We start from the raw sequence: 101866 nt of genomic DNA, 5'->3' as shown, positions 1-101866 counted from the left end.
AAAAAATAATATATAAAGAGGTATTATTGTAATTATTCCTAACTATATAAGGTAAAATTATATATTTTTCGGATCTGGTTTTTTCACCCTAAACCCGAACTCGACCCGAACGTCACATTAAAAAAAACACAACCCAGCCCGAACCCAATTTAAAAAAAAAATCCGACCCAATCAGGTCGGGTCGAAACCTGTCGGGTTCGGATCCCATGGCCATCCTAAATACATTGTCAGGCCCATTTCCATGATGATGCTTCAATTGAAGCCTCAACTGCAACAGCAAACAGTAGATAGCAGGAACATGCATGTTGTGACAAAGAAATGAAGACAACCCTTAAAGTAAATCTGCGGAAATTAATCCAACTATTCTGCCAACAACACAACCAGGTGGATATGGTATTACATTGTCTTATTTAAAATTATTATGTTAATCAAATTAAAACATCCCATTATAATTCCAAATATAACAACAAGAACACAAGATTAACATGATGCAACATTAGCCATCACAAACTGCAACTATAAAAATACTTCCTACTCAGCTTTTTGGGGTCTTGATTGTTCTGGTTTTTTCGTGAATGCCAATTCCGACGCCAAGGCAATATGATCACTACCCCATTTCTGGAAAAAAGAATGACAGAAAAAAGGAATTGAAATTGCAACACACCAGACTAAAGGGAAAAATAGAGCTTTCGTATGAACCATGTTCCATCGACAAACCTTCGTTGGAAATCCCGGGGTCCATTGCATAGCTTGTTTAGGAAATGGAGCAAGCACCCTGACAGTCTGAAGACCTTCAGAACGCCTGGATTGGAGATCAATGTAATAAAATTATTAATTCTAATCTGCTGCAAATCAGCGGTATTAAGGGGCCGCACCAAAAGCCTCGATAACAAATGAACACATATTAATGGGGTATGACGTAAATATTTGTTCCACTTGGATAACATATATATACTATCCCCTCAGAGAAGAAAAGTAAGGTAGGAAGGTGGACCATGGTGGTGGTTAGCCATCAAGAAGTGGTATGATTCAAGGTTGGAAATTCCGTTCCACATTGGATTCCTTTGAATATACCCAAACAAAAAGGGTGTATACTCGTTAAGACACTAGATCCAACTCGAATGTGTCCACAGTTTTACAGGGAGAACAATCAGAATGCTGTAACTTTGTTAAAATCTGATGGCTCTCAAATATTTCAATAATATAACCACTATGAGATTAGAAGAACTCACCATATGTAATCAACTGTGCCCAAGAAGCGCCTGTTGTAACTAGTCACAAGGGGTTCTCCGTAAGAATCTCTTGTACCCGGAGAATCCTGCAAAATAGGGAAAAGAGTTCCAAACTTAACTTTAGTTCATTGGTCATTATGCTATAAGATATCTTATCACTCAAAAGACAAAATAAATAAATAAATAAAGCTCCACAATGATCCACCTTGACTTCTGTATATGTACTTTTAAGCTGAAGAGGGTGCTCCAGGAATTTGCAGTCCTCATGGCCAGCTGCAGTAGCTATTTCCTTTGGGCCCCATGCAGATGGATCATAAGTAGTCTGCTCAATCTGAGCAAATCCGGAATCCAAGGAAGGTGATAAATCATCCAAAACTTCCTCACTTGGTAGCAAAAACTGCGAGTCCTGGGAACTGAAAAATTCCTTGGATGAATGATCCAAATCTGAACTTACTGACTGACCCGAGTTTGTTGGATAGACATCTTGATTACCATATAACGCATCAATAAAGGCATAATTGTCTTCAGCAATATTTTCACTTTCTACCATAGATTTGTTAAGCTCTTCAAGAGACAAATTATCCATTTTCTCTTCTAACTCTATAACAATGCCATCAGACAGACCTGAGAAGTCAATTTGAGAAGGAACCGAAGGTCTGTGATCATTAGCAACTGACTCTGATGACTCAGGATCAGTTGTGAACCTGCTGGAATAATCATCCCTTACAATGTCATCCAATCTTGTTCCTTTATTAGAATGGATGTTGACATCTTTTCCTATAGGCTCCATCTCAGTCATGTTGGAGAGCACATTTTCAGGACAAGAAGAATTGCCCGAAGAAAATCTTTGCACATCATCGTCCATCTGATTTACAGGAAATTTTCCTTCAGTGTGACAGCAGCTTGAACTTTTTTTAGAATGATCAACTAGAACCGAGAATGCTGATCCCGTTTCACCTTTTGCAACACCAACTGCATTATGCTGAATTTCTGCTGTCACTTCATATTCTACACTGTTATTGTCTCCCCTTTGTGAATTATTGAAGGACATATCTGACAAATCCTGCATCGTCTCACTGGACAGAGACAAATTTACAGAAGCATCTTTCATATTATTTCTGTCTAGAGTATTTTGTTTCTTCGTATCTGATTGGGAATCATTTTATCCATACCAATTCCCTTGAAATCTGCCACTGGAGGAACTCGTGCAGGAAAATCACCAGACTGAGCCCTGTAATATTTTGCAAGCTTTTTATTTTTAACAATCAGCAATGTACCCAAAGTTATTAATTTTTACCCACCCTGAATTAGGATTATATGTCTGCAGAGGAATTTCTGCTGAAGCTTGTCCCGACACCTTGTCTCTATCCACCGCCGACAAATCCAACTGCCCCAAATATTATAATTACAATCTTATTTGATCATCCATCATATACAGAAAGAGAGAACATATAAATGCATTTACCTTCTGCTCTGAGATAAAGTTGTACAATGGACTCTGTTACATGTAAAGTGTGATCCCCATAAGTTATCGAAGTAGAAAATTTTATGATATAAATATAAACAGAAATGAACCATGTGGATAATGCTTAACTAAAGCTTAAGGTGTAAAAGACAAGATAACCTTGGGAGTACAATTAAAATCCCCACAAAGAACAACTGGAGCACCATCCCAACTCTTTGAAACAGCATGAGCTCTTTCTAGGAGCCTTCTAACCTGTTTGAGAAGAACAGGGGTAAAACACTTAAATGATTATTATTCATTAACACTATAGACTATTGCTGTTGGGTAGAAATGTTAAGGTGAGTTTTTTTAACGTTTCCTGAACTTTTTTTGGAGCCTTGTACCCATGTCCATGTCTACTTTGAAGTGTCAAATACAAGTTTGACAAGGGCTTTAGGGAAAATAAGGATTCAAAAAAGCATGCAGATCAGGGGAAAGTGGCAGCAAGGAAAAAAATGATAAGGCTACTTGTTTGCCATGTGTAGATTTGTCCAAGCAGAAGTTACTCTAATTTTGAGCTCTATGCTATCCAAAATCGGTTCTTTTTCCATTAGATTTTGGGCTTATACATCACATTTACAACAAAAAGCAACATCACAAAAGGCAAACCTATTCATGTCATATATGAAGTGACAAAAAGAATTTGACATGGCAGATTAACCTCAGATTATACAAAATGCACTGGGATTAATCTTGAAAATCTTGCAAATGATCAGAAAGACTATTTCTTGTAGTGAAGGCGGTGTAATCAGGAACCATGGCCTCCAGAAAGGAGGTAACAATAAAAAGGTATTCTGGATATAAAGAACAACCAAATAACCAACTCCAGAAAATTGAATACCTGACCAAGCTTAATTTCTCCTCTTCCTGGATTATATAGGACGTGAATGTTACAGACGACAACTTTATTTGAATTTGCTGAGCTGCACATGAAAGCTTATATCTTTGAAGAATCGAAATGAGACAAAAATTCAATGTTTTAATTTAAAAGTATTGCATACAAAGCGCAAGAAAAGGGCTCAAATTATGATATTTAACATTATGCATCAGATCAACAAAACACAAGAACTATATGAAAAATGGCAGGCAAAATCTGGGTTTTTAACTCTTTTTGTAGGAATTATAGAGATATATGATTTGTTACCATTCCTTTAGTTAATGGATTCTATAAATAGTTTTCTACAATCTCTTATTTTAAGGGATCATATCTTCTAGGATTAGTATCTTTCGTTACTTAGAGTTTGCTATTTTAGAGAGATAATGTGTATATAAAGTTGTAATCTGCCCTATTGAAAATAAGAAAATAAAGAGAATTACTCTGATTTCTACACGGTATCAGATTAGATTATGGTTTCTTTCCAACCTAGACGATGTCCACAACTTCTTCTCCTACTCCGGAGATCACTTCAATTTCAGAAAATCTTTCTGGTTCTGCTGCTCAATCAGAAGGTAATCTGGTCATGAAAGAACCAGAAGGTAACCTTATGCTACAGTTTTTTTCTCCTCCCAGTTGACCCCTAATTGGATCCTTGATTCTGGTGCTACGAATCATATGACTGGTAAAAAGGATTTGTTTTTCAATTTTTTTCCAAACTTTGGTAAAAAATATTTGATAAGAAGAAGCCTCATTAAAAAACCCCTTCATAACCGTTAAGCTACAGGGTATCTTAACGGACATTGGAAGAAGGAAAAGAGTCCCCAAATTTTATTAATATAAACATAGAGTACATCCTAAGAAAAACCCCCTAGATTACAACCTTTCATAGAAACCTACACCTTAAGTAAGAATGATAACTAATACTTTAAACAAACTCCTACAAACAGAATACAACCACAACAACCTTTACCCAATTCCCTCCTTAGCTAAAGCATCAGCTTCCCAATTACTGCTTCTCTTCGCAAACCTAAGCAACACACTTGAATCCAGCACACACTTCGCTAATTCTTTAACCAGATTGCTAAACACAGTAAGGCATAACTCTGGGAATTTAATCCAATTCACAGCAACCAGAGAATCAAACTCCAAGATAAGACGCCCCTTATCTTTCCACTTCGAGGCTAAAAACAATTTCAACCCTTCTTGAATAGCCTTTAGTTCTTCTAGAACCGGCGGACCAAATCCTGACGCAACCGAGAAATATTCCAACTTCTTGCCTTCCGAATCCCTCAGCAACCCACCGATACCGCTGCACCTCCAATCACAGCCCACTGCCCCATCCACATTAACTTTAAACCAGCCTAAAGGGGGAGGACACCAACCTGTGAATGCTGAAATTTTTTTCAACTTGCCCTTGTGCACATCTGCCAGTGTAAGGTCACCTACCAGAAGATCAAGAGCAACTGGAAAACCAGACTTCTTCGCCAAAAACCAAGCAGCCATCCATATCTAACCACAAAACACAGATAGGTTAGATCCAACCTTCATTTTCAAAAACCGTTTTATTCCTACATAACCAGACAGACCACATAACTGCTCCTGGAATAAATTTCCAAATCTCAGAATTCAGAACTAATTCGGCCCACACGAAAATGAACTCATTAGGACAATTTGGCAAAGCTGAACAATCGTTCCACATCCTTAGGAATCTCATCCACACTCCCCAAACAAATCTACAAGATAAAAACATATGACTAACCTATTCAACATCCGAACCACAAAATGGGCAAAGGAGATCATCGATTCCTTTAACACCCCTCCTAATCAAGGCGGACTTAACTGCCATCTTGTGGTGAAAATCTACCATAGGAAATTTCAACTTTAGGAGGAGCCAAACCAGCCCACACAAACTCCGACAAAGCGAATTCGGAACCAATGAGCTTGACATTGCTTTAATGCTCGATTTTACCGAGTAGACTCCTTCACCATTCCCTCTCCACACACAACAGTCATCTTCACCTACTCCCACACTCACTTTGTCCAATATCGAAAGCAATTCAACCCAAATATCCACCTCCCAGTCCAACAAATTCCTTCTCATCTGAATATCCCACACTCATCTTCCATAACTAAGCGACCCAAATTTTGCTATAACCCCATCTTTGTTAATCGATAAAGCAAAAAGCCTAGGAAATCTCAACGCAGAGGAAGGTTTTCGATCCAAACATCCTGCCAAAATCGAATAGAATTCCCTTTCCCTACTTGCAACACCAAAAGGTTACGAAACCCTATGCTAAACATGTCATTTGACCAGAAATTATTAAAAACTCCCTTCCAAAGCCAAGAAGATTGAGCGGACAAACTTTGGTAAAGTTGTCAAAACGGCTGATGGTTCCTTGTGCAAAATAGAAGGACATGACACTGTTATTCTCAATGAACAGATTATACTTAAAAATGTCCTCTTCGTACCAAAACTGGCTTGCAATCTCGTTTCAGTTAGTAAACTTTCCACCGACTTGCACTGCTCTGCAATTTTTACTGATATTAATTGTACTTTGCAGGCACTAAACTCGAAGAAGATGATTGGTAAGGTCAACTTGCAGAATGGTCTCTATATTCTTCCTGCCTCTACTAAAACCGAAATCTCGAAATCTTTCATCGCTTTAGAAAAAGTTGATAATGTTATGTTATGGCACTATCGTTTAGGCCATCCTAGTTTCCACTATCTTGCAAAAGTTTTTTCTACTCTATTCATTCATAAAAGGCCAAATTCTTTTTCTTGCAAAGTTTGCTCTCTTGCCAAACATACTAAATCATCTTATTCTCCTTCTACATACAAGCCTTCTCACCCTTTTGCTTTGATCCACAGTGATATTTGGGTTCCTTCTCGGGTGAAGAATGCTGATAATTGTAAGTGATTTATCACTTTCATTGATGATCACAGTAGGATAACTTGGACTTATTTGCTAAAAGATAAATTTGAAACTGCTGGTGTTCTTGCCAAATTTTATAACATAGTTCTCACTCAATTTGGGTCTAAAATTCAGCTCTTTAAATCTGATAATGGCAGTGAATTTTTTGCTAAGTCTTTGGGTGCTTTTTTCAGGGAAAAAGGCATAGTTCAACTTAGTTCTTGTGTTGGAACCCCACAGCAAAACGACATTGCCGAAAGAAAAAATAGACACCTCCTTAAAGTTACCTGTTCTCTTCTATTTACCACTAATATTCCAAAATATTTGTGGCGGGAAGCCATATTAATTGTCACATATTTAATCAATTGAATGCCTAGTAAGATTTTACAATTTCAAACACCTTAATTTATATTTGCAATATTTTCCCCATTTTAAACCTATTTTTTCCATTCTGCTACTTAAAATATTTGGTTGTACTGTTTTTATCCAAAACATTACTCCTAATAAGTTCAAGTTAGATCCTAAATCGTTAAAGTGTGTACTGGTTGGATATTCTTCACTTAAGAAGGATTATAAATGTTATCATCCTCCTTCTAAACGATTTTTTATCACTATGATATAACATTTTATGAGCAGGATCCCTATTTCACTCTTCATTCTCAACCTTCAGAATTGCCACCAATTTTGTCTTTACCTACAGATTTGTCACCTGTAACTACTCCCATTGATTCATCTGTAGTACCTATCACTACTTCACTCACACCTACTTTAAACACCCTTCCTGAAAATACACTTATTCCCATTCAAAATCTTCCACAAACATCACCAATCAAACAACTTCGTGTCTATACAAGGAAAATAAAACATATTCCTGAGGCTGGTTTGCAATCTGATGCTTGCCGAATTGGATTTGGGTCCAGCTGCCGAAATAGAAGAAGAAATCAGTAAGTCCACTTCCCCTACTCAAGATGACTTCCCTATTGCTATTAGAAAAGGGGTTAGACAGTGCACCAAGCATCCTATTGAAAAATTTGATGGTTATAATTCATCGATGCCGTCTTTTCAAGCATTTACAGCAACCTTGGATAAAGAACAGGTTCCCACAAGCATAGCTGAAGCTCTAAAGGATTCAAAATAGAGAAGGGTTGTTGAAGAGGAAATTTGTGCAATAGAGAAAAATGCTACTTGGACTGTTACAGACCTTCCTCAAGGAAAAAAGGTTGTTAGCTGTAAATGGATCTTTGTTGTAAAGTACAACTCTAATGGTAGTATTCAATGATACAAAGCTAGACTAGTGGTCATAGGCTTTACGCAAACATATGGGTCCTTAGTAAACAGAGAAATTTCAAAGATTAGTTGGGAAACTAATTTATTTATCCTTGACAAGGCTAGATATAGCCTTTCCCGTAAATGTGATAAGTCAACATGACTAATCCTACTGAAGAGCATATGGCAACAGCAAATAGAATTCTCAAGTACTTGAAGAAAACTACAGGACACGGCTTAATGTTTAAGAAGACACAAGACAGAACTGTTAAAATTTTTACAAACTCTAGTTGGGTCGGAGACCTTAGTGAAAGGAGATCCACTAGTGGCTATTGCACCTTTGTTTGGGGTAACCTTACAACTTGGAGATGTAAGAAACAATATGTCGTTTCAAGTAGTGCTGAAGTTGAATTCAAAGCACTAGCATTGGGAATATGCGAAAGAATTTGGCTACTTAAACTACTGAAAGAACTTGGCACTAATCAAGAGGATCACTTTGAAGTTTTGTGTGATAATCAATCTGCTATTCAGATTGCCAAGAACCCAGTTCAACATGATCGGACAAAGCATGTTGAGATTGATAGGCATTTTATTGCTGATCAAGTTAACAAAAAGACAACCACACTTTCATACATTCCTTCAGAAGAACAAATTGCAGACATTCTTACTAAGGCTTTGCCAAAGCCTGTTTTCAATAAATTCATATCCAAGCTAGGATTATACAATGTATATTCTCTAGCTTGTGTAGGAATTATAGAGATATATGATTTGTTACCATTCCTTTAGTTAAGATTCTGTAAATAGTTTTCTACAATCCCTTATTTTAAGGGATCATATCTTCTAGGATTAATATCTTTCCTTACTTAGAGTTTCCTACTTTAGAGAGATAATTTGAATATAAAGTTGTAATATGTCCTATTGAAAATAAGAAAATACAGAGAATTACTCTGATTTCTCACTTCTAATAGGAAATATCAATTTTCGGGGGTACATATGACCTAATGCTACATGATAGAAGGTAGTCTTTTCCCATCTCATAGATTCCACCCTTCTCTTCCCAATGATTTGAACCTGAAACTTCCACATTGGAGTTTCAAATTCTTCACCAACAGGTTTCCTTTAAGGGCTTAGTATATAATATCTCTGAATATAAACATGATTCAAGATTACCTTTAGAAGAAAATTTCATCTCAAGTTACATAAGAAACAATTACAGGTTAGTTTTATTACATTTTGAGAAAAGTACTAAAAAATTTTAAACCGTAAACTTCCCTTAGTACCTTTTTAGATCTGCTGTATTCTCGGAGGAACTTTGGCTCAACAACTGTTGAGGAAGAAGTAAACAAATACCAGCCAAAGCCATATAACCATGCCAAGGAAAATAAAGGATCAGATCTAACCAAGAAACCACATCAAAATTGACAGTTACATTCAAGACTGGACTAGGAAGTTGTAGCAGACCTCAAGAATACATATCTGGGCAACATTATCCCGAAGTTCATGCTGGTTGTACTCTATATATTCTTCATGAAGCAACTTGAACCTAAATAAGAATCATCAGAGGAATCAGTAATACTACAGTACCAAATTTTTTTTAATAAGGGGTCTAATCTAACAGCATCAACAAGGAATTCTTACATACTAAAAACAAAAGTTAGAAAGGAACAAAAAAATAACAAAAGAAAAAAAAGATGAATCCAAAATCTTAGATGAATAAAAACCACCGAAAATTCAGGCATCTTACACCACCAATCAAGCAATTATACCCTTGACTAGTAACTTGCTACACGCACAACAAGGAAGCATCCATGCAACTAAAAAGATTTGAAAGTACACTGATATCCTCCCTGAGGCCACACAAATGAAAGGAATCTTGAGTAGGTAAATAAATCGAAAAGGTAAAGCATTCAAATAACCTATCATTAAGGGATTTTTGATTTGTCTTCTCTCAACATTAATCTATGAACTATTATAGAGGGGTACTAACGGCAGTGCTCTGAAGTGGAAAGAAAGCCACTAAAAGGCACATTGAAAAGTATGTTGCAGCATGGGTCTTAAAAATGAAAAAATGCATAAGTGCTGCAACAAGAAAACGGACAGCTGACCTCCTGCTTAAAATCTATGATATGCTTCATGCAGCAAACAAAATAAATACTCAAAGCACCAGTAAGTACATTAGAACTCACTGCTGACTGTTATATACTAAAAAAGTGATGATATAATAACCTTGACAGTCGCCAAAAGATTGCACAACCATCAATTGCTTTGCCAGTTCGCATCTGTGAAATGGCCCAATAAGTAAAGTCAGAATTCAGCTCTCCAAGGCAAAGTTTTTTACATGTACATCAAGTAAAAGCATGCCATTTCCGTTTCGGATAGAAATGTAAAACAGAAGTCACAGTTAGGCTAGAAGTTTTGCTCTTAAAATCATTTGATAACAAACCTTCCAAATGCCACTATATCCCATTGACTTCAACTGCTGCTCCAAGTCATGAAATCTATCAACCTCCTGAAAACATGGTAAAAGGAAACATAACATTTCATATTAAAGGATGAAACACTCAGTTCTTACTTCTTATAATAATAAAGAGAGAGAGAGAGAGAGAGAGAGAGAGAGAGAGAGAATATTCCTAGTTACCTACCCACCAAAACTTGAATAAACAGTTCCACTTAAAGTTAAATATACATTTCCAGCTAATAATAAAGGCATTCCTGGCCAAGTTAGCGAGAATAAAACCCTATAAAATCCTACCATATTGCTGCATTCCATAATAGTCACTAATGTCAACACTTATTTACTGCTCATCTATTTTCAGAAGTTCTGAATTTTATAAATGCTGGTGGCGTTATGCAAAGAGTCAGCAGATGTAAGAAAACAAAAACCTTCAAGTGAGATTCTACTAATTGAACTTACAACCGTATTCAATGATTATGGGTAGAGCAAGCTTCTAGCAATGGAAATATAATCAAATTATGGGCTCCATATTCCGTTAAACTTCATTACAGTTCTGAAACATATGGTAAAGGATAACCTGAAAGCACAAAATATCTGCTGACCATAAACCGAGCTCAAACATTAAATTCCTCATCCTCCATTCCCAACTCATCATATGGAAAGGTATGTGGAAGTAAAGATTCCGATGGGTACTAGCAAGGTAATCCGCCAATATATTATATGAAAGAACAATAAATCTATCTGCAAAACGAAATTTCATTTAAAAAGGTTCATTTTTCCAAGTAACAAAAGCAATGAAAGTACAGATATTCAAGAGACTGAGATTAAAATACCAGCACGCCGAGGCGGTAGAGCTTTAGCGTATTCCCATTCCCGGAAGTCCCAGGGCTTGGAATAGCGGGGACGGAAGGGCTTAGCCGCCTGATTTTGATCAAACGGTTGGCGGGGCGGTTTATAACGGCTGTACGGATGAGGATTAGGCGGCGGCTGGCGAAAATTGCTGGTTTTGGTTGTTGTAAGGATATGGAGACCTAGGGTTATAACCGAACTGCTGAGGCTGAAAGGAGTACTGATTGGAGAAATTTCCTCGACTGAAGCCTAGGTTCGTTTCTCGAACAGAGTCCAAGTGCGAGTCTCCTGTGACTATATTGCCTCTTCCGCCGCGGTTGGGTTGGCCGGAGAAGCTTCTGCCCCATCGATTTCGACCGCCTCGATGCTGTTACATTTAGAATAAATTGAATGTTAGTGCATATATAGTTTGAAATATAATATTAGTATAGAGAGTAGTGTGTTTTGAGAAGAAGTACGGGACGTTGGTAAGAGGACATGACAGCGGTGTCGGCTGCGGCGGCGGGCGCAAGGAATTTGAGACGGAGAGGAGGAGGAGCAGGACGCCACATCGAACGAATGAGACCGTTCCAGTGAAGCGGAAGCAGAGCGGTGATCACTTATATCGGATAATTGCATATAATACCCTCTTTTAGTAGACATTGTATTTTTACGGTTTATATACCAAATTATATAACAATTTGAAGGGAAAACTCATAAAATAAAATAAAAAGGTGAAAATAATAAAATAGTATAATAATTCTGTTAAATTAAAAAATTATAAAAAATCATGATGTTATAGTTTTCGGTGAACAACATAATTGATTATTTTGATTTATATTTTTTAATATATGTTTTGTCCATTTTTCTTCATTAATTTTAAATAAAATGATATTTAGTTAAAATATAATAACATATAATTAATTATCGTTAGACGTTTAATGAAATATTGACATAATACGTTAATAAAAAAATTCGTTTTATTTTAACTCAACTTTAGATAAAGAACTAATTATAGATCTTTCTGTAAATAAAAACACTTTATAGGGATAAAATTTTAATTACTCCTCTTTTGCTTTTCTTCAACAATTTTCTTCGACCAACAACAGCTTGCAGCAGGTAACGTGGTTCACCTCCTTTCCTTAAAGATTGACGGATATAATATTTTATGTTATGAAATGAACTTAAATTTAAAGATTAAAAATAGATTTTTAATAAAAATATATATATAAAAATTAAAATATATAAAAATTTTAAATTTTTAAGAGGAGAGCCTCTATCATCCCCTCGATCCATCTATGGCTAAAATCGAGGTCGGCTCACCCTCGCCAGAGAGATCACTAAATACATCACTTGAAAATGATGATTCCCACAAACACCCATTACTCTGTCTTCGGAAAGTTGGTCCAAGTGCTATGGTTTTGGCTGGTTGAAGAAAAGCAAAATAGGGTAATTAAAAATTTATCAAAATGTTTTTTACCTAAAGACCCATAATTAATTTTTTTTAATATAAAGCTTGTGAGTTAAAATTATTTAAACTTTTTTATTAATTTGTCATGTCAGTAATTCATTAAAAATCTAACGACAATTTACTTTCCGTGATCATATATTATTTAAGAAAAAATTAAAAATTAAAAATTAAATAAAAATAATTTTTCATTAGTATGTGGTGATTACAAAGTAGTTCGAATTTCTCTCAATTAATTGACAATGAATGCACACACCTGACAAACTTTGTTACTTAAACCTAAAATATTTAAGAAGAATAATATTCTCTTTAACCACTTAATCACTTGATGGGTTAAAAAAAGGTTCATTGCCCAAACTATACATTTAACCACTTAATGACCATCCAGCTCAGTTGGCAGAGCACAAGGTTCTTAACCTTGAGGTCGTGGGATCGAGTCCCACGGAGGGCATTTTATAATTCAGAGGTCTCTTACGGAAGTTGCTCACAACCTGGTGTCGGGGGTAACCTACTATCCTACATCTCCCTTACCCCATACATATGGGAAAAGGGACAGCCATTTATACATTTGTCGAATAAGTGCCTACATTTTTTTGCCCATCAGGGTGTCTAATGTTACAAATGTTATCACTTTAGGTGTCCCGTCAACACTGTTAGTTTTTTCCTTAAGTGACACGTGTCACAATCTAGTAATTTTGGAATTTATTTTTTTAAATATTATTATATTTATAAAAAACCATCTTTTTCTTATATTATAAAAAAACCCAAAACCTCAAATCTTAACCTTAATCCGCCACCGACGCCCTCTCCGGCCACGACCACTATCGCCGACGTAGTCCTTGTCACCTTCCTAGTTACATGCAGTTGTAGTTTTCACCGATTCACCTTCAGCATCGTGTGGGATTGTGATTTTTATCCTAGGGTTCACGGGATTTAAAACATCGATTTATCATCGATCAATTGTCAATCGATCATTATTTCATAGGGGTTTTGGTCGCTGGGGGATGGGGAGGTTGGTGGAGCTTCTTCGATGGCAAAGGGGACAATCGGAGTGGGTATAGGCGTTGAAATGAAGGTTTTCAAAGCTTAGGGGTTATTTCAAAATTTATGTGTTTTCTTTTTTAAAAATATATAATTTTATTTTTTCGAAATTTTATATGATTTTTTTATAAAATTATTAGGTTGACACACTTGTCACTTAACGAGAAAATTAATGTTGTTAATGGCCCGAGCACCTAAAGGGGTAACGTTTATAACGTTAGGCACCTGGGTGGGTCAAAAAATAATGTAGGCATTTATTCAACACATAAGGTATAGTTTGGACACTTATTTGGGAATTAAGCCTTAAAAATAAATCTTTAAGATTTAGAGTAAAGTACACAAATGGTCTCTCGACTATAGAGTACTGCTTTATTAAGTCTGTCGGAATGAGCCTTAAGCTTTTTGGAGAGCTAGAATGGGGATCGAACCAACTTAAATTTTAAAAACTAAGGTTTTAGAAAATAAATTTGGAGTCGCCATCGACCTTCGGGTTATGTAGGTCGAATACCTTAAATTATCTTTTAAAATAATTTTTTAAGAAAATTAAATTAAAAGATAAAACTTATATGTGTTTAATTAGAGAACCATTTTGAAAATGGTTCGGGAGTCTGTTACGCATGGGAAATGGTGAGCAGCTCCACAGCGCCCAAAATCAATACCTACACGATTAAACATCATCTTTACATCGAAACTTGTAAATTTGAAAGGTATTTAAATTATGATCCTTTTAGTAAAATTTAAAAAAGTGATATTCTTTTATACAAACAATAATCGGAAACACACTCCTCACCAATTAAGGATTGTTTCTATAGATTCCCCACATAAAAGATCATTGCCTTACTTTTTATGATATATATATATATATAATATTTTCGCGAATAAAAGCATACAACTTTGTATAAACAATTATCGAAGACACACTCCTTACTAGTCAAGGCGCGCCTCCATAAATTATTCGTACATAATAATATTTAATATTATCATACATTTTTATTATTATTAACATCATTTTATTATTTGAAGAAATATATTAGACGACGTACCAATAAAATCTCATAAATAAGATTTGAAACCTGACTAAAATAACTAAATAAATGAGTAAATAAATAAAACAATAAAATAACCAAAATGAAATAAAATGCAAATTACTTAAAATACATACATGAAATTAGGGAAATTAGGAAATAAATAACAATGATTAAACAAGCTTAATGGATAAAGGATTAAATAATAAAAACAGCAACTTTAAGACCATAATAGCAAACAGGGCAACAAACAGGAACTAAAATGAAAATAAATAAAAAATAGAGGATTCATAATTTTTTTAACTTAATTGTTTTTAAAAAACAATTAAGTTAAAAAAAATGGTTATGACAAGAGGCACCAGAAATAACAATAAATCCTAAACTATATGTGGGACTAAAATGAATAATGTTAAAATAACATGCCAAATATCGACAATAGCAAAATAATAGCAAACAATCATGATGAATTAAACTGAAAATATTTAAAAATAAAATAAAGTGTCGAATGTTGAAACAACACAGAATAGAAGCATATAGTAAAAAAGGATTAAAATAACATGAGGTAAAAATAAAAGAGCTAAATCAAGAATTTAAAAACCTCAAGGTTGTTGGATGCTTCTGGATACCAAATCGGCTCACAATCTCCACTATTGATCTCCTATTACCAACATTTGGGATATTCAAACGTCATCTGAGCCGTTAGATATTGAGGTCAAATTTGACAGTCAAATCAATTATGCAAATGAGTTAACAATACCCTAACTTTCTTCTATGATCTAGGCGTTGGATGGGTCCAGATTTAACGACCCTTGTTTTGGCAGGCTAGCTTAGGATAAAACCCTAATTTGCTTCTTAATCGAAACTATTGATTGTTTCAGATCCAATGGCCCCTGATGAACGACGCCTGGAAGGTACTTTAAAACCCTAGTTGTTGGGCCTTGCTCACATGCTTATTTTGGGCTTCATCTTGTATATTTAATGTTGGGCCTCTTGGACTTTAATTGTAATTGGGCTTTCTACTTATTTAGTGGCTTGCTAGGTCAGGCGAACACACTCATTAAACTCCTCTTGGACCATTTGACAATTTGACTCTGAAATAAAAATAAAAATGAATTAAAAATAATAATACTAGATCAAAATAAAAATGATATATATAATACATAATAATATTTATTATTTTAAATTACATTTTATATTAAATATATTATATAAATAGTAATATTTATTTTCAAATGCTAAATATGTTTTAAACCATAATATATAATATACTAATACTTAATTTCAAAACTATAATATATTATATATTATTTTCAAAACTATTTATATATATATACTATTTTTTAAAAAAACTATATATAATATAATATAATATAATATATATCACTATATCTTAACAATAAAATATATTATATATAGTTCTTCGACTATCAAAAGTTACAAATTTTATATAACTACATATATACTATATGTTAACAATATTCTATATATACTATATAACTACATATTATACTTATAAATGCTATGAAATATAAAGAAACCGAAATATTTCGGACGAAAACGAGTATCTACAAAGTCCTTCGACTATTAAAATTATAAAATAGTCATTTTATTATTCAAAGTTATAAAATGGTCATCCGATTATAGAGTGTTACATTGTTGAGTTCATGGACTATTAAAAGTTATAAAATAGTCACCCGATTATTCATTATGTTACAAACTCATTCTTTCTCATTAAAAATTTGACGATATTTTGAGCTTGATGTTAACATATTGACTATGATATTATAAAATCTGATCTCGAAATCTTAAAAGACTATCATATCTCAGTCATCATGCTAATGTCCAACTAAGATAACTGTCAATTTTTTAACAGAAAATGATGGCTTTGAAACATAACGAATAATCGTGTGACAATTGTATAACTTTTAATAATCGATGAACTTAATAAAATAATACCCTATAGTTGGAGGATCATTTATGCAAATTACCCTAAAATTTAAAAGAGTTGATTAGTCGTGGTTTTTAATTTTATTTTTTAATTTTTTAATTAATTTTTAAGGTCTAACTTTTGATTTAAAAAATTAAATCCACCAAACTTCCGCCTCATCTTCATTTCCCGCACGTAAGGAGCTGAGAGAAAAGAGAAACGATCGTAAGTAAATTTGCCGAAGGGTAGAAGGATAAGCCAAAACACGATACGATGTCGTTATGTTGCTCGTTCTCTACTGCAAAATCTCTGTCTCTCTTCTCCAACAAACCCAAAAGCTTCACCCCATGGATTCATCAAAGCTTCTTCTTCCTCCTCTTCTGCTGACATCCCCGATTTCCTCTCTGCGGATTGGTACGATGTTTCGTCCGATTTCTAAGAACTTCGATTTCTCTATAAATATATGTATGGCGATATGATTCAGACCTTTTTTCTGGTTCAATTTCCAGGCTTGAATCCAGAACGAAAAGACCTTTGGCCCGAGGCTAAATGTAAGTTTGTTGTTCTTTTTTATTGTTGTTTATGAAAAGAAAGGTTCTGATTATTAGTACGGATGCAGAATCTTGTGCGTTTGAATTTAGGAAGATATACGAAATATTTAGAGTGCAAAATCATAAAATTTGAGGGAGTGCAAAATTAGATTACTGTTAAGGATTTAAATAGCTGCCGTTATTGGAATAGCAATAGTTATATAGCAGTGATGCAGTAATGGTGCCGTTCCAAACTGTTATTGTATATTTGTGATATTTGTAATGACTGTCATAGCACTTGTTATATTAACAATTCGGATATAAGCGACTGAAAACGCAACAGTATCGCAACTTAAATCTTTGGTTACTACTTAAATTATAAGATAATTTAAAATTTCTAGTGGTGCGATCGCACCTAGCACTTCGTCGGTCCATCCTGATTGATGTTTTTTTTGTTATTTGCTTTTTACCGGTATCAAGTAACCAAGTTTAAGTTGTTGTTATAGTTTAGTGCGGAAGAAGCTGTTAAACACCAACTTGATGCATTGAAATGCAATGACCAACCTCGACAGGATTACGGCATTGAAGTTATGTACAGGGTAATTCCTATTATTATTCAATTGTCTTCTTTCTTTCTTTTTTTATATGTTAACTGTTCTATAAATATAATTTGTTTGGAATTTTGGCTATTGAAATCCGGTGACAGTTTGCAGGATTTGATCCTTTTGAAAGGTCTACATATTTTGGACCCTTCTTTGATCTAGGCCAGGTCAGTTTGTTAGAATTTTTCCCAAGGTTTATGATTCTTAGTTCTATAGATGCTGATGCTTTTCGTTTTCTGCTTTCGTCTCCATTTAGTTCGAGCGGTTTAGACGGATTTTTCACCATTCGGGCTATCGAATATTGCTTGGCCACAAGAAGAGGAAGGTCTTGAGCAGTTTGTCTGTAAAGGAGGTATTGGTTTCACATATTGACTTCTTTACTGACCTTTTCCATGTTTGTAACCTTGTTTTCTTTCTAATCGCCTGTCATTTTGTTTTCATGGTGGAGCAGAACCGGTTCAAACAACGGTTTGGATACTCGGAAGTCGTCCAAATGAGGAAGAAGTATTCGAGTTTACAATATTGCAGGTTTGTTCATTGAACCTTTTTGCTATGCAATTCTTCCTAGGAACTGATAACACCATCTGTGCCATATGTAATGCTTATATTTTTGGTGTCTTAATGTCTTTAGCTAGTAAAATATTATCAACTAAAAACCTTTTTGCCTTTTCAGTATTTCCAGCAAATTTTAGTTCTATCAAAAGTTGGAATCGTCATTGAGTCAACTAGAAGTTTGTGTTTTCATATATTTAAACATGGGAGATAGTATACGGTTATATTAATGTTTTCTGGTTCCTTTACACTTTTTTCTTGAAGTACATGTATCCAGCACCTATATCCTACATGTTTCCCCACATACGACCTGTGACCTCCGATGACCCTCCGAAAACATTGGGGGGAAAAAACGACATACTCATGTCAAACACATACCCGACTTGTAATTAAGTTGGAGTAACATAGTTTTCTGGTTGTTCTATGCTAAATTGTCAAACATTGGAGGGGCCTGAAAATATGATTATGTTATATACTCGAATGGTTATTATTATTATTATTACTATTTATTTTTCAGTTTTCATGTAAATTATAGGAGCTTGTAATCGTTAACATAGAGGATAAACTGAAAGTAGTTTTTTCTATTAGAAATTTGGAAATAAACTCTTTGCTTCGTTCGTAACTTTATTTTGGCAGAGGGTCGGTGGTTCATGGGATGGTTATTGGTTGACAGAGAGTTTACTTCACGACGGAGATGCATTTTCCGGTGGTTTAGCTTACTAACAACAGGTTGTCTCTAAATTACTAGTTCCCAACTGTTTGTATTTCACATTCATGTAGATAATGCAGAAATTATATCCACTTCCGACTTTGTAAATTTGAACCTGTATATATGATATATTTTCAGCAACAGTTTGAAACACCCTTTTTTATATATTCGTTTAATAAATGAACCAAGTCCGAATAAAGTGTGTTAAGTTCTTTTGCATTGGTGAGGCCGTCTACGACAAAGTTGCCGCCACCATTGCCGCTGCTTTTTTCAAGGGAAAGTTAAGACTTGCCATCTACAATGTCCTAGTTCATCCTTCAAGAGATGGTAATTGGGGAAAAATAACGAGACTTTTGGATTCCATGGCATAAATGTACTGAACAAGACTAACAAAATTTCCAAATAGCTGAACAACTAAGCCATTTAATCACAGCAAAGGTACACATGAACAACAAATGTATTGAACAAGGCTAACAAAATTTCAGCTCAAATGGTGCAAGAAGTGTTTATAAACCCATCACAACTCGCCTCATTAATGCCATAACTCATGTCATTCATGCATTATAGCATCCTTATCATCAGAATAATTCCCAAATGTATAGGAATTGATCAAATTCAATACCACAACAATAACGAATGCCATCCAGAGAGCAGTACTAGCTTTGGATGGTTATTTCTTCTCTTCAGATGGAGGTGCGATGAACTTGGTAAGAACAAAGCAATCGGGAGGGTCGATGTTTGTGTAATAGTTCTTGATAGTCTCGGTGATTTCAAATCCGAATTTCTTATAGAACTTGATGGCATCTTCGTTGTTTGTCTGAACATGCAAGTAGATTTCCAGTATGTGTTGCTTCAAACAAAGCTCAAGAACATGGTTCAATAGCTTTGTACCTGCAAAAATTCAAGATTTAAGCAAACCTTTTTAGACAAATGGCAAAACCAATGATACAGGGCTATGGCTCTTGCTAAAAATCAATGGCAACGTACTTTCAGCAAAAGCATGTTTGAAGCAATTAGCTAAGCATCAAATTGATTATGCTTTCATGATAGCTACGCATCCTGAGTAGCAACAAGAATGATCAGATGCTTTGAACAATTTAAAGGTTGACATGAGCTAAGATTATCCCATTTATTTCCTCTGCAAAATCTACTCCGGAAGAAAAAATGATTTGTCAACTCACCGATTCCTAGCCCACGATATGGTGCTAAAACACCCAATGTCATGATGTACACACAGATGGCCCCGCCTTCCTTCTTTTCCAGCCGACAAGCAATTGATCCAACACAGATGTCACTGTAATATGCTGAGTTAGCAAGCAAAAGAGTGATTGTTAGAATAACATGCTAAGTTTTGAATTATACAGGGCATTCTCCAACTTAATCTTCATCAGGCCCCTACTTGTGTAATAGCATGTATGCAATCATATCATGTGATGATATATGAGTGTGCATGTGTAACCATCCTAATTTGTTCCAAGTCATCAAATTGAAAATAAAAACATTAATTATTTCGAATCATAAATGCACCATACTAGTAATTGATATCAAATGCTGAAAGCATTGTGATAAAGACATCTCAAACATGCTCTGCCATTGCTAAGATCATAGAGTTAATGAGGCTAGTCACTCAAAACTTCAATCGAGTGTATTTCTTTGAGCATGACCTAAGGATTAAGGAGAAAATAAAACAAATATGCAATTACCAAGCCAGAAGAAAGTAATAGGATAATTACTCCCCGAAAAATAACAGGTTTTGCCATCAAGCTCAATATGTGCCCTCCAATGCGGCGTAGCAAATTTCAGAATCGGGAAAACTTTAGCTAGGGATTTTATGACTTGAAAATTCTCCAGAAAATTTTACTGATAGCTACCACCTATTGCTTAAAAGCTCAAAAGAAATGCGGGATATGGATGGATCGATTAAGATTTCATAATATGTGGAAGATCATGGGAGAAACGACAAGTGCACCAAATACAATTGGTACCTCATGCAAGTGAAAGGCAGCACAAGCACAACAGAACTGAAGAGTGTTGTTGAGGCATAAACTGAACATTATCTAGCCATGTTTTGAAGAGGATGAATGGTGATATCCATTTTTTTGGGTTCGATAAACCCCAAATATCGACAATTGAAAAAATAGTTAAACTATTAGTTCTTAGATGCTGCCTAACACAATAAATAGAACAAGGTTATCTAACGTGTAACTATTTAATCCAACGAACAAATTACTTTTACCAATGATGCAATGGGAGGACACTAAACTGATAACTAACAAGACATTAAATTTATCAAAGGCCACTCATAGTTCCCCTCGAAAATCAAAAGCGTAGGCTAACAATATCGAGAATATAAACATATTAAGAGGAAGTTTCAACTTCATTAATTTCAGCTTATCTTCTAAACCTTATTAAACCATATGCCAATCATGGATATCATCAAATGTCAATGTAAATCAAACTAGCCCCAAAAGGCCAACAATTTACCAATGAAAAGGACTAAAACAAGAGAATTGATAGCAAGACCAACAAATTAAATTCCTTAATACGTACAAACCATATACCGAAGAACAAAAATTGAACACCAAAGAAAACCCCAAGATTCAAAAAGAAACAATTGCGAAGAAAAAACCCAAGCTAGAATCGAACATAACAACGAGAGAATAACATGTTTTTTAAGAAAATACCGAAAACCCAGAAAAGATTAGGGGGAGGAAACGAGGCAAACCAAGCTTTGTGAATTCGCCGGAAGCCAGAGCATCGGCGTAGTACTTTTCGTTGTAACGAACGGGGAAAATAGCAGTGTTGAGCTTCTTTAACTGCATCACGTTCTTGTCCCTCACACCATCTAGTGATATTGCTACTTCTCGACCACCCGCCATTATTATGAACTCTCCAAGAAAAACAAAAAGATTAGCGGAGGGGGAGGGGGTATAACAATGGCGTGGTGAGGGGAATTGTACAGGCAGAGATAGATTTGTTGTATGTGACGACAGAGGAAAGGCAGGCTTTGAAATTTTACAGCGACGGTGGAGAGATTTGGCCTTTTTAAAGAGGGGAAAATTGGGGGAGTTTTCTTTCCCCGCTACTTTTCCTTGATTTTGATGGCTGCCATTTTACCATGAAACTTCTCTGCTTTGACTTGAGATTCAACCCAGATTTGATGTGTTCTTCCCTATAATTTTGGGTTTGGGCCTTTCTTTCCAAATAAGATCAGAAATCATATATATTTGAATTGATTCGAGTTTGTTTTTTTATCAATTCAATCTAATTCGAAAAGTATATTTCTTTTATTTGAATTGATCCGAGTTTAAAAGGATTTCATTTGATTCAGAATTTGACTCAATTTTTTTAGATAAAATTTATGTTTAATTCGACTCAATCCGACACAAATATTAAAAAATATCTTATTTTTATTCAACAAAATAAAAATTTAATTGAATATATATATATATATATATATATATATTATATCAATTATCTGTAAATATATATAAGAAAAATACAGTATTACCTCATGTTGGGTATGATTAAAAAATTTTCACCTTAAAACTCGACCTCACCCTTTAAAACCCTTAAAATACATTCAACCCAATCATTGTCGAGTTGAACTCTCGAACGACCTACTCTCTTTCGATCATTGTCGAGTTGTCGAGTCGAGCTTCCGAACGACCTACTCTCGTTCAATCATTGTCGAATCGAGCTTTCGAACGACCTACTCTCATTCAAATATGATGATCAATGAAAGTACAAACTTTGCCAAAAGTCCCAGCAAGTTTAAACACAAAGTAGAACACCTAACCATGATTCATGGTTTTCACAACAGATTTTATTTTCTCATTCAACAAATCAATTATAAGACCAAAAAACAAAAGAGATAACAATTCCAATTTCCAAGCAAGTCTCCACATACATGGTTACTGCTAACAAATAAAGGAAAAAAAAATATTTAGAGGTCATTTCTTGTAACTGGTGCATAAAACAGATTGCATTATCTCATAAATGGGTAGCTATTTTTCCTACATAGAGCATGTAATTACACGGATTTTGCAGGCCATGTTGCTTGGGCTGACATGATTATACCTACAATCACTCCAAATAGTCCAAGGGCACTGCCAAAAATCTCGATCACAAGAATCTTCACAAAAAGCGAAGAGTTCTGTGCATCGGACAGTGCGCAGCTGCTTCCGATTATTCCGACGCATAACCTGTCGCAAAGATAGGAAACGGTAAGTATACACAGAAATAAGCATAATGTCCGTTTAGATCTTTATTTAAAGACTAACTGAAAAAAGGATAGGGATGAACCCGCAAACAAGATTTGCAAAGCCAACAATAATTCCCGAAGCAAAGATTGCATATCCTGCTCTAAGAGACTCGGGTGCATATATTTGTGATGATGGCACACTCTCTAACTTTGTTTGTAAAATAATCGCAACAATTACACCATATATAGCAACAGCTTCACAGAAGATTACACTGCAATAAAATGGCAGAGTAAAATTTACTATATCGATAAGCATAGAGGCTAGAGCATTTCAAAAATAAGCAACAATGCAAAAAGTTCGAAGAAATCCAGTTGAAAAAGATGGGACATCTTTAGTTATCGAATCCGTTTTCATGACTAATAGTCGTTTGACATTAACTTCAATAACAATCATAATAATGATCGTTTTCCATTAGTACATCCACTCTAATTTACAACAGATCCAACAGACATTACACGAACCGAGTAAGTTAAGCACAAATTAGAGGGAGGCCATGTCTAGACTTGCAGGGCAATATCTGGGAACAAAAGAAATGATCTATACACAAGAAAACTAAATTTATAGCTATTCTTGTTAATCATGATTGTAGTTAAGAAAACACCCTTTCTTTCGCCTTAAACCTGGGTCAATGTTCATATCATAAACATTACACAGATCCAGGGCTAAGGACCAGGAAGAAAACTTAAAAATATAATAAAAATCCAAGCTTCCTAGTTTCCACTATCAGGTTTTCAAAGTCCAGAGACAAATTTTAGTTAAACTCAAGGAATCTGAAAGAATAAGGCAGTATTAAGGCTAGTTTATTGATAAATCATTGAAAAAACTTGATTAATAGATTAGGGTTTCTACAAATAAAAATAATTAGAAGCATTCCCAGACCAATAAAAGCAATTCAATAAAAAAGCGAAAACGAAAAACAATTACCTAATTAGATTCTTGGAAGTGATTCGAGGAGCCTTAATAGCGGCACCGATTAAACTACTCCCGGTTATGTAAATTCCCCTGTGAACATGAATTATACAAAAGAAAAGGGAATTCGATCAAAATAATAATAAAAAAGAAAAGGGAACAATGTAAAACCTAATTCATAAAATTTATGGTCAGATTAGAAGCAAAATGAAAATTGAAAGAGGAGGGGGTACCACGCAGCGCCGAGGACCGAGACGCCGATGGCGATGGCGATACCGATGGCGGAGAAAGTGTAAGGAGAAATCCTGACGAGAGATGTGGACCAGCTTGAATCTGCTACCATTGATGTACCTGCCATCTTCCTCTAATGATTTCTTCGTTGTGGAGATTGAAATAATGATGAAGAGATCATGGGAGAGATAAGTAGACAAGTCGGGTCGGGTCGGGTCGGGCTGGGCTTATGAATGCCCCCCATTAATCCATATTATTAGGGATATGCATTTAAAACTGATTTCGATCCGATTCGATCCAATTTTATAAGGTTTTTTTAAAATCGGATTATATGGGAGAGAATATCGGATTTGAATCGGAATCGAGTTAAGAGTCAAAAATATCCGACTAGACCCGACCCAATATAATATAAAATAATGTTTAAAATATTTACAAAAATGTCATCCTCCATTTGCCATTCTTCTTTATTCTTCTCCTGTTCTTCATTTATTTTGTTAGTTTTTCATTTTTCTATTGTTTTTTTTATTTCTCCTTCATTCTTGTGAGGTTTGTTTCGATTTTTCCATAAAAACAATCGTTTTCCGTCTCTCTTATCTCACATTTGCAACAATGCTTTTGAAGATTTTAGGAGGGTTTCATAATCTGAACAAAGATTCAAATATTGTATGTATTATTTGTGGATTAATTTTATTCTTCTATTTTTTGTTTTGTTTTTTGGGTTATTTTAAAAAAAAATCACCCATTTTTTCGTAGTTTAGATTTAGTTTTCCAGTTTGCTTTATTTTTAAGTTCATTATTATGCTTGGTTGTTTGTTTGGTTAGTAAGAAAACAGGGGAATAAATGGGGAATAAATGAGAAATTAGGAGAATAGACAAGAAAATAAAAAATATGGAATTGATCAGATCGGGTCGGGTGGGATCCGATTTTTAGTTTAAATTTCAAGTCGTATGTTGGGTCGGATGGAATCCTTCAAAATCGAAGGTGGGTCAAGTAAATAGTGGAGGATAACATTTTTCGGGCGGAGTTGGATGGGTTAAAAATTCAACCCGACATGACCCATGCCCATCCCTTCATATTACATCCTCAATTTTTTTTAAAAAAATTAATAATATTTTTGGTAAATTACGTATTTAGTACGTAAACTATCAGTTTTGACCCGTTTTAGTATCTAAACTTTTATTTTTTTTCAAAACTATATCTAACGTTTAGTTTTTGTTTATTTTAGTACCTGCCGTTAAAAACTTAACGAATGTGATGATGGGGTATAGCTCCAGTGGATGGACAATCAATTTGAACGGTATAAAACGAGAGAATGACGAGTCGACCAATATAGTCCAGTTTTAGTCCCATCGGACGATTGATGATGGAGATTGGAGGATAAATAAATTAAAGAATTCATCGTCAATTTGGAGAGATTGAGGTATTTTCCGGTGAAACAGAGGCGTAATCATGTTCAGGGGGTCAAAAAGGTGCGAGATAGAGAGTTTATGCTTTATTGGCCGACAGATGCAACGGTCGACGACTGTAGACCTGACGGTCAACGAGTCTGCCCATTAAGTTTTAACGTTGGGTATTAAAATGAAACAAAAACTAAACGTTATGTATGATTTAAAAAAATTGAAAATTTAGGTACTGAAATGGGTTAGAATTAATAGTTTAAGTACTAAACACATAATTTATCCAATATTTTTCCTCGGGCAATTCTCTTGGTAATTATGTTTAAAGAGTATTTGCATCTTTTTAAGCCTTAATTTGTGATTAAATATTAGAGTAACGTACACAATGGTCATCGACTGTAGCTTGTTGTTTTGTTGAGTCTTTCAACTATTAATAGTTATCAAATGATTCATTGATAAGACATTTCTTTGTTGAGCTCCCGACTATTTATATGTTCCAAACTTATTTTTTTTCTTTTACAAAATTGATGCTCATCTAAGCTAGATGTTAACGTACTTACTAAGATATATAAAATTATATTTTAATGATGTCTACTGGTATCGTCGTTGCTTTTAACCATTGGTTTGACAACATAATATTTCAGGCACTGACTCAATGACATAATATAAACGGAGTATCATTCTTCAAAATATAGCTCTCACGGTTTGGGGATCATATTTTATCATATTCAAGTCAATAAGTTAATATCTAGTTTAGACAATCACTAATTTTTTAACAGAAAGTGATGAGTTTTTGAATATATGAATAGTTGGATGACCATCTCATAACTTTTAATAGTCGAAAGACTCAACAAAATAACGTTATATAGTCGGGGACTCAACAAAGTAATATTCTATAATCAAAAGATCATTTATGTATTGTCTTAAATATTATTTAGGCCTTGTTTATAGTATTTAGTAGAGTATTTAATAGAAGAGATTAAGAGGATTGTTTTTAATCTTCATTCAAGATAATATATTTGAGTGTTTTTATATTAATTGATGGTTGTGTTTAGTGGCAGATTCATTCTTAGTTTAGGTGGGTATGTGCTTACTCTAAAATTTAATTTTTTTCGAAAAGTTATTTATTTTGTTGGTTGTGCATTAATTCGGATCGTGTACTGTAGAGGCAGAGGGTGATCCTTCTAATTCAATTTGTTCTATTCTTAAACACCAAGATTCAAACCTCTAACATTGTTTAAGAGATTTAGTGTCTTACCTTACTAGACGATATGTATATTGATCTAAATAGACAAATTATTTAGATTATGAGACTAATGAAGTAATGATGATGATCATAAGTGAAATTCATGATAATAATTATAGTACGATGTCTATAGTTATAGAGTTAGCCATCTAGGTGTTCGTGATTGAAAAAGAAAAGAAAGACAAACTATGTGTTACAATGCGATAAATTTGTAAAATTTTAGGGGACGAAAATAAATTTTTAATAGAAAATACATAGAAAAAATCTAAAATATATGATAATTTTAAAATTTTAAGATACGACTATTCCACCTGCTCCTTTAGTTTCATCATAAAAGCTTCTCTCATGATGATTTACCACATGAGAGCTAAGAAAATATGGAGAAAAGGTCTTGATGGAAGCTCTTCAAGTTGGTGCATTTGAAAAGCTTCTGTTGCTCATACAAGTTGGGTGCAATGGCCGGGAGAGATTGTCTCTGGGCAATGAATTTAGGATAGTATAGATGGCGAGGAAAGCTACATGAAAATCCGGTCAAAGTTCTATCTTATATGATAAAAATAGTGTCAGATCAGCTGATTAGTGTCGCAACAGTATTCTATCACCGTCGTTAATGGTTATTAATGGTGAGTGGTCGACTTATTATTATAAATGAATAATATTAATGATCAATTCGTTATTTCTAAAACTTGATCGATTTATTATTATAAATGAATAATATTAATGACAAATCGTTATTTCTAAAACTTTAGCGGAGAAAACAACAATATACTTAAAATTTGCCTTTCACTCTAGAAGAAACAGTTTCCCACGCGTTCCCCAAGAGAACAATAGTAAGAGACGGCAAGCAAATAGGTGGTTGCTTCATTGGACGGTCCAACCCACGTGGTTTATTCACTAATGGCCAGCTTCGGGTCCTTCTCACCCTATCGTCGTCTGACCAACAACACCAACCAACGACGCTCAAACAACTAGGCGAGTTTTGATATATATATATATATATATATATATATATATATATAAGTTTATATTATTATTTAGACTAAAAAAATATTTTAGGTTTTTAAATAAAAAATGATATATTTTAGTTACTTATTTGCGATATAAACTTAGATATATTTAGGTTTAAGTCAAGTAAGATGTAAATGTGAATTTTGATCTAAAAAATCATATTTAGTTTCGGGTCAAATGAAATCTTTCTAAACCCAAATACGAATAGAGAAATTTGATTTTTTAATACCAAAATTCCAATCCGACCTTACATGATGATCCCTACCCCTAACTAGGGGTGTAAACGAGTCAAGTTGAGCTCGAGTATTGCTGAGCTCGACTCGAAAACTCTAAAATGGGGCTCGATTTGACTCGAAAACTCGGAGCTTAAAATTTTTAAACTCGATTCGAACTCGAAATCCTGAACTGAAGCTCGTGAGCAGCTCGAAATGAAAACAAATTCTTAAACTTAACTCGATTGAAGCTTCAAACTCAAACTCGAACCTGAACATTAAATACATGAAAATCTTATTATATTTTTGTAAATAAATCATTACATAAATGTTAATATTATTAATAATTTATTTTTTAAAAAATAAAATCTTAATTATTATATTTTCGAGCTGCTCACGAGCTTTTCGAGTCGAATATCAAGTAGCTCGTTTCGGCTCGTTAAGAACTCGAGTCGAGTCCATTCGATCCGAGTATTTATTGAGCCTTGATCGAGTCGATCTCGAGTAGCTCGCGATCTGTCTCGTCTCATTTACAACCCTACCCCTAACCCCTTGTAACATGTTAAAGTCCCTCTCTCTCTATGAAACTCCCTCTTTTTTCCATAATTGTTGGCCGAGAGATCAAATCTTTTGGGAGGGAGAGAGCAAGGAAATGGTTATTTCAACAAGGTGCTGCCTCAACGTGTCCCCTCCAACCCCAAATCCTGGCTCAGACAACCCTTCTTTTAACACCAAGGGACCCCAAGTTGCATGGTAAGTCAAAATATGTGTTTTAGGGTTCACCAGTGTTTTTTCTCTGCAGGATTGGGTACTTGAAAGTTTTGTGGAATTCGTTTTAGGCCGAAGGACGATAAATGGAGGAAGCAATGCGCATTAGGCTTGGCCTGCATGATGATCGGGTTACAAGTAGGCGACATGAATGCCAACTGCGCCATCGCTAGAGAAATTCCATCGGTCGCCGTGGAATCGAACTCGAGAGTGATCGGCCCATCGGAGATGGGAGGCTATTGGTTTCTCTGATAATGCACCATTAATAAAAGAGAAGGTGGCTTGGAAAACAATAGCCGGCTGCTTCTCTATGTGATTTCCACATTGTTGTATAGACCAAGTCAGTGGCGGACGGAACGATTATTCTTGAAAATTTTAAATTATCATATAATTTAAATATTTTTATGAAAATAATGTATCCGTCCCTAGAATCAATACCTATTGATTGTAACATAAATGATGAAAAATGATTAAATTCAAATCTTATTACTTGAATGGGTCTAGTTGTAGTACTCGATTGGTGCCATTTGAGTTGGGTGTAGTAGAGTAGTACACATGCAGTACAAGTTGAACGAATATCTTATTATATAAGGAGGCGCCGTTGTGGGGAAATGCACCTTATTATACGATTAAAAAAAGATGTTATCGGTTTTGTTATTGTTTAAATAATAAAATCGGTCAAAAATGACCGAAACATTATTAGGCGTTGCCAGTTTTGTTATTATTGGGTGTTTTAACCAGATTTTGAAAAAAAATGACTGGAAACATTATTAGGCGCTATCGGTTTTATTATTGTTGGGCTTTTTACTAGAAATGTTAAAAAAAAATATTTTAAGTAAAAATAATAATATTTTCGATAATTTTTTAACGATTTTGTTATTTTTTAAATAACAAAACCTGAATGACCTTTTTTAATTGTATATTAAAATGTCGTACAGTAGAATTTCCCGCCGTTGTGGACCACGCCCATGCATGGATATTTCAATCTACTTTGGGCTTGGGGAAAGACCGAAATTATGCTAAAAAGCCTAAATATGACCGAAAATGATATTTTTCTTGTTAAAATAAAGGGTAAATTAAATATTTAGCACCTAAACTATCAGTTTTAATCTATTTTAATACTTAAACTTTCAATTTTTTCAAAATCATATATAACATTTAGTTTTCATTTCATTTTAGTATACTGTCGTTAAAAACTTAACACGTTTAGTACCGAAACTAACAATTTTGGTTCGCTTTAGCATATACACTTTCAATCTTTTCGAAACTTAAAATTAAATTTTGAACAACGGGTACTAAATGAAACAAAAACTAATTTTTTTAACGGCGGGATACTAATATGAAACAAAAAACTAAACTTTAGGTATCGTTTTAGAAAATTAGAAGTATTACTAAAACTGACTAAAATTGATAGTTTAAATACTAAACGTTTAATTTACCCTAAAAGAAGTTTTTTTTGTATACTTTTGCACTTTATTTACAAGTTTTTTTCGTATAGTATGGGAATATATATATATATATGTGTGTGTGTGTAGTCAAAGAATTTTAAAGACTTTTTTTTGACCCATGAGCCAAATTAAAATTTAGGGCAAAACACATTAAAGATCTATAAACTATATTTATATGATCATTTTAATCATCAAACTTTTAAAAATTATAAAATATTAATTAAACCTTTTGAATAATTATAAAACAATGGCTTAATGCCCAAATAAGTGCCTAAACTATGCCTTTTTTGCCAACTAAGTGCCTACAATTTTTTTGACCCAACCGGGTGTCTAACGTTACAAACGTTACCCTTCTAGGTGCCCAGGTGATTAACACTATTAGTTTTCCCCCATTAAGTGCCACGTGTCAACACCTGATAATTTTAAAATTTATTTTTTATAAAAACTATTAAAACTATTATTATATTTATAAAAAAACCCTAACTTATCTTATATTATAAAACAACTCCAAAATACTAAATCCTAACCTTAATCCACCGTCAGTGCCTTCTTCGGCCACCACCGTCGTTGCCGACGTAGTCCTTGACATCATCCTAGTTATATGCCATCATAGTTGTTGCCGATTCACCATTGAAATCGCATGGGATCACGATTTTCATCCTAGGGTTCGTGAGATTTAAAATGTCGATTTGTGGTCGATTGATCGTCAACATGTCACGATTTCATAGGGGTTATGGTCGTCGGGGGGAAGGGAGGGCGGGTGGAGCTTCTTTGACGGTAAAGGTTGGTGATCGATGTGGGTTTAGGGTTGAAATGAAAGTTCTCAAAGTTTAGGGTTATTTTAAAATTTATGTTTTTTAATATATAATTTTATTTTTATATAAACTTTTTAAAATTACCAGGTGTTGACACATGTCACTTAACGGGGAAAACTAACGGCGTTGACTACCTGGGCACCTAAAATGGTAACATTTGTAACGTTAGACACCTGGATGAGCCAAAATAACCATGGGCATTTATTTGGCACAAAAGGGATAATTTGGGCACTTACTTGGGAATTAAGCCTCAAACAATTATTAAACCTCCCGAAACCTCTTAGGTTCCCTCTCTCCCACATAAAACCAAAGGGTGACATCATCCAAATCCCTCCAAATCAGCCATTTATTTCTCAATGGGTAAATTACACTTTTAGACTTCCAAACTTAGATTTTTCTAAAAGAATCTCCTTTTTCTAGGCACAAATGGACCCAGTTGAGGTCTAACAAGCCTCAGGGGTCCAATTAGATTTACATACGGCCCATGACCACCTCGTGTCAACTCCTCACGCGTTGACTCAAAAATTTGGATCGTTACAAAAATAGCATATCAAAACATGAAATATATATATAATTGTCAAACCAACCACTAAGCTTACACAAAACATAGCTAAAAAAGGCTACTCAATACACATAGTGACACTTATTTGCATAGCTACCATACATTCCCCTGAACTTCCAATCTTTACACTTTAGCCCTAAACTTTCAATCTCTACACTTTAGTCTTCAGTTGGAAACTGAATCGTATTATACATTTAACCTAACCAAATTATTTTCATCAAACATATATTCAAAGGCTTAAGATAGTTTTAAACTTCTCAAAATCGTTTTTTGATCATCGGACATCGAAAAATTCTGGACTTATTTTCGGAGTGTTATATTAGTTACTTGGTCAGTAATTACGATTCACGAGTCCCTATATATTATTAGATAAAAAGACCAAAAAAAAATATGTTTGGGAGAAAAAGGAGAAGTTCACTTGCCGCTATTATGGTCTCATATGTCACATTAGTCCTTACATTATGGGATTCTAAATTTTTTGATATGAAAGCAAATATGAGATGTTCAAAGAAAATCTCATAAGAAAGTGCGGGCGAGAAAAAGTTAGCTTTGTAGATCAAACACTAGTTGATTATGGGGATGATTATGGGGATGGGCATAGGACTCGAACTTAACGGGTTTCGATTAGGTTGGGTCGGTTTTCTTAAAAAAATTAGGGCTCAGGTTGGGTTTTTTAGAAGTTGTGTTCGGGTCGGATCGGGTTCGGGTTTAAGGTGAAAAATATCTAATCCAACCCCAAAAAATATATAATTTTTTGGATTTTATTTTGGGTTGGGTCAGCCGGTTTGGATTTTATCTCAAAAATTCGGATCGGATTCGGGTCGGGTGGAGGATTTAAATTTTTTAGGTCGGGTTGAACGAAACTCGAACCGTACTCATCCCTAGTTGATTATTGTAGATCACACATTAGTTAATGAATACTTTTCTCGGTCTTATGACTAAGATAAATTGCATTATCTATTCTTATCAGTTTAATATATGCATAATTACGATTCGATTTATTAATCTAAAACGATACCACGAATACGAAAATTATTCGTTAGTCTGCAACATAATCTCCATATAAAGGAACTCATTCTTAATGTTTCTAAGGATGTAAATAAATCGAGACAAGTCGTAATTTATTCGAATTTATGTTGCGGGTGTTACGGATATTATAAAATGATTCATTTTCTAAAAACAACTATGATTTTATGTTGCAGATGCAATTTGTAATATCGCGATGATATTAGAAAACATTACGATACGACCGTCATACTGTGTTGTAGCCGTAATTTAAGTACCATGTATTGAGGAGATTACGTGTCGGTAATAAATTGTATGCCTAGGTTTCATTTGAATTCAACAAAATCTGCAGTCGGCAGGTTGAACCAAGTACCAACCGTTCTCTCTTCCCTTTTGTTCTCCGTTTGGTAAAAGAGGACTTGATCTAGTTCTGCAGTCGGCAGGTTCAACCATATATCATTTTCACAGTCAAAGCTGCAATATCACACACGTCTGAACACAATTCCATCGAGTGATTAACGTTGAAATTGTCGAGTGGACACCGATTCTTCCTTTTCTTCCTTAGATAGAGAGCAAATCTTGAACCTTCAACCCATGCAGATGACATGTTCATAAGAAACGTGTCAATTATCATATATTTTATAGAATTTTATAAGTTAAAGTTTATCCCCTATAATTATATAAGGTCAAATTCGTCCCCCTAACATAAAATCATTCGTCCGTCCGGAGCAACACATTGACACAAACTTAAAAGTGACTCAATTATTCCCACCATTTCATTTTGATTTCATTTTTTTGCTTAATTATTTACAGCTAAAATAAATAAATAAAACTATTAGTGTGATAATTTTTTTATTTTTTTCGATAATAATGTGACCTTATAGTAACAAGTTTACATTACCATGTTAAAATTCTTTAACTACTGAGGTATTTATTTACATTAAAATCACACAACTTTGGCACTAACCTTCATTAGGGGAAAAATAAAGAAAGAACAAGGGAAAGGAAAACAAGCCTGATTAATATTAAATTCTAATAAACGAAAGTGCTTCCACGAAATTCGTAGACTTAATGCCCACGTATTCTTTGACCGTCACAGATCGGTATCTAGGTTTTTCGCCTGAATTTAAGAGCTTTAACAATGGCGACACTCTACAATCCGAGGGTAATCCATAGAAGTAAGCCTCCGATAACCGGTGATACCCTTCTTGGTTCAGAACAGCTCTATGAAGCGCGCTCTTGAACCGAGCGTTCGATAAAATATGCAAAAGGTCGCCGACGTTCACCACGAGGGCACCGGCGATGGGGCGAACCGAAACCCAACCGGCTCCTTGTTTGAAGATCTGGAGGCCACTTAGGGCGCTTTGGTGTAGAATGGTCAACAGGGATGTGTCTGTGTGTGGGGCTAGACCCATGGCTCGGTTCGGATTGGGGCACGGTGGGTACGAGTTCAGCTGCAGGGCGGCGCCGAATGGTGAACCAACGTCCCGGTTTAGGTCTTCTCCGGTGATTTCCAGCGATCCCAGGATGAGGTTTGTTAGCTTCTCGGCTTCAGCTTCCATTTTCTTTTGATATCTTTCCATTACATCGCTGTTCAACACCCAAAAACTCATGTTCATAACGATAGTAATTGGTAATATCTTTCATGTCATGGCAACGATGAAGGACGGATCCAGAAGCCCGATGGAGGCGGTCGTTTCTTTAACAAATTTAGATTCTTATAAAATCTATATATTTTCTCTGTATATTCTATTGATAATTTATTTTAGCTTCTAAAATTTTATAAGTTTATCTTTTTAAATCTTACATATCAAACTATATCTATCTCAGGTCTCGATAAGAAGAAGTTTCAAAACACATAGTTCGGAACATAGTATTTTATTGCAATAAGGGTATAAAATTTTAAGGGACAAATGTCGATAAATTTTTTTAATTATTACATCTAGAATATATGATGACTTCAATTTTTTTAGAGTGCTATCCCTGCATGCTCCCTCTTGATCTATCCCTAGCTCTACGTGCATGCATGAAAATTGCATGGAACTTACCAAAAACGTGCATTGTCGTTAGGCCAAAGCATCCTAGCATGATCTGCCGGTGAATCCATGATGGTGAACCCTTCATGCCACATATACTTGGGGAAAAACTTCGATATCCGAGGTAGACCATATCCAGTGGCACCTTCCGGTTCACGTAAAGCCTTCATCTTCGTCTCGACCGGGAGGGAAAACAATCGTCGAGTCTCCGACTCGATTTCTTCAAGAAGATTCAAAGGAATACCATGGTTAATAACCTGGAAAGCACCCCATGTCTCACATGCTTGCCCCACGAGTTTTGCGGCATCGGTATCTTTAAGATCGATGGTCGGGATCGTTAACCGGTGATCGGATGAGAAGTCGTCGGATTTAGGCCACACGTGTGAATCGGGAACCGTTCGGACAGAGTTGAAATCCAAAGGAATGATATGGTGGAGGTGGATCGGATTTTCTCTATATACTTGGGAGAGAGTGCTTGTGGCCATGATAAGCTCAAAGATGAAGAAAAAGTAAACCAAAAAGTTAATACACTATGCTTAAGGGTTTTGTTGTGTTGATTAGTAAAGCGTACTATTATATATACATGTATATGGTTGTCATGTCTTAATATAATATAATATAATTAGAATTTTATTTTATTTTATTTTATTTGAAATTATATAATATAAATACGATAGACAAATTCTGATTAAAATATAATATAAAACTAACGTAAATACAAACATATAATAAATTAGGCCACACGTGTGAATCGGGGGTTGTTCACCCTTTCTAATTTAGACGTAGAGTCGTGGTTGGTAGTTTTATAGAGGAGAAGGATAGAACAATTGGATTGAACATGACGGTGAACAATCATCGGGAGAAAGATGTGAAAACTAGAGAGGGAATTCGAGAGAGATAGGTACAAAAGGAGTCTGAGAGAAAGAATCCAGATTCTTTCAATGTTGGTGTGAGGCCTAAGATTATGATAGCTATTCGTAGGCAAATAAAATGATTAGAAACGACTTTTAAATAATAAATTTGACTCTCATAGATCACATGAACTTGTTAGCGATCACGTCAGGGGTTGTTAATTGCTCGGAGAACGTAAAATTTCTGAAAGTTTCAACAAACTCTAAAAGATATAGAGTTATGAAGGAAGTGGAAAGGAATTCTAAAAACCTCAACAAAATGACAGTGGAATGTTACTTAAAAGATATAACAAAGCTCTAATATTCAAATTTTAATGCTATAACAATTTAGGGTAAAGTATACAAATGGTCCCTCGACTACAGAGTGTTGTTTTATTGAGTCATCCGACTATTAAAAGTTACAAAATGATTTTCTAACTATATGGCATTACTTTTTTGAGTCCCTTGACTATTAAAAGTTACAAAATGGTCATCTGACTATTCATTGTGTTCCAAACTCGTCCATTTTTGTTAAAAAAATGATAGCGGTTTGAGCTGGATTTTAACCCGTTGATTGTGATATGATAGACGTTTGAGACTCGGAGATCAGATTATATCATATATTAATTAGCCAGCATGTTAACACCCAACTCGAATTGCCATCATTTTTAACAGAAAAAGGAAGAGTTGGGAACACAATGAATAGTTAGGTAACCGTTTTGTAACTTTTAATAGTCACGAGACTTAAAAAAGTAACGTCTTATAGCCGAAGGACCATTTTACAACTTTTAATAATTGAATGACTCAATAAAGCAACACCATGTAGTCGAGGCCATTTATGTACTTTACCCAATAATTTAAAATACACACAACAAAACATAAATATAGAGATTATCGAATCTGAATTAGATGGCACATAAGATGAGGTAGGTAAGGGCGGCTGTTTGGACAGAGATTTAGAATAATTTGGAGTTATTCGTTGAAAAAGACAAGACAAGGAACAAACAATGTGGAAAGTTGGGGGATCTCAATGACTGAAAACAGTTTTTTTGTTACATGGTTAGCAGGGACTCTTTTTTAATTAATTAAAATTTCATTTCCTTTTAACTTTTGTGTGCTTTGTCCTCAGCTGTAAACTTTTGGGAAATTTGAGGACTGCTTAATTTTAAAAGTTGAATGCTCCCAAGTCCAATGATGATAATTGCATAAAATACAATTAGCCGGACTAGTTTGTATTTTCTTTTGTTTCTTCTATCAAGGAGTAGATCAAACGATTTCAAAATTGAACAAATAAATAGACAAATAAAATACAATCGTATAAAATCATATGTTTGAATCATCTTCGATTTCGACCTGACATCAGTCAATTGTAAGAAGTAGTTGGTTGTCAATTGACAATTTTACCTCTCTGTCACACCTACAAAAGCGACAGTCTCTCTCTAATTGTTTATACAATTGATGGTCTCGGTACTTCCTTCCTTCTCGAAAAATTTTTCTTATTGAAGAGAACATCACAAGCGGATTCCACTTTCTTGCATCGAATGTGCAAGGTTTAGAAAACTGTGTTAACCTTCATGACAACGTCCATTTTTAAATTAATTCAATCCGAAAAAATTACTTCTAAGATAATAATTTCTATCGCGAGATAATAACTAATATATCATTTTGCAGTATACTTGGTAACACCAAAAACCTTGATCACTAGCCTTGCACTCTACCTACCAACGCATAAACATGGTCGCCCACATGTGATTGTACGAATAATGCTAACATGGCATTGAGAAAATATTTGTATGATGCATCTTTAATATAATGACAAATGGTATCGTTTAATTTTTATTAACGTCAGATTATATAGTTGAACTTAGATCTAGAAAATAATTAAACTATATTATATAAATATAAGACAAATACACGAATTATTGTAGGAAGAAAATCATTCTTGGTGAGATGGGATCAAAATTTGTATAGTCTAGGAGCTCTCTTAGGGATGGGCATGGCTCGGGTTTCGGCCAACCCGACCCGAAAATTTTACATCCTTCATCCGACCCGAAAAATATATACCCTCCACCCGACCCGAACCCAACCCGACTTTTTGAGATAAAATCCGAACCTGACCCGACCCTACCCGAAATAATAAAAAATATTATTTTTATTCAATAAAAACAGTGATTTAATTAAAAAATAATATATAGAGGGGCATTATTGTAATTATTCCTAAATATATAAGATAAAATTATATATTTTTTCGGGTCGGGTTTTTTCATCCCAAATCCGAATCCGACCGACCCGACCCGAACATCAACTTTAAAAAACCGAACCCAAATTTTTAAAAAAACCCGACCCTATCGGGTCCCATGCCCATCCCTAAGCTTAAGGGTGAGCAACGAAACCGAGAAAACCGAAAAACCGACACAAACCGAGTAAAACGGTTCGGTTCGGTTCGGTTTGGCTTTAAACGGTTCGGTTTTCGGTTCGATTTAAAGGCTTCATTTTTTTGATTCGGTTCGGTTCGGGTTTTCCATATGGAACCCATTTGTTCCATATTGAACCGAATAGGCAATTTTTGTAAAAAAAATTATAGTTTCAAGTGATTTTTTCATTGAAAAACCGAACCGAACCGAACCGAAAAACCCGAACCGTTAAAAAACCCGAACCGAACCGAAAAAACCGGTTTCGGTTTTTTCGGATTTTTAACTATTTGGTTTCGGTTTCGGTTTAAATATTGAAAAACCGTTTATTTCGGTTCGATTCAGTTTTTGATAAAAAAAACCGAACCGAACCGAACCGAACCGAATACACCCCTACCTAAGCTTACTATGCTCCAAAAAGAAGAGCAAGCAAGAAATTATTATTATTTTATTAAGCTAAGGTGATTATAAAATAATATATGTTTTAAATACTATCAATGTAACATCCTCCATGCTGGGTTAGTGATTAATTTGCAAAGTTTTAACATTTGGTGATTTAAGTAAAATGATGGAAGAGTTTAATGATCTATTTGGGTTATTGGGTGTAGGATTGAATCATAAAGAAGGAGAATTAAGAGGGCAAAAGAGTAATTGAGTAAATGAAATAATTAAATATTCCTTAGGGTGATATTATAAATCACGTGGGCATTTGAGATAAGCCTTCCAGACTTTTCTCTTCTTCTCTTCCTTCTCCAACCGTGTGAAGCTTGCAAGTAAAGGTGAGAATCTTAACCTTGGTAGTTTCTTTGATTTTTAGATTGGAAATGGAAGTTTGGATGTTATATAAGCTAAAGGAAAGCTTATGTGACATTAAGACAACAAGATAAGTGTTTTAGAGATAGATTTGGAAAATGAGTTTTTAAATGGAAGTTTGATATGGATGAGTTTTTGAAGTTTGAATAAGATTTTTGACCTGTCAATAAGTTAATTAAGAAGTATGAGGTAATAGAATTGAAATTAGAACAAGTTTAAATTTGAGTAAGATTCTTCAATTCCATATGGATGATTAGTTTTTTTTTTTATAGTTTAGAGGTATTGAATGGATAATAATTAGTTGAAGTAAGTGTATGAAAGCTAAGAGTATTAAGGAGAGTGAAATATGTATGTTTGAGCTGAAATGAGATGATTTCCGGGCTCAAAATAGGATTTCTGGGTTAGGGGAATCGGTACCCATTCAAGGGGAACCGATACCCCCTCAACGAATATGAAATTCCAGAATGCTAGAGGGGAATCGATACCCCCAGGGGGAACCGATTCCCCCATGAAAAAAAAAGAAGAAAGAAAAGAAAGAAAGACTAAGCTATTAATTCCTTAAATTAGTAAGCTATTAAAGCTTAATTTCAAGACATAGACATCTGATAATCATCTTGGAAATTATGTTTATGTAGATACCGAGCCTACACGAGTTCGGGAACAATCTACAAGTAGGATCGATCGAGGAAAAGGCAAAGAAATATAGGTGAGTGCATATGCATAGCATAATTATAGAAATATACTCCATTCTAGACTTGTGATAAGTCTAGATTTTATATTTTGGTACATGAGCATATTCTGTATTATGAGACATGACATGAGTTCATATAAAATGCATTATATGACATGAATATGTGGGAAAAGTTATGAGCTATGTGAAAAGGTAAGAATTTACATGTCTACGCGATATACACTACGTGAAATGTAAAAGCCCATGTTATGTAGATGAGAACTATAGGTATAGTTGGCATGCCAAGGGTAGAGGGTCTACGCGGTCCTTCGGGACATATGTATATTCTTTGGAACATGTGTGAAGTCTTGAAAGACACATACTTGATCCTTAGTATATGTATATGGTTCTTAAGGAATTCTATGTGGTCCTTATGGACATCATTATATGGCACTACGGTGCAATTCTACGCGGTCCTTCGGGATATATATATATTCTGTGGAACATGTGTGAAGTCTTGGAAAGACACATACTTGATCCCTAGTATATGTATATGATTCTTAAGGAATTATATGTGGTCCTTATGGACATCATTATATGGCACTACGGTGCAATTCTACGCGGCACTTCGGTGCATTTATACGAGCTGTGGTGACAGCATAGTGCACAACCTCACATTACTCAGATACCTTAGGTTCTCAATATGCTATCATGGGCCAATAAACTTATTCATACAAATTCATGCATGTTAAAGTCATACGCTTACAGGTATGTATATTGATGATGTAGACTACATTGATTAAGTACATGTTTGCATCTCATTTCATATGATCATGACATGTTCATTACACTGCCTGGTTATTATTATTACATTGCCTCACTAAGTCGATGACTTAGCGTGTGAGTGTTTCACACGTAGGATCCGAGAACATAGACGAGACAGGTGAAGCAGCTTGACAGCATTACTCCTGCAACCACCAGATCAGAAGCAACTTAATCAGTAGGTCATTTTGTTATGTAAATGGCAGTTGGCATGTAATTAAAGGGTTAAGTTGTGTATGCTCTGAATATTTTGATAAACTTATATTACAATATGTATATTATCGTATTTTCTTAATATAAGTCGAAATATTTTGCTATTTTTTTTGTTAAGAGTTGTGTTTCAAAGTCAATGTAGTATCTCTGACTCATATCCGGGTCGGGTATGGGTTGAGGGTGTTACATTTAATGGTATCAGAGCTATGGTTTAGCCGATTCTAGGCATAAATCAGAGTCTATAGAGTCTTTAAATAGAATACATGCCAACAAATAGTGAGAACTTCTGATCTGGTATAGTATGAGTATGATGTTTTGCTAATAGAACAATGTGTTTATTCTTATTAGATGTCCGGACATAATAGCTCCCGAAGTGAAGCGGGAGAAGATAGGCATGCTGAAAGCAGTAATTCACCTGCCCTGGCCAGGCAGGGTGAAGAACAGGCATCTCAAGGAGTGCCTGTGCAAGATCAAGATACGTTCTTCAGAACGTTAGACGCTATTCTAACGCGTCTTCAACCTCCTGCTCCACTAACTCCAAGAATTAATGTAGCAAAAGAGTTGAGAGGTTTAGGAGCTCCCGAATTTAAGGGAGAAGCTGAGGAGGGTCCAGTGTCAGCGGATCTTTGGTTGAATGATTTAAAAATCATGTTAGATGATCTCCACTGTTCCGAAGTGGAGAAATTAGATGGAGCTGTGTCTTTATTGAGGGGTCAGGCGAGGATATGGTGGACGAACGTCACCATGAGGATGTCAACCGACCAGTTGACTTGGTCTTTGTTTTTAGAAGAATTTAAAAACAAGTATATTGGAGATCAGTTTATCCGACAAATGAAGCAAGAGTTTATGAATTTGAAGCAGATGAGCCGCTCCGTATATGAGTACGAATGTGAGTTTAATAAGCTGAGCAGGTTTGCAGCTGAGCTTGTGCCTACTGAAAAAGATGCTTGCGAGTGGTTCGTGGAGGGCTTGCGCCTTAGACTTAAAGAAATGTTGATAGTATTAAACTTGTCCTCATTCCAGGAGGTGATCAATCGTGCAAAAGCTCTTGAAAGGGCTCAGAATGAACGATTTGGGGACTCAAGAGTTCAGACATCAAAGAGGACGACTACTTCTTCTAGCTCAGTACCAACAAAAAGGGGAAGAGACTCGGGATTTCGATCACAAACTAGATCAGAATCAGTTGCATCGTCTGCTAGGGGAGCAAGTCAGGCGAGACCTAGACAGACGCATTCAGTGGAATCTGGTGCTGGGAGATCTACTCCGAGTCAAGGGAGACAGTGTCAGCACTGTGGGAAAAACCATTATGGGGCTTGTCGTATGGCTGCTGGGACTTGTTTTCGATGCGGAGATGCCGGACATTTTATCCGGGATTGTCCATTGATTGTTGGTGAGCCTACACCATCTGGAAGAGTTGGTTCTTCCTCACAAAGAGGACGAGGAAGAGGCAGAGGAAGGAACTCGTCTGAATTCTCTGCTCAACCTGAAGTTCGATCCACTGCTCGGGTATACAATCTAAAGACAAGTGAAGACCGTGATGACCCTGATATTATAGCAGGTACTTTTCAGTTGTATGATAAATTAGTATTGGTACTGATTGATCCGGGTTCTAATTATTCTTATATTACAAGTAAGTTAGTAAAGGAGTTGGGGATTCCCTTAGAAGCTACGAGTAATGAGATTATAGTAACAACTCCGTTAGGCCATAGTGCCCGGGTGAATAAAGTTTGTAAGGGGTGTCCCATAAAGGTTCAGGGAATTGAATTCCCTGCTAATCTGATGGAATTACCCTTTGACGAGTTTGAAGTGATTCTGGGAATGGATTGGTTGTTCCGTTATTATGGAGATGTTAGTTGCAGGTTGAAAAAGGTAACTCTGAAAAGTCCAGAAGGAACAGAGATAAGTGTGAGCAGTGAAAAGTTTAATCCTTTAGCAAATGTAATATCAGAGATGTCTGCCAAGAAATTATTGCTACAAGGATGTCAGGGTTTTCTTGCAAATGTGATTGATTCAAGAGCTCAAGAGAAAAGGTTAAAGGAAATTCCAATAGTTCGAGAGTTCCCTGATGTTTTTCCTGGATTACCTCCGGATAGAGAGGTAGAATTCCAAATTGAAATAATGCCGGGAACAGCTCCGATTGCAATGGCACCTTATCGAATGGCTCCGAAAGAATTGCAAGAGTTAAAGAATCAATTACAAGAGTTGCTAGAGAAGGGATTTATCTGACCAAGTGTATCGCCTAGGGGAGCTCCGGTGTTATTTGTTAAAAAGAAGGATGGATCAATGCGTCTTTTCATTGACTATCGACAGCTCAATAAGGTGACCATCAAGAACAAGTATCCCCTTCCGCGCATTGATGACTTGTTTGATCAACTAAAAGGAGCTTCGGTATTTTCGAAGATCGATCTACGTTCGGGTTATCATCAATTGAAGATCCAGGAGAAAGATATTCCGAAGACAGCTTTCAGAACGAGATATGGTCATTATGAATTCATAGTAATGCCATTCGGAGTAACGAATGCACCTGCTGCTTTCATGGATCTCATGAACAGGATTTTTCAGCCCTATCTGGACCAGTTTGTTGTTGTCTTTATTGATGACATACTGGTGTACTCGAAATCCCATGAAGAGCATAGCACACATCTGAGGATCGTCTTGCAAATTTTAAGAGATAAAAAGTTGTATGCCAAATTGTCCAAATGTGAGTTCTGGTTAAAGGAAGTAATTTTCCTGGGGCATGTGATCTCGGCAGTTGGGGATTAGAGTAGACCCCTCAGAAAGTTAAAGCTATAATGGATTGGGAAGTTCCTAAGAATGTGTCTGAAGTTCGAAGTTTTCTTGGACTTGCCGGTTACTATCGAAGATTCGTTAAGAATTTTTCTATGATTGTGCTGCCTCTAACAAAGCTAATGAGAAAGAACGTACCATTTGTTTGGACTTCTGAATGTCAAGAAAGTTTCGAAGCTTTAAAGAGAATTCTGACGGAAACTCCGATATTGGTTCAACCGGAATCTTACAAGAATTTTGTAGTATACAGTGACACATCCCATAACGGGTTGGGGTGTGTATTAATGCAAGAAGGAAAAGTGGTAGCGTACGCATCGAGACAGTTGAAACCACATGAAAGGAATTACCCCAGTCATGATTTAGAAATGGCTGCTGTAGTATTCGCTCTCAGGATTTGGCGTCATTATCTTTATGGGGAGCGTTGTTACTTATATACGGATCATAAGAGCCTGAAGTACCTGATGACTCAAAAAGAATTGAATTTGAGGCAACGTAGATGGGTAGAGTTCTTAAAGGATTATGATGTGATAATTGACTATCATCCCGGAAAGGCTAATGTGGTAGCAGATGCTCTGAGTAGAAAGACGTTTGCAGCTTTACGAGCTATGGATGCAAGATTATCTTTAACGGGAGACGGTGGTCTTTGTGCAGAATTGACCCTTAAACCAGCATGGTTGGAACGAATAGGAGAATTGCAAGGTAAAGATGAAATGTGTTTGAAAAGAATTGAACAAGTAAAGAACAAAGAAATTAAAGACTTTGAGATTAAGTCAGATGGAAATCTATATTGTAAAGGAAGAATTGTAATACCCGACAATGACGACTTGAAGAAAGAAATATTAACAGAGGCTCATTGCAGTCCGTTAACGATGCACCCGGGTGGAACCAAGATGTATATGGATTTGAAGAATCGATTTTGGTGGTCAGGGATGAAGTGAAGCGTCACCGAATTTGTGTCTAAGTGTTTGATATGTCAACAAGTCAAAGCCGAGCATCAAGTTCCATCAGGATTATTGCAACCGCTTTTCATTCCTCAATGGAAATGGGAAAATGTTACGATGGATTTTATTTCGGGGTTACCCTTGACTCCGAACAAAAGAGAATCAATCTGGGTAATTGTTGATCGATTAACTAAGTCAGCGCATTTCCTTCCGGTTAGAACGGATTTCTCTATGGAAAGGTATGCAGAGCTGTATATTAGAGAAGTTATTAGATTGCATGGAGTACCTGTTTCCATAGTCTCTGATCGAGACCCTCGATTCACTTCTAGATTCTGGAAATCTTTGCATGGAGCGTTAGGGACTCGTTTAAACTTTAGTATGGCTTTTCATCCTCAGACTGATGGGCAATCAGAGAGAACTATTCAGATATTGGAAGATATGCTGAGAGCATGCGTAATGGAATTTAAAGGATCATGGGAGAAGTATTTACCGCTGGCAGAGTTCGCTTACAACAATAGTTATCAGTCGAGTATAAAGATGGCTCCCTATGAAGCTCTTTATGGAAGGAAATGTCGTACGCCTTTGAACTGGTACGAGCTTAAAGATAAAGAAGTGCTTGGTCCTGAGTTGATTCAGGAAGTAGAAGAAAAGGTCCGGATAATTCAGAGTAATCTCAAAGCTGCAGCAGACAGGCAGAAATCATATGCAGATCTAAAAAGGAAAGAAATTGAATTTCAAGTTGGAGATAAAGTGTTTTTAAAAGTTTCCCCATGGAAGAAGGTGTTGAGATTTGGTCGAAAAGGAAAATTGAGTCCTCGGTTTATTGGACCATATGAGATTGTAAAGAGAGTAGGACCGGTAGCATATCAGCTAGCTTTACCACCTGAGATGGAAAAGATACATGATGTATTTCACGTTTCAATGCTTCGAAGATATCGATCGGATCCCTCCCATATCATAAATCCAGAAGAGATCGAGGTACAACCGAATATGACTTATGAAGAAGAACTGATTCAAATTTTAGCTCATGAGGTTAAGCAATTGAGGAACAAGACTATTCCTTTGGTCAAAGTGTTGTGGAGAAACCACAAAGTAGAAGAAGCAACGTGGAAGCGTGAGGATGATATGAGGAATTAGTATCCCCATCTCTTTTCTTATTGAAAATTCGAGGACGAATTTTCTTAAGGGAGGGAGATTTGTAACATCCTCCATACCGGGTTAGTGATTAATTTGCAAAGTTTTAACATTTGGTGATTTAAGTAAAATGATGGAAGAGTTTAATGATCTATTTGGGTTATTGGGTGTAGGATTGAATCATAAAGAAGGATAATTAAGAGGGCAACAGAGTAATTGAGTAAATGAAATAATTAAATATTCCTTAGGGTGATATTATAAATCACGTGGGCATTTGAGATAAGCCTTCCAGACTTTTCTCTTATTCTCTTCCTTCTCCAACCGTGTGAAGCTTGCAAGTAAATGTGAGAATCTTAACCTTGGTAGTTTCTTTGATTTTTAGATTGGAAATGGAAGTTTGGATGTTATATAAGCTAAAGGAAAGCTTATGTGACATTAAGACAACAAGATAAGTGTTTTAGAGATAGATTTGGAAAATGAGTTTTTAGATGGAAGTTTGATATGGATGAGTTTTTGAAGTTTGAATAAGATTTTTGACCTGTCAATAAGTTAATTAAGAAGTATGAGGTAACAGAATTGAAATTAGAACAAGTTGAAATTTGAGTAAGATTCTTCAATTCCATATGGATGATTAGTTTTTTTATAGTTTAGAGGTATTGAATGGATAATAATTAGTTGAAGTAAGTGTATGAAAGCTAAGAGTATTAAGGAGAGTGAAATATGTATGTTTGAGCTGAAATGAGATGATTTCCGGGCTCAAAATAGGATTTCTGGGTTAGGGGAATCGGTACCCATTCAAGGGGAACCGATACCCCCTCAACGAATATGAAATTCCAGAATGCTAGAGGGGAATCGATACCCCCAGGGGGGGAACCGATTCCCCCATGAAAAAAAAAGAAGAAAGAAAAGAAAGAAAGACTAAGCTATTAATTCCTTAAATTAGTAAGCTATTAAAGCTTAATTTCAAGACATAGACATCTGATAATCATCTTGGAAATTATGTTTATGTAGATATCGAGCCTACACGAGTTCAGGAACAATCTACAAGTAGGATCGATCGAGGAAAAGGCAAAGAAATATAGGTGAGTGCATATGCATAGCATAATTATAGAAATATACTCCATTCTAGACTTGTGATAAGTCTAGATTTTATATTTTGGTACATGAGGATATTCTGTATTATGAGACATGACATGAGTTCATATAAAATGCATTATATGACATGAATATATGGGAAAGTTATGAGCTATGTGAAAAGGTAAGAATTTACATGTCTACGCGATATACACTACGTGAAATGTAAAAGCCCATGTTATGTATATGAGAACTATAGGTATAGTTGGCATGCCAAGGGTAGAGGGTCTACGCGGTCCTTCGGGACATATGTATATTCTTTGGAACATGTGTGAAGTCTTGAAAGACACATACTTGATCCTTAGTATATGTATATGGTTCTTAAGGAATTCTATGTGGTCCTTATGGACATCATTATATGGCACTACGGTGCAATTCTACGCGGTCCTTCGGGATATATATATATTCTGTGGAACATGTGTGAAGTCTTGGAAAGACACATACTTGATCCCTAGTATATGTATATGATTCTTAAGGAATTATATGTGGTCCTTATGGACATCATTATATGGCACTACGGTGCAATTCTACGCGGCACTTCGGTGCATTTATACGAGCTGTGGTGACAGCATAGTGCACAACCTCACATTACTCAGATACCTTAGGTTCTCAATATGCTATCATGGGCCAATAAACTTATTCATACAAATTCATGCATGTTAAAGTCATACGCTTACATGTATGGATATTGATGATGTAGACTACATTGATTAAGTACATGTTTGCATCTCATTTCATATGATCATGACATGTTCATTACACTGCCTGGTTATTATTATTACATTGCCTCACTAAGTCGATGACTTAGCGTGTGAGTGTTTCACACGTAGGATCCGAGAACATAGACGAGACAGGTGAAGCAGCTTGACAGCATTACTCCTGCAACCACCAGATCAGAAGCAACTTAATCAGTAGGTCATTTTGTTATGTAAATGGCAGTTGGCATGTAATTAAAGGGTTAAGTTGTGTATGCTCTGAATATTTTGATAAACTTATATTACAATATGTATATTATCGTATTTTCTTAATATAAGTCGAAATATTTTGCTATTTTTTTGTTAAGAGTTGTGTTTCAAAGTCAATGTAGTATCTCTGACTCATATCCGGGTCGGGTATGGGTTGGGGGTGTTACAATCAACCATTTGACAATGAATGCTCAATCATCATGCTGCAGCCACTAGTGCTCAAACCCGTGATCTTTAGGAACAACAATAATTCCTTTAACTATTGAGATAAGTTGGTTCGTGCCATGCCAGAAATTGTTTGATATGTGTTTGTGACTGGGGAATATACGCATCGTGGTTTTGTTTTATTAGGTAAATTATGCGTTTAATATCTAAAATATCAGTTTTTGATCTATTTTAGCACTTAAATTTTCAGAAAGTTTTTTAAAATCATACCTAAAGTTTAGTTTTTGTGTCATTTTAGTTCACCTTTTTAAAATTTAACGTTAAGTTTTTTTTTTGAAATTTTAGATACTAAAATGGACCAAAACTGATAGTTTAGGTACTAAACACGTTAAGTTTTTAACGTCAAAATACTAAAATGAAACAAAAACTAAACGTTAGGTATGATTTTGAAAAAAATTGAAAGTTTAGATATCAAAACGGATCAAAACTGATAGTTTAGGTACTAAATATGTAGTTCACCCGATTTTATTTTTGAAAGAAAAGAAATTATGTTATCTTATCGAAATAGTTCCATTAGGAACAATAGTAGATATGTAATTAAGATTATCATAAATAAAATACAAGGGTGTTATATTGGTAAAAAAATGAATTGTTTAAAGGGATTATAAGGTTATATTTATTCATAATCCTTTTTAATAATTAATAATGAATACATATTGCAAATGCAATTATTCGAACTCGGAATCTCAAATGAGAACAACACTTATTTTTTTATTAAATGAGAACAACACTTCCTTCAATCACTAAGGTCACTTAATAAATTTAATATCGTTGGAACTTTAATTCACGACAAAATGTATAGTTGTATTAACAATAGATCGTAATTGTCGCATTTCATATAAATAAAAGCTTATTACATAGGAAAATTATATAATGTTCGACGACTACCGCTAAGTATCATTAACGATGAGGGTTGCTGAATACCATTAATTTAACTTATAAAAATTTTAAATTCTAAAGGAAACTATATTTTTTATTCGTTAAAAAATATTATGGAAATGATGTAATTAATATTTTATTTTAAATTATTTACCTTTAAAATTTTAATTAATTTATTATTGTACTTTGAGTCCTTTAAAATTTTAAATTTTTATAAATTAAATTAACGGAGTATGACGGTGCTCATCATTAATAATGCTCAGCGGTGCTCGTCGAGCGTGACATATCTATCCTATCACATATGATATAAGTCAAGATAATATAATTTATTTTCTTTCAAAAAAAAATTGTTCTCTTTGAAGTGTTTGTAGGGTTGTAAATGAGACAAGATAAATTGCGAACTACTCGAGATCGACTCGATAAAGGCTCGAAAAATACTAGGATCGAATGCACTCGACTCGAGCTCAAGCTCGAATCGAGTTCTTAACGAGCCGAAACGAGCTACTTGATATTTGACTCGAAAAGCTCGTGAGCAGCTCGAAAATATAATATATTAAGATTTTATTTTAAAAAAAATAAATTATTAATAATATTAACAATTATGTATTGTGTTTTAAAAAATACAGTAAGATTTTCATGTTTTTAAAGCTCATGTTCTAGTTTGAGTTTGAGGCTTCAATCGAGTTAAGTTTAAGATTTTTTTTAATTTTGAGTCTTTTTGAGCTGCTCACGAGCTTCAGTTCAGAATTTCGAGTTCTAGTCGAGCTTGAAAATTTTAAGCTCGCGAGTTTTTGAGTCGAGTCGAGCTCTATTTTAGAGTTTTCGAGTCGAGTCGAGCTCAACAATACTAGAGCTCGACTCAACTCGTTTACACCCCTAAGTGTTTGAAGTCAAATTAAGAAATTATGAAGAAAGATAGAAATCCAAATTGATTTTCAAAGTTGGAATTCCAAGAGTTTGCCTATCCATTAAATCTCGGAATTAGACTTTTCCATCTAATTTTTCCAACTTATTAGTTGTTGAATTGTTTTATTAATATAATACAAAAAGCAGGGTAAATTACGCATTTAGTATCTACAATTATCAATTTTAATCCGTTTCAGTTTCTAAACTTTCAATTTTTCAAAACCATACCTAATGTTTCATTTTAGCACTTTGTCATTAAAAATTTAAAGACACTGCATTTTATGAGTAAATTACATTATTCATCGCCCAACTATCTTCTCACTCTTATTTTGGTATTAAAGTTTAAAAATTTTCAATTTAACTACTCAACTTTCATATTGCTCCTATTTTAGTACTCTAATTTATTTTATTAATATTTTTTTGACATGATTTTTATTATTATTTTACTCAACTTTCATTTTTATATATTTTTTTTCAATTTAAATGCTATTTTTTTATTTTGTTAATGTGATTATAAAATAATATTTGTTCTAAATACTCTCAATAATTTGACAATTAATGCTCAATCACTTTATTGCAGTCGCTGGTACTCGAACTCGTGACCTCTAAAAGTAACAATGATTTTTTTAACTACTGAGATAAATTGGTTCGTGTTATATTATTTTTAGAGTTATACATATTATAATTTATGTATTTGTATTGTATTATATTATATTAAAAAAAAGGCCTCGCCCCAAAAGATGTGGAAGCCTTGTGCTATTTTTAAAAATGATACACCTATAATATTTTATAATAAAATATAAAATTATAAAATGAGACCTCTAAAATATTTTTTTCCATTAGAAATCATGATTTTAGTGGGGATTTTTAAGGAAGAAATGAATACAATTCATTTATTGTGGAGTTTTTTAGAATGAAATGATTACAATTCATTTATTGAGATAATAAAATAGAAAACTAATTTTTTTTAAAAAATATTATCATAAAAATTAATAAAGGAATTATAGCAATTTTTGGGAAAATAATTTTTTAATAGCAATTTTTTTGGGAAAAGTTTCATTATAGGTATTTGTTCAAATTATTTACTAGAATAGATTCTTTTAGGAATGAATTTAATATATGAAAACGTTGAATTGTATTATGATATTGAGATATGCTCCATACATGAATCTTCATTGGATTCATGATACATGAATCTCCCATTTTACATGAATCTAACAATAAAAATTTTAATCGACCTGTAAACGATCGAACATTGAACGAACTGTTCGTGAACTGTTTGGCGAGAAGTTCATTTATATTTGTTTATTTATTAAACGAAAGAACGTGAACAATATTTTATGTTTGTTTAATTAAATGAATGAATACGAACAAAGGGTTTGTTCGTTCATTTACATTTGTGAACGTTCAGTAATCCATTCGTTTATTTTCATTTACTTATGTTTGTTTATGTTCGTTTGTTTATATTCAGTCCAATCTCCAGACTCGTTTGAAATATTAATATCTAATAAATTTTAACTTTAAACTCATTGATATTTTAAAATTCAATTAATTATAAACCCAAATAAAAAAAATACTCAAATCAATTAAAGAAAATATAAACCCTAAAATTATTTTGAAAGAAAATAACTCTTCTCAGTATAAACCCAATTAATTTTATGTTTGTTCATTTATGTTCGTTTACGTTCATTCGTGTGTATTCGTTAGTGTTTTTTCATTTGTGTTTGTTTATCATTCTAACGAACGAACATGAACGAACACGAACAAACTATATTTCTTAATGAACAAACTCATTAATATTTTAAAATTCAATTAATTATAAACTCAAATAAAAAGTACTCAAATCAATTAAAGGAAATATAAACCTTAAAATTATTTTGAAAGAAAATAATTCTTCTCAAGTATAAACCCAATTAATTTTATGTTCATTTACGTTCATTAGTGTGCGTTCGTTAACGTTCATTCATTTGTGTTTGTTTATCATTTTAACGAACGAACATGAACGAACACGAACAAACTACATTTCTTAATGAACGAACTATAAATTTTGTTCGTTTAATTGTTCTTGTTTTTCATTACGAATGAACATGAACATACCCCCACTCGTATTCATTCGGTTCATTTAGAGGCCTAAAATTTAATACTCAATTTCCCTACTCAAAAAATTTTCTTCATATAATTTCTATATTTGAGACCCCAAAATAATTTTTCTATCTCCTCCCCTATTTTAATCGTTTTCGATTTGACACCCATAGACATCAATTTTATTTCCTTTTTCCCCCTATTGTAACCTTAATTAATTATGATTTGGGTTTAGTATAATTTTTTATTTTATTATTCATTAATTTAAGGTATCATATTTCATTTCAGTTTGGGTGGAGATTATACGAGCTGGTTGATTTTCATAAGTTCATTTTAAACTATATATGGTGTATATATATAAATGTGACACATGTTTTAATGGCCATTACGGTCGGGCACTTAAAATGATATGAGATAATAAATAGAAAACTAATTTTTTTTAAAATATTATCATAAAAATTAATAAAGGAATTATAGCATTTTTGGGAAAATAATTTTTTTACAATTTTTTTGGGAAAGTTCATTATAGGTATTTGTTCAAATTATTTACTAGAATAGATTCTTTAGGAATGAATTAATATATAAAACGTTGAATTGTTTATGATATTGAGATATGCTCCATACATATCTTCATTGATTCATGATACATGAATCTCCCATTTTACAGAATCTAACAATAAAAATTTTAATCGACCTGTAAACGATCGACATTGAACGAACTGTTCGTGAACTGTTTGGCGAGAAGTTCATTTATATTTGTTTATTTATTAAACGAAAGAACGTGAACAATATTTTATGTTTGTTTATTAAATGAATGAATACGAACAAAGGGTTTGTTCGTTATTTACATTTGTGAACGTTCAGTAATCCATTCGTTTATTTTCATTTACTTATGTGTTTATGTTCGTTTGTTTATATTCAGTCCAATCTCCAGACTCGTTTGAAATATTAATATCTAATAAATTTTAACTTTAAACTCATTGATATTTTAAATTCAATTAATTATAACCCAAATAAAAAAAATACTCAAATCAATTAAAGAAAATAAACCCTAAAATTATTTTGAAAGAAAATAACTCTTCTCAGTAAACCCAATTAATTTATGTTTGTTCATTTATGTTCGTTTACTTCATTCGTGTGTATTCGTTAGTGTTTTTTCATTTGTGTTTGTTTATCATTCTAACGAACGAACATGAACGAACACGAAAAACTATATTTCTTAATGAACAAACTCATTAATATTTAAAATTCAATTAATTAAACTCAAATAAAAAGTACTCAAATCAATTAAAGGAAATATAAACCTTAAAATTATTTTGAAAGAAAATAATTCTTCTCAAGTATAAACCCAATTAATTTTATGTTCATTTACGTTCATTAGTGTGCGTTCGTTAACGTTCATTCATTGTGTTTGTTTATCATTTTTAACGAACATGAACGAACACGAACAAACTACATTTCTTAATGAACGACTATAAATTTTGTTCGTTTAATTGTTGTTTTTCATTACGAATGAACATGAACATACCCCCACTCGTATTCATTCGGTTTCATTTAGAGGCCTAAAATTAATACTCAATTCCCTACTCAAAAATTTTCTTCATATAATTTTTATATTTGAGACCCCAAAATAATTTTTCTATCCTCCCCTATTTTAATCGTTTTCGATTTGACAACCCATAGACATCAATTTTATTTCCTTTTTCCCCCTATTGTAACCTTATTAATATGATTTGGTTTAGTATAATTTTTTATTTTATTCATTAATTTAAGGTATCATATTTCATTTCAGTTTGGGTGGAGATTATACGAGCTGGTTGATTTTCATAAGTTCATTTTAAACTATATATGGTGTATATATATAAATGTGACACATGTTTTAATGGCCATTACGGTCGGGCACTTAAAATGATAACGTTTGTAATGTTAGGTTCCTGAATTAACCGAAAAATAATTTAAACACCTAAATGAGAAAAAAAGGTACAATTTAATTTAGACACTTATTTTTATATTAAGTCAAAATCGAATTATTTGAATCTTATTTTTAACTCAAATTCCAAACTATTAGATATTGGAACACTCAATCCAAGTAATTATTAGATATTGGAACACTACTAGGGAGAGAGATGATAAATGAATCAACAATGTTTAATGGCCTATTCTTATTAGAACTGTAAACAGTTTCTATGAATAAACAACCTTTCCTCCTACTAACAATCACTTGGTCTAGTGAGGTGGAATATTAGATCCCTTAAGCAAGGCAGAGGTCCGAATCATAATATTGTGAATGAAACAATTGAGTTGGAAGGATCACATCCCATAATGGGACTCTGCAATACTCAACAATCAACAAATTGAATATACTTGAAGGGCCTCGGTAGTAAAAGGAAATGTAATTCTTCCTAAAAATATCTGGGTTCGGCCAGCTGCATATGTCAGGATATATGTACGTTATCAATAGGTTAAGAAAAATTCTAGACAAATACTAACTTGTAATCACTAAGACGCTTCCACGATTTCCGAAAAATTTCCCCGAAGATGATAGAAGCCATGTAACACCAGCTGCACCGAAATTCTCTTGAAGCCTGCTCCTTTCTTGTTGTTCCTTTGCTCTAAGGCCTTGACCATTCATACTTGTTTCTTTAGCTCTTTTCTTCATAATCTCAATCAACTGGCCTGCTCTAGATACAGCATTTCCGGATAAAGTTCGATGCTTAACGATTTCTCTCGGATCATTACATGTTTTCAGCATATCAGGCATCGCCTCAGCTTTCTGTATTATCGACGTCCTCCTTGTTCGTGATGAGTCCTCCTCTCCGACATATGTATTGGGCAGTTTTTTTTGGAAAAATGGACAGACCTCATCATATCACATAGTTTCCTAGCCATCTCTGTCATTCCCCTTTTCTTAACTCGTTGTTCATTCTCTCAAAAGTGAGGTATTGTGGAACTATACCTCTTCGTATCATGTCCTCCAACTCTTCGAAAGCATCTTCGAACCTATGCATTCTGCAGAGCAAATGAACCAGCATGGTGCTCGATGCCAAGTCTCGGTCGTATCCCCTCACCGTCATTTCTTTGCTAACCTGAATAGCTAAATCCAACCTCTCCTCCTCGCACAGCAGCTTCAACAATAGGTGGTACGTAAGCCGATCAGGAGCGTGACCGGACTGAACAATCTTTGTATAAAGGTTCATCGCTTCCTCGATTTTCCCAAATTTCGAGATAATTGTAGGTCGTAATGGTTGGGACGCATCCCCTGCTGATCATCATCTTAAGCACCTTACTAGCGCCTGCTAAATCTTTGGCCTTGCAATGACCTTTCACCAGAGAATTATACGTCGAAATATCAGGCCTGGATTCACACTATAAAAATCGTTCCATCATCCCTAATGCCTCCTTTAATCTTCCTGCTTCCCCAAGTGAATCAATAATCTGATTTTATACTTTCGCATTCAGCTGCATTCCCGCCTCCTTCATTTCTTCCACCAATTCCACCGCCCTCTCGACACAACGCATAGTACAATATCCTTCTATAAGGGTACCATATGTTACGGCACTAGGCAGCATGCCTTTCTTTTTCATATCCGACCAAAGTCTCTCGGCATGCTTGAGCTTTCGAGACCGGAACCATCCGTTCAATAGTATATTGTACACCTTGATTGATGGAACCCGACAAAGATCTGTCTGCTTTTTTCTAGTGAAATATTCTGATGCCACCCTAACATGCCCTTCCTTTCATAGGGAGTCCAACATTGTTTCGAAAAGATTAGTTTTCTCATCAGAACTGCAAATTAGATCTAAACTGCTAGTGAATTCAAATGTACGGATAGCAACCTGAGCCATTCCTGCATGATTGAATGCTGCATAAACATCACTAGTACCAAAAGAAAACTAATATTCTACCTTTTCCACTTACACGGCAAACCAATTTAATATCATGCAACCAGATGTATAAATGGTTCCAGATATAAGCAGGTGTAAGTAGAGGTGTAAATGAACCGAGCTTGAACATACAAGACTATGTTTGTGTTCGTTTATTTTATTTTTGAAGGTGTACATGTTCGTTCGTTCGTTCAGAGTTCACGAGCATGTTCATGAACATAAACAAACGAGCATGTTCATGAACATAAACAAACGAGCTTGTTCATGAACATAAACAAACGAGCTTGTTCATGAACATAAGCAAACGAGCCAATAAACGAGCTTGTTCATGAACATAAGCAAACGAGTCAATAAACAAGCTTGTTCGTGAACATAAACGAACCGAACGCATCTCTGTTTGTATTTGTTAGTTTATTAAATGAACATAAAAATTTTGCTCATACTCATTTATTTTTATAAACAAAAGTTATACGAATAGTTCACTGAATGCTTTGTTCATTACACCGTTGACCTGAAGTTGACAACCATAAATGGTTCAAAATATGCATCAAGGGCCATTTGTTTGAATTAACACTAGAGAACACCAAACTCCGATGTTGCATTTCGAAAGAAATGAAAATTTTTGAACAGACACTAACTTGTACTCGGAGCAAACCCCGGGTTGTGTTCGTATCGAAAATGTTTTTCATCCTGCTACTTATACCCCAAATATTTGCCCCACCAAATACTACAAAAATTCAATGTCACCATCCTATACATCAATGGGGAACTTAAAAAAAATTAAAGCAGGTTTATTTGCTGATCATGTACTCAATTTAAGCAACCATGATAGCTTAATGATTCAAAAATGAGTCGTTTATGGATTTGCAAATTCATCATCAAATCATCGATAGAGAACTAAATTGGACATCAATAATGCAAATAGTTGGCACAGAAATAGAATTGGAAGGCTAGTACAAAAGTTAATCCATCAAGAATTCAAAATTTCAACATCAAAATTCTAGGAAAAAGCAAGTTCAAATCTTCTTATGCAAAACATTAATAAAAATAATTTAAAATGTTTAAAAAAAGAATAAAGACCAAAATTACTATACGTTGAAAATAAATGTTAACATTAAATTTTTGTACAACTTTTCGAAAGGCATGCAAAGCTCAATCCCATCTGACAAGAAAATATTGCATATGTTAATGGAGAGAGGGTAAACAAAATTAGTTGATACATAAACTTTGTATAAAATCACTGCATGGACATCCCCATCACCTTTCCAAGGAAGCAATTAACATCCCACGCAGCAGCATCGGATAATACATAAAATGCAAGTTCAAATAAACGGCTGCTAATAGAATATACGAAAAGGGAGAAAGAAAATCCCACCACCCCACAAATGGAAGTCATTTGCCTACATTTCCCATTGTTATAAAGGTTGGGGGGCGCAAAAGGGAAAATCTAGAAGCTAGGGGAACCTACATTTTGGGACGGCAGTTAATAGGCCATTGGTGCTGCCAAAGGAGTTACCAGTACAGCTGTATTTCCAGTTATCGGCTGGCGACTGGCTACATTTTCTAGGCGTTCCCATGCTTCCTTCTGTTTCTCCGCTAATACGCTTAGCTTTGCTTCTTCCTCCTTGAAGTTGACATGGCAAGACATGAATAGTTGATCATCCATCTCCACGAACATCTTTCTGACATTTATTGTTAAGTTGAGCACTCCATGGTTCCAGTGGCTCTGGGCATTCTTTTCCAAGGCTGGAAGTATGACGGGTAATATCACGTGCCGGTTATGTGCGATTAAGTTTAAAATTTGATCATTATTCCAAAAGAAAAGTGCCCTTTCAGCCACCTGGAACAAGCATGCTAATTAGAATAAAACTTACAATCGACTTTTCTGCAACTCAAATGAACTAGACAAATCAAGTGAAATGACTAACAATGATTATAAAAACCATGAAAGTCTATAAACAACTTCTAGTCAATTATGGTCGGTTGCATTAGGTAGAGAAAACTAATTGCTATAAAAGAAATAGAAATAGCTCATAGCTACTATATACAATGTCTATTAGCTGTTAAGTTGGATATTTATAAGACTGGACCAGGCATTAATAGCATCAAAGCCATAAATTCCCAACCCTCATTATAAGTTCATTGTCATTAAAGCCAACAAGAAGGATATGAAGCTCGAGATATAGACATTATGGAAGACACTAAATCAGGGCATACCCCAAAGTTATTCAGAGTAACCCTAGATTTTGTTGACAGATCTGGGGGAGAAAGAAAAGCGTTTCGATAAACACAAAACAGTGAAACGGAGTCTATAAGAGTGGTAAAAAGGAGAACATTTTTCAATCACATACATTCCCCCCCACCCCAAATGGAAGCAAAAAGAATGAATTTCACAATTATCACTTCAGAAAGAAAATCATAAAAAAAACTCAGAGAAAAGGGAAGATAAATTTAGATGATGGATTGGAATCTCATTATTCTGAAATGACTGGCAAGTTATATGAAGAATTTGCCGGAAGATTTATGGAGAGGGTGAGAAACTGGGTGTTTGGAGAGAAGGAAAGAAGAAAGAAAATGGAGGAGTGTTTTTTTGAAGGGTAAACTACTCCGATGGTAACTAATGTTTGGGTAAATTTTTGTTTCAACATTGATGTTTCAAAAGATATAAATTGGCTATTAACATTATCGTTTATTACAAATTGGTCACTAGCTGTTTACAGGCATGACGGAATAGTCCATGTTATTTATATATTCTTTCAATTTGATCCTAATTTTTAATAAATTTAAATACATTTATTTTTAATTCTTATAAATAATGATATATTTTTTTTAAAAATGAAATCAAAAATTTAAAATTAGTTTTAAAAAAATTAATGTTTTTTAATGTTAGGGTAAACTAATAAAAACAATTTTTTTAATAAAATTAACATTTTTCTTCCCCAAACTTTTATTAAAAAAACTTTAATTTTATTGTTTTTATTAGTTTACCCTAAAATTAAAATTTTTTGTTTTTGTTTTTAAAACTAATTTTAAATTTTTGATTTCCTTTTTTTAAAATATATAATTATTTATAAGAATTAAAAATAAATATATTTTAATTTATTAAAACTAGGATCAAGTTGAGAGAATATATAAATAACATGAACTATTTGTATAATTATACCATCCATGTAAGCCTGTTAACTGTTGTTAACAGGCCACGCGTGTTTTCCGTCACGCCTGTTAACGGCGAGTGACCAATTTGTAACAAACGATAACGTTAATGACCGATTTATAACTTTTAAAACATCAATAGTGAAAACAAAAACTTACCCAAACATCAATGACCATTGGAGTAATTTACCCTTTTTGAAATTTCCTTTTATGTTGTAGATCTAATAAATATTTATATATGAAAAATCTAATATTATTCTATTTACTAATATTAATAAATAATATTTTATTAAACCTTTTAACTATAATTAAAATTCTATTTTAATATTAAATGGTCAAAATGTCGCACTATATCATATCATATGTCACTGCATTAATCAATATGATGTCTATCATAAAATTCTTGCGCTTTTAAAAGCCTCAATATTTACCGTGTCACGAATATACCGGTGATAAAATATATTATTATTTTTTTGGAAGATTCAGATTTGAATAACTATGTTCGTAAGATGTGTATACTTTGTCATTTACTAATCAAAATTCTGAACAGATACTACTTAGAACGATTGATTCCCAACACTTGTTGCTAGGGGTGTATTCGGTTCGGTTCGGTTTGATTTTTTGTCAAAAATTAAACCGAACCGAAATAAACAGATTTTCAATATTTAAACCGAAACCGAATAGTTAAAAAACCGAAAAAACCGAAACCGATTTTTTCGGTTTGGTTCAATTTTTTTAACGGTTCGGGTTTTTCGGTTCGATTCGGTTTATCGGTTTTTCAATAAAAAAATCACTTGAAACTATAATTTTTTTTTACAAATATTGCCTATTCGGTTCAATATGGAACAAATGGGTTCCATATGGAAAACCCGAACCGAACCGAATCAAAAAAATGAAACTTTTAAACCGAACCGTTTAAAACCAAACCGAACTGTTTTACTCGGTTCGTGTCAGTTTTCTCGATTTCGTTGCTCAGCCCTACTTGTTGCTCCTCGATGACATAATATTCATGCTACAAATATGATAATTGTCGTCGTTGAACTTCATGTCTTTGTTAGGCTCAACAACAATCGCATTAATTTCCATATTACACACATAAAAGCAATCATAACCCACACATCCAAATCAATAATCTAAACCCACACACCTAAACCAATGCATGCTAAAGCAAAATGTGAACATGAAGAAACGAAAATCATTTACATTTCTGATGTAAAACTATATATGATTTTGCATGTAAAGTGTATTGAGCTTTCTTCATCAAACACATAAGCCCCCAAAAGCAGGGTATGGGGAATCAGGGGCATGCAGCAGCATTCATATACGCAACCTTCAAATGTTATATGGACCACTACAATGTTTCCCAGCCTTCACCAAAGATCCCTACTTGTGTATACTTCTAATTCGCAAACACGAACGCAAATACGAACACACAGAAAAAAAAAGGAAAAGGAATACCATTAGATTGCTTTGATAAAGTCAATCAGGAGGTAACTGCGGATTCTGCAGAGCCAGAAGAAGCACTAGTATCACCTGCTGCTACGTTTTTCAGTTTAGGAGCACTAAAGTGTGCTGCAGACCCAGATTCAGAGACATCATTGGTATCCAAGGTGTCCGGAATTGTTCCGGAAGGTTCAACGGTTTGCATCTGCACAAGAGAGCAATTCGGATTTCCATGAATACCAGAAAGTGAGTAAAAGGATACATACTTAAAATTTGTTCATCAAGTAAAACAAGATTCACCAAAACATATGCTCTTCAGTCTTCCAGCAAAACCAAGGAAAGACCTTAAATGGTAAAAATGGGACAAGAGAAACAATACTAATCAAATTAAGCAGATCACTTTATCCAACCATGAAATACCCCCCTTTGGAACCCCACAATTCTTGGACTTACAGAAGATACTTATTGGATAAACCATGGAATGTCATGCGCAGATAATCCAAATCCATGTCTAATACTACATCCATAATGTGCTTGTCCATAATTTCACCTGGACTTTGAACCAAAGAACTACGAGCATGATGGGTTTTTTTTTTAATGAAGCTTCAGCAAAATGGGGATTTTCAGTGGCACGGGTATCTCTTGTGAGAAGGGAAGTAAATTATAATATCAAAGCTAAAGATATTAATCATGGGGAATGAGAATGCTCCATCTGAACATTCCTCACACTTTGCCCTTAATCTGCACCAGAACAGTGCTTCACTTGATTCTGTGTAGATTATGGACGAAGTGTAAGGAATGTTTAAACCAAACAATCTCATTTGTCATGATTAATATCTTTAACTTTAATATTATAATTTGTCTCCCTGCTCACAAGAGGTACGTATGATGCTGCATAGAGATTCAACGAAGAAGCTATTGACTTCATTCCTTTGCGGAATAAGAAAACTGATCATTTAGATAAAAGAAAAAATAGGACTTTTCAATGGCATGGATTACCTTTGTGAGAAGGGAGGCAAATTATAATATTAAAGCTAAAGATATTAATAAGGGCAATGAGACTACTCTGTTTGAACATCCCCTCACATCTCGCCCTTAATTTGCACTACAACAATGCTTCACTCGATTCAGTGCAGATTATAGACGAAGTGTGAGGAATGTTCAAACCAAGCAGCCTCACTGCCATGATTAATATCTTTAACTTTAATATTATAATTTACCTTCCTTCTCACAAGATGTAGGCATGATGTTGTATAGGGATTCAACGAAGAAGCTATTAACTTCATTGCCTTTGTAGAATAAGAAAACTGATCATTTAGACAAAAGAAAAAGTAAGGCTTTTCAGTGGCACTGGTTACCTCTTGTGAGAATGGAGGCAAATTATAATATTAAAATTAAAGATATTAATCATGGCAATGAGACTGCTTGGTTTGAACATTCTCCTCACACTTTGCCATTAATCTGTATTTTGCACTATAACAATGCTTCACTCGATTCAGTGCAGATTATGAGCGAAGAGTGAGGAATGCTCAAACCAAACAGTCTCATTGCCATGTTTAATATCTTTAGCTTTAATACTATAATTTATCTTCCTTCTCACAAGAGGTATGCATGCGCCTTTGCGGAATAAGAGAACTGATCATTTAGACAAAAAAATAAGGCTTTTTAGTGGCACGGGTTACCTCTTGTGAGAATGGAGGCAAATTATAATATTGAAGCTAAATATATTAATATTGGTAATGGGACAGTTTGGTTTGAACATTTTCCTCACACTTCGCCCTTAATCAGCACTATAACAATGTTTCACTTGATTCAATGCAGATTATGGCGAAGTGTGAGGAATGTTCAAATCAAGCAGCTTCATTGCCATGATTAATATCTTCAGGTTTAATATTATAATTTGTCTTCCTTCTCACAAGAGGCATGTATGATGTTGCATAGGGATTCAACGAAGAAGCTAATGACTTCATAGCCTTTACGAAATAAGAAAACTGATCATTTAGACAAGAAAAAGTAAGGCTTTTCAATGGCACGAGTTACCTCTTCTGAGAATGGAGACAAATTATAATATTAAAACTAAAGATATTAATCATGGTAATGAGACTATTTGGTTTGAACATTTCCCTCACACTTCGCCCTTAATCTGAACTATATCAATGCTTCACTCGATTCAGTGCAGATTATGGGAGAAATTTGAGGAATGTTCAAACCAAGTAGGCTCATTGTCATTGTCACGATTAATATTTTTAGCGTTAATATTATAATTTACCTTCTTTCTCACAAGAGGTATGCATGATGCTGCATAGGGATTCAATGAAGAAGCTATTGGCTTCATTGCCTTTGTGGAATAAGAAAATTGATCATTTAGAGAAAAGAAAAAGTAAGGCTTGTCAGTGGCACGGGTTCCCTAGGCAAAAGAAAAGTAAGGTTTTTCAGTGGTGAGGGTTACCTCTTGTGAGAATGGAGATGAATTATAATATTAAAGCTAAAGATGTTAATCTTGACAATGAAACTGCTTGGTTTGAACATTCCTCTAACACTTCGCGGTTAATTTACACTATAACAATGCTTCACTCGATTCAGTGCAGATTATGGACGAAGTGTGAGGAATGTTCAAACCAAGCAATCTCATTGCTATGATTAATATCTTTAGCTTTAATATTATAATTGTCTCCCTTCTCATAAGAGGTATGCATAATGTTGTATAGGGATTCATCGAAGAAGCTACTGGCTTCATTGCTTTTGTGGAATAAGAAAACTGATTATTTAGACAAAAGAATAATCCACAGAAGAAGAAGAAGAGTGTAATATGGGTTGAAACAATTAACAATAGTACAGTGATAGAAAATGTCTATGTAAGCTTAAAAAAATGAAAAAACAGATGGGATTGTTGTATATCCCTACATTGCAACAAACCAAAACTCATAATATAGACACAACATGAAAAATAACTAAAACACGATAAGATGCAACTCAAAATAAGACTCATCAACTCGAAGAACTCAAAATTTTTTTACTCGATTCAATCAGATACTCACCCCTAATTGGCGTACCGAAATTTATACAATTATAAAAATACTCGACCCGAATTGCCTGGTCCACAACAAACAATGAGAACGGGCACTGTTTAGTAAGTATTCACATCTGTAACAGGTTCGTTTCTGTTTATGGTGACATCCACTATTAAGGAACGGATTCCAAATAGCAATTTAAAGAACAAGAACAACCAACATCTAAAACCTATACCAAACAAATAACAATATTTATAAAAATCCATTGCAATGAACAATATTCTATCAAGAATATAAATGAAAGAGATGCACAATCATATGGCTTTTTCTTTTAATCGAAGCGTGTAACGGAAAATCCAAGAAAATATCATGATCGAACTCTTAGATTAACTTCCAAAGCAAAAATCAAACGAAAAGAGAAGTTAGAAAGATCAAAAAGTAAGGCAACATTAATAATAAAGAAATAAAAAATAAAAATTACAAGGAGATTGACAGAGCAGTTACCAGAGTCGGTTGACGATCAAAGAAGAAGAAGTCTTTTAAACACTGGGAAAGTGACGATCCGTTTGGGAACTCGTTTAACTTTAATCCACTTCTGGTTTTAAATTTAGGAAATACATTAGGTTGTGTTTACTGTTTAGTATTTAAACATATCATTACTTGATATACTATTAAAACGTTACGTTAATTTATTTAATTTATCTAACTTGCTTTTAACTTGCAGCTAGTCTATTGAGTCGAGTTATTTGAGTTTATATACTAATTTTATTATAATTATTTATAGTATTACGGTAAAGGTTTGTTTCAATTTTTTAATTTTCTCTAATCATATATATATATATATTATTTTCACGTTATGATGTTATTTAATATATCAAATACAATCTAAAATTATAAAATATATTCATAATATTATGTTTTAAAGAAAATATTTTGAGGGTAATTTTTTTATGAGGAAGAATTTACAAACAATTTTAGTTAAAAGATCAAATTGATTAAGATGCAAAGTTAAAGGACTAAATAAAAGAGAGTATATTTTTAGTAAAAGGTAAAAATTGAAGTTACGTAGATATTTTATTGTGGTATATGAGCATGTGGTTCAAAGTTGATAAAAATAGATTTAAAATAAAGGGTGAATTGAAAAAATAAGGAAATTATGAAAAATTAAAGAACTAAATTGAAAAATATAATGTGTTATAAAAAAGAGGAATTGAAAGGTATATGTACTCTACGATGGTTTAAGAGCGTGTAGTTCAAATTTGGTAACAAAAATGATTGAAAATGATGGAGTAACTGAAGGAATATGAAATCATGGATTAAATCGTAAAACTGTCAAAATACTTAGTCAAACTTTCGATTTTTCGAATAACTCAAAATTTCAAAAGTTCAATTCAAACTCGAAAACAAAATTAATAATTCGAGTTTACTCGAATAACTCAAATCAATTAACTTGAAATTAAAAAAAATGATATTTTGAGTCGAGTCAATTTTTACTCATCCCTACTTGCATCAAAATATATTAGATTTTGTAGTTTAAATTTTGATTAAGTCCGGTTCGAGAAACTTATAACTGCGTGGTTTAACTAATGAAAATAAATTGAAGGAGAAAACAAATAAAAGATTTATTATGAATTGTATATTTAAAAAAGATTAAAAATAGAGTACATAATTTGAATAGATTTATTTTTACACAATTTTTCTATAATAAATCTTTTATTGATAAAAATAAAAAAAAATATTTTAAAAACCTTTAATCAAACAATTTTGAAATATTTATTTTAAAAAAAATTAAAAATATTTAAATAATCATAGATAAAATTTAAAATTTTAGACATCAAAAAAATCAATAAAAGATATTTTTAATAAGACGGAGATAATACTAATTAAGATTAGAACTAGATTATGATAATAGTTTAAGCCACTAAAACCAACTTATAATTATGCCCAATTATTATGCACACTTATAATTATATTTAGAGAAAATAACCTTAGTAACCAAAAATATCTTATAATATACGATTTTAATCAACTTTTTTTAGTTTTGCCAAAATGATCAAGTAAATCGCAATGCGATCGATAATTCGCAACGTGATCTCCGGTATCGCAAATCAGTTTCCAGATTCGCAACGCGAACTCCGACTATCGCAACGCGAATTTGGACTATCGCAATGCGAATTACGCGAACTTCGACTATCGCATTGCGATTTACATATTCGCATTGCGATAGTCCAAAATCACGACTGGTAGTATTGCATTTGTTTCTTAAGAATTTTCTCTAAAAAGATAGTATTCGCGCGGACGTGTCGAAGACACGTACGACCACGACCACGACCCGAGACGAGACGGACGGCGGCGGCGGCGGCGGCGCGCGAGAGTCCCCCTTGTTCTCTATCACTCAACAAGGAAGTAGGAAAGCCAAGCCTTAAATACCATTCCCAATAGTGTTTCCAATACTATGTGGGATTGAGTATTACCAACACTTGTTCCCAATACTATGTGGGATTGAGCCTTAAATAGTGATATTATTTTTGAATATTTTGCTTAAAATTGCAATAATCGCGATTGATTGTAGATTGACTTTTAATTATGACATATTTAATCGTATAATACTAATGCAATTGGTTGCTGATTCAGTTGTTTTAAGGTGCATGATTGTTAATTGTTTCCTGAATAATCACATTGTATTGGAAACAAGTGTTGGTAATGCTCAATCCCACATAGTATTGGAAACACTATTAAGAATGGTATTTAAGGCTTGACTTTCCCACTTACTTGTTGAGTGATAGAGAACAAGGGGGACTCTCGCGCGCCGCCGCCGCCGCCGTCCGTCTCGGGTCGTGGTCGTGGTAATACGTGTCTTCGACACGTCCGCGCGAATCTGGAAACTTATTTGCGATACCGGAGATCGTGTTGCGAATTATCGATCGCATTGCGATTTAGTTAGTCATTTTGACAAATCCAAAAAAAGTTGGTTAAAATCGTATATTATAAGGCATTTTTTGTCACTGAGATTATTTTCTCTTATATTTATCATCCCATATGATCATCATAAAATCCATCAACTGACCCCAATAATAAAAAAAATGTTACTCTCTGTAGAAATGGATTTAGGAGGGAGCAAGTAGAGACGCTCCCCTAAAAATCTAAAATTACCATATATATATTTTAGATTTTTTTATATATTTTCTATTAAAAATATATTTTCACCCCCTAAAAATTTTATAAGTTCAAGTTTGTCCCCTTGAAATTTTATAAGTTCAAATTCACCCCCTAACTTAAAATCCTACGTCCGTCCTTGATTCTCGCTATATGTCCTGAATTCGAGCAGCTGGTCTGTAGTGTGCATTGTCAATAGGTTAAAAGAATATGATCAAATACTACTTTGTAATCAACTCTAAACTATTCAAAACAAATCACGTGACCATCATAGAGCAACTGAATTGGACCTCTAAGGTCATGCTTGGTACAAAGGATGAGACAAAAAAAGGAACTGCATTGTGGCTTAAAGCTACATATATAATTATATACCAAGTGAATATAACATCCCCCTTTCTTCACTATGCCACAAAGAATAGGAAAACCACGAGGAAAAACATCAATACCATAAATATCTTGATCATCAACCACCTATTAGATGATATGCTGTTTAGGTACTTCAGCAGGGCTCCCTGCGCCCCCTCCACATTCGCTAACGTGTCATCCATGTTCTCATCGATCCTGAAGAGCAAATATCACGGGTTAGAAATCCACACTTCGCTTAACTACTCGAGACTGTCATATCAATGTATAATGCCAGTTCTAACATGCAAACTAGTTTTGTTTGTCGATATTATCAATAACGTTTGAAAGTCGCTCCAGGTCGATATTGTCAATAACTTTTGTCAGCGACTCCCGAAGTACAAAACTCTCGTGCATACTCGGGATGAAATAACTAAATAGTAACCATGTCAGAACGATCACGGTATAAACAGTCATTTATTTAGGAGACCACAACATCTATGACCCCAAACTCAGAACCAGTAACATTTTTAAATGCCAATGTCACATCCAGCTCTTTATCACTGATTGTTGAACTACACCATTGTTTCTAGCACAACTATGATCATATGTTAATAGGACTTCCAATAAAAATAAACACGAACATCAATTAGTAGAAGTCTATAAAACTACAAACTGCAGTATACTATCATACTATGACATAAACATCTCATATATCTCGTGATATATTAGTAAATAGAATAAATTTCTATTTATGCCAAGAGAATTTGATTCGAGAGAGAGAGAGAGAGAAACCTGATTGCTATCTCTCCTTGCTGAGAAACCAGAGTAGATAGCTGGCTGAAGATGGTACCTAGCTCATGAATAGTGGATTCTACATTTTGAAGAGCTTCAGCCCTGTTCTGCATGTAACTGTCTTGCAAGGGAACCATTTGTTGCTGTTGTTGCTCCTGCTGCTGGAGCAATGGTTGACTCTCTCCATCCATCTGCTTTCTATACAATTAAGAACCAGAAATGAGTTTCACTAGTCTACAGAATTTTAAGTTGATATAGTTCATATAAGAAGTGGAATCCATGTAGACAAAAAAATAAGTCAACGATATTTGATTGAAATGAAAATATATAAAAGACTGCATGAAAAATAAAAGCAAATTCAGCATCATTCAACAATCAAAAACACAAGAATGCACTGCATGCAAAGGGAAAAAAAAGAGAACGCAGCTATTCTGGAAGTAAGAACAGCACTACAGTAGTCACAAACCAATAAAAGCATACAAGATCAATTTTAATAAACATTTCAAGAGAACTCAATAACAAATTATGTAGGGATGGAAGCAAGTTGGATATATGCAATTTCCGTAAAATCTGAATGTGCAATTCTGCTTTAAAATCTGATTCCATTTATTATTTATTTTCAATCTGAACTCTCCAACTCTAAATCCAAATTAATTAAATTATTTTTCAGATATTTGAATCCACTAAATATTCTCATTTAGCAAGTACAAATAGTATTTAAATAAAAAAATTAAAAATAAGGTGGGTAATAAATTCGGATATCTGAATCAGAATCCATTACCACAATAATAAAGCAGATCATGATTATCCATTATCTGCAAAATAAGTAGAGTCGGATAACAGATGTTCGAGAGTTAATATCCGTATCTGCTCCGAATCTGTTGTAATAGTAATTAGAATATCCAAATTTGAATATAATTTGAATACACAAAATCCAAATCTGCAAAATGCAACTTTGGTGTCGGGAAATATCCGAATCTGCACAATCCATTGCCATCCCTAAAATTATCGTTGAACAAACTTGGGGGTTCCTAAAGAAAATTCAAGACCAAAGGGCTAAACTATTTTCTCCAGTTAATGAGTCATGTATATCACTTGCACCAAAAGAGAAAAAAGAAGTCATGCGTATATTTTTGCAAAACATTTGATAAGCCATTACCTGGGAAACAATTGAGATGAAGATGCAGAACCATTAGCCCACTGAGGAAGGCTCTTTGAAGCTCCAGCTGCTGATTTGGCAGCCAAGGGGCGCTGACGTATAAAAGGATTTGGAGAATCCTTCGAAGCAATAGAAGAAAATAGTTGTCTTCTGTTCTCATGTACTTTTAAATTCTGTACGAGACAATTCAATTACCATATATTGTAAAGGATGTATAATGTATTACCAGTGACATAACATGAAGGAATAGTAGTAAAACAACTCTAAGTGAGCAAAGAAAAACACACCGACTTACCTCTGTTCGCATGGTGAGTACTTCTTTGAACTCTTTTGTAGCACTCATCAAGCGATTCTTCAAGTCATCTACGACCGTGATTGAATGACTAGATGTATCTCTAGAGACACCACCTTCATTTCTAGAATTGCAAAAAAGCTGAAGATCTACCACTGCAGAATTAAGTGCAGTGATATCCTGCTTTATAAAAGCAGTGAGCTCTTGGATTTCCATTGTAGGGTCATCAAATACTGAGGTCCTCTTGGCCACTGCAAAATAAACAAAATACAGGATTTCTTTTTAGTACTGAAAGAAGAATACGTGGGATCACAGCAACTTTGACAACAACATCCATAACAAACTACTACCAACATCTCGTTTGTTTGTCTTCTCCTACATCAGTCATTGATGGTTGAGCACAATGAATTTCATCAACTTCAAATGCAACAATAGTACAATCTAAACCAAGATGGGATCTTTTCCTATTTCAATTCTAATTGACAGGTCCTAATATTGTTATTTCAATTCCTATCAGACCACATACAGATTCACAGAAAAGGAAGGGGAGAGGCACATAACTGCAGAAGCATGGTTTTGGGGTAACTAAACAGCATATTCACTTGAAAGTAATATTCAGGGACACATTTCTGCAGCAGTAAAAGTCTGTGAAGGCAGTTCCTCCTACTGATATATTGAGATTAAAATCTTGATTCTATATTTTTTTTCCAGTTCAAGGATGAAAAAAGCCAATTTAAAAATACTTTTCCGTTAATATAAGCAAAGCAATATTTGAGAATTGCATTGTTTCCTAGCACAAACATGTATAAATGTAATCAAGAAAATATTATTCACCACTGGCATCATTAAAGACTTTGCCTGGTAGAAAACAAGAGGATGGAATGGGAAGGTGATAAAAGACTTGGACCCATCAATAGTAAGAACAATAAATAGGATTAGGAGCAAGTGTTATTCCTTTAGACATTGAGACAAATTATTTTATTAATAAATAACTCAACCAAGGTTTTTATAATAACATCAAATATCTATTGGTAGAAAAGGTTGCTTCAGATTGACTTAAACTAAAACAAATCAAAAAAGAATAAAAAGAAAATCTCAATTGGATTGATTTACAAATCCTAAGGGAGACCGGTGTGAGCCAGGTGGAGTTAAGTGCACTGTACAATTCCATGGATAGAGAAAAATAAACTGATTTCTGACATTTCTTTTATCATTGAAGTTTCCCAATACTTATTACCAAACAAACCCCCAACGAATATCTCTCTCCCAGCTCCTACTTTTAACAACCATATGGATCAAACAGGAATTTGTGAGCTATTCAGGTACGTTCTTCTAAAATTGTTGTTAGACTGTAATTAATTTGAAGTAACAAAGTTTGCATATCCCGAAAATCCAATTAAATCTATCTCTCAATCCTAAATTCTGCTTTAAATGCCACAAGAAGCTAAATTTGAGCTTTTAGCCCATACATTACTAAGAGCTATAACAATTGTAAACGTATATGAGGCTAAAATCAATAAATACTTACATTTTGCTAACTTGGAAAGCTTCTGCGAAGTTTGATGAATCCCAAGTCCAATCTTGGAAGCCCTCCTATTAAACTCCGATTGATGCGCTACCATAGATCCATGTTCGTCCGCTCTTGACGTACTGCTACTTGGTCCATCCTGGCCCGCTCCAGACGACAACGACTTCCTCAACCTCTCCGCGACGCTCTGAAATTCGTGCGTCCGATCCCTAAATGAGGATTGTACAGCTTTTACAGGCATTTGGCCGTTAACCTTCTCAATCTTCGCGGAAATGCCAAAATTCCTGACCTACAACATTTGATACCCTGAAAAAAATGTATAGGCAAAAGCGCTTAGCTTCCTCGATTTTTCTTTGCAATTGAACAAAAAGAAAGATACAGACGGAGATTCTCACTTCAAATCGGAGAGATCTGAACCCAAAACAGACTACATCGACCTTAATTCGAAATAAAACGCTGTTGTACACAGTGGAATTGTCGACAGGAGACGAAAGCGAAGCTCTAAATGGATTTCTGTTGCATTGGAATTGGAACGGGAAAAGGAGGCGATTGGGCCTTTCACGTGTTATTGCTTCAAAGGAATCTTATGGGTAATTTATATTAGAGCAAACTACACATTTAGTATATAAACTATCAGTCTAATTTTGTTTTAATACTTAAACTTTCATTTATTTTAAAATTATACCTAATGTTTACTTTTTATTTCATTTTAATACAGTGCATTTTTATGGGTAAATTATATTATTAATCATTCAACTATTTTCTCCTATTTTAATTACTAAAGTTTACAATATTTCAATTTAACCATTCAACTTTCAAATTATTCATATTTTAATCACTCTAATTTATTTTATTAATATTTTTTGTTATATGATATTTTTTATTTTATCAATATATAATTAAAATGACAAATTAAATAGGAAAATTAAAGTGATTAAATTAGGAATAATTTAAAAGATAAGTAAGTAAATTTAAAAATTTAAAATTTAATGACCAAAATAAGAGTGAGAAGATAGTTGAATGATAACGGATATAATTTATCCATAAAAAGGTGTCACGTACAACAATGACATTAAGTTTTTAACGACGAGGTACCAAATGAAATAAAAAGTAAATGTTAGGTATGTTTTTGAAATAAATGAAAGTTTAGATACAAAAATGATAATTTAGGTATTAAATGTGCAGTTGGCCCTTTATATTATTATTAAATTTTATTTATTTTTTAATTTGGGTAAAGTACACAAATGGTCCCTTGACTATAAATGTTACTTTATTGAGTTCATCGACTATTAAAAGTTACAAAATAGATTTTAAAAATGTTATTTTGTTGAGTCCTTCAACTATTAAAAATTACAAAATAGTCACCTAACTATTCATATGTTCCAAACCCATCCTTTTTCATTAAAAAAAATTGACAGTAGTATGAGCTATACGTCAATCTACTGACTAAGATATGATAAAATGTATTAACTTTTTTATCTCACCTTTTTTAATAGTTTGAAGCGATTACAATGTAGTATTTCTTCATAATTTTCTTAACATATTAACAACACACATTCTGCAGATGTAACTGCTCGAAACCAAGACCTCTAAAGAGAATATGTTCCCTTTTACCACTAAGCCACTTGATGGGTTCATCACTTTATTTCACCTAATGTGAATTCGAATACGGACATTTGCATCTGAATTTCGACATTTGCTTTGAAATTATATTATGTTACCAAAAGTGACGATGTGATATATAACACATCAATGATTAAGCACGTGTGAAAATATCATGTTAATGACTATCTTTAATTATTAGTTAACTAACGATTTTTATTTAAAAATGATCATTTTAACCAAAGTTTAAATGTAGAGGGCTATAGTATTTAAAAAATAAAAAATTAAAAGAGATTATTTTATCAAATATTAAAGTTAATTTTTGACATTATATAAATGACTGAGTATATCTTACTTTGAGATGAATGACTAATAGTGTAGTTTTTAAAACAAATATATATCGATAGCTTCATCATGGAGTCTTAGTTTACAGCTCGTAACTCAGTCAAGTGAGACGTTATGTGGCTTAAGAATCGATTTGTTGATTCTTTTAACCATTTAGGTGAGGTAAGTTGATTCGTGCAATCATAAATTACCATTTATGTGACTAAAAGTTCAGCCCATGATATATGGTTATGATATATCAAAGTCAAATTTGTTATACGACAATAATATTTAATCTATCCATTTATAGATGATCATGAAATGATATCTGGTTATGATATATCAAAGTCAAATTTGTTATAGGACAATCAAATGTATTTAATCTGTCAATTTATAAATGATCATTATAACTCTAATTCTGATACGATTTGTATCCTAGGCATCATGTATGGTTAAAAAAAGAATGAAACTATCTTTTTTTAATCTTATATTTTTTTATTATTTTATCATCCTTCTCAACCCATTTTATTTATTTATTTATTTTTCACTTAATAATTAATCTAAATTAAAAAGAGTAATTTCTCAAAATTCTAATTTTTGCTCCAATATATTGATCGAATGAGAAACATGACAGGTCACCTTATGTCAACTACCGACTATGATGCATATAGGTTGTTCTGTTGTATGATAACTTTAATACACGATTAAGAGAATGTGTTATTAGCAATGTTTTTAAAATTGGACCGAACATTAAACCGGTGAAGGTATTGATTTAACGGTTCAACCGAGTTCAACTGCGGTTCAACCGAATTTTATATAAAATAATATTGTTTTTAAAATTTTACATAATATTCAAAGCAATATTAATATACATATAACACTTTTTTTAAGTTTACAATATTAAAAGGTATAAAAATATCGAAGGTCATAATATATAAGATAAAAAAACATAAAATCAAATGAAACAAAATGATTCAAATCAACTACAACATAATATTTAAGGTAAAACATATTAAATATTAAATATAATTATATAACTATAATCAAAAAATAAATTTGGGGCTGAAAAAAATTATAACAAACGATGTCTTTTGATTTAATTAAAAAAAACAATCACACATGACTAAGAAACATAGAAGACCATCTCAAAAGTCTAAAGAGTAAAAATATGAGAACAGAACAATCCCACATGGCTAAGAAACATAGAAGAGCATCCCAACTGACTTCTATAAATACTAAAGTTAATTTGACATTCAAAATTATAAAGCATTTTGGTGAACACAAAGCGAATTATTCTTTCGCTTCAATTGAGCTCGAATTTCAGGCTTCAATCGAGCTTCTAATTTTTTTTTGAGTTCCTTTTCGAGTTCAAGTTTCAATATTATATTTTGAGTTCTAGTTGAACTTGATGATTTTTAGCTCGTGAGTTTTTGAGTCGAGTTGAGTTTACTTTTAAAGTTTTTGAGTTCGAGTCAAGCTCAGCAGTATTCGAGTTCGACTTAGCTTGTTTAACAAATGACATCATTTGGTTTAATATTTTTTTAAAGAAAAAAAGAGAACCGACGGTTCACATCGGTTTTGTTGGTTTTCAGCCGGTTCTGTGCTCATCCGGTTTTGGGAGTTAACCGGACCGGACATGCCACCGGTTCACGGTTCAACCGGTTGAACCGGCCGGTCCGATTTTAATAACATTGGTTATTAGAGATATTAATATTTTTTTAACATTTCCAATAAAATATTATCTAAAATATTAATTTCGCTACCTAATTTTCGATAAAAATAACATTATAAGTAGCGCCTAATATTAACATTTTCAGTAGAAAAATAATGTTTTAGATAGCGTTTTACCATAAATGTTAAACATTAATAATATTTTAGGTAGCACTTTACAAGAAATATTAAAAACAATATTAATATTTTTGATAAAAAATAACATTATAAGTAGCGCCTAATATTAATTTTCGGTAGAAAAATAATGTTTTAGGTAGCGTTTTACCAGAAATGTTAAACATTATAGGTAGCGCCCAATATTAACATTTTCGGTATAAAAAATAATATTTTAGGTAGCACTTTACCAGAAATATTAAAAAAATATTAATATTTTCGATAACGCCTTTATTTAATTGTATATTAAAGTTGACGTACCTTATACATTTTTATGCATATGAGAAGCATTAGAGTTCATTTTTGACAGATTTTTTGAGCCAGATAAAACAACGATAGTTGTGCGTTGATTCTTTTAATCATTGTTTTGAAAACCGGACCGGATCGGTCGGTTCAATCGGGAACCGTTTGTTAGTCCGGTTCAATCTAAACCGGTTGAACCGCTACTAGTGAACCGGCCTGAACAATTGAACCGTTCGAACCGGACTGGCTAAAAACCGAAAAAAACCGGAAATTTTGTTTTTTATTTTTAAAAAAAAAATTAAACCAAACAACGTCGTTTGTTAAACGAGCCAAGTCGAACTCGAGTATTGTTGAGCTCGACTCGAACTTGAAAACTTTAAAAGTAAGCTCAACTCAACTCAAACTCACAAGCTAAAAATTATCAAGTTCAACTCAAACTCGAAATATAATATTGAAACTTGAACTCAAAAAGGCTTGAATTAAAAAAAAAATTAGAAGCTCGATTGAAGCCTAAAATTCGAGCTTGATTGAAGTGAAAGAATAGTTCACGCAATACTCACCAAAAGACTCCATGATTTTAAATGCCAAATTACCTCTATTATTTATAGAAGTTAGTTGTGATGCTCTTTTATGTTTCTTAGTAATGTGGGATTGTTTTGTTCTCATATTTTTACTCTTTAGACTTTTAGGATGCTCTTCTATGTTTCTTAGCCATGTGGGATTGTTTTAAAAAAAATTAAATCAAACAATATCATTTTGTTATGATTTTTTAATCCCAAATTTATTTTTTAATTATAGTTATATAATTATATTTATTATTTAATATGTTTTACCTTAAATATTATGTTGTAGTTAATTTGAATCATTTTGTTTCACTTGATTTTATGGTTTTTAACTTATATATGTTATGACTTGCTTTGAATATGACTTGTGATAAAAAAAATTATTTTTTATTAAATATTTTTAGTATTTTTATTTAATTTTTTAAATAATTATGACGTCGTCCGGTTCTTCCAACCTGTTCAACCGGTTGAACTAGTGAACCGGTAGCATGACCGGTTCGCTAACCGATCCGATTCTGAAAACCATGCTTTTAATTCTTTAGGATTGATTTATACTAATGAATAGTAGTAAGGTTGGATTGAAACTCAATTTGATTCGAGAAATTTAATTTTTTCATTTAATTAGATGTTAAAAAACTCAAAAAAACTCAATTTTTAAAATAAAGTTCGTGTTATAAAATTAGGATAAAATACACAAATAGTCTCTCGACTATAGTGTACTACTTTATTAAGTATCTCGACTATTAAAAGTTACAAAATGATATTTCGACTATAGAATGTTACTTTGTTGAGTTATTTGACTATTAAAAGTTTCAAAATAGTCACCTATTCATTATGTTCCAAAATCGCCATTTTTCGTTAAAATTGACAATATTTTAGCGGAACATTAACATGTTAATTATTATATGATAAAAATGTGATCATAAAATCTCAAATGATTATTGTTTGAGCAATCATGTTAACGTCAAACTTCGACAACCATTAATTTTTTAACAAAAAATGATGAATTCAGAACATAATAAATAGTCGGATGACCATTTATAACTTTTAATAGTCAAAATAAATTAACAAAGTAATGTTTTATAGTCGAATGACCATTTTATAACTTTTAATAGTCGAAGACTTAATAAAGTCCAGATAAAATTTCAAATAATATTGCATATCACATTTAATATATATATATATATATAACTGTTTAAACTAGAATTATTAATATTAAATAAAAATTCAAATAATTCAATCTAACTGAAAAAAATTTAGATAAAATTTCAATTATAAACCCTTTTCTTAAACGAATACTCACCCCTTAACATGTCCATTTAACAATTAATTGAACTTTTTAGTTTTCACCACGTCACACTGAAGCGGCCAACTCGCCGTTTCAAGTCCAGATACGTGGCACTGCTCACATATTACCCCGCCACGTGTTTACAAATAAAGCGAGTTCTTTTCACGTGTCATCCTAGCGAGTGGCTTTTCTCACTTGCTAAATGGCGCTTAGCCGCTTACTAACTCAAAATCCCGGTGGCATTTTGCTATTTCTTCTAAACATTAGGGCCATTTAATAAAAGAAAGCGTAAACTACATGTTTAGTGCTTAAACTATCACTTTTATTCTGTTTTAATACTATACTTTCAAATTTTCAAAATCCATACCTAAAGTTTACTTTTTCTTTCATTTTAATACCCCACCATTAAATTTTAGGTACTAAAATGAAACAAAATATTAATAATGGGATACTAAAATGAAGCAAAAAGTAAACATTAAATGATTTTGAACAAAATAAAATTTTAGGTACCAAAACAGAATAAAAGTGATACTTTAGATTCTAAACATGTATTTTACTCTAAAAGAAAAATGGAAAAGGTAGAATAAAAGAGAAAATCGCCTCAGTGACAAAAAATGCCTTATAATATACGATTTTAACCAACTTTTTTTGGATTTGCCAAACTGACCAACAAAATCCAATGCGAAATAAAAATCGCAACGCGATCTCCAGAATCGCAAACCAGTGCCATCACAATCATCTTTTCCTCTACCAAAATATGGATCCTCATCAAAATCCAATCACAACCGGCTTCACCTTTTGTGACTGTTAACTTAGGTAATTTTTAAATGCAAACGTTGTATTATGTGAACTTTTAACATTTTCAGTTAGGCATGTATTAGTAACTTGAGTTTGAACATTGCTATGATAAGTTCAGTTGTTATCACTTATTATACATTCATTTGACTATCGCAACACGGAAATGACTATCGCAATGTGGAATTGAATATCGCAACGCGGAAATGACTATCGCAACGAGAGAATCGCAATGCGAAATGAAAATCGCAACGAGTGAATCGCAATGCGAAAATGAAAATCGCAACGCGAGAATCGCAATGCGAAATGAAAATCGCAACGAGTGAATCGCAATGCGAAAATGAAAATCGTAACGCGAAATTAGTTTCGCATTGCGATTTTCATTTCGCATTGCGATTCTCTCGTTGCGATAGTCATTTCCGCGTTGAAATAGTCTGTTTTGCATTCAACATAATGCAGATTTAAATCAACAAATCAACAATTACATTTCAATCAATTAAACAATCACAAATATTATGTACACATCAATTAAACAAATCAACATTTACAAATCATCTTTTACAAATCAATTAAACAATCAAAAAATAATAATGAAATCAACTTTTGCACCCATACATCCATTTCACGCAGCTCGCTTCAGGATTAACCTGCAGAAACCAAACATTGAATTAACAACACTTTCTACACATCTAAAACCTACAAACAGCAAATTATTGAATTCTAGATACTTAACCAAACATTTTCAAACCAAAAAGAGTAAATATGTTTAACAACACTTGCATTTGACTTACAAATTGTTTATGGACACTTTCATAACGCGGATGCAGGTAGGCAGCGTCTCGCATATATCGCTCTAGCCATAAAATGCCGAAACCACAAGCCTATTGCACCTCTATCTCTATCGGTGGGAGGTAGAAAATGTGTACTTCCTGTCGTCAAATGCTCCAAGCACATGCAAACGAGAGGACCACAATTCCCTCTAGCTTCCTTCGTTTGTTGTGGCGCGGTCTCGTCTCTGATAACTGTAACATTGAACTTCTTTGGCTTCTTGTTTCCAGACTTAGTCCAATAATCAATTGCATCCAAGAATTTAGCCAAATGAGAGCTCCATCCCTTAATCATATCTCTCATATCAGACAATGATATGTAATTTATCATGCTGTCATATACTATTGTCTTTAGGGATGGGAGCTGAAGCTCGACGAGAAGCCAATGAGTACGATCCAAAACAGGGATAAACACATGCATCGAAATGTAATAATTCAAATTGCGCACTTATTTATGAACACCTTTAAAATATTTAAACAAATATACTAACCTTATCGACCTCCCACCATGTAGGATAAAGTTTAGCTTGTCCATTAGCCAACACATATGATTCCTGTCGTTGATTCTTCAAGTGAACTACGTGAAAAGACGTCGGCATAATTGTATATCGCATTTTTTTTAATATTTTTCTTCAATTTCCTTACAATTAGAAGACGTGTCACCCATGCATCAATATGTTGTTTTACAAAAAAAGACATATATTAGTGAATTACATAAATTTTAAAAAAAATTAATCAAACTGAAATATAAGAAATATAAGACTTACCCCCCCATCGAAATAGTCGTTGTCTTCAACCCCTAATAATACACCCCACCAAGACCGTTCAATCAACAAATGCATATCATCGTTGAGTTTGTATATGTCAGCGTAACACCCTTGGCTCCGCTCATGTAGATAAAAATAAACTGCGGTCTTAGCCCAAAGGGTATTATCCAGAATTGTTTCCGGTAGTTGCTTCCTCTCCACTTCATCTGTCGGAATAGTACTGGCCGGTAACTTATACGAAAGCCAACAGTCATCCATCATGTCCGGCACGTGAGGGGGCTTCTCAATAATTCGATATATTACGCCGTGTGAATCGGGCTCTAGAATGTTGGGAGGGACCTCTTCAACGATGACAGTTGCCTCTTGAACGGTGGGAGGGGACTCTTGAGGGATGATAGGGGCCTCTTGAACGATAGGGGAGGCCTCTTGAACGATGACAGGTGAGTCGGGTTTTTTCTTACAGATTCTTTGCACTATTGGGGTGAACGGAGACGTAATGGCACGTGCACGGCGTCTGATGCGTAAACTTCGTCTTGCAAGAAAAACCCGACGTAGAGCATCCATCTTAGTGGGCCGCTAAAAATAAATTAATACATAAATCAGTAAATAAACAGACATGATATTAAACAGTGAGAACAAAGACAAATATATTTCAAACTTGCACGGTATTCACCCAAGTCATTATTATATCATTGTTCACAAAATGCATCAGATAACATTCCAGAAGTAAGCACTTATATAAACATTTAAAGGACAACATATAGGTTTAGTGCAGGTTCAATAATAACATAAAGAGTAGTAGTTTATTCTTGAAACTTAAATTTTCAACACTGTGAAGTTAGTATTTGTCTTTTGGTTGAAGTAATGCAATTCATTCAAGTTTCAATTTGCAGAAGAATAATAGAATCTGAAACTTAAAATCGCAACGCGAAAATGACTATCGCAATGCGAAAATGACTATCGCAATGCGAATTTGACTATCGCAACGAGAGAATCGCAATGCGAAATGAAAATCACAACGCGATTTTGGTTTCACGTTGCGATTCTCTCGTTGCGATTTTCATTTCTCGTTGCGATTCTCTCATTGCGATTCATTTCGCGTTGCGATAGTCATTTTTCACGTTGCGATTTTAAGTTTCGTGTTGCGAAAGTAAACTATTTCTTCTTCTGTAAATTGAAACTTGAATGGATTGCATTACTTCAACCAAAAGACAAAACAAAGACAAATACTAACTTCAGAGTATTAAAGAATACACAGTTTAGCAGAATTGGCAGCAACCGAACAAATTTACTTTCAACCAAAAGACAAAACAAAGACAAATACTAACTTCACAGTGTTAAAGAATACACAGTTTAGCAGAATTGGCAGCAATCGAACAAATTTACTTTCAACCAAAAGACAAAACAAAGATAAATACTAACTTCACAGTGTTAAAGAATACACAGTTTAGCAGAATTGGCAGCAACCGAATAAATTTACTTCAACCAAAAAACAAAACAAAAGACAAATACTAACTTCACAGTGTTAAAGAATAAACAGTTTAGCAGTATTGGCAGCAACCGAATAAATTTACTAAGCAATCTAAGTGAAATTACGAGTAAATTTATCATCAAGTTAAATATGGAAAATCTTAAACTTACCTCGTTGCGTAGAGTATGAACCTCATTCTGCAACGATACTATCATCTCACGTAGAGCGGCAACCTCACCACGTAAAGTAGACACCTCCACACGCCATGCACCATCGTTATCACGTAGAGTACCGATCTCCTCACGCAAGGTATTGACCTCATCATGTAACTCCCTTGACTCATCACGTGGAGGTGGAGAACAGGGAGATAGAAGTCGTGGCATCTTTGCCGGTCGCCTATCATGAGGTGATGGTGGAGAAGAGGCTTGATGATGTGACGGGATAGGTGATGTCTCTCGTTGTAGAGGTGTATAGTCGAGTAGATCATGTGATGGCTTTGGGTGAGGTGATGGCTCTCAAAGTGGAGGAAGTGGAGGCTGCTCATCATTCGTGCCATCAAAAAAACGCTGACTAGCTTGCCACCAATCAGTGGCAAGATCAGCCTCCGTGGGTGTCAGTCTCTGTAATGGAGTGTTGGCCTCCTAAAAATATAAAAACTCAAACAAAGTTAAACGTCTACTATTAATAACTTGTTTATATATGATAGTATTTGTGTTAACTTACATTATTTATTGTCGCATATGGTATTAAGTCTTCCCAATCCAACAGACGTTTCCTCTTCCAGGAAATAGCCCTAGGAATATCATTTGAAGTATTTAATGCATATGTCCGCATGCTGGGGAAAGCCTCGAATATCCAAATCTACAAACAATATAATAACAAACATTAGTAATTGTTAAATAATTAATTATAATTTTGAAAATATTATATAGAAATCTTACCTTAAAGCCCAAACAAAGCCTGATAAAGTGTATTTCGACCCATCGCCACGCAAACTTTTGCGGTCATCAAAGGCAGACGACAACTTAGTCCAGGTAGCTTTCCATATATACGAACCCCACGGAAACAGATTCCATGCATTTAGTTCCTCTACCAATAATATTAGCTCCTGAGGAATAGGTTGTCTGGCCTCTCTGCCTAAAAAGTCGGTATACAAAAGTACTAGAAGACATACTCGGACAACATCGACGTCATTCATCCGAGTAAAACCATATTTCTTATTAAACAATTTCTTCAGGTCGTCGACGTGTAAGTTCGGCTTCTCTAATCATCAGGAAAAACCCGGGATAACCATGATGGGCGGGTGATATGACGAGTGTACCGGCCTACATCATCGTGTCTGAATCGTAGACCAGTGATTAAGCAGAACTCCTTCCGCCCAAAACAAGTATACACCGGTGGAAAATGAAACCATATCTCTTCCTCACCACGTTGTATACTGTCGGGTAGATCGCTAGTCATGGTCTGAAGCCACAAATGGGTCAAATTAGCATCTCCACCCGGATGCTGTACTCTCAGCCATGGCCCGAAGCAGGTTTCCTCAAATAATTTTCTTTGTGCAGGTGAAAGCTTTGAAGCAATTGTAGTGGCTAGACTAACTTTATTCCTTAATGTCAATGAAGCCGAAAAAAATTTATACAAAAACAATAAACATACAAAGTTAGATATACCAAAAACTACACCGTGAAGATATACCAAAAACAATAAACATAAAGAGTAGTAGTTTATTATTGAAACTAAAATTTGCAACACTGTTTTGTCTGTTGGTTGAAATGAAAATCGCAACGAGAGAATCGCAATGCGAAATGAAAATCGCAATGCGATTTTGGTTTCGCGTTGCGATTATCTCGTTGCGATTTTCATTTCGCGTTGCGATTCTCTCGTTGCGATTTTCATTTCGCGTTGCGATTTTCATTTCTCTCATTGCGATAGTCATTTTCGTGTTGCGATTTTCATTTTCATGTTGCGATTTTAAGTTTAGAAGTTATTCTTCTTCTGCAAATTGAAACTTTAATGGATTGCATTACTTCAACCAAAAGACAAAACAAAGACAAATACTAACTTCACAGGGTTAAAGACTAAAAAATTTAACAGTATTGGCAGCAATCGAATGAATTTAATAAGAAATCTAAGTGAAATGATTAATCTATTATTGAAATTACCAGTAAACTTATCATCAATTTCAATATGAAAAACCTAAAATAATGCAAAAATTTCAAAATAAAAATAATTAAAAAAATAACCTCGGAGGTTGATTTTCCATTTCTGAATGATTGTGAGGGATTTCTGACCGTGAATGGTTGTGAGGGATTTCGCCGGAGATGGGGACGGATTTCACCGTAGAGAGTGAGAGATGGAGATGGAGATGGGACTGAGTTGTGATTTTAGGTTTTAGGTTATGAGTTACGATTACGGGATATACTGTGGACGGTTCAGTGTTCCGATAATTAATATTCGTGTTTGGAATTTGAAAAAAAATATGCGTTAATACGAATGACGCTATGTAAATCGCATTGCGATAGTCAGATTCGCATTGCGATTTAGGAAAATCGCAACGCGAATTTGGGAAATCGCAATGCGATAGTCAAAATCGCGTTGCGAATCTGGAAACTGATTTGCGATACCGGAGATCGCGTTGCGAATTATCGATCGCATTGCAATTTAGTTGGTCATTTTGGTAAATCTAAAAAAATTAGTTAAAATCGTATATTATAAGACATTTTTGGTTATTGAGATTATTTTCTCTATAATAAAACCTTTCCATTTACCTCCTCCCAATTTTTACCGGTTCCAGCAAATAGAGAGCCGCACAACTACCCCACACCTCTGATATCAATTCAAGATCCCAACCGTCCACCACTTTCAGAATAGCCGATCGTGGCCGTTCCTGGATCTCCTAGTTTTCCAAGAAAATATCGATCCGTATTAAATTAATCAGGCAATTTTAAAACAAGATCTCCACCGCAAGTTCTAAATCTGAGGGTTAATAGAGTGCCACGTATCTGAATCGAGGAGCCCAAGTTTAGCATACATATATTTTACCAATTTTTCCCCCATTTTCTCATTTGGTTACTCTTGTGAAACCGAAGGAAAGTGTAGACTCGTCCCCTCTCTCATGGTAAAAATAAAAAAGCAAAAAAAAAAAAAAAAAAGAATTTCAGAAAACAAAATTTAACTTGGAATTAATTTTTAAAAAATCCGACAAATCTATTAGGGATTTAGGGTTCCAACTCGCAATCCCTAGATTCCAACCCTAGCCCAAACTAGTACCCTTGATACCCACGATTCGGCGGAGAAATTGATGTTCTTTTTCTGCACTGATCCAGGTAAGTAATGCTGATTGTTTGATTTGTTGAATAAGTAGTCTGAATAAACGTATATTGAGATTGATAGCTGAATTTATGGGGATTTTTCAACAAAAAAATCGTTATTTTAGGTGCAATTTTGGTTTTACAGATCTGAACATGTTTGATGTAAAGGTGAAAATTGGGAAATTCGGTTTTTCCTGTTTGGATTGAGGGTTTATTGATGGAAAATAGAATAGGAAACTCTCATGGAGCGGAAATTCCTAAGAAATCAAGATCTCTGGATCTTAAGAGTTTGTATAAATCTGGTGATTCAAAAGAGTCTTCTAAGAATAGGAGTTTGAAGAGGAAAGAAAGGTCACAAGAGGGTGATGGTGAGAAGAGGAGTAACAATAATTCCAAGAGAAAGAAGAGTAGGAAATCTCTTCCTCTCAGTAGTTTTAGAACCGTCGTCCATGATAGCAATAGTAGCAAGAGTTTAACTGAAGTGTATAATGGTGGGCTCAGTTCAAGGTTGCATGATCCGGGAAGTTTGAATAAGTTGGGCTTCAGTCAGAAATCTAAGAATGGTAGCAGTGTTGATGATGTTTCAGTTAGTTTCGATAGAATGGTATGGGGATCCCAAAGCGTAAGCGGCGGTTTGTGGGGCGGAGCAAATTTGAGGATGGTCAATTATTGAAGTTGGCAGGGCGATCTACTAGTAAAGAAGTTGTTAATGAGGAAGTGAAGTTAGCTAGCGAAGACTCTGGCACCCAGAATATGTCTTTGAAGGTTAAACAGGAGAAGATTATTGATGATTTTAAGGAGAACCGGAGCAGTGAGTCAAGTTCAATTCAGCATTTGAAGGAAGAAGATGGTATTGCTGGTTACTCAGCTGTAAATGACGACGAGTCTTTGCAAAAAAAATCACGGAGGATGCCTAGGAAGAGGAAGGATTCAGTAAAGGGTGATAAAAGTGTTGCTAACAAGGTTGAGAGTTCAGTCAAGGCTTGTGATGCCTTTCAAGAAGATGAAGAGAATCTTGAAGAAAATGCAGCAAGGATGTTATCATCACGGTTTAACCCAAATTGTACTGGTTTTTCTTCAAACAGCAAAGTTTCTGTGTCACCATCTGATAATGGATTATCTTTTCTTGCATCTTCTGGTCAGAATGCTAGGCCAAGGTCTAAAAATTTGTCTGGTTCTGAATCTGCTTCTGCCGATGCTTCTGGTAGGATATTGAGACCACGGCAAAGTCATAAAAAGAAATCCAACTCAAGGAGAAGGCGCCATTTTTATGAAATTTTCTCTGGAGACTTGGATGCACACTGGGTGTTAAATCGAAGGATCAAGGTGTTCTGGCCTTTGGACAAGAATTGGTATTATGGCCTTGTCTACGACTATGACAAAGAGAGAAATCTTCATCATGTAAAATATGACGACCGTGATGAGGAATGGATAGATTTACGGAATGAGAGATTCAAGCTCCTGCTTTTTCCCAGTGAACTTCCCTACAAATCTCAACGGAAAAGATCTTGGCGAGATAGAGGTTCTGATGATAAAATCAAGAATGTGAAGCTCAACAAAGAGAAGGGTAAGAAAAATTTCATGACAGAAGATGAGATTGCTAATGGGAACTATATGGATTCTGAGCCCATCATCTCCTGGTTGGCTCGCTCCAGTCATCGTGTCAAATCCTGCACTTTGCGTTCGGTGAAGAGACAGAGAAAATCTGTTTCATCTCTTAGTTCTCCTACTCAACCATTTTTGTGTAATGATGCTATAGATGAAAATGGTTGTCCTTATGGAGGTTCATTGAAGGGAAGTAAAATTAAATTGTTCAACACCACTGCATTATCGGACAGAATGGTTGATAGCAGAAGGGTTGAGGGTTCTTCCTTGGATAGCACTAGTTACCCTAACAAAAAACATCCTATTGTATATTTTAGAAGGCGTTTTCGCAAGATGGATAAAGTGTTGTGTCAGGCTTCTAAAAGCAATTGTATTGGCAGTAATGTGTCTGAAGCTATTGAAGCTATTGAAGCTATCACATCTCTTGGCTGTGTTGATGAATTTCAGTATTTGGGTGTACTTGATGCTTGCACGGGATGGTTGGATCCTGAACGAGATTTGTTGCTTAGTGATAAATGTAGGGCAGTTACAATTGAATATTTCATTGATACATTCAAAGCAATTCAGGTTTGGGTTGAGCGTCCCTGTGCTCTCTGTCTCAGATAACTTATTTGGTACAAATAGCCTTTGGCTGCTTCGTACTTTGTTGTTACTGCAGTGTGGAATGGTGATGACTGTCTGGCCAATGGTTCACATGGAGATCCTTTTTGTTGATAATGAAGTTGGATTAAGGTTTTTCTTGTTTGAAGGTTCCTTGAAAAAGGCTATAGCTTTTGTTTTCCAGGTCCTTATGGTATTTTATCGACCTACTGAGCAGGGGAAGTGTCCTGATCTGCAGTTGCCTATAACTTCAATCAGGTTCAACTTTTCTTGCTCTCAAGATCTTAGGCGGCAATTTGTCTTTGCTTTTTACAACTTCCATGAAGTGAAGCATTCAAAATGGATGTTACTGGACTATAAGCTGAAAAGACATTGTCTACTTAATAGGCAACTACCTGTGTCCGAGTGCACTTGTGATAACATTAAGGCTCTTCAGAATGGAACTAATCAGCTACTTGGTTCTCCTGCTTGCAAAGACTCCTCAACAGTTGAGGTATGTCTATTCTCCATGTGACTTTGGTACTATAACCTCAATGGTGGTTTTCTTGTTTGTTTTACTTATGATTGCATGGAAATACTTAAATTATCTTTTGCTTTTCCCCTAAAAACCACACTTGCCAATGCCTCAGAAAAAACTCCATTTTGTTTTATTTTTTAATTTTTAGCTTTATGATGTGTCATTTTTGGTCATTTAACTATCAACCATGAGTGCTGGTGAGTTTTACAATTGCTGTACAGTCACTTGTGGTGGGTATTAAATGGTTTGAAATTTGTTTGTTGTTGACCAGGGTTTAAGGAGGAGAAAGTATAGGCCAGGTATCAGCCATATGGGTGTCTCCAAAGAATCTAGTTTTCTGGGAGTTGGCCAGTTTTCTTGCAATTCTGAGAAGCATAGAAATCTTCCTCAGTTTGCCTTTCCTTTTGGTGCTGCCCTACTTTCTTTCTTAGTTTGCATCTTAAGCTACTTATGGAACGTAGTCTTTCTTGCATCAGCTTTCGCGATCATGACTCCATTGAGCACCAGGAAGCTCTGGGAATTTGTTGTTGGATGACAGTTGTAGTAGAGATGACTGTATGAACAATTCTGAAAATAGTGTAGAAAAAAATCTGAAGGGTTCATTAAAGGATGTTGCTTTTGATGCTGAATTAATAACTCTTGGTCTCTCTGTTTGTGGTAATTTATGTCTGAAGAAGTCCTCACAGAAGTACAGAAATGGTGATCAAATCGTTGATGGAACTTCTGCTAGCTCTCATGAACCTGAAGAAATTGGAGCCATAGCCATTGGTTCATTACCGAAGCAACAGTGTGACCTTTCAGAGTCTCGGCAACTTGATTTGTCATCAAAGTCTCCAGTTAATGGTAATAAGAAGAATGGAAGCGGTTGTTCTGTTTTGAATGGTATTAGGGTTGAGATTCCACCCTTTGATCAATATGGAAAGCATTTTGACAGTGAATTACCCTGTACACAGCAGTCTGCTGATTTGATTTGGAGTATGACGGGTGGTGTTATCCCAAGTCCTAATCCTACTGCTTCTAGAAGTACATGGCATCGAAATAGTAGTAGTTTATCAATTGGTTATCATGCTCATGGTTGGTCAGATGGAAAGGCTGATTTCTTCAACAGTAACTTGGGAAATGGACCTAAAAAGCCACGAACTCAGGTATCATACTCGATGCCCTTTGGAAGCTTAGATTACAGCTCAAAAAATAAAGGCCAGCAGCAGAGAGCCCTTCCTCACAAGCGAATTAGGAGGGTTAATGAGAAGAGATCATCTGATGTTTCTAGAGGCTCCCAAAGTAATTTGGAATTACTATATTGTGATGCAAATGTACTAATTACTATTGGTGACAGAGGATGGCGAGAATGTGGAGCGCAGGTTACGCTAGAGCTCTTTGATCATGATGAATGGAAGCTGGCTGTTAAAGTGTCAGGGTCTACAAGGTACTCTTACAAGGCACATCAGTTCCTGCAGCCTGGATCCACCAATCGTTTTACACATGCTATGATGTGGAAAGGAGGGAAAGATTGGATCTTGGAGTTCACAGACAGGAGTCAGTGGGCTCTTTTCAAGGAGATGCATGAAGAGTGCTACAACCGTAATTTTCGTGCTGCTTCTGTGAAGAACATTCCTATTCCTGGGGTTCGCTTAATAGAGGAATATGATGAAAATGTGACGGAAGTGTCATTTGTTCGTTGTTCTTCAAAGTACTTCCGCCAGATTGAAACTGATGTTGAGATGGCTTTGGATCCATCCCGTGTTTTATATGGCATGGATAGTGATGACGAACAGTGGATTTCGAGAATTCGCAAATCTTCAGAAAGTGATGTGAGTAATTCTTTGGAATTTTCTGATGAAATGTTTGAGAAGGTTATGGACATGTTTGAGAAGGCTGCATATACTCAACAGTGTAGTCAGTTTACTTCTGAAGAAATCCAAGAGATCATGGCTGGAATTGGGTTCTTGAACGTAACCACAGCAATCTATGGGCATTGGCAACAGAAGAGGCAGAGACTTGGAATGCCTTTAATTCGTCATCTCCAGGTATCTTTGAAAACCTTGGTTTTCTTTTCATGCATTTGTTTCTTTTAGTAAATGCTTTTTAGTTTTACTAGCAGATTGAAATTGTCACCATCTTTTGGGTGCAAGGTCACCTGAAGTACTTGTTTCTGCACAGATGTATTCAGTAGTCTAAATGATGTTAATTTATTTCCTTATTTATATGTAATTTCTTCAGAAACACGTGTACTTGCCATCAAGAATTCAAGATCCTGGAAAGGAAAAACCGAAAATCTGTGTTAATTATTGCTCAGTTATTTCAGTATCTAGTTTTGTTGTTTGTTTCAGTTATTTATTCATTTACTTCTTTCTTTTTAAATCTAATTACTATCGAGTCTATGATGGGTTGTATGAATTGTATTCCATCTATTTCCTATCCTTTTCAAGAGCCTGAAGAATTCTCAAATTCATTTTTCAAGGCTCTGATTTTACCTGACAATTTACTATGTTACCGCGGTTTGTTCATGCGTTTGTTTTCTTGAATATTTTATGATGTCAACTTATTTTAAACAATATTTTGCTTTTTATTAACGAGGCCTTTCATTCCTATCAAAAAAAATATTTTGCTTTTTATTCAGCTGCCATTGTGGGAAAGGTACCAACAGCAAGTGAGAGAGTGGGAGCAAGCAATGTCTAAAGGTAACTCTAAAGCCATTGAGAAGCCACACATGTTTGCTTTCTGTATGAAACCCCGGGGACTGGAACTTCCGAATAAAGGGTCCAAACATAGATCCCAGAGGAAAATTTCTGTTTCCGGTCAAAACCAACATGCCTTGGGAGATCACGAGGGTTGTCATTCTTTTGGTAAATGTTCTTTACATTCTCACTTTATTCTTTTTATTTATTTTCGATGTTTCCCTTTGCAAACTGAATTCATTTGTTGTCATTTCAGGCAGAAGATCAAATGGGTTCCTGTTTGGGGATGAAAAGATTCTATATCCCGCGCATAACTATGATTCTTTCGAAGATTCTCCACTGTCTCAAGTTTCACCGAGGTTATTTTCACCGCGAGATGTCGGTAGCATGGGATACTTCCCGATGGGAAGTGATAGGTTCAATAAGAATTATCTCCATAAACTTCAAAGAAGCAAGTCAAAGAAGTATGGAACTTTTCTGCCATTGAATGAAGCACAGATGGTGGATTCATACAATCAGAGGCTAATGGGCAAGAGAAATGGAATTCACAGATGGAACAGGGACTTTCTTGAGTGGCCAAGCCAGCGGCATTACCTTCCTGGTGGCTTCCAAAGGCAGGGTCCAGCACATTGGGATAACTCTGATATCGACGAGTTCACATTGCGTGATGCATCTAGCACAGCGCAGCATGCATTTAAAATGGCCAAGTTCAAGAGAGAAAAGGCGCAGAGATTGCTTTTCAGAGCAGATCTTGCAATTCACAAGGCTGTGGTTGCTCTCATGACTGCAGAGGCAATTAAAGAATCTTCCAAGGACTTAAAATGGTGGTGACGGGTAGAAGAACAACCCGATGAAACTTGGAGAGTGTTGACTGAATGAAATTAGCCAGCACCATTCAGTTCTTGAGCTGATGAAATACGTAAAGAATCAAACATTCTTTTCCTCGAAATGGTGGCTCGGAGTTTTGATTGGTTGATTAAGCGTACAAGTGCCAACACGAAAGCTCTACTGGCCTCCATATTTTCTTTCTAATCCTAGCAACAGGTTACACAGTAGTATAACCGTTGTTTTGATTCTTCCGGTAAGTGGTGTATGGAATTTTGGCAGGTGATATTTGTACAGAATTTTCTTTTTTTTTTCCCGGTCCATGACGTCGTAGCTCGATCGTTTTTTTTCTCCTCTTAGCCTGGATATGGTCATATCGCAGTAGAACAGGTTAGCTCAAAAAATACAAGCATGTCTTTTGGAATCAGATCGATGTTTCCCTTTGTGATTGAAATGCTTGGAATTTGGCGCATTTGTTAGGGATATATGTATGAAAACAAAAGTCTACATCTGAATTGAGAAACAAAAATTGCTTCAAGTATCATCATCATCATCATCATTATCTTAGAACATGTTCACTGAGATTCATTAGAGCCACAAAAGGAGTCATTTCTTGGTTTGGCTTCCCCATTGTTGTGAGATTGTTTTATTTGGAAACCCCATCCCTTGGGGTGAATATTCATTTGAATCGAGTTAAAAAATTTTGAGTTGCTCGAGTTGATGAATCTTATTTACAATTTTGAAATTTTTCGGAGTCTATTTGTTCGAATTTTTTATTTAAATTTAATCGTAAATTTTTGTTATGTTCTGGTTTTGATTTTATTTTGAACAGTTCTTGTAATCATATACAATGATATATGTATATCATGCAAAGTTGAGTGATTCGATTTGAATTTGAAAATCAATTTGCTCGTTATTAAAATTTTGAATTATTCGAGTTATTAAAGTCTATTTTATTGCTCAAATTTTATTTGAAATTTTATCGTTTTGAGTTCGAATAAAAAAAATTCAAATTGAATTTTCTAGATCCTTTCCACCGAACTTGGTCGCCATCCTCTTTTGAGCGTTGGTTTATCTTCCATTATCGGTTCTGCAAAAGGCTTGGGGGTAGTCAAAAGGTGGCATGAAAAAAATTGATATCGTAGAAAGTCTCCAAGATCAGGGATGGAAATAATTTTATAATTCATATACTAATATAAAATTATGTGTTCGTCTATATAAAATAATTAGTTCGATTTTTACGCACAAAAAATAGTTCAAAGGCTTTATAGCATTGTTGTTAATTAAAATGTGAGAGCTCTCGTCGTCGTCCTCTGTCAACTTGGTTCTCTTTTCTAATGAAAGCCACCACTTTTAGAGTTCATCCTCTAAAACTCCTCGTTCATCTGTACTTGGGACTCCTTGTAGAGCTCCTCGTATCAAGTTGGATCCCACCCAACGGTCCGTAAGAAGATCACGAGGACGATATCGCGAGGAAAGCGATCACCATAAAAGAATTCAAGATGGAGAGCCAATGGACTTTGGATTCCCTCCTACAAATAAGCATCCCATCGAGATGGCCACTTGATATCACTCAACTCGAAAGCCCTCGTAGGTGAACACAATCGGTTCACCTTCCGTGATCGACATCGACACGGAAGTGTTGCATTTTATCGTAGGCAGATACTTTTCGTACATTTTTTTATTTCTTTACCGAATTAGCATCATGCACAACACTGCAAGAAACAACCTCAAACCCAACAACATATATCCAGGCACATCTGGTCCTCCCTTGGGGTCAGTAGGCATAACCTCGGCTGCATCAGTCATGCCACATTCGTTTCCTTGTACTTATGTATAAACACACTAAACTTCAAATGACTGAACACATAATACACATCCCAAGGTCCCAATCCTTAACTCTGACTGGATACTTTTTCCGTCGCAACGTAAAATCGTCTTTCTTCGTATACCTTATCACCGACAAATTATCGAGAATCAAGTTAACCCGATACATCTCATCGATCCTCTTCTTCAACAAACCGAAATCATCGACCGATAACTTGTTCAATTGACATAAGAAAATCTCGGTCTCTTTGGTGTACAATTCAAACTTATACGACGAGTTTTCGATTCGATTTCCCATAAGAAGCTCCCCAAGATTCTCAGCACTATCCTTACCACCCTCCTCAGGCTTACAAAAGGATAAACTATAATAGCTGAGGGGATTTCAGTGTCAATGAAAGTTAAGGAATTCAACTTGACAGATATAGGGTCCCCTACAACATATTTGTGAGATTAACTATCTGGCAGATAAAACCCATATACGGATTCAAATATCAGTTACATTGTCTATACCCAGATCTCAAAATTACACATTCTAATCTAAAATTTCTCAAATCTATCAAAACCCAGAGCAAGGAATGAGTGTAAAAAGTTAACAAAGTGTTAAGCAGAAATATAGTACTAGCATGAACAGAGAATTCAATAAATTGTAATGCCCCAAAATTTTGGTTAGTGATCAAAATATAAAATTTTAAAAGTTTAGTGGCCAAAGTATAAAATTAGAAAAAGTTTAGGGACCTAAGTGATAATTTTCCCAAATAGATTTTTTATTTCATAAATGGATAGTTTACTCTTGAGAGTGAGGTTATATTGAAATCATATTCCTGATCCGGAATTGGTGTTAAAAACTAGAAAGTGTTAAAGTCTGGTAAAAATTCGGTAATCGGATCGAATAAAAAATTTTGAGAAAATTTGAAAGATGATACATTAAGCTTAGAAATATTATTTTCACTTTTTAAAATGATGAAAAATAATATGGAGTATTGGATTTGAGAAATAATTTCCATGTTCAATTTGGATCGTTGGATGAAAAAGAGCAGGATTGAAATTTTGGAAAAGTTGCATGGGCAAAGTTGTAAAGGGTAAATTAATTTGTTTATATTTGACTTTACAAAGATGATAAGGGTTATGTGGCTTGGTATGGATGTAATTATCTAGTTTCATTAATGATAAATTTGTCATTTCTCATTAAATGAAATTTATATTCATTTAAGCTTAAATACATGATAAATTAACATGAAATTAACTAAAATTTCATGAAAACTTGGTCATCTTTCTCGTCCCTTTCGTTGCCTTCATACCCTAGGTAAGAGAATTTTTATTTTTCATTTTAAGTCAATTTATTAGGTTTTTGGATTAAGACGTGGAATAAAAAATTGTTCTATTCGATGATCTCTATCATTTGTTACCATTATTGCATGCTAATCTTGCTTGAGTTCAGAGATCCCAAATTCTAGGGTTTATGGAATTGATGGTGGTTTTTGAGGTTTTTGAGGCTGTAGAATAATTTTTAAGCTTGTTTGATAATTAAATAATGATCAAACCTCCTAGAAATGCATTTGGCAATTTCATCCTAACCCTATAAATTAGAGAAAGTTGTGATCTAATGAAATTTGATCAGATAAGGTTGAATAGAGGTTGATTTCATGCTCGAATCAAAACCAAGTGAAATCATAGAACCCTAGACTTGTACTATTCGGCCTTGGCTTTTAAAGATGAGAAAAATTATGTAGGGGTTGGAAATGATGTAGGAAATATTCTACAAGTCTTAGAAAAATTTGGGGAACATTTTGTAATTTTATAAAAGTTAGGGGACCTATTCGATAATTATGGAAAATTATGGGATCTATGTGTAATGGTTCAATAGTTGATTTACTATGCTGTAAATTAATGTTTGAGTGTTGAAATTGATGTTAGAATGTGAAATTGGATTATTTTGGGAAGTTGGTAAAAGTTGAGGCTTAAATCACAAATATGGAAAGTTGGGAACTTAAGTGAAAATGTTATGTGAAATTTGGATAAAAAGGGACTTGAATGGTTGATTTGAAGTGTTATAGTCAATAATAATGTTGTGACATAGAATTAGTATTGAATGAGCATCGAAAGAATTTTTAAGAATTTTTTTTTCTATTATGTGCCTATGTTAGTAAGATTTTAACATGTGGTTTGAATTTGTATATGTTTATAATGGTGCTCATTTAGTTTGTGTTCTTGAAATCAAGATGAAGCAATATTAAAGTTAAGGAAAAGTTTAAGATGGAATGTGAAATCCTAAGGGAAGTTTGCAAGCTAAGGACACCATGTGAGTGCAAATTTAATTTGTACTTATGTTATCGAACAAGCATTGGCTTGCAATGAGCCAGTGATGGAAGAGTGACTCCTAAAATGTTATGTGATTTGTGATGCATGTATATATGTGCATTTGGTGAGCTAATAGAATTAGTGACAAACTGAAAATGCAAATTGGTGAAGTCTGCTAAGAAATTTAGTTCTAGACAATAAGCTTAGAAAATCACCATAAATTCTAAAAAAAAATTATTAGAAGATTATTTTTATACCGTTGGATTTGTATATCAGTCTAGTTTTGTTTAGAACAAACATAAAATGATTTTGAGATATATAAAAAAGATATGAATTTTTAAACGATAATATGTCAGAAAATGGGGTAGCAGATTATGCTCTAAACATATTTTGGCAGTCAACTTTGAAAATTCATTATAAATTGTAAAAATTGAAATAGAAGGAGTTCCTTATATGGTTATATTCTTATTCGAGTCTAGTTTCTAGTGGTATAAATGGAATAAATTTTGAGTATGTTTATTAATACAGAATAATATTTCTTTAAATGTAGTGCAAACTTCCAAGATATGAAATTATGACAAATTTTGGGATTTAACCAAATTAGAAGCAAAGGATCAAGTAAAAGCTTAGTGAGGATTATATTTTAACTTGTATATAATGTCAAAAATGAGTGCAATGCATGCATAACATTATACATGGATGTTTTATACATCATCAGGTAGGACTTGCGATGAGTCTACCTTATTTATGTTGGCATGATATTTATGTCATTCATCATATATTTGACATATTCTAAATATGTCAAAGGTTGAATATACATTGCATTGATCACTGATCTTTACATATGATGTTTATCATGAACATATATGATATTTATCATGAACATATATGATATTTATCATGAATGATATTTCAGGTATGAACTTTCCAATGTTAAATTATGATAATATATTTTTACCATGGATGAATCAAATAAAATAGACTGTATGCCCAAGTCGTTGAAGGACATGGTATAATTGGCATGCCATAGAGTCTAACAGCCGCATACCAGATTAGCACTATAGTGTGTAAGGACACTTAGTGCAACACTATGGTGTGTAAGGAAACTGAGTGCATATGGTACTATAGTGTGTAAGGACACTTAGTACATCACTGTAGTGTGTAAGGATGCTCAGTGCAACATTGTGTGAGTGCATATGGTAAGTACTTATGTGCATCTTTGACTCGAATACTCAGGGTCTTCATAGGGTTACGTTTGAGCTATGGTTTATTGGTTAATAAATGATAACAAGTGAATAAGCTTATGATCTTATGGAATACATGACAAGTATATTGGTAAGAAATTTATATGTGATTCATATCATGTTCATATTAGTAGCATGATTGGAAATACATGTAAAGTGATCATAATGCATTGAATATTATTATTGTTTACATTTATGTTGCATTGCCTTGAATATATTTCTATTGATTGCCTCACTAAGTGTATACTTAGCGTGTGATGATTTTCACGCATAGATAAATTAAAGCGGAAGGAGCAGGGAGATGAGTTTGGCATCAATCACTAAGGAATATTTATAGGTAACAGTAATGACATCTGACTGTGTTCCAAAATTTTTTAGTCAGCATGTATACATGTAAGAAGTGTTTGCAAACTAGAAGTATGGTTATTATTAAATATAATTTAGTATAAACATATATCATGATACTAAACCATGGTTTAAAAGGTATTTTAAATTAGACAATTTTATTTATTATATGAACAAAGCAGAACTGCTTGTTACTACCTGAGATCATATTTGAATTAGAAGTTGAGATATTATATTTTGAAATCATCTGATAATTTATTTTATAATAAATGTACAAATATGGAATTTACGAAAGAAACCAGATTTTACCTATTTTGGGTTAAGAAATGTTTTAAATATTTAATATGATATCTTTAACTCGTAAGAGTACAGTATACAGGTTCAGTGTGTTACATTTATATAAACATCATATATAATAAACAATGATCAATGCATCATATATCCAACCTTTGATATATTTAGAATATGTCAAATATATGATGAATGACATAAATATCATGTCAACATAAATAAGGTAGACTAATAGTAACAATATTTTTATGTTCATTTAATAAACGAACGAACAAATAGAGGTGTGTTCGATTCGTTTATGTTTACGAACAAGCCCGTTCGTTTATTTACTCGTTTATAAGCTTGTTTACTATGTTCTCATTTACAAATTTGGTGACTGAATTTACTCTCTCTCATATTTTATTGATTGTACTTTAAATTTTTTCCATTTCCTCATTGAACTTAATAAATTGGATTTTTTGGTCACTCATCGTTAAATAGTTAATGATGTTAAAATGAACAGTTATATAGATGCAAAACGACGTCGTTTTGGTAAAAAAATTATTTTTCTAAAAGGTGTTGTTTTTAATGCTATTAACTATTTAACGGCGAAGTGACTAAAATAGGATATGAAAGTAAAGTTCAGTGACTAAAAAACCCAATGCATTAATTTAAATGAGGAAATTGAAAACATGTAAAGTTCAGTGAGCAAAATATGAGAGATAGTAAAGTACAGTGATGAAATTTGTAATTTACCCTTAAATTTTTTAACCTGGTTATCTTTAAAATTTTAAAAATTAGTTGAGATAGGGACTAAATTAAATATAACATGAACTTTGAAGTCAAACTAAGAAGTATAAAGAATTAAGTACTAGTGATATAATTTCACCCTTTTTGGCTTGCAAATAAAAGAGTAAGTAGATGGTTTTGGTTATTAAGCCTTAAACCAACGAGTCTGTAAACTCTAAATAAATCGAACGATATTAAAAAATTAAACAGATATGAATCAAACTCATTTATATGCAACTACTATGTCTTTTATTTTTCCGTTATCAATTATATATAAAAATATAATACAACATTATTAAATAAAAAATATATGATATTTATACTATTATTTAGGCCTGAGATCGAATCAGGTTATCACCGTAACACATTTTATCTAACAAATTATAAATGGAGACGTATATGTCACATCGAATAAAAACATTTTCTCTATTCTTTAGGAAATTAATTTTTTTCATAATTTAGAAAAAACCAAATAAAAAGAAAAGTGGAAAATGAGTTTATTTATAGTTATAAAATATTTTTGGTTTAATGTCAAAATAAGTGTCTATTATACTCAAAATTAATTTTTGGTGTCTAATTTTTTTTGTTAAAAATAAATGTCCAACATTTTCTATATCAAACTTTTAGGTGATTATCATTTTTTTAGTAAAATGGATTTCATTATATTCATGCTCATCATAATAGAACCAAAACAAATTGGGATTCAACAAAGCCCATTGAGCGAGAGAGTGAGTAACCCAGTTAGCCTCTCAGATGACATAAAACAGCTTGAGCTGACTACTAAAGGCCAAAATCTCTTGGGCATCGTTGAGTAACAATCCAATTGTGGAAACATCATCGTCACAATTGGCGAGACTGTTGAAAATGGAGATTGCATCGCCTTCAATAATCTCATTGTTCCAACCATTCTCAATTGCAAAATTTAGCCCCTGAGTGAACGTTTTGACTTTGGCTGATTCTGTAGTAAACGGGGAGGAAGCTTTTCGCACATCCTTGTCTCTAGCAATAACGTCAAGGGTTGGTTCCACGTCTGAGAAAGATGGTTGGTCTTTTGGTTGTGCGTCCATGCATATTTAAGTTCAAAGAATTCTGAACAGAGGTTCCAAGCTGTGATAACAACATCTTTGTCCTTCTATAGCTCTTCATCATAGACATACTTGTTGTGCCTGTTCCAGATATTCCATAGTAGCACAATTAATCTTGCCAAACCCATGAGATCTAGTTAAGAGGTAACCTAATTCAACCTCGCTTTGTATGAATCACCCTGCCACTCGATGTAAGGTTTGAGGCCTAAGATAAGTATAATGGACTTTGTTCTTGGGTAATCTTTAAAGGTGTGCATCAATGTTTCTATCACACCATCACAAAATGGATGACCTCCTTCCGAGAGGTGAGCGTTCATGATTTTTTTCTCCTGTTGTAACAACATAATTACAAATCCCCACCCAAAGATCTTGATTTTCTACAAGATAGGGAGTTTGGTAAGGGTATTCCTGTAATACCCTGAAACCCATATTAATAGTTTAGGTCAACCCGAAACCTTTAAGTCAAGCCAATTATACCTCCCAAGATAATTGGACCAAGTTATATAGGTGTTAGACCTAAGGTAGGCCCAAGAGTTACAGCTAAAAGATAGTTTTAAAGTGAGTTAATAGGTGAATGACCTAAAGTGTAGTTTACCCATTTTGTTGAAGTTGATATATTTCCCTATCTTTTTATATCAATTCATGTAAACCAACCCCTCTAATATCTTACCTACTCTTCCTCTTCCTCTTCCTTCCATTAATTTCCATTTCTTATTCCTTTCAAGAGTCAAGTTTCAAGCATTCCAATCTTAGATTTGTTTAGCAAGGTAAGAATGTTTCTCTCTATCCTTCTCGCTTTGTTTCAAGCTCCATTTTGTGAGTTTTATAATTTGTTTTCAAAATGGGTTTTTGGGAGTTTGAAATGAACCTAGAGATTTAAGCTTGTTTTGAGTAATATTAAATAGTATAGAGTGTTTTAACTTAGTTTCCAAGTCAAAGAAAAGTTAGTAACCCCTAGTTTTGTTTTGATTAACCAATAAGGTGGGTGAAGTTCTAAAGCAAAGGATAAAGGTAAGATGACTCCTAGTTGAGTTGAGGGAGATTTTAGCAACCAAAGAGGCCATGTAACACACTATCAACTCTTTCATACTCCTAGTAATCATTAGAAATGAGTTCTAGCTTGAGAGTAAGTTATGAAACTTAGAGTTATATGTTAATGGTAGATTACATAATTTATGTTATAAGTATGATATAAAACCTTATTTATGCTCCTTGTAATCACATAAGACTTTAAAGAATGTTTGGGGACCTCACTAGGGTATTTGGGATTGAAATATAGTATTTTCATATATGTTTTATGACTTCTGCATGTATAGTATAGATACTATAAGGATAATATTGATACTTGTTCTTCGTTTTGGGTAAATTCTTGAGTTTCCGGGCAAGAGTATCAATACTCTTTCAAGAGTATCGAAACTTTGGGTCATAATTTTAAAACTCCCAGAAAGTTTCAAAATTGGGCAAAACAGAATGTTTAAAAGTATTGATACTTATATAAAATATCAAAACTTTTTCAGGAGTTTAGATACTCTTGGGCTAATATTGATACTTTCAGTCTGTTTTGGTCAAAATGTTGCCCGAGAGTCCCTAGACCCATAGTATGACCATAAATGGGATCAAATAGGTGTAAACACTAGAATAAGTGTTAAAGAAGGTGTTTAAGGTTGGGTTAAAATGTATGAAATAGCTATAGGAGTATCAATACCTTCGGTAGGGTATCGATACTGCAGAGAGGGTATTGATATTATAAGGAAAATATCGATGCCAAGGGTATGGTTTGAGCTTTAAAGCACGAGTAAGTGTAGAGGCAAGTGAGTGTATCGATATTGTAAAGCCAGTATCGATACCAAGGTTGAGAAATGGGCTTTAAGTCAAGAGAAAGTATAAAGGTAAGTGAGGTTTCCCAAAATCTTATAATTTTTCTCGAATAAAACTACAAGTGAGAACATTTATTAGTGTTTAATTCAAACGTAGAAACGAGAATAAAGTAGGGTGAAATAAGACTAGCCTTGTTTGAATGCTCGGGAAAACGACCAGGACACCCGAGTTCTTTTAGAAAAGATAGCAGAGTCGAAAGTATAGATTCAGTCCCGATATCCTTAGGGAGTGTGAAAGGCACTTTAAGTTGAATAGTTTGGGTGCAAGGTTCGACACTCAGGGAGTGGGCTAGTCGAGAGTGTGGTTTTAGATACAGAGATTCTGGGGGCCACATTCTTGGTGGACTAGAAGGGTGTGTGAGCTCTGAGATACAAAACCCTCAACCATAGGCCAAGCATAGCAGAACAAACTAGTAGACCAGATAGCAGCAAACTTGATAGCTTGAGCATTTCAGTGATAAACTTTTAGTATGTTTTAGTTGTTAATGTGGCACTGAACTAGTTAGCTCAACTTTCTAATGTTTCTGTGGGTAGGTTAGTAGATCTAGCGGTTAAGAAGCTTTAGAGAGACCGAAGTCCAGACCCACTGTAGAGCAAAGTATGTCATAAGTTTCTTAAATGGCATGTATATTCATGAATTTAGTTTTATTGAGTTGTAAAGTCAGTTAAGAGTTTATATGTAGGTATATATATATATATATTTTTTTTGAGGGCTCTTAGATGTAAAGAGTCGTTTTAAAGTACAAGAAAGTAAGAATAAGTTGGTTAGCCACTTTGGTGGTTTCGTGTGGCATCCTACATCAGTTGACTGTGTGTTGTACTGGTCTAGGGTGTTACACTTCCAAAAAATTTCATTGTCTCTAGGGATTTATTTCCTAAGAAGGAGCCAATTGTATTTCGATTTAGCTGAGAAGCATCCGGAACTATGATGGCTCCAAATGAGTATGTCTTCTTTGGAATGGGCAATAAGAGTCCTCACCATTTTATTTGCATCTTCAATTGAAAGAACCCTTCTAATCTTACCTTTATCCCATCTAGGCACTTTAAGAAGCATGCAGTTTGTGCATTTGATAGAATTGTCCTCGTTGTTGAAATAAGAGTTCATCCAACGAACAAGGAAAAAATCTTCCCATGAGTCAAGAAACATTCTTATCTGGCCAACATATCCAATCCTCTAGAAGTATTATTCTTTTAGAGCCTCATTGGCTTTGGAAATGCTTGCCCAAGCGTGAGTTACCCAATCCCCTAGCTTGGCATCAAAGAATTCCCAGTTAGTGAAATTCCTCACTTTCAACACTCTCACTGTAAGAGAGTATGGATCTTGTAGAATCCTCCAGACCTGAGTACTTAGAATGGCTAAGTTGAAAAGCTTGAGATATCTGAAGCCTAGAACCCTTCTTTTTTAGCTTTACATATCTTGTCCCACGAGACTATAGCTCAACCTCTTTTGTCATGCTTTTCAGACCACCAGAAGGATCAAATCCCTGAAGTGATATCCTCAATGATGTGTCATGGCATAAGTGGGGAAGGCTTGAGCAACCGACTTAAGGAATACCTCACGACCACCAAAAGTAAAAAGATTATTGGTTCATCCCTGTATACATTTAGTGGTTTTGTTTCGTATAAAGCTGAAGGTAATAATATTTCATTTTCCAACCGAAAGTGGCAGACCAATATACGATCCTAGGTCCTCATTCTCGACAACACCAAAGATCTGGAGGATGTTTTCTTGATGCTCCAGCCTCGTATTGTTGCTGAAGTAAATGATGGACTTGTCATAATTGATTTTTGTCCCAAAGATTGTTTATTGGTGTGGAACATGTCTGTCACTCTTCTGGCTTCCTCCAACGAGTTCTTGAAAAAGAGGAGGTTGTCATCGGCGTAAAGAAGATGGGTGATTCTTGGACCTCTGATGCTAGTTTAGACACTTTTGATCATACCTTTTTGATGTGCATCATATCCCCTATCCAAGGTGAAAGAATCCGAAAGCTGACCATTAATTATGATTTGGAAAGTCACAAAACATATGCATTTCTTAATTAACGCAATAAAAGAGTCATTGAAACCTAATTACTCCATGATAGAAAATACAAATTTCCATTCAACCCTATCATAAGCTTTTTTTCATGTCCAATTTGAGTGTTGCCCTTTTATTAAGCATTTTTTTAACCTTTAAGGTAGCAAATAAGCTTATGAGTAACGAAGAAAATTATCATAGATTCGCCTTCCTGGCACAAAACCACATTGATTGACCGCTATACATTTAGGCATTAGAAATTTTAGACGGTTAATAATCACTTTAGACATAATTTTATAAATAACCGTACAGAGACTAATAGGTCTAAAGTTTCTCATTTTTCTAAG

General features: G+C 34.2%; 7 protein-coding genes, 1 long non-coding RNA gene and 2 pseudogenes across 8 annotated transcripts; 3 read left to right on the top strand and 7 right to left on the bottom strand.

Moving 5' to 3' along the window:
- Positions 1-427: 427 nt before the first annotated feature.
- On the bottom strand, positions 428-11692 carry LOC120212029 (carbon catabolite repressor protein 4 homolog 6-like). Its single transcript, XM_039210464.1, is given in 17 exon segments — positions 428-618; positions 718-802; positions 1233-1318; positions 1438-2396; positions 2399-2463; positions 2534-2619; positions 2698-2730; positions 2857-2949; positions 3578-3659; positions 9072-9115; positions 9253-9334; positions 10018-10070; positions 10235-10300; positions 10824-10987; positions 11080-11242; positions 11244-11462; positions 11554-11692. Coding segments are annotated over 17 exon segments (2460 nt in total). The 5' UTR covers positions 11647-11692; the 3' UTR covers positions 428-531.
- Positions 11693-15491: 3799 nt separating this feature from the next.
- On the top strand, positions 15492-19052 carry LOC120212011 (annotated as a pseudogene).
- Positions 19053-19460: 408 nt separating this feature from the next.
- Positions 19461-22025, bottom strand: LOC120212027 (N-alpha-acetyltransferase 50-like). Its single transcript, XM_039210463.1, has 3 exons — positions 21654-22025; positions 20110-20232; positions 19461-19819 (listed from the first exon to the last, which is right to left on the bottom strand). Exons 1-3 carry the CDS (start codon positions 21805-21807, stop codon positions 19599-19601), a joined length of 498 nt encoding a protein of 165 aa, XP_039066394.1. The 5' UTR covers positions 21808-22025; the 3' UTR covers positions 19461-19598.
- Positions 22026-22858: 833 nt separating this feature from the next.
- On the bottom strand, positions 22859-24490 carry LOC120211998 (V-type proton ATPase subunit c''2-like). Its single transcript, XM_039210444.1, has 4 exons — positions 24336-24490; positions 24118-24195; positions 23234-23404; positions 22859-23133 (listed from the first exon to the last, which is right to left on the bottom strand). The coding sequence occupies exons 1-4, from the start codon at positions 24458-24460 to the stop codon at positions 22962-22964; spliced, it is 546 nt and encodes a 181-aa protein (XP_039066375.1). The 5' UTR covers positions 24461-24490; the 3' UTR covers positions 22859-22961.
- Positions 24491-33790: 9300 nt separating this feature from the next.
- Positions 33791-35334, bottom strand: LOC120212005 (gibberellin 3-beta-dioxygenase 1-like). The gene is made up of 2 exons (XM_039210447.1): positions 34844-35334; positions 33791-34385 (listed from the first exon to the last, which is right to left on the bottom strand). Exons 1-2 carry the CDS (start codon positions 35314-35316, stop codon positions 33821-33823), a joined length of 1038 nt encoding a protein of 345 aa, XP_039066378.1. The 5' UTR covers positions 35317-35334; the 3' UTR covers positions 33791-33820.
- Positions 35335-54188: 18854 nt separating this feature from the next.
- Positions 54189-58918, bottom strand: LOC120212010 (annotated as a pseudogene).
- Positions 58919-59924: 1006 nt separating this feature from the next.
- LOC120212004 lies at positions 59925-63789 on the bottom strand. Its single transcript, XR_005524651.1, has 2 exons — positions 63700-63789; positions 59925-60389 (listed from the first exon to the last, which is right to left on the bottom strand). It is a non-coding gene; the product is annotated as an uncharacterized LOC120212004 (long non-coding RNA).
- Positions 63790-66707: 2918 nt separating this feature from the next.
- On the bottom strand, positions 66708-71016 carry LOC120212026 (syntaxin-32-like). Its single transcript, XM_039210462.1, has 6 exons — positions 70863-71016; positions 70468-70773; positions 68943-69190; positions 68648-68820; positions 67489-67686; positions 66708-66912 (listed from the first exon to the last, which is right to left on the bottom strand). The coding sequence occupies exons 2-6, from the start codon at positions 70706-70708 to the stop codon at positions 66753-66755; spliced, it is 1020 nt and encodes a 339-aa protein (XP_039066393.1). The 5' UTR covers positions 70709-70773; positions 70863-71016; the 3' UTR covers positions 66708-66752.
- Positions 71017-83759: 12743 nt separating this feature from the next.
- On the top strand, positions 83760-86799 carry LOC120212009. The gene is made up of 4 exons (XM_039210449.1): positions 83760-84146; positions 84218-85714; positions 85806-86240; positions 86536-86799. Exons 1-4 carry the CDS (start codon positions 83760-83762, stop codon positions 86797-86799), a joined length of 2583 nt encoding a protein of 860 aa, XP_039066380.1.
- Positions 85751-90312, top strand: LOC120212025. The gene is made up of 4 exons (XM_039210461.1): positions 85751-86240; positions 86536-88291; positions 88885-89110; positions 89199-90312. The coding sequence occupies exons 2-4, from the start codon at positions 86822-86824 to the stop codon at positions 89771-89773; spliced, it is 2271 nt and encodes a 756-aa protein (XP_039066392.1). The 5' UTR covers positions 85751-86240; positions 86536-86821; the 3' UTR covers positions 89774-90312.
- The last annotated feature ends 11554 nt before the right edge of the window (positions 90313-101866 follow it).

Source organism: Hibiscus syriacus, unplaced genomic scaffold (genome assembly GCF_006381635.1).
Source record: "Hibiscus syriacus cultivar Baekdansim isolate YM2019G1 unplaced genomic scaffold, ASM638163v2 tig00109991_pilon, whole genome shotgun sequence".
NCBI classification, from domain to species: Eukaryota; Viridiplantae; Streptophyta; class Magnoliopsida; order Malvales; family Malvaceae; genus Hibiscus; species Hibiscus syriacus.
This window is presented reverse-complemented; position numbering and strand designations above follow the sequence as displayed.

Excerpts from the sequence above, each read along its gene's own strand:
- LOC120212026 (XM_039210462.1), bottom strand. The coding sequence starts at position 70,708 with ATGCCTGTAAAAGCTGTACAATCCTCATTTAGGGATCGGACGCACGAA. Across the intron at positions 68,821-68,942 it reads TACTCACCATGCGAACAGAG|AATTTAAAAGTACATGAGAA; the intron begins GTAAGTCGGTGT and ends TGTCTCGTACAG. Across the intron at positions 67,687-68,647 it reads TCATCTCAATTGTTTCCCAG|AAAGCAGATGGATGGAGAGA; the intron begins GTAATGGCTTAT and ends TTAATTGTATAG.
- LOC120212009 (XM_039210449.1), top strand. The coding sequence starts at position 83,760 with ATGGAAAATAGAATAGGAAACTCTCATGGAGCGGAAATTCCTAAGAAA. Across the intron at positions 85,715-85,805 it reads ATACATTCAAAGCAATTCAG|TGTGGAATGGTGATGACTGT; the intron begins GTTTGGGTTGAG and ends TTGTTACTGCAG. Across the intron at positions 86,241-86,535 it reads AAGACTCCTCAACAGTTGAG|GGTTTAAGGAGGAGAAAGTA; the intron begins GTATGTCTATTC and ends GTTGTTGACCAG.
- LOC120212025 (XM_039210461.1), top strand. The coding sequence starts at position 86,822 with ATGAACAATTCTGAAAATAGTGTAGAAAAAAATCTGAAGGGTTCATTA. Across the intron at positions 88,292-88,884 it reads CTTTAATTCGTCATCTCCAG|CTGCCATTGTGGGAAAGGTA; the intron begins GTATCTTTGAAA and ends CTTTTTATTCAG. Across the intron at positions 89,111-89,198 it reads CGAGGGTTGTCATTCTTTTG|GCAGAAGATCAAATGGGTTC; the intron begins GTAAATGTTCTT and ends TTGTCATTTCAG.
- LOC120212027 (XM_039210463.1), bottom strand. The coding sequence starts at position 21,807 with ATGGCGGGTGGTCGAGAAGTAGCAATATCACTAGATGGTGTGAGGGAC. Across the intron at positions 20,233-21,653 it reads CGGCGAATTCACAAAGCTTG|CATATTACAGTGACATCTGT; the intron begins GTTTGCCTCGTT and ends TTGCTAACTCAG. Across the intron at positions 19,820-20,109 it reads ATATCGTGGGCTAGGAATCG|GTACAAAGCTATTGAACCAT; the intron begins GTGAGTTGACAA and ends GAATTTTTGCAG.
- LOC120211998 (XM_039210444.1), bottom strand. The coding sequence starts at position 24,460 with ATGGCAGGTACATCAATGGTAGCAGATTCAAGCTGGTCCACATCTCTC. Across the intron at positions 23,405-24,117 it reads ACTTCCAAGAATCTAATTAG|TGTAATCTTCTGTGAAGCTG; the intron begins GTAATTGTTTTT and ends ATTTTATTGCAG. Across the intron at positions 23,134-23,233 it reads TTTGCAAATCTTGTTTGCGG|GTTATGCGTCGGAATAATCG; the intron begins GTTCATCCCTAT and ends TCTTTGCGACAG.
- LOC120212005 (XM_039210447.1), bottom strand. The coding sequence starts at position 35,316 with ATGGCCACAAGCACTCTCTCCCAAGTATATAGAGAAAATCCGATCCAC. Across the intron at positions 34,386-34,843 it reads AACGACAATGCACGTTTTTG|CGATGTAATGGAAAGATATC; the intron begins GTAAGTTCCATG and ends GGTGTTGAACAG.